Here is a 127,356-nt window from a genome sequence, read left to right as displayed (position 1 = left end):
CTGCTTGAGATATCGTGTCAATTCACCCTGCTTGCAGAGGTGCTTTGTGCTTGGATCATTAAAGCAGGAGATAAATAAATGGCGCTATGAAAGTGCTCTTATCCTTTATAGATATACTCATAAGTACTCAGCTGGTAGTGTTGCGCTTCAGGCACAACACTGTTATTGGCCTTTGTGGCCAGGATCTCCAATTGGAGAACAGTAGGGTACAGGGCAGAAGAATGTACAGGGCAAATCCAGAAGATTTCTTAGAACAAGGAAGCCTCTAATGGCACCGGAGGAGCGATCAGATGGCTAAATAACGAACTTGATGTTTAGTAAATAAAATGACTAATAATATGGACAATTCGCAGAGAGTGGGCTCACTTTGATAGGGCCTGATTAACCTCTTCATGACCCAGCTAGTTTTGGCCTTCATGACCCAGTCCGTTTTTTCAAATAAGACATGTGTCTCTTTAAGTGGTAATAACTCTGAACTGCTTTTACCTGGTAAAGTGATTTAGAGATAGTTTTTACGAGAGATATTGGCTCAGATTTATCAAACTTTGTGAGAGAAAAAGTTGAGCGATTTTTCCAAAACAACCAATCATAGCTCAGCTAACGAGCTCTGGTAAAGTGAAAGCTGAGCTGTGATTGGTTGTTATGGGAAAATCACTCAATTTTTTCTCTTACACAGATTGATAACTCTGGGTCATTGTACTTTATACTAGTAGTACATTTTTGTTGATACATGAACATTTTTTGTGAAAAGCTCATTCCAAAAATATTGGAAAAATCTTCATTTCTCTATGTTTGAAACTCTCTACTTGTAAGAGAACTAGTCATGCCAAATAAATGTAGTTATTAATTTACATCCACAACATGTCTACTTTATGCTGGCATCATTTGTTAATCATTCTTTTACTTCTTTACGACATTAGAAGGCTTATAATAATATGAGCATTTTTTCAAATTTTCTACGAAAGTTCAAAATCACATTTTTTTTAGGGACCACTTGAATGCTGAATATATATGTGTGTGTGTGTATATATATATATACACACACACATATATATATATATATATATATACAAACAGATGAGCAGCAGCAACACCGTTATAAAGTGCAAGATAGTGTCTTTATTCACACAACGTGAGGCGACGTTTCGGTTTGCTCACCAAACCATTTTCAAGCGGAAAATGGTTTGGTGAGCAAACCGAAATGTCGCCTCACGTTGTGTGAATAAAGACACTATCTTTCACTTTATAACGGTGTTGCTGCTGCTCATCTGTTTGTATTTACTTGGACCCCTGGACCTGGGATCTCGCTGACGGCACCCGTGCACTTTACCAGGAATGTGCGGCTTTCTTTGTGGTTTATATATATATATATATATATATATCTACACACACCCACATATATATATCTACACACACCCACATATATATATATATATATATATATATATATATATATACATACACACACACACATATATATATATACACGTATATTCATATATATGTGTATATATACATGTATATATATATTTATTTACTTTATTTTTTTTACTTCTGTACAACAGCTCCCCATAGTGTCTGCCCTGCCAAGCATTAGATGCAGTAGCAGGTTTAGGATGCTAGGGGGAGCTGTTGTACAACTAAACAGCTCATTTACAAAAAAAAAAAAAAAAATTGCACTCACTTCAACCGGAAGTGAAGCATGCAGAAGGGCATGGGACCAGTTAGGGACATCGGGGAAGGGGGACTGAACACTGCTCCAATCGGAACACACACACTGCTCTGCTCAGGATTTTAATTGCGAAACGCTGCCATCAGATTTGTCTAGCTGATAGTAGCGATCGCGGTGGGGGGGGGGAAGACGAAACCCCCACTAGGTCCCGAGGCAAGATGGCTGGCTATTAGTGATAGTGATCTTACCAGGTGTGGCGGGATGCCGCGAGTAGTGGCCAGTATCTGCATGACGTACATGTATGTCATAGGTCGGGAGAACCTTCCCGGTCATGACATACATGTATGTCATGGGTCAGGAAGGGGTTAAGCGAGGGTGCACCCCACAAAACATGTTGTCCATATTCCTTTTTTTTTTTCAACAGTTTTTTTTTTGTTAAAGAATTTTTCTTTAACCCCTTAAGGACTGAGCACTTTTTCACCTTAAGGACTGAGACCTTTTTTGCAATTCTGACCACTGTCACTTTATGCATTAATAACTCTGGAATGCTTTTACGGTTTATTCTGATTCCTAGAATTTTTTTTTGTGACATATTCTACTTTAACAGAGTGGTAAATTTTTGTTGTTACTTGCATCCTTTCTTGGTGAAAAATCCCAAAATGTCATGAAAATTTAGAAAATTTAGAATTTTTCTAACTTTGAAACTCTCTGCTTTTAAGGAAAAAGGAAATTTCTAATAAATTATATATTAATTCACATATACAATATATCTACTTTATGTTTGCATCATAAAGTTGACAAGTTTTTACTTTTGGAAGACATCAGAGGGCTTCAAAATTCAGCAGCAATTTTCAAATTTTTCACGAAAATTTCAAAATCTGAATTTTTCAGGGACCAGTTGAGTTTTGAAGTGGATTTGAGGGGCTTTCATATTAGAAATACCCCATAAATGACCCCATTATAAAAACTGCACCTCTCAAAGTATTCAAACTGACATTCAGAAAGTTTGTTAACCCTTTAGGTATTTCACAGGAGTAGCAGCAAAGTGGAGAAAATTCTAAATCTTCATTTTTTACCCTCGCAAGTTCTTGCAGAGCCATTTTTTGAATTTTTACAACAGGTAAAAGGAGAGAAAGACCCCCAAAATTTGCAACCCAATTTCTCTTGAGCAAGGAAATACCTCATATGTGGATGTAAAGTGCTGCATGGGTGCACTAGAGGGCTCAGAAGTGAAGGAGCGACAATGGGATTTTGGATAGTGAATTTAGCAGAAATGGTTTTTGGGGGGCATGACGCTTTTAGGAAGCCGCTATGATGCCAGAACTGCAAAAAGAAACCCACATGGCATACTATTTTGGAAACTACACCCTCAAGGAACATAACAAAAGGTACAGTGAGCTTTAACACCCCACAGGTGTTTGACGACTTTTCGTTAAAGTCGGATAAGTAAATTAAAACATTTTTTTCACAAAAATGCATTTTTTTCTCCCAAATTTCACTTTTTTTTTTTTTACAAGGAGTAATAGGAGAAAATTCCCCCCAAAATTTGTAACCCTATTTCTTCTGAGTATGGAAATGGACCCCCCCCCCACACATGTGACCCCATTTTGGAAACTACACCCCTCACAGAATTTAATAAGTGGTGCAGTGAGCATTTACACCCCACTGGCGTTTGACAGATCTTTGGAACAGTGGGCTGTGCAAATGAAAAATGAAATTTTTCATTTTTATGGACCACTGTTCCAAAAATCTGCCAGACACCAATGGGGTGTAAATGCTTACTGTACCCCTTATTACATTCCGTGAGGGAAGTACTTTCCAAAATGGGGTCACATGTGGGAAGGGGGTGGGGCCATTGTTCTGGCACTATGGGGGCTTTGTAAACACACGTGGCCTTCAATTCCGGACAAATTTTTTATCCAAAAGCCTAATGGTGCTCCTTCTCTTCTGAGCATTGTAGTGCGCCAGCAGAGCACTTTACATCCACATATGGGGTATGTTCTTACACAAAAGAAATGGGGTTACAAATTTTGGGGGGCTTTTTTCCTATTTTCCCTTGTGAAAAGGAAAAATTTAGGATAACACCAGCATTTTAGTTAAAAAAAAAATGTTTTCATTTTCCCATCCAACTTTAACGAAAATTTGTCAAACACCTGTGGGGTGTTAAGACTCACTATACCTCTTGTCATGTTTCTTGAGGGGTGTAGTTTCCAAAATGGGGTCACATGTGGATATTTATTTTTTTGCGTTTATGTCAGAACCCCTCTAAAATAAGCCACCCCTGTGCAAATTACCAATTTAGGCCTCAAATGTACATGCTGTGCTTTCACTTCTGAGCCTTGTTGTACGCCCGCAGAGCATTTTACGCTCACATATTGGGTATTTCTGTACTCAAGAGAAATTGCATTACAAATTTTGGGGGTCTTTTTTCCCTTTTACCTCTTGAGAAAATAAAAAGTATGGGGCAACACCAGCATGTTAGTGTAAATTTTGTTATTTTTTTACACTAACAGGCTGGTGTAGACCCCAACTTTTCCTTTTTATAAGGGGTAAAAGGAGAAAAAGCCCCCCAAATGTGGCCCTAAACGGTTTCCTTGAAATACTACAGGGCTCCAAAATGAGAGAGGGCCATGTGCATTTGAGGACTAAATTAGGGATTGACATAGGGGTATTCTGTCCGGAAATACTAGGAGTTGTTGTTTTGCAACAGCTGGAGGCTCCATTTTGGAAACACTGCCGTATGATACGTTTTTCATTTTTATTGGGGGGAGGGGCAGTGTAAGGGGGTGTATATGTAGTGTTTTACCCTTTATTTTGTGTTAGTGTAGTGTTTTTAGGGTACATTTGCACTGGCGGAGGTTTAAGGTGAGTTTACCGCTAGGCGTTTGAGCGAAGGTGGAACATTTGCCACAGCTCAAGCTTGAAGCAAAAAAACTCACTGTAAACCCACCCTGTACATTCACATGGGGGGGGGGGGGGGGGCAAACCTCCAGCTGTTGCAAAACTACAACTCCCAGCATGCGCTGACTGTGCATGCTGGGAGTTGTACTTTTGCAACAGCTGGAGGCACACTGGTTGGAAAAACTTCAGTTAGGTTCTGTTACCTAACTCAGTATTTTCCAACCAGTGTGCCTCCAGCTGTTGCAAAACTACAACTCCCAGCATGTACTGATCGCCGAAGGGCATGCTGGGAGATGTAGTTATACAACAGCTGTAGGTACGCAACTACAACTCCCAGCATGCCGTGCCCACTGTTTGCTGTGCGTGCATGCTGGGAGTTGTAGTTTTGCAAGATATAGAGGGCCACGGTTTTGAGACCACTGCACAGTGATCTCCAAACTGTGGCCCTCCAGATGTTGCAAAACTACAAATCTCAGCATGCCCAGACAGCAAACTGCTGTGTGGGCATGCTGGGAGTTGTAGTTTTGCAAGATCTAGAGGGCCAGTGATCTCCAAACTGTAGCCTTCCAGCTGTTGCAAAACTACATATCCCAGCATGCCCAAAACAGCAAACAGCTGTCTGGGAGTTTTAGGTTTGCAACTGTTTAGTGGTCTCAAACTGTAGCCCTCCAGATGTTGCTAGGCAACTCACCATTGGTGAGTGACCTCCGGCGCCGGTCACCGTCGGTTCCCCCATTCTGCTGTGGGTTGACAGAACGGGGGAACTGAACTTTAACCCCCCCGCCCCCAATCTCCTATTGGTCGGTCGATTCTGACCAACCAATAGCAGGGATTGGACCCCTGCCACCTCACTCCTATCCCTTCAGGAGTCCTTTTTGGATTTCTCTGGAAGGATTAAGATTTTTTTTTTTTTTATAGAAGTAATTTACAAATCTGTTTAACTTTCTGGAACCAGTTGATTTAAAAAAAAAAAAAAGTTTTCCACGGGAGTACCCCTTTAAGGGATTTTTTTTTTTTTTTACACATTTTTTGTCCCCCTAGAGGACTTGTATAAGCAGTCCTTCAATTGCTCATACAGACCGCTACTGTCACTTATGATGTCCATTAAGATACTGCTGCAGTGGAGACAGGAAGGAATTTCTACCTCTAGTTTGATAGTTTAAGGTTTTTTTTTTTTGCCTTCCTCTGGATCAACTCAGTAGGAACTCATTAGGGTTATAGGTTGAACTTGATGGACTCTTATACCTTATAAACTATGTAACTATGTAACAGCTATAAGCAGTGACACCCCTCTGCTGTTAAATAAAACAGCAAGTCAAATGATAACTTAGATCATCTGAGAGACTCCCTACTATATAACTATAATGGAAAAGTGTCTTTCCAGGCTATACACCTACCATATTCCTTTACTCATCTAAATAGAAGGTAAAATATAATAAAATATAGCATGCATGAAATGACTGATATTAAAAAGTCGGCAGCAGCTGAAAGTTCCCATCCTCTGTTAATATCAAGTGAAACCTTACCCTTTTCAGTGTTTTGATGGGAAATTGGCTTGAGTGGTGCTAGATAGATGATCCTAGGCTTATCATTCCCAGTTTAAAAGGAAACTCACCCACAAGAGATAGGAGAGAGGCCCTATTTCCGGTTTCATCTAGCTTCCTAAAATAAACTGTTGGGGAATGGCAGAAAGAATAGAGTAAGTCATATTACACAGATATACTCTAGGTAGATTCTGTTAGTAAGCTCTATTAAAAGAGTGTTTACTACAAATAAATGCAATAACTATTTAGGGTTGGGTCGCAAGTAGTGTATATGCTGTGTATTTCTGTGCTAGCAAAGTCTATGGGAGTAATAATTAGTGTTGAGCGGCATAGGCCATATTCGAATTCGCGAATATATGGACGAATATTCGTCATATATTCGCTAATATTCTCGTTTTATTTTCGCATATGCGAAAAATTCTTGTATGCGAAAATTAACATGCGAAAAAAAAAAGTGGAAATAGAATTGTAGTTTTTGCTAATTTATTAATAAAGAAATACTGAAATGTAATGGATATAAGTATTCAGAGCCCTTTTCTATGACACTTGAAATTCAGCTCTAGAACCTCCCATCTTTGAGATGTTTCTACACCTTGATTGGAGTCACCTGTGGTCAATTCTGTGACTGGACAGGATTTGGAAAGACACAACCCTGTCTGTATAAGGTCTCACAACTAAAAATGTATATCAGAACAAAAACCATGCCATAAGCAGGAAAAAATGCCTGTGAAGCTCAGAGACAGGATTATGTGGAGCCTCAGATCTTGGGAAGGGTACAAAAAAGTTCTGCTGCGTTGTTCCCAAGAGCACAATGGCCTCCATAATTCTGAAACAGAAGTAGTTTGGATCAACCAGGACTCTTCCTGGAGCTAGAATGCTTCTGGAGCGAGAGGTTGACGCACCTAATCAAGTGGCGCTGAAACAGCACAAAGAATGAGTAGTGTAGGCCTTGAAGCAGTATTATCAGAGACATATATGGACATTTATCAACGGATTTAGTCAGGTTTTCTTTACTATAATTGTGGCAAAATTGTCGCAACTGCAACTACACAATTTTCCGTGCGACATTTTGACTGGAAAGCGAGAAAAGCAAGTTTTCCTAAAATTTACTATGTAGTAATAATTTTAAAATGGACTACGGGTAGTCAGGTATTTATTAACTGCGACAGTCGCAACTGCGCAAAAAAAAGTCGCAACAGCGTTAAAAATTTACTAAATTTACTCCAGCTCAAACATGGAGCAGAAAAAGCTACTACCAAAGTAGAAAAGGAAAAATTGCTTATGTGAAAGAAAATTATCAACAGGCTGAAACCAGTTGATAAATAAGTCACACATAAGCAAAAAAAAAGTAAGGAAAAAATTACTAAAAAAAGAATACATAAGCAAACATTGATAAATGTCCCTCATTGAGACCAATTCTCTTTATTGTGCCCTTGCTGCTCGGGCCTACTACTGGGACTGATATATTGAATTCTTCTCTCAATGTTCTAAGCATAGATAGAATGATACTGTGAGACAAGGGTAAAGACACAGAACTGCTAACCATCATTGGTCTAAGGGTGCTTTCACACCACGTTTTGTACTTATGGTTCCCGAATACGGTTGGGAGGAGGGGGGGCGGGACTTAATCGCGGCGCCCACACTCAGCCGTATAGGGGAACCGTATTTAATGCATGTCTATGAGCCGACCGGAGGGAACCGCAGCCTCCGGTCGGCTGCGTTTTCGTCCGTATGCGGTTTCCCGACCGTAGGCAAAAACGCGGTTGACCACGTTTTTGCCTGCGGTCGGGAAACCGCATACGGCCGAAAACGCAGCTGACCAGAGGCTGGGGTTCCTTCCGGTCGGCTCATAGACATGCATTAAATACGGTTCCCGAATACGGTTGAGTGCGGGCACCGCGATTAAGACCAGCCCCCCCTCCTCCCAGCCGTATACGGGAACCGTATTTAACAAAACGTGGTGTGAAAGCACCCAAACCACAGTTTTTATTCAAGTATTTTGCGAGCAAGGATGGAATTTTTTTGCTACACCACCTCCAAAGACAGATCACCATTAGGACATTGCATAAGTTCCAGTAGCCCATGGTCAACATGTATTCCTTTAAAGGGGTTATAAGTCCACTACACTAATTTGGGCCATCCTATAAACATATTTGAAGCAGAGAGCTGCTAACATGCAATGGCTCTCACTTTGACCAGTTCCACCCATTCTTCTAAATAAACACCTTATAATCAGCTGCTTGCATGCGGCCCAAGAGGCTGGTGGTACTCCTTAATATTTATTCTCCAGGGTATTTAGAACAGCATATATTGTCTTTAACGTTTTGGCATCAGCCTCATAAGTTTTTTTTTTTTTTGTTGCCTTCCTCTGGATCAACGCAGTAGGGACACAATAGGGAAATAGCTTTAAAGGGGTACTCCGCTGGAAACATCTTATGCCCTATCCAGAGGACAGGGGATAAGATATTAGATCATGGGGGTCCTGTAGCTGGGGAACCCCCGAAATTTCTTGCACGGCACCCGTCATTCGGTGCGCGGAGCGAACTCCGCTACATGCACGATGACTGGCGATGCAGGCTGATTGCCCCCTCCATTCATGTCTATGGGAGGAGGCTAACAGCTGGTACATAGTGTCACGTGATGTCACGAACGCGGAACTACAGATGTTTCCAATGGAGTACCCCTTTAACTTGATACACTCTGGTCTTTTTTCAACCTTATGAACTATTTAGCTATGTAATATTCTTGTACACTAGTCTATATATTCCCGACAAATGGTGCAGAAGGCACAGAAGTAGTATGTGAGGATTTACAAATGTTTCAAGCTGATCCTTTTGTACCCTGGAAACAATCCAAGTTAACAAGATATCATGTATCCTTGGGAGGCATGTCTGCTACCACCACATAATCTCAGACAGTACTAGACTCAGAAGCTATACATAGTAAAGCATATTATGTTGCAATTGTAAGTTTGCCAGCATTTCCTCTGTCCAACTGAATATCTAAACATACTAGTTGTCTAGACCTGTGCATTACATATATTAGCAACTACAAATCTAGATATCTAAATACCAAAATGTGTACTTTCTTTCTTAGCATTTTATTGTCAAGTAAGATACATCTATGGTGTATAATTTTACAATGTTATTCTATGAATATCATGCTTGGCTACTGAAACATGCTTTTTTTTTTTTTTTAAATCTGTTTCTATTTTCTGATTGTAATTTTTTATTAACTTTTTGTGCATTTTTATGGGGGCTACTATCTTGCTTGAGCTGTTTTTAACAGAATACAGTGATATGCTTTAACGCAGGACCCATGGACCATAACCAACAATGGACAGGACATGTCCCATTTACATGAATTGAAGTCGCTACTGGGCATTCTCTCTGACCTTCAGGTCATTCTACAGGGAAGGGGGATGAAGAGCTTTGCTGTGCATTGTGGTGGATCCAGAGTTATCTCTCTACTAGGGTAACAGTGAACTCCTGCCTGTGATAAGAAAAGCATTAACCCCTTCCCGACCTATGACATACCTGTACGTCATGAGTGGGAAGGTGTTCCCAATCCATGACGTACCAGGTACGTCATGAAAATTTTTGCCGCTACTCGCGGCATCCCGCAGCGCCCGGTAAGATGGTGGCTATCACTGATAGCCAGCCATCTTACCATGCGACCACGGGGGGGTTTCATCCCCCCACCCCACCCCAGCGATCACTGCTATCAGCTAGTCAAATCTGACTAGCTGATAGCAGCGCGGTGTGAGAGTCCCGATCACGGGGATCGGGACACACGCCGCTCTGCTAAGTGTCCCGATCCCCGTCCCCCGGCATCACTTACCCGGCCATGCGGCGTCCTCCAGGCAGTCCCGGCGGTGGTGCGTCCCAGCGGTGAGTTTGCAGCAGCAGGGCGGCATCTTCATTGGCAGCAGTGAGATCGCCGTAAAGCGATCTCACCGCTGCCTCTGGGAGTTTCAAAACTGCAACTCCCAGCATGCCCAGACAGCCTTTGGCTTTCTGTGCATGCTGGGAGTTGCAGTTTTGCAACATCTGGAGGTCCACAGTTTGGAGACCACTGTATAATGGTCTCCAATCTGTGCTCTTCCAGATGTTGCAAAACTACAAATCTCAGCATGCTCAGTCTGTCCAGGCATGCTGGGAGTTGTAGTTCTGTAACATCTGGAAGAGCACAGATTGGTTCACGGGCAGAGGTTCACAGCAAGTTTGCCGCTGGGAGCTTGAGCTGCAGCGCAAAATTTGAGCCATCTCAAACTTGCAGCACTCACTGTAAACCTCCGCCCATGTGAGTGTACCCTGTACATTCACATTGGGGGGAGGAGGGGGGGGGGGGGGCAAACATCCAGCTGTTGCAAAACTACAACTCCCAGCATGCACGGACAGCCAAAGGGCATGCTCGGAGTTGTAGTTTTGCAATAGCAGGATGTTTGCCCCCCTCCTCCCCCCCAATGTGAATGTACAGGGTACACTCACATGGGCGGAGGTTTACAGTGAGTGCTGCAAGTTTGAGATGGCACAAATTTTGCGCTGCAGCTCAAGCTTCCAGCGGCAAACTTGCTGTGAACCTCTGCCCGTGTGACTGTACCCTAAAAACACTACACTACACTTACACTAACCTAAAATAAAAAGCACTACATATATGCTTACCCCTACACAGCTCCCCTCCCCTCCCCAATAAAAATGAAAAACTTCTGGTATGCTACTGTTTCCAAAACGGAGCCTCCAGCTGTTGCAAAACAACAACTCCCAGTATTGCTGGACAGCCATTGACTGTCCAGGCATGCTGGGAGTTTTGTAACAGCTGGAGACACTCTGTTTGGGAATCACTGGTATAGAATACCCCTATGCCCATCCCTATGCAAATTCCTAATTCAGGCCTCAAATGCGCATGGCGCTCTCTCACTTTGGAGCCCTGTCGTATTTCAGGGCAACAGTTTTGGGACACATATGAGGTATCGCCGTACTCGGGAGAAATTGCCTTACAAATTTTGGGGGGCTTTTTCTTCTTTAACCCCTATGAAAAGGTGAAGTTGGGGTCTACACCAGCATGTTAGTGTATAAAAATTTATTTTTTTACATTAACATGCTGGTGTTGCCCTATACTTTTCATTTTCACAAGAGGTAAAAGGGAAAAAAGACCCTCAACATTTGTAATGCAATTTCTCCCGAGTACGGAGATACCCCATATGTGGGCGCAAAGTGCTCTGGGGGCGCACAACAAAGCTCAGAAGGGAGAGTGCACCATGTACATTTGAGGTGATTTGCACAGGGGTGGCTGATTGTTACAGCAGTTCTGACATAAACGCAAAACAATAAATATCCATATGTGACCCCATTTTGGAAACTACACCCGTCATGGAATTTAATAAGGGGTGCAGTGAGCATTTACACCCCACTGGTGTATGACAGAATTTTGGAACAGTGGTCTGTGAAAATGAAAAATACTATTTTTCCTTTGCACAGTCCACTGTTTCAAATTTCTGTCAAACGCCAGTTGGGTGTAAATGCTCACTGCACCCCTTATTAAATTCCATGAGGGGTGTAGTTTCCAAAATGGGGTCACATGTGGAGGGTCCACTGTTCTGGCACCATAGGGGCTTCCTAAATGGGACATGCCCCCCAAAAACTTTCAGAAAAACTCACTCTCCAAAATCTCATTGTCGCTCCTTCCCTTCTGAGCCCTCTACTGTGCCCGCCGAACACTTTACATATACATATGAGGAGTTTACTTACTTGAGAGAAATTGAGTTACAAATTTTAGGATGATTTCTCTCCTTTTACCCCTTGTAAAAATTCAAAAATTGTGTTTGCAAAAACATGCGAGTGTAAAAAATGAAGATTTTGAATTTTCTCCTTCACTTTGCTGCTATTCCTGTGAAACACTTAAAGGGTTAAAACACTTACTGAATGTCAATTTGAATACTTTGGGGGGTGCAGTTTTTATAATGGGGTCATTTATGGGGTATTTCTAATATGAAGACCCTTAAAATCCACTTCCAACCTGAACTGGTCCCTGAAAAAGTACGATTTTGAAAATCTTGAGAAAAATTTGAAAATTGCTGCTGAACTTTGAAGCCCTCTGATGTCTTTCAAAAGTAAAAACACGTCAATTTTTTGATGCAAACATAAAGTAGACATATTATATATGTGAATCAATATGTAATTTATTTGGAATATCCATTTTCCTTACAAGCAGAGAGTTTCAAAGTTAGAAAAATGCAAAATTTTCTAAATTTTCATGAAATTTTTAGATTTTTTACCAAGAAAGGATGCAAATATCTGTGAAATTTTACATATAACATAAAGTAGAATATGTCACAAAAAAACAACTCGGAATCAGAATGATAAGTAAAAGCATCCCAGAGCTATTTAATGTTTAAAGTAACAGTGGTCAGATGTTCAAAAAATGCCCAGGTCCTGAAGGTGAAAATGGGCTGGGTCATGAAGGGTTAATGGGAAATGATCTGTACAGAACAGGAAGTCTCAGCTTAGTTTTAGGCCTAGTGGCCAGAATGGAAACAAAGATTTCAGAATTATTATAAAATATAGATAGTAAACTGGAAAATTAGAAACATCAGCATCAAAAATTCTTTGGAAATGTGGTTAACATAAATACCCTACTTAGGCTATGTTTACATGGCAGAATTTCCACATGGATTTCCACATGGCAATTCTGCATGTTGTTCAAGCCAATTCACTTCAGTTGGATTCCGCAGTCCCATTCAAACAGCAGAATTTTCGCTGCAGACGACATGTCTTATATTTTTGCTGAATTCGGCTGCGGGAGTCCATTGAAGTCAATGGTTTTTTTTTTTGCTCTACATGCAGACTGTGTGAATTTCATGCGGAATTTGCATAAAATGTAAATTTTGCATTAAATAAAGGCACTCTCTTTACGTGCGCTGTGTAAATTTTGCATGAATTCTGCAAATGATTAAAAGATGCGGCATTTCGGCCAAATTAATGCGGCCGCGGAACTCTATGCATAATTTCTGGCATGTGAACATAGCCTTAGAGTGCGTTCACATACTTGTAACTAGAAGCGGGGTTTTCACTTTAAGTGGTCCGCTGGTAGTCTGCAAATCTGGACACTATTGCACTACTGTCCACGGGCTCATACAAGTAAACAGTAGCATAACTCGCTGTGGATATCTCGCAGCGGAAAGCCTGCTGCTGGTTACAAGCTTGTAACCCCCCCCGAATAGGTCATTTGTTTACATTGCTGCAGATAGATCCCCTCAACTTTAACAGGGTCTGTCAGGTGTCCATTGAGGTTGAGCAGAGAAAAAAGATCAGACATGTAGTACGACGACATATGAACAAAGCCTTTAGTGAATGCAATATCATTTGGGCATTGCGGAATGATGCCATATACAGAGGTTGCCACATACAGAAGTTGCCTATTGGTAAAGTGTCTGGATGAATTTGTAGAACAACAAATACAAGGACTTGCTCAACGATTGGTGAACAACAAGTCAAAGATCTGAGACTGAGCTTATCAACTTACATTTGGATGGTTTTCATCACAGTAGGACGACAGCATTTCTAGTCACTTGGCTTATCTTTGACATTTTTATTTAGAAACATAACACTTCCATAGAATTCTAGGAATTCAGCAGAGATAAGATTATAAATGTTTTGAACACCAGTAGTCTCCATCTGGAAGCCAGGGTCTTACACCTGTTATAACTTTATTCTGTGACACACGAATGAAACAAGTGCTTATTTATTAAGGTACTTTAAAAAGTGTTCACATAGAGCCTTCTGACTCAGCAATGAATATACAGTGAATATTCCTTAACCTACAGGAGACTAAATGTAAAAGGTCTTCAACGATGATTTTGATTTCTTTCCAACACAACCTGTATATGATCTCCAGTTGTCACTTCAGATTAACAAAAGAACAAATCTGGTACAGCATGAGACATTTGTCCTTCCTACGTGTGTTCTACACGGACATAAAAGTCCTATTTCCTTGGACATCATGTTTATCACACATGAAAGCCATGTTATTTCTTAAGATCATAAAACTGTCAGTTTAAAATTTGGTTTCCAATTTTGAAGGGACCATATAACTTAAAGGGATATTCCAACATTTGTTTAACCCCTTAAGGACCGGGGTTTTTTCCGTTTTTGCATTTTAGTTTTTTGCTCCTTGCCTTTAAAAAATCATAACTCTTTCAATTTTGCACCTAAAAATCCATATGATGGCTTATTTTTTGCGCCACCAATTCTACTTTGTAATGACGTCAGTCATTTTGCCCAAAAATCTACGGTGAAACGGAAAAAAAAAATCATTGTGCGACAAAATTGAAAAAAAAAAAAAACGCTGTTTTGTAACTTTTGGGGGCTTTCGTTTCTACGTAGTACATTTTTCGGTAAAAATTACACCTTATCATTATTCTGTAGGTCCATACGGTTAAGCCCTTAAGGACGCAGGACGTAAATGTACGTCCTGGTGCGGTGGTACTTAACGCACCAGGACGTACATTTACCTCCTAAGCATAACCGCGGGCGTCCGCCATTAACCCCTCAGGTGCCGGGATCAATACAGATCCTGGCATCTGCGGCAGTGCGCGATTTGAATGAATGATCGGATCGCCCGCAGCGCTGCTGCGGGGATCCGATCATTCATAACGCCGCACGGAGGTCCCCTCTCCTTCCTCCGTGCGGCTCCCGACGTCTCCTGCTCTGGTCTGTGATCGAGCAGACCAGAGCAGAAGATCGCCGATAACACTGATCTGTTCTATGTCCCATACATAGAACAGATCAGTATTAGCAATCATGGTATTGCTATGAATAGTCCCCTATGGGGACTATTCAAGTGAAAAAAAAATGTAAAAAAAAATGTAAAAGTAAAAAAAAAAAGTGAAAAATCCCCTCCCCCAATAAAAAAGTAAAACGTCCGTTTTTTCCTATTTTACCCCCAAAAAGCGTAAAAAATTTTTTATAGACATATTTGGTATCGCCGCGTGCGTAAATGTCCGAACTATTAAAATAAAATGTTAATGATCCCCGTACGGTTAACGGCGTGAACGAAAAAAAAAAAAAAAGTCCACAATTCCTACTTTAAAAAAAAAAAAAAAATTATAAAAAATGTATTAAAAGTTTTTTATATGCAAATGTGGTATCAAAAAAAAGTACAGATCATGGCGCAAAACATGAGCCCTCATACCGCATACTGCTTATACGGAAAAATAAAAAAGTTATAGGTCATCAAAATAAAGGGATTATAAACGTACTAATTTGGTTAAAAAGTTTGTGATTTTTTTTAAGCGCAACAATATAAAAGTATATAATAATGGGTATCATATTAATCGTATTGACCCTCAGAATAAAGAACACACGTCATTTTTACCATAAATTGTACGGTGTGAAAACGAAACCTTCCAAAATTAGCAAAATTGCGTTTTTCATTTTAATTTCCCCACAAAAATAGTGTTTTTTGGTTGCGCCATACATTTTATGATATAATGAGTGATGGCATTACAAAGAACAACTGGTCGCGCAAAAAACAAGCCCTCATACTAGTCTGTGGATGAAAATATAAAAGAGTTATGATTTTTAGAAGGAGAGGAGGAAAAAATGAAAACGTAAAAATTTGTCCTTAAGGCCAAAATGGGCTGAGTCCTTAAGGGGTTAAAATGATACCCTACTTATATAGGTTTCATTTTGTCGGACTTCTGGAAAAAATCATAACTACATGCAGGAAAATTAATACGTTTAAAATTGTCATATTCTGACCCCTATAACTTTTTTTCTTTTTCCGTGTATGGGGTGATATGAGGGCTCATTTTTTGCGCCGTGATCTGAAGTTTTTAGCGGTACCATTTTTGCATTGATAGGACTTATTGATCGCTTTTTATTCATTTTTAAATTATATAAAAAGTGACCAAAAATGCACTATTTTGGACTTCGGAATTTTTTTGCACGCACGCCATTGACCGAGCGGTTTAATTAATGATATATTTTTATAATTCGGACATTTCCGCACGCGGTGATACCATAAATGTTTATTTTTATTTACACTGTGTTTTTTTTTTTTTTTTATTGGAAAAGGGGGGTGATTCAAACTTTTAATAGGGGAGGAGTTAAATGATCTTTATTCACTTTTTTTTTACACTTTTTTTTTGCAGTGTTATAGCTCCCATAGGGACCTATAACACTGCACACACTGATCTTCATCATTGATCACTGGTTTCTCATAGGAAACCAGTGATCAACGATTCTGCCGCATGACTGCTCATGCCTGGATCTCAGGCACTCAGCAGTCATTCAGCGATCGGACAGCGAGGAGGCAGGTAGGGGCCCTCCCGCTGTCCTGTCAGCTGTTCGGGATGCCGCGATTAGCCGCGGCTATCTCGAACAGCCCGACTGAGCTAGCCAGCAACTTTCACTTTCACTTTTAGTCGCGCGGCTCAGCTCTGAGCGCGCGGCTAAAGGGTTAATAGCGTGCAGCGCTGCGCGCTATTAGAGGCGGGTCCCGGCTTCACTATGACGCCGGGCCCGCCGTGATATGACGCGGGGTTACTGTGTAACCCCGTGTTATATCGGGAGAGCAGGACCAAGGACGTACCGGTACGTCCTTGGTCCTTAAGGGGTTAAAAAATAAAGATGCTGCAATAGCATTGCTTACCTGTCTGACCCATTGTGAAATCACCAAAAAATGTATTTGTTTTTGGAGTCTCGGTCCTGTACTTCCTAGATCAGCAGTGGCTCAGTTCTACATTTCTTAGTACAATTGCTTTCCCTCAGCCCTTCATCACAATCCTCCTGCCAGGCATACTAATCTTCCACAGCACTCCAGACAGTTCTCCACCCAGAGCTGTTGCAGAACATCTCATTTTTACAGCAAACTATACCTGTGGCATGTTTTAGCACAAGTCAACTCATTCTTCCTGTAACGTCCCAATAAAGATACACTGCTCAAAAAAATAAAGGGAACACTTAAACAACACAATGTAACTCCAACTCAATCCCACTTCTGTGCCACACTGTCAATCAGTGTTGCTTCCTGAGTGGACAATCAATTTCACATGCTGCTGTGCAAATGGAACAGACAACAGGTCGAAATTATAGGCAATTAGCAAGACACCCCCAATAAAGAAGTGGTTCTGCAGGTGGTGACCACAGACCACTTCTAAGTTCCTAAGCTTCCTGGCTGTTTTTGGACACTATTGAATGCTGGCGGTGTTTTCACTCTAGTGGTAGCATGAGTCTCCAGCCCACACAAGTGGCTCAAGTAGTGCAGCTCATCCAGGATGGCACATCAATGCGAGCTGTGGCAAGAAGGTTTGCTGTGTCTGTCAGCATAGTGTCCAGAGCATGGAGGCGCTACCAGGAGACAGGCCAGTACATCTGGAGATGTGGAGGAGGCCGTAGGAGGACAACAACCCAGCAGCAGGACTGCTACCTCCGCCTTTGTGCAAGGAAGAGCAGGAGGAGCACTGCCAGAGCCCTGCAAAATGACCTCCAGCAGGCCACAAATGTGCATGTGTCCACTCAAACGGTCAGAAACAGACTCCATGAGGGTGGTATGAGGGCCCAAAGTCCACAGATGGGGGTTGTGCTTACAGCCCAACACCATGCAGGACATTTGGCATTTGCCAGAGAACACCAAGATTGGCAAATTCGCCACTGGCGCCCTGCCCTCTTCACAGATGAAAGCAGGTTCACACTGAGCACATGTGACAGAGTCTGGAAACGCTGTGGAGAACGTTCTGCTGCCTGCAACATCCTCCAGCATGACCGGTTTTGGCGGTGGGCCAGTAATGGGGTGGGGTGGCATTTCTTTGGGGGCTGCACAGACCTCCACGTGCTTGCCAGAGGTAGCCTGACTGCCATTAGGTACCGAGATGAGATCCTCAGACCCCTTATGAGACCATATGCTAGTGCGGTTGGCCCTGGGTTCCTCCTAATGCAAGACAATGCTAGACCTCATGTGGCTGGAGTGTCTCAGCAGTTTCTGCAAGAGGAAGGCATTGATGCTATGGACTGGCCTGCCCGTTCCCCAGACATGAATGTGATTGAGCACATCTGGGACATCATGTCTCGTTCCATCCACCAACGCCACAGACTGTCCAGAAATTGGCAGATGCTTTAGATCAGGTCTGGGAGGACATCCCTTAGGAGATTATCCACCACCTCATCAGAAGCATGCCGAGGCATTGTAGGGAGGTCATACGGGCACGTGGAGGCCACACACACTACTGAGCCTCATTTTGACTTGTTTTAAGGACATTACATCAAAGTTGGATCAGCCTGTGGTGTGGTTTTCCACTTTGATTTTGAGTGTGACTCCATATCCAGACCTCCATGGGTTGATAAATTTGATTTCCATTGATTTTAGTTCATTCATTCAGATCTAGGATATGTTATCTTAGTGTTCCCTTTATTTTTTGAGCAGTGTTTATGTATATGAGTGATAGCTGCTGTAGGGGCTGGTCAGAGATGGTGGTATTACTGCAGAGATAGGGCTTGAGATCAAGAGACAAGATCCAGCCAAGCCTCCTAAGACAGCAGAGCATAATGCATTGCTCTAAGAGGAGAGGGAGGAGCCAGGGAGTTGGAGACAATACCCCATTCAAAATAAAAGAACTACACAACTGTCAGGTGTATTTCAATTTTGATGACTGAGGGATATAGAAAAAGCATTGCTAAGAACTCTATACTTCATTATGGGAGTTCTCATCCTTTACATGTTAAAGATGGGATTCCCTTGAGTCAGTTTCTTTCACTCAAAAGGAATAATTGCACCCAACAAACCTTTCACAATCAAACTATGGAACCATCTGCCCGGTTACAAAGAAGAGATTAACCTCGTCCCATCATCCAACAAGCTCTTAAAAGAGCCAGAATGAGGGAGAGAGATGATTTATTGAGAACTGTGGATACTTCTACTGCCTCAAATGAGAAGTTTGCATTTGCTTTTAAAACAGTCCAATGACCGGTCTTATTAGCATCTGCTGGAGAGTGCTCTGGATTTGTAAGATGTACTAAATAAGAGACCTACTGGAGAAATGTAGAACTTTTGAACAGTAAAAAACACAACAGAGATCGAAAGTGAAATTGGAAAATTGAAAAGGTTTCCCAATTGGCAACAAGAAATGTGGTAGCTGTCCTCATGTAAATGTTATATTTCTTCTTGTTCCGGTCATTTGGGAGGTGTTCACTATGCCGTTTATGAGCTGATCACCAGTTTCAGCTCTAATGTGGTCTATTTTATGATGTGTTGTTGTTTAAGATTCTACATATGTAAAATTGTGAGGCAACTCCACATCAGATTCCAGGAACATATATACTCTATTAAGACAGGAGTGGCTGCCCCTTGCTTTTTACAGCGCATGAGGGAAGACCATGGTGGCACTGTTAATGTACTTAAGTTAGGGGGTCTTAAATTAAAAGACCTGATACTAGTCAGGATAGGAATACATCATTATTACGGGCAGAGGCCCCCTGGATCTTGCACCTTGATGCAAAGTGTATATGTCCCCCTTTTTGTAATGACTTTCTATCTGGATATAATTCAGCACTTTATTACTCTGAGGCTAGTTATAGATATGTGTGCCTGTTGTTTTGTTCTAATTGAGCGTGTCCTTTCTGCTTTTTAGTTCATATAGATCTGACTACACACCACGTGATCGGGTGTGTGACCTTTGCACTATTTACACGCATAGCACAATGACCTTAGCGAAGCCAGAAGTAGTGCACTGGATAGATTAAACGGTCAGCTATTGCCTCTGAGCACCCCACACTGAGCTGGATCCCCCAATAGTCTCCAGATAGGAGCTTCAAGACGTCAGTGCCACGATGAGTGCAGGAGATTGTTTGTACTTTTGTGTTTGCCACCGGTTGATTCCTCGTACCTGTTCCTCCTAGCCAGTGGTATAGTTCCGATAACCTGTGCTCGTAGATGCTTGTAAGCCGCTTTAATTGTTTGGGGAAAATAAATGCAATTATAAAAGAAAAAGGAAGCGGGACGACGGCAGAATCGTGAGTGATTTTTTTCCAAACTAGCCGGCATGATACCCAGTTAACCTTATATTTGTATGTATCAAGTTTAATAAAGGGAGCATAGTGGGCCTCTCATATATAGGGTGGTAATATAAGAAATATACCTATGCAGTAGTGAGTGAATCAGTTTCTAAATAATACTAGGTAATACAAGAGTACACACTGAACATGCTCTATGTTGTCACATCAGGATGCATATACACAGTTCTTATTATGCATAAAATACACTATAATGTTTACATGATCACTTTAATTGCATGATTATTGATAGTCCAATACTTTGGAATTTCCAGAATATAAAATGAAACAGGACCAGCCTGTCACACTTAATCTTATATTAGTTATTAACAGCCAGTAACATTTACAATGAAAGCTATACTGATAGGAAAATCAACAGGAACTTATTTATTGTGACTCAACTAGTACAGAATGGGAAATGTGTTCTTGTCCCATGTACTAGCACTGACATCAGACAGACTATATGCTCATAGATGAAGACATGTCAATAGAAGTAAATATCAGGTATGTATACAAAGTATGTTCTTTATTTCTTTTTAATGCCAACCTCTGTTCCCCAAAACTATACAATAGATAATAGAGCATTGCAATAGGCAGGTTCATAACATATTAGTGTTTATTTTACCATATAGACTAATATTCATTTGCAATTCAAGATAGGTTTTCTGTATGATTGTGTTTGTAGTGTTTGCTATTTGATACACAGAAATGCAGCACAATAAACGGCACTGAATGTATTCTGGAGCTTCTGCAATGTGGCTTGTATGCATTCAGAAACTTAACCCTACAGTAGAGAAGCAAGCAGGTCTGTCAACAAGTAAAGGTGCAGAAGAGGCACCATTTCTTATATAGTCTAATGTGATTTAAAGTGTAGTGTACAGGGTATAAGTGTATCCATGTAGTTAATGCAGTTAGGGCCTGTCTTGGCCGTAGGCCTCATGTAGCATTGCTATGTCAGTCAGTTCTACTACCCATATAAGTTAAAACAATCACCAATCCTAAGTAGGTGTTTCTTTCGGTCATACCTTCAGTTCTGGAAAGTATTATATATATATAAAACAGTCAATATTGCTGTAAAATAGCAGATGCTATTGCATGAACTTTCTGAATTGGGTTATTTGCATTAATTGTAGCGGCTGCAATAATACAAACCAATTTTTTGTAGTGTCAAGAAAAAAAAAAAGGTGCAAAAAAACCAAAACAAATGAAGTACATACATAAGTAACATACATTTAGCTTCCAATTCAAAATGAGGGGTGGAATTAAAGATCAGCATGACTTAAAAAGAGAATGTAGTGCTATACTAGATTTCAATATTTAGATACAGAAAAATCAGGGTAAGAAAATAGTGTTTCTTTTTTCATTATAACAATTACATTAAAGGTTTTTCTGTTACTGACTCACTTAATCTTCCGTACGTAGGTCTTGTCACGTACATGTTATCCATTCACTAATGTGATTTGTTATGTTATGTCAGTTTGCACACGGTTAGCAGGAGGAAGTTCTGTGTGCAGTGTTATGACAAACCTTTGCATTTCCAATGAGGTATTGCACAGATTATTAAAAAAGCAAAAGGCAACAAAAATATACAGCAGATTGGTAAACAATTTACATGATCATTTTACAGAAGTCATAGACAGAAAGTAGTGTTTAGTATTCATTCACCTTAAAAAAAAATATATATATTATATATATTTATATAACGTGTGGATCAATCATCCCATTCATCGTCGTCCTCAAAGTCTTCATCATCATCCTCATCTTCATCAGTATCTAACAGGTAAAGAAGAAGACTATTACTTATGAAGAAATAGGCTGTGTGTGTGACCATGTATGTATGAATATCATCATTATGTCTCTTTCCATACATTCACACAAATACATATATTCTGTATAATACATGATAGGTCATTTTCAACCATAAAACCCTTTAATAACTTTCCAGCTTTTCTTCCCAGATCATGTCTTCATTGTCCCAAACTAAATGTGACCTACAGTTCTAAAATAATGTTCACTCTGCTAAGCATCACAATAGGCTGACACCTCTGTAGATATTACTTCTCACAAGTCATCTCATCACAAAGGATTGCAGAAAAAAAAAAAAAAAAAGATATGAATATATAGAATATTTATAACTGTATTGCTGCTGCATTAAAAAGAACACCGGGTTATAGTGCGGGTGAGCAGGAGATCGATGCGAGGTCTCTGATTTATATACTTACCTGCAGTCCGGCACCCGGTCCCTTCAAAGGTCCGCTTCTTTCAGCGCTGAATTGCATGCTGGAGGCAGGCCTACAAGCTGGATTTGAATATTCATGGGCGCTGCTCACATGAGCGCAAAGCAGGCACAAGTGCTCACGTGACCACCACCCATGAATATTCAAATCCACCCGGCAGGCCAGGCCACAGCGTGCAATTCCGCGAAGAAAGAAAAGGACCTTTAAAGGGACCGGGTGCCGGACTGCAGGTAAGTATATAAATCAGAGAACCCGCATCGATCTCCTGCTCACCCGCACTATAATCCAGTGTATCAGGTTTACTGTGGGTGAACGTTTTCCTTTAAGTATTGAATTGGAGCTTTGATCAAATTGTGTCACCTATCCATCAGTACCCAGATGACTCCGTATCAGATGAGATATGTTATATGAAGCCACCTCATAATTTTTTATAATTTTTTAAAAATATTCTGCAGTTTTTCCCCCAAAAAAGTTTACCATTAATGTTAAGTACAATGTCACAAAAATAAACAAATAAAATCTCAGAATCGCTTTGTTCAGTAAAAGCATTCCAAAGGTATTACCCCTTAACCCCTTAAGGACTCAGGTTTTTTTTTTTCATTTTTGCAGTTTATTTTTTCTTCCTCACCTCCTAAAAATCTTAACTAAGTTTCCCACCTACAGACCCATATGACGGCTTGTTTTTTTGTGCTTCCATTTTTACTTTGTAATGAAATCAATTTCACCACAAAATCTACAACAAAATAAAAAAAAAATATATATACTTGTGGGACAAAATTGAAGAAAAAACACCATTCTGTAATTTTTGTGGCTTCAGTTTCTACGCAGTGCACTTTTCGGTGAAAATGCACCTATCTTTATTAGGTAGGTCCATACAATTAAAATAATACCTCAACTTATAAAGGTTTGATTTGGTTTCAATTCTGTTAAAAAAAATTCCCTTTTGCACGAAAATTAGAATGTTTAAAATTGTCCTCTTCTGACCCCTATCATTTTTTATTTATTTTTCTGTATACAGGGATGTATGAGGGCTCATTTTTTGCACTGTGAACTCTAGTTTTTATTGGTACTATTTTCGCTTTGATGGAACTTTTGATTGCTTTTTATATGGTATACAAAGTGACCAAATATATGCAATTTTGGACTTGGACTTTTTTTTTACGTATATACCATTGACCGTGTGGTTTAGTTAACGTTATATTTAGAGATGAGCGAACTTACAGTAAATTCGATTCGTCACGAACTTCTCGGCTTGGCAGAAAGAGTCTCCTAGGACTGTATCCACCTTTTCCAGCCCACCGAAGCACCTGAAAGCTGAACTAATTTATGCAGGAAAAGTCATCAACTGCCGAGCCGAGAAGTTCGTGACAAATCGAATTTACTGTAGGGTCGCTCATCTCTAGTTATATTTTTATAGTTCGGACATTTATGCACGCGGCGATACGTTTTATTTTGCTTACATATTTTTTTTTAAATGGGAAAAGGGTGGTGATTCAAACTTATTAGGGATGGGGTTAAATTACATTATCTTTTTTTTTTTTTTTTTTACACAATTTTTTTTATCTTTATAGAGGACTATTACATGCAATCATTGGATTGCATACACTGTTCAATGCTATGACATAGCATAGCAATGATCAGTGTTATTGGTACTCTGCTGCTCCAGCCTGCCATGGCTGGCTGGACCATCAGATCATTTAGTGGATGTTGAGGAAAGGGCCCACCCGCCGTCCTCTCATCTGAACAGGACACAGCGGTTTTACTCAGAAACATAAGTCAACATTTACCTGAAGAATGAATGGCTTTACTCCTTTTCTGCATTACTTCCATCAGTGCTCCTACTATTCCAGGAGCAGGTGCAGGTGGTGGAGATGCAACAGTATCTGCTTCGTCTGTCACCTGGTAAATAATGCATACATAGTTACCGAAAGAGGGAAAGTTACATGATGGCATCATACAGAGACATGACAGTGACATTTGCGGTGGTTACTTACAGCTTTTAACTGTATTCCCTGTCGTATTTGGTCTAGCAGAGCATCTCGTCCAGAGGAAGACACAGGTCGATTTTCCTTATTATCTACTTTCCTAAGCTGAGCTCCTCCCTTAATCTGCTCAAGAAGTGCTGATTTGTTGCCAATAGGAGGTGCAATCTGAGGTTCATTGTCTGCTGCTGACCCAGGTAAAGGTGGTGGACCAGGTGGAGGAGGCGGACCTGGTGGAGGAGGGGGAGGCGGTGGGGCAGGTGCTCCAAATCCTGGCATTGGAGGAGGTGGAGGTGGACTCGAAGGTGCAGCTGAAGAATGACCTGGTGGTGGGGGAGGATGCATTCGATTAGGTGGCGGTGGTGGTGGTCCTGAGGCCCCAGGTCTGAAAGGTGGAGGTGGTGGGGGTGCACCCATAGGAGCTCTGGAAGGAGGTGGAGGGGGTTTTGAAATGCCACCTCTTGCTGGTGGAGGGGGTGGTAGACCTGAGCTGTGTGAAGGAGGGGGTGGAGCACCACCTCTTGAAGGAGGTGGCGGTGGTGCTGTAAAACAGAAACCATCAATAGTTAAGTATTATAATGACAACACAAGCAAATGTCTTCAACAACTTCAACTGCATCTTTTTGTATGAATAAAAAAATAAATAAAAAACACTCCGTGTGCATGCATTCAACACTCTTCAATACAGGGAAACTGCATAATATTAAACAGCGTAGATAACACACTGAGGTAAACAATTTCAATGCGTTAATTTGGGCTCAAAACTGCAAACAGGATTTGAAGGATAAGCATAAAACCATACTCCATACACTTCATGCTTATTAAATCTCATTATTTGTAACCCTCCATACATACCACTCCAACGTGGCGGACCTAAAGAAATCAATGGAGCAGACCTTTATATGGGTTTATATCAAAAGGCATTAAAACACAAAAATCTTATGGGAGGAACAGGTCAGAATAGCCCTTTAAGAGGCCAGTTGAATGAGCAAAATAGTGCATTATAATATGCTTATCCTCCCATGCGTGTTACACTTGCGTGGAGCCCCAGATTGAGGGAGATTATCAGCGGTCTTGTAGGTCTTCCATCTTCTAATAATTGCTCCCACAGTTGATTTCTTCACACAAGCTGCTTGCCTTTAATAGATTCAGCCTTCCCAGCCTGGTGCAGGTCTACAATTTTGTTTCTGTCTTTGACAGCTCTTTGGTCTTGGCCATAGTGGACTTTGGAGTGTGACTGTTTGAGGTTGTGGACAGGTGTCTTTTATATAGGTAATGAGTGGAGGATAGAGGAGACTTTTAAGGAAGTTACAGGTCTGCGAGAGCCAGAAATCTTGCTTGTTTGTAGGTGACCAAATACTTATTTCCCACCATAATTTGCAAATAAATTCTTTAAAAATCAGACAATGTGATTTTATGGATTTTTTTTCTCATGATGTCTCTCATAGCTGAGGTATACCTATGATAAAAATTACAGGCCTCATCTTTTAAGGGTGCGTTCCCACCTGGCGTCTATGCAGCGGATTTCACGCTGCACAAAATTTGCGGCAGCAGCGGGAAATACACTGCGTATTTCTTGCTCACTCTACACTTTCAGGCGGCAGCCCTATGCGTGTAGTGAGTTTTGGAGGCGGAGCCGTCTGCCAGCATGACTGCGACACGTGGCTCCGCCTCCAAAACTCACTGCACACGTAGGGCTGCCGCCGGAAAGCCGTGTGTAGAGTGAGCGAGGAATATGCAGCGTATTTCCCGCTGCCGCCGCAAATTTTGCACAGCGTGAAATAAGCCAGGTGGGAATGCACCCTTAAATGGGAAAACTTGCACAATTGGTGGCTGACTAGTACTTTTTTGCCCTAAGACATAGAGATTATATATCTATATATCTCTACCTATCTCTCTCTATCTGATTATATCGTGCACACAGTACCATGCCTCCCTTAGACTTCAAAGCGTTCCTGCTTTAAAGCTTCCATTGAAATCCATTCCATCTTAGGTTATTCTTCATGTGGCAGAATTTCTGCACAGAATTCTGCATGGAAACTCTGCAGTGTGAATGGGATAGCGGATCCCATTGAAGTGTATTGGCTATAACTTCATGCAGAATTCTGCAGAGAAATTGAACGCGGCCTTACACCTTGTTGCACTTTGCACAATTAAAAAACTGTGGCAGCTAAAAGAGGAGGTTTTTGCTTGCCCATGAGAACTTTTATGGATTAAAGAGTTCTTCATTTTTGACTGTTGCTTATTTTTTCTTACATTTTTATCAGAATATAGCATAATAAAGGGTTTGAATAACTCAGAAAATTAGTGGTGCAGCCGAAATCAAAAATTTAGGATGTACTTGGCCAAAAAACGAAAATGACTTGCCCCGGCCACAGCAAAAAAATAACTAACTACTTTACACACACACAATAAATATATAAATATATATATATATATATATATAGCCATATTACATGTAGTACTAGTTTTGGTTAACTGCAGTTGCATAGCTGTGGCAGGGGATGCTGGGAGTTGCAGTTCGTTACTAACTACAACTCTCAGCATGCCATGATTTAGCATATGGCTCTGCAGCTGACCCAAACCAAAACTACAATTCCCAGCGTGTTGCACTATATAATAGTACAGTGTAGGTTATAATGCAACATGTTGGAAGTTGTAGTTTTGGTTTGGTACAACTGCAGAGCGATAGTCTGTATCGGGAAATGCTGGGAGTTGTAGTTAGTAACTTACTGCAACAACAAATGGCTGCATGAATAATCACTGGATTGTTTGTGTGTCCATTCCCATTCATTGTTGTTGGCAGCACATTGCAAGTTTACATGGGGAGGTGTGCACAGAACTGATGCCAGCCATCTTAATGGAGAACTGTAGTGAAACATTTACTACCTCTGCCCGGGCTGCAAAAAAAAAAAAACAGAACAAACTAACTCACCTTCCTAAATTCCCCTGTTGTGCCGATATCGGCGTCCTGGTCCTCCTGCTTCCTGGGGACAGGGAGGCATACTGCGCTCAGCGTATCGCCAGCCACAGCGATGTCCCACCTCAGCCGGTGATAGGCTGAGCGCACTGTCATGTAAGGAGCCTGGACCCCGCCTTCTCCCTGCTGCCTGAGCTCCTTACACGACAGTGCGCTCTGCATATCACCGGCCGAAGCGGGACATCACTGCGGCTGGAGATACGCCGAGTCCAGTATGCCTCACCATCCCCAGGAGGAAGACCAACACCGGAGGACTGAGTCGCCAATATCGTCGCAACGGGGGAACGCAGGAAGAAGAGTTGAATTTTTTTTGTTTTTGCAGCCCGGGCACAGAAGTAATGAAAAATATTTTACTACAGTTCTCTTAAGGAGAGGAAACACTCAATCTACAAGAAACCTTCATTTAGTAACACTTATCTGGAAAATTACCAGTGAGTAGTTTGCTGCTGACATCTAGTGGCCAATATGCAAACTGGATTTCAAAGCTCAAGTTTACTTAAAAGAAGAGTTACCCTTTTATTAATGTAAGGACAATTCTCTCACCTAAAATGTTAATTATAAAATTACATTATTTTTATATCTCCTGACCAATATCTGGCATATTGTGAAAAGGACACCCAGCACTTTAAAGCACAACTGTCATGAAGTTTGGGCATATAAACTAACCATAGTCTGTGTATTGTGTGTAGACTATTAATCCAGCATTACTACCTTTTTATTCCAGTTGTAATTACCACAAAACACACTTTTCTTTGCAGTCACTGACAGTCGGATAGGTGTGGCCAGGGGTTCGCTATGCCCTCCTGCCACCACGCCTATCCCCTATGCCTCAGCACTGGGACTGCTGTGTTATTGACAGGTCCCAGCTTATGCACCCCCTTTGATTTTTGTGTGTGCGCCGACCAACAGGAATTTACACAGCAAGCGCTGGCTCCCCCGGCCAGCACTCGCTCCTGCTGTCTGACATCGCTGCCGGTACAATGCTAGAGGCACGGAGCGAGTGAGCTCTCTGCCTCTATTGAATGCAGGCACACACAAAGAAGAGGAGAACGGGCACTGTTATCGCTTTCCCACCAAGTGTCCGCTCCCGCTGTTTCACATCTCCGTGCGCCTGTGCAGTGCTAGAGAGCTCACTCGCTCCGTGCCTCTAGCATTGTACCGGCAGCGATGTCAGACAGCAGGAGCAAGTGCTGGCCAGGGGAGCCAGCGCTTGCTGTGTAAATTCCTGTTGGTCGGCGCACACATAAAAATCAAAGGGGGCGCATGCGCTGGGACCTGTCAATAACACAGCAGTCCCAGTGCTGAGGCATAGGGGATAGGCGTGGTGGCAGGAGGGCATAGCGAACCCCTGGCCACACCTATCTGACTGTCAGTGACTGCAAAGAAAAGTGTGTTTTGTGGTAATTACAACTGGAATAAAAAGGTAGTAATGCTGGATTAATAGTCTACACACAATACACAGACTATGGTTAGTTTATATGTCCCAAACTTCATGACAGTTGCACTTTAAAACAAAGGTACAGGGAGGCCACCATGAGTTTAAAGTGTAATATTATGTAAAAAAAATGAAGAACAACGTGTGAAGCAAAGTCATTTTTGTCATACCTGTCACTTGTGTCTTTCTACATGCACACAACTTCACGTTTACCAGAGCTAAATACACCAAAATGCTATATGATCCAGATACCATGAAAACAACTCAGTCAATGTCTTGATAGGGTCAGTGCTTTGTGGGGTGCACATACAAGATGCTGGGCAGCCCGTCTGATGGAAGAGTATGGGCATCACTAATAGGTTATAAGCCAGTATGGTACACTACACGCTATCGTATGCCTTATCTGTGTGCGACTATAATACTAGGTAGCTATCCGCCTCATGAATAGTAGGCGTGTGAGTACTTGATCATCAGGACTTTGTCCCTGTGCAACCTCCTCTATATAGCATTGTGGCTGATCTGCATCATAATGGGAATAGGTGCATAACCTGCCCTTGTACCAGTAACCAGTAAGTGTGACCTCTTTTCTATGATTTTTTTTTATGTCCTGATAAGACACAGAGAGATTATAACTGTTCTTATCCTCTGGCTATGTTCACACATAGTATTTTGGTCACTATTTTTCAGCCAAAACCAGGAGTGGGTCCAAAATACACAGAAGAGGTGCAAAATATTTAATTATTGTTTTTCTCTGTATTAACCCCTTAAGGTTTGTCTGTTATTTCCTCCTTACCTTTAAAAAAAAAAATCATAATTCTTTCAATTTTGCACCTAAAAATCCATATGATTGCTTATTTTTTGCACCACCAATTCTACTTTGTAATGACATCAGTCATTTTACCCAAAAAATCTATGGTGAAATGGTAAAAAAATCATTGTGCGACAAAATTGAAGAAAAAACGCAATTTTGTAACTTTTGGGGGTTTCAGTTTCTACGCAGTAAATTTTTCGGTAAAAATAACACCTTCTCTTTATTCTGTAGGTCCATTCGATTAAAATGATACCCTACTTATATAGGTTTGATTTTGTCGTACTTCTGGATAAAATCATAACGACATGCATGAAAATGAATAAGTTTAAAATTGGCATCTTCTGACCCCTTTTATTTTTCTGCGTATGTGGCGGTATGATGGCTCATTTTTTGCGCCATGATCTAAAGTTTTTATCGGTACCATTTTTGTATTGATCAGACTTTTTGATCGCTTTTTATTAATGGTTTCATGATATAAAAAGTGATCAAAAATACGCTATTTTGGATTTTGGAATTTTTGGGGGCGTACGCCATTGACCGTGCGGAATAATTATATATTTTTATAATTCGGACATTTCCGCACGCGGCGATACCACATGTTTATTTTTATTTACACAGTTTTTTTTTATGGGAAAAGGGGGGTGATTCAAACTTATTAGGGAAGGGGTTAAATGATCTTTATGAACTTTTTCACTTTTTTTTGCAGTGTTATAGCTCCCACAGGGGGGCTAATACACTGCACACGCTGATCTTTTACATTGATCTTTGTTATCCCATAGGATAACATAGATCAATGATTCTGGCACTTGACTACACATGCCTGGATCTCAGGCACTGAGCAGTCATTCGGCGATCGGACACACAGGAGGCATGTAGGGGCCCTCCTTGTGTGATCCAGCTGTTCGGGACGCCGCGATTTCATGACGGCAGTCCTGAACAGCCGACTGAGCTATCCAGGAGTAGTTTACTTTCACTTTAGAACGCCACTTCTAAAGGGTTAATAGGGCGCAGCACCACGATCAGTGGCTCGCGCTATTAGCCACGGGTCCCAGCCATTGTTAGAGGCCGTGGCCCCGCGTTCTAGAAAGGGAGCGGGCTCAGGGCGTACAGGTACTGTAATATAATTTCTTGTTTTAGCTAAAATTATTGATCACAATAATACGTGAGAACATAGCCTGACTTCTACAGTAAACATATCCCAGTGCCATCAGTTCCATCCTGAAAAGGCCACCGTATTATAACCAACACATTTACTCTACCTTGACTAAATTACTAGATAGAGCTCACCTTGCCTGCGTAACTCATTTTTAACAGCTTCAACACCTCCTGTCTTTTCAATAAAGTCATATATGACCTTTGATGTCTCTTTATCTTTAAGCTGAGCTTCAGAGATACCACACAAATCGAACAATTTTTTCAGTTCGGGATCCAAGTTATTGACCTAAATGAAGAAAAAATGTTTCAAATGACAAGTATTTTACACATTTAAAATACACAAATACAGGGTATAATAAACAATCATATAATAAAATGGTGTCAATGTATTACCAGATTCTACTTTTTTTTAGGATAACACTGAGAATAAACTATTTTGAAGGCTGCTTCTAACTGTTTTTTTTTTTTAAACAGTAGAAGTAGAATCTGTTCTTTAACCTGATAATGACCATGGACGAGTATAGACGTCCAGGTTGGCGGGCGTTCCCGCACCTGGACATCTATACTCGTCCATTCTTCTCGTGGGTGCTGCCCAGTGCACCCACGAGATCGCGGCAGGGACTCGGCTGTATCACACAGCCGGGACCCTGCTGTACTGCCGGGACCGAAGTTTACTTCGGTCCCAGCAGTTTTAACCCTTACAGCCGCGGTCGGAAGTGACCGCGGGCTGTAAGTGTTATGACAGAGGGAGGGGGCTCCCTCTGTCTCCTCTGCAGCACCCCGCATCGCGATCGCGGGGTGCTGTGTGTGGCCGCACTGCCGGGAGTGAAGTTCTCTTCATTCCCGACAGTTTAACCCCTACAGCCGCGGTCAGAAGTGACTGCGCGCTGTAAGGAGTTCTAACAGAGGGAGGGGGCTCCCTCTGTCTCTCCTGCAGCATCCCGGAGCTTCGCGGGGTGCTCCTGCATACCTGGGTAGCCGGGGGTCCTACAAAGACCCTCAGGTCTGCCCTGGGTATTGCCTGAGAGGCACATCCTAATATGCTGCCTGCTAGTGAAAACTGGCAGGCAGCATATAACTGAAATGCTTTGGAATACTAAGTATTCCAAAGCATTAAAAAGTGTAAAAATAAATAAAAATGTAATAAAAGTGTAAAAAAAAAATATTAAAAATACATTAAATGAATCTAATAAAAAAAAAAAAAGCATAATGTGTAGGATCGCATTGGCGGACATCCGCAGCATGTAATATGCTGAGAATGTCCGCCACGTGATCCTACACATTATGCAGCAGTCACGGTAATGAGCTCGCTGCTGCGGCTGGATAGCTTTGTGTGTCCACTCATAGCGGCGGATTTCCCGCCAGCAGTCATGAGCGGACACACTGAGCTACCCAGCCGCAGCAGTGATGGATATATTCGCCATGAGCGGGTGCTTATTCCCACAACATGGCGGATATATCCATCAGGAGCCTTAACTGTCACAGACAGACACGTTATACTGCTAGCCGACCAAGGACCAATCAGAGAGGTCCCTGGTTCAGCCAATAACTTGTAGGGGTGCGGTATATAAATGGGGTCACTTGTGGGGGTGGAGGTACTGTTCTGCCCTGAAAGCCAAATAGCGCTCATCTCCTTCTAAATCTTACCACGCGGCCAAGGAACCATATATGGCCAAAGCGGGGGTATTTCCAAACATGGGACAAGCAGCTAAATAAAATATAGGGTGCATTTCTTTCAATATCAGAAGTGATGTACAAAAAATATGCCCCCCAAATGATGCATTTGTGAAAAATTGCAAATTTCGAATTTTTAACACTGACTTTGTAATAATTCCTGCCAAAAAACTATGATGTTAAAATACTCACTGTACCCCCTAGCGAATACCTTGAGGGGTCTAGTTTTTAAAATGGGGTCATTTGGGGGGGGGGGGGGGTGTTCCTATGTTCTACTACCTTTTAATTTCTGCAAACCTTGCATAGCACACAAAAAAAGATCTACTTTTCAAATTTTCTAAATTTTCAAAATTTCAAGTTAAATTGTTAGGCTTCTAACTAATTTAAAATGTTAATTAAAAACTAAAAAATGACGTCAAAATAAAGTAGACATCTGAAAGTATAAGTTTCATAAACTATTTGGTCAGTATGTATAAATATATGCAACCCAATTAGTGTTAAAATAGCAAAAAATCTTAATTTTTTGTAAAAATTTCATCATTTTTTGCATTGTAAAAAAAAACTACAAATGATATCGGCTTACTTTTACTATGTACATGAAGGACAACTTGTGACAAAAAAACAATGTCAGAATTATCGTGATTGGCAAAACCTTACCAGAGTTATTCTCTAATAAAGTCAGACATCCCCGATTTGAAAAAACAGGCCTGGTCTTTCAGGGGCGTACAGGTTTATTTGCATTGGTCCTTAAGGGGTTAAATTATCAAATTAATCATGGACCACACCTGGTTTAACTGCAAAACTACACTGTGTACAAGCACCCTAAAGTTCACGCAGTCGAAGTCTATAAAGACAGATTTATTCATCAATTCGATTCTATACTTGGCGAATCAGATGAAACAAATGCTGCATCAGAAAGGAGTATATTACATAATAATAATAGTAATCCAAATGATGAACAAAGAGAAAAAAGCGGTGGGCACCTTCCCCTCTTGCAGCTATATGGCGTCTCTGTCCGCTCTTTGCTCCGGATGGCTCAAGGAGGAAATCAGTTTCCAATGCACCTGTTGCGGTGCTCACCCCAAAGTAGTAACCGTTCATACAGAATTCACGTAGATAGAAGCAAGGGTCGCACTCACAGGCATCAGGTGCAAAAAACTTTGGTTATATTTATTCCAAAGGTGCAGTTAAAACAAGCAGCATGACAGGATACAGCAGGTAGATCGATTTATGACTGGGTGACAGCTGTTGCGCGTGCGCATGCATGCTTCATCAGACCCTCCCCTCCCTCGGGTAAGCCACCTATATATAGCAAAACCTGCTTGGTGAGGGGTAACCGGGTTTACACAAGTTCATCATTGTGTCATGTTCACACCATAACGGTAATATACAGAAAACATTCATATAAACAATGCTTAAAATTTTAAAACCAATGCAGGCAACATTTTTAAGTTGTTTAGTTACTTAGAAAAACAGGATAATTGCAGGTACCCTACAAGAAAACACTGAAGTCAAGCCTCTCATTAAGGCCCAAATTACCTTGGGCATTCGTTTTAAGAATCCATCTGGCTTCCGTCTGAAGCAGACTTTTCCTCAAATCACTGCCTTCCTTGTTATGGATACGCTGTAACCCTTGAAATGACAAGTTCTTACAATCACCCCCATGCACATAAACCATATGCGCGATAAAGCGCGGTGAGCCCTTACCTGAGCGCACAGAATAGACATGCTCCCGAAAACGGGTGTGAACAGGTCTCTTCGTGAAGCCCAGGTAAAATCTACCTCAACCACAGGTGATCACATATACCACCCAGGGGGTCCTACATGTGATCAAACTTTTTACTATCACTTCAACGCCTCCGACTTTTACCAGTTTTCCTGGTTTGAAGAACGGACACCATGAGCATGACGAGCACCGGTGATTCCCTTTTGGGCAGGCATTGCTAAGCCAGTTACTTTCGTACTGTGGATTTGTCTTTGAGGTATATGTGGATCTCATAATTTGATCTTTTAGGTTTTTACACCTTTGGAAAGTCACCATCGGGCAATTTGGTACCAACCTACCAAGTTCTGGATCACTTTTAATCACATGCCAATTATTTAGTACGGCTTTTCTCACACAGTCTGCCATCGGGCTATACTTAAATGAAAAGGAGAAGTGCCCAGCTGGATTACGTGCCGCACCATTTAAACTCCCCTTTCTACCATTTAGTAGTTGCTCTCTGCTTTGGGCCAGAGCTCTTTCATAAGCCCGGTCCAGAACAGAGAGGGGATAGCCTTTCGCGTGCAATCTCTCCCTCAGTTCACCAGCCTGAACTCTAAATTGTTCTACTGTGCTATTAATGCGGTGCAGGCGTAAAAACTGCCCATATGGCACCGCACGTTTCACATGAGAGGGATGGTAACTGGTGAAATGAAGGAGAATTGCACGCTGCTGGCTTTCTAAAGCCAGTAGTCGTGACGTCACCATCTTCCGATGTCACTAGGACATCCAGAAATTCTAGTTGTTTATCTGTTTTGAAGGTAAACCTAAGGTTCATTTTGTTGGTTTCATTTAAATGCTTAACAAAAACCTCAAATTTTGTGTCGGTGCCATCCCAGGCCACGAATACATCGTCCACGAATCTGAGATAGCACCGGACAAACCTGAGGTAAGGATTGCTGTCAGTGAAAATAAACCTATTTTCAAACATTGCCACATAGAGGTTGGCAAAGGTACACACGACCGGGGTACCCATAGCCATGCCCCCGGTCTGCGTGTACCATTGCTCATCAAATTGAAAAGAGTTATTATTAAGGACAAAACGTAAGGCATCACAGATAAATTGAATAGTATCTGGTTGTCTATCAGTACAGTCTAGGAGTTCCCTATTACATTCTACACCAAGTTCTTGAGGTATGCTAGTATATAATGATTCGATATCTATTGATGCCAAGATGTAATTTTCTGACCAGGGCATATTTTGTATGCAGTGAAGGAATTGATTTGTATCCTTTACTAGCGCTGGCACTTCCTGCAGAAGTGGTCGCAGAACCCAGTCCAAATATTTGGACAAGGGCTCTGTGACAGATCCCACCCCCGAGACGATTGGTCGCCCAGGGGGTGAGATCAAGGTCTTATGAACCTTCGGCAGGAAGTACCAGCGCGGAAAGGCTGGACATGGGGGGAATCAATTTTTCAGCCCTATTTTTAGATATGATACCCCTCTCCACTGACTTCCTTAAAAACGTCTGTAGATCTGACTGACAGGGTTCCCTCGCAATCTCTTATAATTTCTTGCATCATTAAGCTGTCTTAATGCTTCTTTTTGATAGTCATGCTTAGACACTATTACAAGGTTACCTCCCTTATCGGATTTTTTGATGACAATGTCATTCCTTTCTTTTAAATCTTTCAGGGCATTCTGTTCTTCTATAGAGAGATTGCAAGGGGCTGTCAGATAAACCAGTGATTTAACCTGATCTAACACCTTGTTTTGAAAAGGGTCTAACGCACTGCCGGGTGTGACGTGTGGACAAAAAGTTGATTTAACCCCTCCTGTAAACTCCTTAACCTCCACCACTTGACTCTTGGCCGAGTCACTGAAGGAGCGGGACCTTGGTCCCCCTCCTCCAGCAAGCCGACCAAGTCGTCAAGACAATTTGAATCAACATCGGAGGCTTGATTCAGAACACTGAATCCTAATGGACCTATGCAAACAGGTCTCCTTCTAACATATTAGAAGTACTTTAAGCATCTTTATTAGCAAATACTTTCTTTAAATTCAGTTTACGAATAGCCTTGAAGACCTCAACCTCAGGGAGGTAACCTTGTTAGAAAATTACATCTTGGCATCAATAGATATCGAATCATTATATACTAGCCTACCTCAAGAACTTGGTGTAGAATGTATTAGGGAACTCCTAGAACGTACTGATAGACAACCAGATACTATTCAATTTGAGGTTTTTGTTAAGCATTTAAATGAAACAAACAAAATGAACCTTAGGTTTACCTTCAAAACAGATAAGAAACAACTAGAATTTCTGGATGTCCTAGTGACATCGGAAGATGGTGACGTCACGACTACTGGCTTTAGAAAGCCAGCAGCGTGCAATTCTCTCCTTCATTTCACCAGTTACCATCCCTCTCATGTGAAACGTGCGGTGCCATATGGGCAGTTTTTACGCCTGCGCCGCATTAATAGCACAGTAGAACAATTTAGAGTGCAGGCCGGTGAACTGAGGGAGAGATTGCACGCGAGGGGCTATCCCCTCTCTGTTCTGGACCGGGCTTATGAAAGAGCTCTGGCCCAAAGCAGAGAGCAACTACTAAATGGTAGAAAGGGGAGTTTAAATGGTGCGGCACTTAATCCAGCTGGGCACTTCTCCTTTTCATTTAAGTATAGCCCGATGGCAGACTGTGTGAGAAAAGCCGTACTAAATAATTGGCATGTGATTAAAAGTGATCCAGAACTTGGTAGGTTGGTACCAAATTGCCCGATGGTGACTTTCCAAAGGTGTAAAAACCTAAAAGATCAAATCATAAGATCCACATTTACCTCAAAGACAAATCCACAGTACGAAAGTAACTGGCTTAGCAATGCCTGCCCAAAAGGGAATCACCGGTGCTCGTCATGCTCATGGTGTCCGTTCTTCAAACCAGGAAAACTGGTAAAAGTCGGAGGCGTTGAAGTGACATGATCACATGTAGGACCCCTTGGGTGGTATAAGTGATCACCTGTGGTTGAGGTAGATTTTACCTGGGCAGCACGAAGAGACCTGTTCACACCCGTTTTCGGGAGCATGTCTATTCTGTGCGCTCAGGTAAGGGCTCACCGCGCTTTATCGCGCATATGGTTTATGTGCATGGGGGTGATTGTAAGAACTTGTCATTTCAAGGGTTACAGCGTATCCATAACAAGGAAGGCAGTGATTTGAGGAAAAGTCTGCTTCAGGCGGAAGCCAGATGGATTCTTAAAACGAATGCCGAAGGTAATTTGGGCCTTAATGAGAGGCTTGACTTCAGTGTTTTCTTGTAGGGTACCTGCAATTGTCCTGTTTTTCTAAGTAACTAAACAACTTAAAAATGTTGCCTGCATTGGTTTTAAAATTTGAAAAATTGATTATATGAATGTTTTCTGTATATTACCGTTATGGTGTGAACATGACACAATGATGAACTCGTGTAAACCCGGTTACCCCTCCCACGGTTACGTCACCAAGCAGGTTTTGCTATATATATAGGTGGCTTACCCGAGGGAGGGGAGGGTCTGATGAAGCATGCATGCGCACGCGCAACAGCTGTCACCCAGTCATGAATCGATCTACCTGCTGTATCCTGTCATGCTGCTTGTTTTAACTGCACCTTTGGAATAAATATAACCACAGTTTTTTGCACCTGATGCCTGTGAGTGCGACCCTTGCTTCTATCTACGTGAATTTAATAATAATAGTATTTGTGTGCATCTGCAGTGGACTACATGTCACATTAGAGCTGGGCGGTATGACCAAAAATGTGTATCACATTATTTTTGTAAGTTATAGCGGTTCCACGGTATTTAACAGTATTTTCCAAGCGCCCCCACCCCCCCAATCATGTGACGCTGCTGCTCCCCCCCCCTCCGGTTTATCAGGGAACTAATCATATGTGACCCGTGAGCGCTGCTTCTTTCTCCCCCCCAAATAATTAGAAGCCGCTGAGTTGTACTTTATTATCCTGTGCCCAGGATGCAAAAATATACAAAATAAACTTTCACTCACCTTCCTACGTTCCCCTGTTGCTCCGGTACCGGTCTCATGGTCCTCCACTACGGTCCTCTTGCTGCTTCCTGGGGATGGGAACGTCACAGAGCAGTCAGGCTATCACCGGCTGCAGCGATGTGCCCCCTCAGCCGGTGATAGGCTGACTGCTCTGTGACGTTCCCATCCCCAGCGTGAGGCCGGTACCAGTACAACAGCGGAATGTAGGAAGGTGACATATAGTTTATTTTTGCAGCCCGGGAACAAGGATAGTATAGTACAGTACAGGAAAGAGAAGCAGCGCTCGCGGGTGACATATGATTAGGACAGTGCGCTGCGGTAATTCATTCATTTGAGGGGGGGAGGAGCCCAACCAGTATTGCGGTATGGGAAAATTCATATGGTGCAGGAAAAAAATGTCGGTATTCAGTATGAACCGGTATACCACCCAGCACTATGTCATAAATACTGGTGCTAAATGCATGATTAAGTTCTTTAGGGTTCATTCACACACCGGATCCACTGTAGATTTGAAGTTGTAAAATCCACAACTTTTAAAGGCAACTTAAGTTTTTTTTTAAGGGAATTCTTTGAATTCTTCGTAAAGTAAGCAACTGGGGATTTTACTACTTTTTGAAAGGAATTGTAATGTATTTATTTCTGACATGTTTATATTAAAAAAATAATAATAATTTTAAAAAAAGGAACACAACCTACAGCTCAAAAGGTTTGTACTTTGTCTTAATCTGTTAGATCACTGGTTCCAATTTTTTTTTTTTTTAGCATACAATGATATTTTCTGGACCATTGTTAGTTGAAACCAAACTCAACTGCATTTTATTTTATTGTGTGTTCTGTACTGGACCCTGAAGAAGTTCCTGTCCTCTACATAGACAGTGATTTACAGCTCCCAGCAGCTCTTTCTTACTTTTACATGTAAGGACTTACTTTATCTGTATTAGTCATCTACTTAGTTTTCTTTAGTACTCAATTTTTCGATGACATTTGGGGCTTTAGAACTAATTACCAGGTTCTCATAGAGTAATGGTTTCAACATACAATGGTTTCAATACAATATTAATTAGTTCCATGATGACCAATTTAACTTGAGGGATTACTGTGCAACCATGAACTTGCCATTTTGGTTATACTATAGTAAAATTAAGCCTGTAATTCGGTTTAGCTGAACAACTGTCTCAGTTTAGATGACTTGAGCCATAACTGGTGAAAAAAGAAAAAACTAAAGAAAATGTGTTCTTATTAGAATAATAATATATAATTATTAGTTAATAGACATAACGTAGGCCATAAGCATATTACTAACCACATCTTCACACAAGTAGTTTAAATAGCTTTTGTCCACCACATACTTACATCAAATCCAGTGTTCGGATCCCAACCCACATGTCCAATGTGTCTAAACAAACCAAATGAAAAGTTACACTGGGCATCTACTCGGAAACTAAATGGAATCTGGCAAATATGCATTGTAGATCAGGACAAAATATAGACTGCTATGCAGAACATTCATGTCAGTACTCTCCAGTTTCACTGGATAAACCAAGCTCAACATGAGACATATTTATAAGATAACTGCTTACAGCAACATGTGATGTTAAAAAAAAGTTGGGGGACCATAAAAAGCTTTGAAATAAAAATTTTTTTTTTACATTTAACCATTATTTTGTGGTTACTTTGGGTTAAAAAAAATATATTATTTTCACACTGCAAGTTTCATCCATCACTCATTTTTAGCACCCATGATAATCATTTTGCAGTCTGCTCCTAGAGACTTTTCTCCTGTGGTCAACTCCCTCCCAGTCTTAAATGTTGGATGAGAGGTCTGCATGTCCAGAATGCAGCTTTCTTCTAGCTCACATGTATCAGCACAGCTTTATTCTACAGCTTATGACAGATGACATTTTCCTTGTGCTATCAGACACTGATATGTCCTCTGCCCAGTCCGCTATGGATGTTTTTCTCTGCCTAAACGTATTCAAAGCATGTGATCTCTCCGTCCCCTGCAGACTGCCATATAGTTGCTTCTCTTCCTATTCACACACCAATCAAGTACAGTTTGTGTGATCTGCCCTTCCTGAAAAATTGATGCTTTCTACAGTCTGATCTGCAAAGAGCAGATGCATCCAGGAGCAGTGAAAGAAGTGTGATAAAAGTCAGAAGAAGCAGAACAGCTTGCTATGTGAAGGTATTGCACAAACTCTGCATAGTAACATGGTAGAAAATATTTACGACAACTATCTAGAAATTTGCTTACTGAATTAAGAAAGCAAATTATTAAAATAAAAATGTGCAAAAGGGGTCTATAGTCTTTAGGATTCACAACTCCAACATTGATTTATATCTTTACATTTTTATAAAGGTTTACAGATTTAAAATACAAAGTAATAATATCAAGCCAAATACACAGAGGGACCCAAAGGCCCATATGCAGACAACAAAAATTACACTAAGAATGTGAACCAATAGGAAAACTCAAGAACAATAAAATGAGACAACAAAGTTCAATCACATCCCCCCCCCCCCCAAAAAAAAAAAAGAAAGACTGTCCAAGCAATGATTCCACACATGTCATCTAAACATGAGGGGGGGGGGGGGGGAAGAGAACAGCCAATAACCATCATCAGGAAAACAGCCACACTCAAAAACACATAAAAGACAAACAAAACAAAAACACACAAAACAGAGCAGAAGAAGAAGAGAGGAGAGGAAGAAGGTAACACAGAGGAAGAGGAAAAAGGAAGAAGAAAACAAAGAGGGGAAGCAAATAACGGGGGTTGTCGATCAGAAAAATCGGTCCCACGGCTCCCAGACAGAAGAACAGGGGGATGGTATGATTCAAGAAGGCCGTGAGCGATTCGAGAGAGCAAATCTCAAGTATATGGGCCACTAGGTCAGCCACCAATGGAGGGAGAGCCTTCTTCCAGTATTTAGCAGTAAGGTTCTTAGCTGCTAGAACAATGTGCATGAAAAGCTTAAACGGCTTTTTGGACAAGACCCGAGAAGACAAGTACAGAAGATAAGGCAAGGGATCAAGGGGTACTGGCACACCCAATACTCCCTGAACCAGCCACCCCACCATTCTCCAAAAGTCCACAATAAGTGGGCAGGACCAGAAGATATGAAAGGCAGTCCCCAGACCCACCCCACAGCGCCAACATTGGGGAGGAATAGCAGGATTCAATTTATTCATGAGCTCTGGGGTATGATACCATCCCATAAGGATTTTAAACTGCGACTCCTTATATGCAGTGCAAATAGAAGCCTTAGAAGCTCATTCCCAAATTATTCGCCACTAAGGAAGAGTAATGGGGGCACCCAAGACCTCCTCCCAACGGCGCATATAGTGGTGAGAAGGGGCCAATAGTGATTTCTATTTAGAGCCAAGTACCACCTTTCAACATATGGGAGTTCTTCCAAACCGACAAGTCACCCTGTCCCACAGTTAAAATTCGGGGCAAGGGTAACTCAACAACTTTGGTTTACATTAAGGTGGTAATGGTGTTTTTTTATTTAAATTTTTATTAAAGTGTACCTGTTGTCAACAAAAACTTTTTATATAATGTAGATGATACCATTATATGTATATCTGTAATATACATTGGTTAAAAAAATTGTGTATATTTTTGTCCCTGCAGCTATTTCCTGTGTGTCTCTATGAGGAGTCCAAATACAGGAAATGAGGGTGGACAAGCAGGACAGTGTGCACTGAGGCTCTATAACATGCTCCTGGCTCATACATCAGGATGATTGACAAGCCAGGAGTCTGCACAGATCCCTGCTTGTCCTGAACTCACTTTCTGTTATTGGACTCCTGTATATTACAAATATAAATATAATGGTATTATCTACATTTATATAAAACGTTTTTGTTGATGACAGGTACACTTTAACTACCCACTCCCTAAGCTAATACATACAGAACATAAAGCCCATGCAACCTATCTAATGTGGTCATGACAGAAGGAAGAAGGTAAGGAAAAAGCAAATGCTTTAAATAACTACTTATTTACTTATGGCTCCTTTTCTTCATTAACAGCCCTACACCTGTAAAGAAGTAAGGCACTCTTTCTGGAAGGAAGGAGACATGCTTTCCTAACACTACATAACTCCCTTTATGCCAATTTAGGCTGAAATTACCTCAAGATACTCATTTCTCAACATATGAAAAAAAGTCCACATTGTAAAAATACAATAGGTAAATACATAGTAGTTAAGTGTTGGCACTCTTTAGTGCCCTGGACTTCCATCAATCATTATAAGCCTGGAAATAAAGTTGACTGGTGACCCCTGATACTAGAAATACTGCACAGATAAAGCTTTATTTGACCAAGAGGCATGTCTGTCTTGTCTAACAACCTCCACTCCAAACAAACTATGACTGTCTGATATATCACAACTGTTTGCAATAAAACTTTGAAAGTAGGTAAAATCTCTTTATAGCTTCACATTTACGTACTGGAAGTTACTAGGTGTCCCAATGTCTGCCTTAGTGAGTTTTTTCTTCTTGTTCTTTCCTTTTTTCTTATCTTTGTTATAAGGAATGTTATTGACTTGTGTACTGTATCTTGGGGTTGCAATTTCAGGATGTATGATGTCAACTGTCGCCATGGGAAGACTTGGCCCTGGAAATAGACGGTATAATACAATAGACTGTAAAACTCAATCCTTACAATATAGAGATAATGTTATCCTCATTTCATTTGTAACAGGTTATTCTTGTGGACCGCCAAACCCAGGAGAAGACCGTAGAAACAGACAAAGAACACTGCAGTTGAATAGAAATAAAAATAAGGAGGTGCACTTTGAACTTCACAAAAGCTATAGCCCAGATTTATCAAGCTGTGTGAGAGAATGATTTTCCCACAGCAACCAATCACAGATCAGTGTTCACTTTACCAGAGCTCATTAGCTGAGCTGTGATTGGTTGCTGTGGGGAAAAAATATTTTTTCTCACATTTTGATGAATCTGGGCCTAAATGTTTTCTGCAGGGGACACTAATTTACGTTAAGAAATCTACAGCCGGAAATATCCTGGCCGGAGAATCCGATCGCACAATGTAATCCGGCGGGTTCTGACAAAAGAATGACATTCTTTTGGCAGACGGAGTTCCAACAGCATCAACTCTGCTGCTAAAATTCCGTCATGTGGACTGTGCAGCAGAATCCTATTGACAGCGATGGGATTTTGCTCCATCGGAATTTCCAAGCGCAATTTCTGAGCGCAATTACTCTGGTAAATTCATCAGTCTGAACCCCACCTTACACATAATGTAACAATGATAATGGAGCAGTGCTTGTACAATAAGTGATAAAATATAAGTTCAACTGACTATCCTCCGTCTCAAACACAGCCATATTGGTAAATGGATTAATGCTACTGCTAGGGGGATGAAAAAGACTTCAGCTTACCATTTAGGGGTTCTCGTTTTTTATCTGGAAGAGAAACACAGCCCATTTTAAAACTCTACAGGCATTACCACATATATTAGGCAACACATCACTTATATTGCAACACAGAGTACAATCCAAAGACAGCCTCTCCGCATTCTCATGAGACCCAGCATTTCATATGAATGAACATAAACAGTGACAGTCAACATAGAAGATGATGTATGATTCAGAGGGCCCAAGTGCAGGTCACAAGGTAGAATTATTGGACCAGGACATAGCCAATAGTTCAATAAAACTTGCAATTGACATTAACATCTCTTAAAGAAGGGAAAAAAAAAGTATGTTTCAACCTGAAACATAGGATCAGTAATGAAAAAAAATAACCTCTAAAAACTAGGACAATTTAAATCTCAGCATTTTTGTTTTTTCCTCCTCACCTTTTAAGAGCCATATAAAGTTCTGGACCAATCAACTGACAGCATTACCCATGTTATCAGTTATGATGTAACCTGCTTGTTGCTGGATGCCTTAGCTCATTGTGATCGTTTTGATCCCGTCTCTTGGCAATTTTTTTTTTTTACCATAGTTTTTGATGCAGCATACATGACATGCTAACTGTACTCTGCATAACGGTACGATTGCAGCAATACCAAATGTATACACTTTATGGTGTATTACAATTATACCATAACATTTTTGTTAAAAAATGTATGTTTTTTGTAAGTTGCCATATTCTAAGAGCTTTGGCTTGAAAATTTTTTCACTGATGGAGCTGTACGAGGGCTTGATTTTTGTACGACGAGTTGACGTTTGAGGTACCATTTTGGGGTACATATGATATTTTGATGATTTTTTTATTTAATTTCTAGAGAGGCAGTACTGACAAAAAATAGTTTTGACGACTTCTAAAAAAAAATTTATGGTATAAACCGTGTAGTACAAAATGACATGGCAGTTTCATTCTACAGGTCAGTATGATTATGGCGATACCCAATTTATAAACTTTTTATAATGGTTTATTAAATTTACACTATAAAATGTATTTTTTGTTTAAGTCATTCTTGTGCAAAGCCATATTGTGAGAGTGGTCAGTTTAATATTTTTCACCAACACAACTGCATGAAGAATTTATTTTTGTGAGAAATTATTTTTGGGCAAATGATGTGTATACCGTATATACTCGATTATAAGCAGAGTTTTTCAGCACGATTTTTTGTGCTGAAAACACCCCCCTCGGCTTATACTCGAGTGATCTCTCAGCCCTAGTGGTCTTCAACCTGCGGACCTCCAGATGTTTCAAAACTACAACTCCCAGCTGCTCATGAACGTTCCTGTGCGTCGTCGTCAAGGCAACGTCATTATTCCGGGGCCGGGCGCAGAGAAGAGACCCACCCGGTGAAGATGGACAGCCCGCAACGACTATCCCTCCCCACCGGACGGTCCTGCAGCACAGATGGCCCGGACCAGCTCACCCGAACGTCCAACCGAGCGGAGGCGAGTACAAAACTAAAGGGGGGAGGGGGGGCTGGATGATGACGAAGGCCCGGGCAGTGGTCTTCAACCTGCGGACCTCCAGATGTTTCAAAACTACAACTCCCAACATGCCCGGACAGCCGATGAATCACCCCATACATGTACCCGATTTTGCTTAACCCAGGGGTTTTTCAGTTTTTGAATTTTCTTTTTTTCCTCATCACCTTCTAAAAATCATAACACTTTCAATTTTGCCCCTACAGACCCATATGAGGGCTTATTGTTTGAGACACCAATTGTACTTTATAATGACATCATTCATTTCACCACAAAATTTGCGGCAAAACCAGAAAGAAAAAAACGCCATTTTGTGAATTTTGGGGACTTCCGATTCTACGCAGTGCACTTTTCGGTAAAAATTACACCATATCTTTATTCTGTAGGTCCATATGGTTACAAGGATACCTAATTTGTATAGGTTTTATTTTATTTTACTACTTTAAAAAAATAACTACATGCACCAAAATTTGTATGTGTAAAATTGTCATCTTCTGACCCCTATAACTTTTTTTATTTTTCCGTATACAGGAACAAAAATACGCAATTTTGGACTTTGGAATTTTTCTTACGTGTACGCCATTAACCGTGCTGTTTAATTAACATTATATTTTCATATTTCGGATATTAACCCCTTAAGGACTCAGCCCATTTTGGCCTGAAGGACTCAGACAATAAAATTTTTACGTTTTCATTTTTTCCTCCTCGCCTTCTAAAAATCATAACTCTTTTATATTTTCATCCACAGACTAGTATGAGGGCTTGTTTTTTGCGCGACCAGTTGTCCTTTGTAATGCCATCACTCATTATATCATAAAATGTATGGCGCAATCAAAAAACACTATTTTTGTGGGGAAATTAAAACGAAAAACGCAATTTTGCTAATTTTGGAAGGTTTCGTTTTTACGCCGTACAATTTATGGTAAAAATGACGTGTGTTCTTTATTCTGAGGGTCAATACGATTAAAATGATACCCATTATTACATACTTTTATATTATTGTTGCGCTTAAAAAAAAATCACAAACTTTTTAACCAAATTAGTATGTTTATAATCCCTTTATTTTGATGACCTCTAACTTTTTTATTTTTCCGTATAAGGGGCGGTATGGGGGCTCATTTTTGCGCCATGATCTGTACTTTTTTTTTTATACCACATTTGCATATAAAAAACTTTTAATACATTTTTTATAATAAAATGTATTAAAAAAAAGTAGGAATTTTGGACTTTTTTTTTTTCGTTCACGCCGTTCACCGTACGGGATCATTAACATTTTTTTTAATAGTTCGGACATTTACGCACGCGGCGATACCAAATATGTCTATAAAAAAAAAAAATTTACGCTTTTTGGGGGTAAAATAGGAAAAAACGGACGTTTTACTTTTTTATTGGGGGAGGGGATTTTTCACTTTTTTTTTACTTTTACATTTTTTTTTTTTTTACACTTGAATAGTCCCCATAGGGGACTATTCATAGCAATACCATGATTGCTAATACTGATCTGTTCTATGTATAGGACATAGAACAGATCAGTGTTTTCGGCTATCTTCTGCTCTGGTCTGCTCGATCACAGACCAGAGCAGGAGACGCCGGGAGCCGGACGGAGGAAGGAGAGGGGACCTCCGTGCGGCGTTATGAATGATCGGATCCCCGCAGGGCGATCCGATCATTCATTCAAATCGCGCACTGCCGCAGATGCCGGGATCTGTATTGATCCCGGCACCTGAGGGGTTAAAGTTCGGACGCCCGCGAGATCGCGGGCGTTGGCCATTGCCGGCGGGTCCCTGGCTGCGATCAGCAGCCGGGATCAGCCGCGCATGACACGGGCATCGCTCCGATGCCCGCGGTTATGCACAGGACGTAAATGTACGTCCTGGTGCGTTAAGTACCACCTCACCAGGACGTACATTTACGTCCTGCGTCCTTAAGGGGTTAACATTTACTTTTTTTTTTAAGGGAAAAGGGGGGTGATTCAAACTTTTAATAGGGAAGGGATTAAATTACATTTATTAACCATTAATATATAATTAAACATTATATTAAGTTTATAATTAAACATTATACCTTGATTGCATACACTGATCAATGCAAAGCCATAGCATTGCATTGATCAGTGTTATCATGCTCTGCTGCTCCAGCCTGGATCTCAGGCATGGAGCAGCAGAGTTACAATCGGACGGTGGGAGACAAGTTAAGAAGCCTCCCGCTGTCCTCTCAGCTGTTCGGGATGGTGCGATTTTACTGCGGCAGTCCCGAACAGCCCACTGAGCTAACCAGCAATGCTTTTCTCCCGCTTTAGACGCTTTTTTTTTTTAAAATAAAGTAACACAAACACACACACACACACACACACACACATCCCCCACTGTCAGTTAAGAGTTATATTAAATTTTAAAAAGTTAATACATTTCTTGCATTTTATAATAACGAAAAGTATGACTCCTCATACTTATGTTAAAGCAAAACTTTATAACTCTTAGAAGGCAGAGATGCAAAAATGTATTTATTCAATGTAAATTACTTTTATCATGCAACTAAAATATATCTGATATTGGTTTAACTGTAAAACCACGCAAAATAAATTAAAATTCTATTCTATTTACCATACAATTAATGGAGTAAAGAAAAAACACAAACCAGTGGGAATGTGTTATATTAATACTAATCTTACCAGGTTTTTTAGGTCTTCTTGAAAGCAATTCAATTATCGCTTTTCGGAATCTTTTTGCCTCCTCTTCACTTGCAAAGTTTAGGCCAATTTGACCTGCCTGTAACACACAAGTAAATAAAAATGAGATGGATACTTTTTTTTTTCTTTTTGTGTGTGCGCACGCACTGTTGAATATTGCAAACGTACTTTCATTTTGTAACTTTAGGACAGTGATTCTAAAGTGTGAGGCCCTGCTAGGGGTGCCATAACATTCCGGTGGGCAAAGCTTTGCATTAAATAAAATGAGAATTTCACTCCTGAAGAGAAGCGTCCATGTCATGTGCTGGAAGCTTCTGTCGGGCTGGAAGCATTCACGTCACTGCAGCAAGTACTACCCACAGAAAGGAGCCTCTGTGCAGCTGGACCCTCCGACTACTTACAGGTACTTTTCATGCTGGAACGGGAAAGGATGGGTGGGGGTAGTGATAAATAAACAGGGCAAACTACTATAGGGAGGCAGGTGGGAAACCTACCTACTCCTCCCAAACTGACCTACCCATCCCCACAACCCACTTATCCTAGCCAATTTACTGTGCGGAATGCTAAATAGCAGAATTATTACAGTTTGGGAGCCTGTAAATTTTTGTAAATATATTATTCTATCTATTCATGAGACAACACTGAAGAAATGGAACCCTGCTATAAAGTATCGAGTGCACAGCCTATATAACAGTGTTAATGTTGTGTCCCCTCAAAATAACTCAACACATAGCCATATCTATGAATGAAAATGGCAATTTAAACTAAATCGTGCAAAGACCTTCACCCAATTTATAATATCACCATTTCATTTGTGTAACACCCCCATGTTTTCTAAGAAAATACGGACTTGGTTTACTTGCTGGAACCTCTGCTCTGCGATCCCCTAATAATTATTAATAAATATGCTGACAGCTCTGACCTATATCTATATATGACCTAGAACCTAACTAAAATTACATGACCTTCTCATTGACATATGTTCAATGTTGAGTCCCTTCCTTCTGGAATGTAATAATAAAGAAGTTTTACTACCATTACAAAATATTAGAGAACATTGTAAAAATACTTACATCACCAGCAAATGTGTGAAAATATGATCTTGGGCTATTATATACAAAGTTATAATAAAGTTCTTGTTCATACAGTTGCCGGCCATCCTAAAGGAGATTAAGAAAAAATATATGCAATCAAAGTTGTGTATCGTCTATACACCTCATCTGTCCATTTGTACAACTAATAATGATTCTTATACTTTAGACAAATGGCATAAAACTAGGATAAAATATTCAAATAATTTATTAAAAACTGTGTGGAATGGAAAACATACAGACTAAATGCATAGGCCCAGATTTATCAAACTTTGTGAGAAAAAAATAGAGGGATTTTCCCACAGCAACCAATCACAGATCAGTTAACAGGCTGTGGTAAAGTGAAAGCTGAGCTGTGATTGGTTGCTATGGAAAAATAACAAAAAATTATGGTAAATTATGATAAATCTGGGCCATACTGTTTTTTAATGGAACATACTCCAAATGGGTCATAGGAGTGGGGTACCACCACAAGGTCAGCACTAGGCCTTCTACATTTTCAGCAATTTAACAACCTTGAAAACAGCTTACAGTTTACAATTTAAATATTGATACAAAGCTGTGTAAAGTGCGCAGAGAATTGACAAGGGCATATTTACACTAAGGAATCTCTGAAAGAAACCGTGCTCTCTCAACAGACAGCAATGCATTTCAGAGCAGATGTTCATTCCTTCGGCGGTGTCTGGAGTCCAGAAATTCTACAGAATTCCATAGTGTTAGTGGTGCAGCAGAACACACTTGGAAATTCCTAGTGTAAATGGGTCCTAAGTTCTATGTGGATAAACGTAAAGATATACACTCCCATAGATATCCATGGAAGGCGAGCATTGGCACAGAGAGGTGCATTTAAGTGCATGGGGAGAGCCCGGACAATGGACAGGAGGTCTCAGCAGTCAGACCCCCCCCCCCCCCCCCCCAATCAGACACTTATCCTCTATCCTGTAGATAGAGGATAAGTGTCTGATTGTGTTCCGTATCAGAGTACCCCTTTAAGTTGCTGCTGCCATGGAAGGCATTCAACTGGGGCCTGGGTACCTTTCTTGAAATACCTACATTTACATGTTCTATGTACTAGATTTCTGGAGATGGGAAATTGATCCAGGGATTGATTTCAATTCCTACAGTTGTGCTCAAAAGTTTGCATACCCTTGGAAAATTGGTAAATGTGTTGAGCAAGCAAAACACATTTCATTAATTTCCTTTGGGATTAATATTCAAATGTAGGTTATAACAGAACAGTACAAAACATGGCAACAAATGAAAAAATTATCCATGTTCAAAAGTCTGCCTACCCTTAATTATTAAAACGGTATATTTCCCCCTTCAGCATCAATGCCAGTGTGAAGTCTTTTGTAATAGTTGTCTATGAGTCCCTAAAATTCTTGCAGTGGGTATAATAGTTGCCTCGTCTTCTTGCAAAATGCACATCTGAGATCTTCTCAGAGGCTCAATATATTAAGGTCAGGACAAATCCTAGTTTACAAAATTCTGGGATCTGGGTAACTAGTGACAGGGGCAGTGTCCAGGAGGCAAGTGCAGGGAGTAATGCATCTCTCCCTATCTATGTATAAAGCCACTGCCTTGATCATGACTAGTTATCCGGGTCCCAGTAACATTTTACATACACATATATTATATAAAAATAAATAAAAAAGCCTAAGGGTGGTTCTTAGATATAGAAGTAAATAGTTTTACGCCCTTGAAGAATAGTTGTCCAAAACCAGAGCTGGACATACTTATGTAAGCAGAAAACATTAACTTGTGGTCCAAGGTTAAGAGCTTGGACTATGTTAAATGATGGGTTCATATCTGTGCCGGAGTTCTATTAGGAAGCTCCATCACAGACTGTTTGATAGATCCCACTGACTAGAATGTGGTCAGTCTTGTGTCATTTTATTAGCAGGATTTAATTGGAGAAAAAAAAATGAAATTTTTTTTTCTCATGTCCTGATATTTTAAACAGACTCTGCAAACAAAGCTCCCCAAACCAAGCTTCATCACAGTTATGAAACTAGCCTTAAAGGGGTACTACAGTGGAATTGTTTTTCTTTTTTTAAATCAACCAGTGCCAGAATGTTAAACAGATTTGCAAATGACTTCTATTTAAAAATCTTAACCCTTCCAGTACTTATCAGCTGGTGAATACTACAGTGGAAGTTCTTTTCTTTTTTAATTTTTTTTTCTGTCTGACCACAGTGCTCTCTGGTGACACCTCTGTCCATGTCAAGAACTGTCTAGAGCAGGAGAGGTTTGCAATGGGGATTTGCTCCTGCTCTGGACAGTTCCTGACATGGACAGAGGTGTCAGCAGAGAGCACTGGGATCAAAAAGAATAGAAATTGAAAAAGAAAAGAAACTCCTGTGGAGCATACAGCAGCTAATAAGTACAGGAAGAGTTAAGATTTTTTAATAGAAGTAATTTACAAATCTGTTTAACCTTCTGGTACCAGTTGATTTAAAAAAAAAAAAAAAAAAATTATAATAATTCCACCAGAGTAGCCCTTTAAGTCTTTTTTATTCAAATGGGCGCTAGACATCCAGATGTGCCTTACCTTTATATCATATACTCTAATAAAATAGGATCTTTGTGGATTGTCCTTCACTAGGCATACTACTCCACAGCATTTCTTTACCCACATGGAATTACGATCTGAGGCATATAGCTGAACAACAGCCGAACTGATAGTCTGTGGATGGAGGCAAAAAAAGAAAAACATCTGTAAAATTACAGAGTAAAGACTATTTACATTTTCTTAATTTTTACATTTATTAACACAAGCAAAAAGCAGAAATCTGATTACTTAACCTTTTTATATTAACATATGAGAACTAGACACCATTAAAAGGGGACGCCCAAAGTTTTTCTTTGTCCAGTTACCAAGCTTCTCCTCCCTCCTGCTGAGATTGGAGCATACACAGGCTGTAAACAGAGGCAGCACAGACAGGTGTTACCATAGTTTAACCGCTCACTTTATCATGCCTTCCCTGCTGCTGCTGTTTAGACAGTGCTAAAGACATGGGGGGAGATTTAAGTTGACCAGTTTCCCATAGCAACCAATCAGATCGCTTCTTTTATTTTTCAGGGCCTTTTCAAAAAGGCTAGAAGCCATCTGATTGGTTGCTATGGGCAACTCAGCAACTTTTCCTCAGCACGAGTCTTGATAAATCTCCCCCATAGAAATGCAGGATCTCATCTGTGTGTTTGTGTGCAGTGTATGGCAAGCTCTGGGAGAACAGCAAACTATACATAAAGCTTGCAAAGCAAAATGCCACATACAATTCATACAGCCAGAAATAGAGCTGTGTGTGTGTATAATCTATCTATCTATCTATCTATCTATCTATACACACACACACACAGCATCCTTAAATGGGCACTATTACTAAAACAAATTTTTGCTATTGCACTCATTATGGTAATTAAAAAAATCTAATGTACTTTGTTTAAAAAAAAAAAAGAAGTTTTCTATGTTTTATTGGTGTTTAAAAAAGCTGTCACTGGGTGTCTCCCTACTTGTTCAGAGCACATTTCCCCCCCCCCCCCCCCATCTCTTGCACATACTTTGGACTCCTGCTGGCCTGGCAAAAGTCCAAAATCAGCAAAAGCAGTCTGGGGTGCTGAGGGGTGTGTGTGTGCAGCCTTAGCCAATCATAGTTCATCTCACACACTGAACTGCTCTGGGCTGTGTGTAGCAGAGTGAGGGAGGAAGTTCTCCCCTGTATGGCTTCAGTTCTCCTGCCATTATCAGTAGGTGACCCATAGTTACCCTCCCAGGCAATCCTATAATTTACGCCTGAAATCCAGAATTAGAAAAACATAGCTGCTTTCTGTTGTACACCTTGGAAAACATTAACCTTTCTAATATACTTCAGAAGAAAATAATTCTAGAAATTATTCTAGAAATAATGGCTTATAAAAAGACCACTTGGGGTCCCCATACATCCAGAACATAATCCTGTCCAGCTGAAGCACAGGCTGGGACAAAGTCTAGGAAGTGAGGGCGGCACTAGCACTACTTTATGCTCTCTCCTGTCCTATCAGACTGCAGCATGATAACAGAGAGGTGATGGTAACAGAACAGTCTGCAGTGATTGGATGAAGAGACTCAGCACAGAACAGCAGACTTTGGGAGGAAGTCAATGCACGGTAAGTGAAGACAGGGTCAGAACTTGCCTACGAATGCCTCTTCCTGAGCAGTGGATGTCAGAATGAGTGAGCAGCAGAACAGAGGGATTTTTGGAGCCAAATACAGAAGCTGGACACAGAGAGACATGTAAAGAACTTGCATGACCAAGTGAATAACATACATAAGCATTATTTTTCTGTGATCTAACAGGTATGCTTTAAGTGCAGCTCAGTTCCCTTAAAATGAATGGAGCAGAGTTGTAAAATCACACAACCTGAGTACAGGTGTGGGACTGTTTATGGAATAAAACAGGTATGTTTTTTAATGCTGGATAACCCCTTTAAACCTGGTAAGACTATAAAGCATGATATAGCTGCTGTTACATTTGTCATCATTCCTTATCAATAAGACGTTAGAAGGACAGCATACAGAGCCCCAGCGCAGGAAAGCAGTAAATGTGTAGGAAGCCTTTACATACTCTACCAGCTCTTCCCACTTCCACAACCGCATTACACACAGCCCACAGTGCACATACCAAACGTTCTGGGTTGATAATTTCAGTGGATGCTTCCTCTGAATAAGCAGTTCATTCATTCTAACCTTTACAATGGCAACACCAGCGCATTGCAAGCAAATGCCGAAATGAAAAGTTCAGAACAATTCCAGCAAGGGCATAAAAATAAGTGGAACACTGTTCTATAATCCACACCTTATTTACAGCAACCATAAATGTAGAGACAACGCGGTTCATGTGGTAGAATCTCGCCTTTTCTATTTATTATTCGTCATTGTACTTGTCACCTTCTGCAAAGTATCAGTAAAATTAGCAAAATATGGAAGAACGTTCCAAGAATCTGCATATGGTAGAAATGTGTGATGCAGCAAGGCTGCTTAAAGTTTACTATTTTTGCAGTAAAGGTAAAGCTTTCTTTTAATTTTAACATGTTACTGACTGTGCTGTGGAGCCTCTTTTTTGTAATGAATCTTGCACTAAGCACAATGAAATTCAGGGATATCTACAGTCATAGCCGTAAATGTTGGCACCCCTGAAATGTTTCAAGAAAATGAAGTATTTCTCACAGAAAAGGATTGCAGTAACACATGTTTTGCTCTACACATGTTTATTCCCTTTGTCTGTATTGGAACTAAACCAAAAAAGGGAGGGAAAAAAAAGCTAATTGGACATAATGTCACACCAAACTCCAAAAATGATCTCGACAAAAGGATTGCCACCCTTTCAAAATTGTGGAAAAATAAGATTGTTTCAAGCATGTGATGCTCCTTTAAACTCACCTGGGGCAAGTAACAGGTGTGGGCAATATAAAAATCACAGCTGAAAGCAGATAAAAGGAGAGAAGTTCACTTAGTCTTTGCTTTGTGTGTCTGTGTGTGTCATACTAAGTATGGACAACAGAAAGAGGAGAAGAGAACTATCTGAGGACTTGAGAACCAAAATTGTGGAAAAATATCAACAATCTCAAGGTTACAAATCCATCTCCAGAGATCTAGATTTGTCTTTGTCCACAATGCGCAACATTATCAAGAAGTTTGCAACCCATGGCACTGTAGATAATCTCCCTGGGCCGGGGACAGAAGAGAAAAATTGATGAAAGGTAATAATCTGCTATTGCAAAATTGTAAGTAACCTGCATCTCTGCACCACAGGATGACTTCTGTGCATAAAAATACTTCAGCGTGTGGCTGAGATTTACCAAAGAACTTGCCACTGTAGTCTACTGGTGACCGTTCAGGGAAAAGTCTACAGCCTTCCGGTTGTGAGGGAAGTAACCCTTAATATGAACCCTTTAAACTGACTGCAAATGAAATAGGCCCAAGTCACCCCAAGTTTTGCAAAAGGCTTATAGACTATAGTAAAAGAAGTATCTTCCCACCAATACCAGGGAGCTCCGTTCGCAGAATCTGTTGAAATAGGCATGAGACATGAGCGTAGAAAAAAAAAAATACTGCAGATCACGGACACTGAAAACCAGAAGGACCCTATTCAAGTGAATGGGTTCCGTTAGTGTCCATTGTGCAATGGGCCGTTCATCTCAGTGAATATTGAGTGCCATACACCAGTCCTTTCCATTATATGCATATGCTTCCTAGTCCTCCTATCCATGATCCTCTACCTGTACCCACCGGCCGCTGGTTGACAGCCTTAACTGTGTATAGGCAGCTGTCAATCAGTGGGCAGTGAGCGGCAAGACGCTGCACTTTTTCACTAGTTTTTGCTGTCCTAAGATAGGAGAGCATACACCTAGTGACAGGTTTCAGCAATTCACAAACACTTGCTGTATTATCCAAGAGCGGGTAATAGAGAAAAGCAGCAGTGAACTCCATGCAGCTGATCTTCGTGCCATTTGCAGGCAATTAGGTATTACAGATATAATACTCTGAGTATGACATCAGTATTGCATCTGTATTTCTGCACAGTACTTATGCGCTGTCATCTAGGCAGGAAAGAACTACATGGACACCAAATAAATGACAATAATAAGGAAATACAAATGCACCCATATTTTAATCACTCTCCGTACACGTAAAGCAACATTAACTCCATTAAAAGCAAAACAGTCTGTTTTTGTCCCATAACAACCAATCACACCTCACCTTTTACATCTTAATGAGCTCTTGTAAAATGAAAGCTAAGCTGTGATTGGTTGTTATGGGCTAAACCAGACAGGTGCAGCTCAATGGTTAAAATTAGTAGTACCACAAAGTCTCAGTGTATCTCTGGCCTTATTCTGATATTCATATATATTTATTAAAGTATATTCAGAGGAATGACTGAAGCTACAATTTAAAGGAAGCAAAGTTGCTGAGCAGGAATATGACTAGAGAGGGCTTGTTTGTATGCAAATAATCTATCTGCTCGGTCAGTAAATCTGGTTGTGTGTTCTGTGCGTCAACTCTAAATGCTGCAAAGGGATCCAAATTCCAATCTCCTCTCCCTAAGGAAGAAAATGACCAATATTTCCTGTTGCAAACGCTGACTAGCAAGTACATTCCTCATGACTTTACTAAAGCGATCAGCATTGTGCCTGTCTTCATTTGAGCAATCAAGTAGAAATGCTCCGAAATACAGCACAGAGCCAGGCAAACATAGTAGAGACACCCAAATATACTACAAACTAGATAAATCTGTCATTGCGCACCCACCTTTGTGAGCTCTTCGCATCGCTGGAGGCTCCAAATGTGTAGCGTGAGGACCACGGGGCCGAAGTATCGTGACGTCACGACTCCGCCCCTGTCTGACATCACGCCCTGCCCCCTTGATGCAAATCTATGGGAGGGGGCGTGACGTCACATGGGGGTGGAGTAGTGACATCACGATACTCCAGCCCCGTGGTCATCACGCTACACATTTGGAGCCTCCAGCGCTGCAAAGAGCTCACAAATGTGGGTGCGCAATGACATATTGTGGGGGTCTCCAGCGGCGGGACCCCCATGACCAGACATCTTATCCCCTGTCCTTTGGATAGGGGATAAGATTTATTAGGGTCGGAGTACCCCTTTAAGAACACAGCCCATTTCGGCCTCTTATTTTTCCATCCACAGACTCACGAGTGCTTTTTTTTTGTGCTACCAATACTATCAATCATTTCACCACAAAATCAACAGCAAAACCAGAAAAAAAAAAATATTTGTGGGGCAAAATAAAAAACAAAACACCATTTTGTAAATTTTGGGGGTTTCCGATTCTACGCCTTGTACGTTTCGGTAATAATGACACATTACCTTTATTTTGTAGATCAATACGATTAAAAGAGAATTCCGGGAAGTTCAAATTATTCCCTATCCTAAGAGCCGGAAATTGCCGAAAGCAGCGCTCCGCCTCTGCCATACAACTGTATGAAGGGGGCGTGTTGTCGTCGGTGGTCGAAAATGCTCGTTCCATGCAGGGAGCAGAGGTTCCGTTGGAGAGATCGCGGGGGGTCCCAGCGCTCGGACCTCCCGCGATCTAACACTTATCCCCTATCCTTAGAATAGGGGATAATTTGTACATCCCGGAGGTATCCTTTAAATTGATACCCAACTTACCGTATATAGGTTTGATTTTGTTTTACTTCTGTTAAAGAGTACCTGTCATCAACAAAAACTTTTAATATGTTGTTCATAATCATTAATGAAGAGATATTGTAATATATCTTCATTAAAAAATATTAATATTTATACCAGTTTTTTCATTTTATACTTTTGGCCACTAGGGGTCACTCTTCTATGCCTGGTCTGCAAGCAGCATCCTATGCTTTTCATAGTAAGTGTACAGCTTTTAGGACTAATGCTGAAGGGCACTGGTCCTTCCACCGGAAGTTCAGTACTCTTAGCTCACTGTGAGCTACAAGCCTGCACATGCCTCTAATATAACAGCCAGTCACCTCCCCTCCCCCCTGCTCTGTGTTCTCCCTGCCCCTCACCACACATTATCTTATACATTGTATTATCTCACTGCACTCCCTGCTCTGTGCCCCCCCCCCCCCCCCCCCCCCCCCGACATTCATCTTAATCACTGCCTCTGTAATTGCTCCCTCAGCCCCTGGTTCTCAGCATTGACTTTTTAGTGCAGAGAGACACAGGAGAGAGAGACACAGGAGAGAGAGAGAGAGAGAGAGAGAGACACAGGAGAGAGAGAGAGAGAGAGAGAGAGACACAGGAGAGAGAGAGAGAGAGAGAGAGAGAGACACAGGAGAGAGAGAGAGAGAGAGAGAGAGAGAGAGAGAGAGAGAGAGAGAGAGAGAGAGAGAGAGAGAGAGAGAGAGAGAGAGAGAGAGAGAGACAGAGGATGCCATTCCTCACCTGTACTTAGTCTGTATGCACACTGCAGAGCAGTGTTTCCCAACCAGGGTGCCTCCAGCTGTTGCAAAACTACAACTCCCAGCATGTCTGGACAGCTATTGGCTGTCTTGGCATGCTGGGAGTTGTAGTTTTGCAACAGCTGGAGGTGCCCTGGTTGGGAAACACTGCTGCAGAGGGAGAGCAGCATACAGGAAGACTGGCAGAAGCAGAGCCCCAGCCAAGCTTCATGTGACATCATGCCTGCCGGGACCCGCCTCCTTCCACCCCTCAGAAAGACAGTGCTCCTGAGCTAATGAAGAGGGATAAAAAAAAAAGGTATTTCCACAGCGTTTTAAACCTCAATAAACACAGGGATAGGCATAGTTAGAGAAGGGGACAGATGGGAAGGGGGATCAGGGAAAGTTTAGATGATGACAGGTACTCTTTAAAAAATTATAACTTTATTGCACCTTAATTATTTAGTTTAAAATGTCCTATTCTGACCCCTATAAACTTTTTTATTTTTCCATATACTGGGATATGTGGCTCGGCTTTTGCACCATGATCTGTAGTTTTTATCAGCAACATTTTTGTCTTGGTGGGACTTTTTGATTGTTTAAATGTTTATGTTTATTTTTTACTTTTTTTATGAGAAAAGGGGCAACTCAAACTTTTATTCGGGAAAGGATTAATTCACATGTATTAACTTTTTTTTTTAGTCTTTAGTCCCCATAGAAGACTATTACATGCACTCTCCTGATTGCATACACTGTTCAATGCTATACCATAGCATAAATCAGTGTTATAGGTGTTCTTCTGCTCCAGCCTGCCATGGCTGACTGGAGCTTCAGTGCAACAATCAGACGGCAAGGAGGCAGGTAAGGGTCCTCCCGCCGTCCTCTAAGCTGATCGTGACAGTGTGGACATTTTTTCTTTTAAGACTGCGGCGTCTAAGGGGTTAATGCTGAGCATCAACGGGATTGTAGGTGTCCGGTATTAGCCATGGGTCCTGGCGGCGGATAGCAGTTGGGACCACCCTGCTATAACGCGGGGTCAGCTCCTGAGCCCGCGTCATAGAAGGGGGAGCTGGACTAGGGTGTACAGGTACGCCCTTAAGGAGTTAACATTATAATTGAATAGTTTGGGCATTTTCACAAGCAGTAATACCAAACATGTTTATTTTATTTACACTTCTTTGGTAAAATAGGAAAACGGGGAATACTTATTCATATTTTAAAAAAAGATTGCCATTATTGGTCAGAAGTATGCACAGCACTAATCAGTAATATTTTATCTGGCCTGCTAGAAGACAGACGAGAGAAGAAGATCGCTGGAGCAACCGGGAGGCAGGTGAGGGGCCCTCCAAAGGACATCTTGACTCATCGGATCCCTGTGATTATGCTGCTGGTGGTCTAGGGAGTCCCCATGAGCCCCAATAATGCTGAAGATTCCATGATAAGTATTGATCACGGCATCAGAAGGGTAAAAGGCGTGCTTTGATGTGATTGCTGATATCTGCCATTAAATCAACTGGTGCCAAAAAGTTAAACACATTTGTAAGTGACTTCTATTAAAAAAAACGTAATCCTTCCAGTACTTATTAGCTGATGTATGCTGCAGAGGAAATTCTTTCTTTTTGGATTTCTTTTCTGTCTGTCCACAGTGCTCTCTGCTGACACCTCTGTCAATGTCAGGAACTGTCCAGAGCAGGAGAAATCCCTATAGGAAACCTCTCCTGCTCTGGACAGTTCCTAAAATGGACAGAGGTGTCAGCAGAGAGCACTGTGAACAGACCGAGAAGAAATCCAAAAAGAACAAGAATTTTCTCTGTAGTATACAGCATCTAATAAGTACTGGAAGGATTAAGATTTTTTTAATAGAAGTAATTTACAAAACTGTTTAACTTTTTGGTTCCAGTTAATTAGAAAAAATTGTTTTCCACTGGACTACCCCTTTAACAACTTAAAGGACAACTGCAGCGGTATGACACTTATCCCCTATCCACAGGAAAGGGGATAAGTGTTTGATTGCGGGGGGTCCGACCGCTGGGACCCCCCGCGATCACCCTGACGGGGCACCGCCATTAGCGCTCATGGTGAGCGCTAAGGCGCGTAGCGTCGACCTAGAGGTCAACGGTGACGCCCCGTCTCCTCCCCGTCCCCATACAGCTCTATGGGGGAGACGGGGGGGGGACACGAACGCTGCCTCCCCGCCTCTCCCATAGAGATGTATGGAGGAGGCGTGCCGGCTGCAACGTCATTCTGCGGCCGGCACGCCCCCTGCACGGGACAGCCGGGACCCGTACAGGAGATCACAGGGGGTCTCAGCGGTCGGACCCCCCGCGAGCAAACACGTATCCTGTGGATAGGGGATAAGTGTTAATCACGCTGCAGATGTCCTTTAAGGACCCAGAGCGTACCTGTAAGCCCGTGGGAGTTTAGGTCCCCGCCATGATATCTATCAGCAGGCACCCCGTGCAAACCCCTGGGGGGGGGGTTACACTAAAATGCTGGTGTTGCCCCATACATTTAATTTTCACAAGCAGTAAAAGGAAAAAAAAAAAAAGACCCCCATAATTTGTAACGCAATGTCTCCTGAGTACGGAAATACCCCATATGTGGGTATAAAGTGATCTGCGGGTGACAACATGGCTCAGAAGTGAGAACGCACCATGTACATTTGAGGCCTAAATTGGTGATTTGCACAGGGGTGGCCGATTTTACAGTGGTTCTGACAAACGCAAAATAAATACCCAGATGTAACCCCATTTTGGAAACTACACCCCTCACGGAATGTAACAAGGGGTATAGTAAGCCTTAACACCCCACAGGTGTTTGACAAATTTTCGTTAGAGTTGGATGTGAAAGAAAAAAAAAAAAAAAAACTTTTTTCACTAAAATGCTGGTGTTACCCTAAATTTGCAGTGGGGTGCAGTGAGCATTTACACCCAACAGGTGTCTGACAGATTTTTGGAACAGTGGTCCGTGAAAATGAAAAATAAAATTTTTCATTTGCACAGCCTACTGTTCCAAAGATCTGTCAAAAACCAGTGGGGTGTAAATGCTCACTGCACCCCTTATTAAATTCTGTGAGGGGTGTAGTTTCCAAAATGGGGTCACATGTGTGTGTGGGGGGGGTACATTGTTCTGGCACCACGGGGGGCTTTGTAAATGCACATGGCCCCCCGACTTCTATTCCAATCAAATTCTCTCTCCTAAAGTTCAATGGCGCTCCTACTCTTGTGAGCAATGTAGTTCGCCAGCAGAGCACTTGATGTCCACACATGGGATATTTCCATACTCCGAAGAAATGGGGCTACAAATTTTGGAGGATTTTTCTTCTATTACCCCTTGTGAAAATGAAAAATTTGGGGTAACACCAGCATTTTAGTGAAAGAAATCTAATTTTTAATTTTCCCGTCCAACTTTAGCGGAAATTTGTCAAACACCTGTGGGGTGTTAAGGCTCACTGTACCCCTTGTTACATTCCGTGAGGGGTGTAGTTTCCAAAATAGTATGCCATGTGTTTTTTTTTTTTTTTTTGCTATTCTGGCACCATAGGGGCTTGCTAAAACCAACATGCCCCCCGCAAATTTGCTTTCCAAAAGCCAAATGTGACTCCTTCTCGACTGAGCATTGTAGTTCACCCACAGAGCATTTTACATCCACACATGGGGTAATTCCATACTCAGAAGAGATGTGGTTACAAATTTTGGGGGACATTTTCCAAAAATTTGAAATTTGGGGGAAAACTAGCATTTTAGTGAAAATAAATAAATAAATCATTTACACATTAAACTTTGACAAAAAGTCGTCAAACACCTGTGGGGTGTTAAGACTCAATGTACCCCTTGTTCTGTTCCTTGAGGGGTCTAGTTTCCAAAACAGTATGACATGTGTTCTTTTTTCTGTTCTTGCACCATAGAGGCTTCTTAAATGTGACATGCCACCCAAAAACCATTTCAGAAAAACACACTAGCCAAAATTCCACTGTCGCTCCTTCCCTTCTGAGCCCTCTAGTGCAACCACAGAGCACTTGACATCCACATGAGGTATTTCCTTACTCGAGAGAAATTGGGTTACAAATTTTAGGAAGATTTCTCTCCTTTTAACCCTTGTAAAAATTTGAAAACTGGGTCTACAAGAACATGCCAGTGTAAAAAATGAAGGTTTTGAATCTTCTCCTTCAATTTGCTGCTATTCCTGTGAAACACTTTAAGGGTTAACAAACTTTTTGAATGTCATTTTGAATACTTTGAGGGGTACAGTTTTTTATAATGGGGTCATTTATTAGGTATTTTTAATATTAAGGCCCTTCAAATCAACTTCAAAACTGAACTGGTCCCTGAATAATTTTGTTTTTGAAAATTTTGTAAAAAATTGGAAAATTGCGGCTGAACTTTGAAGCCCTCTGGTGTCTTCCAAAAGTAAGAACATGTCAACTTTATGATGCAAACATAAGGTAGACACATTGTATATCTGAATCAATATATAATGTTTGGGGGAATATCCATTTTCCTTATAAGCAGAGAGCTTCAAAGTAAAAAAAAAAAAAAAAAAAAAAAAGCTAACTTTTCAATTTTTTCATCAAATTTTGGAATTTTTTCACCAAGAAATGATGCAAGTATTGATGACATTTTATGACTAACAAAGTAGAATATGTCAAGAAAAAACAATCTCTGAATCAGAATGAAAAGTAAAAGCATCCTAGATTTATTAAAGGGGTACTCCGGTGGAAAACTTTTTTCTTTTTTTATCAACTGGTGCCAGAAAGTTAAACAGATGTGAAAATTACTTCTATTAAAAAATCTTAATCCTTCCAGTACTTATTAGCTGCTGAATACTACATAGGAAATTATTTTCTTTTTTCTTTTCTTTCTTTTCTTTTCTGCTGACATCGCTGTCCATTTTAGGAACTGTCCAGGGAAGCATATGTTTGCTATAGGGATTTTTTCCAACTTTGGACAGTTCTTAAAATGGACAGAGATGTCAGCAGAGAGCACTGTGCTCGTGATGTCAGCAGAGAACACGGTGTTCCAAAAAGAAAAGAATTTCCTATGTAGTATTCAGCAGCTAATAAGTAAAAATCATAAGTGCAAAAATGTCCTTAAGGGGCTTAAAAAAAAAAAAAAAGTGACCTAGGGTTGTAAAGCCCGTTATGGTGACCAGTACATTAAACATGCAGATTGGATAGTAAATGATATTTTAATTCTTACAATTTCATGACATTTATTGGACTGGTCACCATAGTAGGGAATGTCTGGCTGAGGAGCATCCTGCAACACACCAAGATAGTTAATGCATCTGAGTCACATTTAGGTATGCAGCTAGACTGGTTTCTAACCTGTAGTATGAACCAGTCTTTCAGCATAATCAGTGTTAAATATGTAAAAAAAGTGAAAAATGTGTGTTGGTGTCCACATGGTCAAGGAGACTGTGCTAGAAGAACAACAAAGTTGGGTTAGGAAGACTCACAATGGAATATACAGTTAGAACCTATTATTTCAGTACGGTATATAGACTATGCCATGTTGTCCCATTAAACTATTCACACAGGATTACAGTATTCACATATGCACATTTCTCTGTACTCTCTATTGAAGTCACTAGAGCCTAAAAAGTGGTGGATTAGTAACAGATCTATATTTTTTTTCTTATTTGCAAAAATAAAAATATCAGGATTAAAGATCAGTAATTGGGTCTGCAATATGGAGAAAATAAATATCAGTTATCAAAAGGGGGGGGGATTATTACAAGCAAGAAAGTTTATTGCACATTTGCTTCATGACTAGGATTTCTTCCGGTCTCATTTCCTACACTGTGACTGGATTGGACACTTAGCCATGGCATATAAAAAAGCCTACAGCATTACTATCTCCATAAACAAACATTACAATATAGATAATGTTGTCTGAGAAGCTCAAAGTGCACTATTTTATGATGTCATGTCTACATACAGGATCAACTGTGTGAGAATACATTAGAGAATGACAAAAGATGAAGTTTGTGTGTACAATACATACACACACACAGTGGATATAGAAAGTCTACACACCCCAGGTACTTGTGATGTTGAAGTATGAAATACATGAATGAGGTCAGAACTTTTTCCACCTTTAGGGGCCATAGTTTGCTGTATATTTTCTGCAGCTGATATTGCTATTCATTGACTTCAAAGCATAGGAAAATATGGAGCAGCAAATACGCAGCAAAATACGGCATGTGTGACCCTACCATTAATGTGAATTATAACTAGAACAATTCAATTGCAAAACAAACTGAAATCTTTGACGAGCAAATATTAAAAAAAACCTATAACCTGGTTGCATAGGTGTACACACCCTTTAACTAATACACTTTTGAAGCACCTTTTGATTCTATTCCATCAGTCAGTCTTTTTGGGTAGGAGTCTTCGCATGGCACATCTTGACATGGCAATATTGCCCACTCTTCCTTGTAATACCACTCCAAACATGTCACATTGTGAGGAAATCTCCTGTGCATACACAGCCCTCTTCAGATCACAGATGTTCAGTTGGACTGAAGTCTGGGCTCTGGCTGTGCCATTCCAAAATGTTAATCCTCTTCTGGTGAAGCCATGCCTGTGTGGATTTCGATGTGTGCTTTGGGTCCGGCAAAAAATGAGCCCTCTTTTACAGACCCATATACAGAAGAAAAAAAAAAAGGGGGTCAGCAGAGGACAATGTTAACCCCTTAAAGGGGTACTACGCCCCTAGACATCTTATCCCCTATCCAATAGGGGATAAGATGTCAGAATGCCGGGGTCCCGCCGCTGGGGACCACCAGAATCTCCACTGCGGCACCCCGCTATCATTACTACACAGAGAACACTTGCTATGTGCATAATGACCGGCGATACAGGGGCCCGGAGCATCGTTACGTCACGGCCCGCCCCCTTAATGCAAGTCTTCTATTTCCATCTACAGACCCATATAAGGGCTTGTTTTTTGCGCGACCAATTGTACTTTGTAATGAAACCTCATTTTACCATTAAATATCAGCGAACCCAAAAAATATTTTTTTAGGGAAGAAATTGAAATGAAAACCACAATTTTGCACATTTTGGAGGGTTTCACACTGTACACTTTACGATAAAAAAATACATGTTTTCTTTATTCTGTGGGTCAATACGATTAAAATTATACCCGTGGCTTAAAAGAAATTAAAACTTTTTGTACAAAATCAGTTATCTAAAATTGCACTATTTTAACCACCTATAACTTTAATTTTTCCGATACCACATTTGCATATACAAAAATTTTAGATACATTTAAAAAAAAAAAAAAAAAAAAATTGGAATAAAAATGTGACAAAAAAAATAGTAGCGTTCTTTTACTTTTATTTTTCACGATTACGCCGTTCACCGTACGGGTTCTCCGCCCCTCAATGCAAGCCTACGGGAGGGAGCATGATAGCTATAGCTATCACGCCCCCTCCCGTAGGTTTGCATTGAGGGGCGGAGCGTGACGTCACACGGGGGTGGGGGCGTGACGTCACAAGCCGCCGGCCCGGTGGTCGCCCGTAATCAGACCCGGAGCGAACACGCTCCGGAGACTGATTACAAACAGGGTGCCGCGTGCATGATCACGGGGGTCCCCAACGGCAGGACTCTCCCGATCAGGCATCTTATCCCCTATCCTTTGGATAGGGGATAAGATGTGTAAGCACCGGACAGTTTGGCTTTTTCAGTATTAAATACTGAATATTTTCTAATTAAAGTAATTGCAAAACCTATTGGTTTTGCATGTTTTACAACATATCAAAAGTTTTTGTACCTGACAGTGCCCATTTAAAGGGGAACTCCAGTTCAAATCAACTGGTGCCAGAAAGTTAAACAGATTTGTAAATTACTTTTATTAAAAAAAATCATAATCCTTTCAGTACTTACTAGCTGCTGTATGCTCCTGAGGAAGTTGAGTTATTTTCTGTCTGACCACAGTGCTCTCTGCTGACACCTCTGTCCATGTCAGGAACTGTTTAGAGCAGGAGAGGTTTGCTATGAAGATTTACTCCTACTCTGGACAGTTACTGACATGGACAGAGGTGTCAGCAGAGAGCACTGTGGTTAGACAGAAATTAACAACTCAACTTCCTCTGGAGAATACAGCAGCTAGTAAGTACTGGAAGGATTATGATTTTTTTAAATAAAAGTAATTTACAAATCTGTTTAACTTTCTGGCACCAGTTGATAAAAAAAAAAAATTTTTGATCTCGTGCGCTGCTCTCCTTCTCTCCCCCCCCCCCCCCTCAATGAATTGTCATCCGCAGTGCGCTGTCCCCACATTAGGGAACTAATCATATGTGACCCGCTGGCACTGCTCTGCTTCCTGCCCTTACAACCCCCCCCCCCTCTCCCCAAAAGCGATGTCCCCGCAAGGGTTAAAGGACATCTGTACTGATTAATTTTACATATTCCTGTGCTCAGGCTGCAAAAATAAACTTTGACTCACCTTCCTGCGTTCCCCCCATTGCTACAGTAACGGCCTCACGGTCCTCATGCTGCTTCCTGGGTACGGGAACGTCACAGAGCCTTCAGCGTATGACCGGCTGTCCCACCTTGGCCGATGATAGGCTGAGCGCACTGTCATGTAAGGTGCCGGGCATTACTGTAGCAACAGGGGAACACAGGAAGGTGAGTCAAATTTTATTTTGTTCATTTTTGCAGCCCGGGCACAGGAATATGTAAAATTCATCAGTACAGATGTCCTTTAACCCTTGCGGGGACATCACTTTGGGGGGAAGGGGGGGGGGGGGGGAGTGGGGGGAGGAAGGGCAAGAAGCAGAGCAGTGCCCGCGGGTCACATGATTAGTTCCCTAATGTGGGGACAGCGCGCTGCAGATGAAAATTCATTGGGGGGGGGGGGGGGGGTTCTGAAGGAGAGCTGCGCCCGCGGGTCACATATGAATAGCTCCCTGATGTAGGGACAGCACGCTGCGGATGACCATTCATTCCCTGATGTGGGGACAGTGGGGTGAGAAGTTGATCTATCATGATAGCTAATTCCTCCACCATGGGGACCGTGTGCCCACTGGGGGAATCATGATAGCAGATTCCTCCGGTTCCCCCCGCGGACACACAGTCCTCATGGCGGGGAAGGGGTTACAGGCCAGCATAACATGTTCATTATAAAAGTGCTAAACTCGCTACAAACACGCTAGATAACCATAAATCTGTGGCACCGGAGTACCCCTTTAAGGACACAGACGATTTTATTTTTGCATTTTTGTTTTTTCCCTCCTCCTTTAAAAGCTACAACTCTTATATTTCCATTCACAGACCCATGCAAGGGCTTGTTTTTTGCTTACCAATTGTACTTTGTAATGACATCACTCATTTTACGGCACAATGTATGGCAAAAGCAAAAATTTTTTATTTATGTGGGGAAATTTAAACAAGTTTTATTTTCATGCTGTACACTTTACTGTATAAAATAAAAATACATATTTTCTTTATTCTGTGGGTCATCACAAAATAATACCCATTAGGGCTGCACGATATATCGCAAAAGCAATCGAATCGCATTTTTGCTTTTTGATATATGGCGATACGGCCCCCCGGGAAAACATGCGATAATCTGCTCGGGCCGTCTCCTGTGGTGGGGCCGGCCAGAGCAGGTAAAAACTAATTTAAATAATAAAAGTCAGTTTTTCCCAACCAGGGGGCCTCCAGTTGTTGCAAAACTACAACTCTTAGCATGCCCGGACCGGCAAAGGCTGTGGGTAGTAGTTTCACAACAGCTGGAGGCACCCTTCTAGAAAAAAAACTGAGCTAAAGGCGCAGGGAGAAAGATAAAAAAAACCTTCTGCCTACCTAGTCCCGGTCCCTGCAGATTAGTCTCCGTGCGCTCTGAGGTGTCCTCTCTTAGTACAGTAGGACCTTTCCCTTTTCAGCCAATCACTGGCCGCAGTGTCGAGTCAAGTGATTGGCTGATGGGGAGAGGTGTCAAGTCAGTGATTGGCTGATGGGGAGAGGTCTAGTACTGCAGTAATACACTAGGTTTCCCATGTCCCGCGGAAGATTTGAAATCCGAGAAAGATTTGAAATCAAGAATGTGACAGAAGGGGGGGGGAGGGTAATGTGACAAGGGGGGGAGGGTAATGTGACAAGGGGGGGGGAGGGTAATGTGACAAGGGGGGGGGAGGGTAATGTGACAAGGGGGGGGGGAGGGTAATGTGACAAGGGGGGGGGGGAGGGTAATGTGACAAGGGGGGGGGAGGGTAATGTGACAAGGGGGGGGGGAGGGTAATGTGACAAGGGGGGGGGGAGGGTAATGTGACAAGGGGGGGAGGGTAATGTGACAAGGGGGGGAGGGTAATGTGACAAGGGGGGAGAGAATGTGACAAGGGGGGAGGAGAATGTGACAAGGAGGAGGAGTGAAATAGGCGGTGGGCATAAAATGGGTGGATAGATGTGAAATGGAGGCGATTGGACATGAAATGGGGGGGATTTCACCTTTTTTTAAATTATATCGCAATATTTAGGCCCAAAATCGCAATCGCACATTTTCCCCATATCGTGCAGCCCTAATACCCATGTTTACATACTTTTCTGTTAGAAGGCAGACCAGAGAAGACCTCAGAAGAGCCGTGGGTGATCCGATCAGCCATTACAATCACTGCAGATATCGTGATCTGTATTGATCACAGCATCTGAGGGGTTAATGGGGGACATCAGTGTGATCGCTGATGTTCATCAATACCGGAAGCCCCTGGTTGCTGATAGCAGCCGGGACCTGTCGTGCATGAAGCAAGCGCAATTCCTGTGCTCGCTTCATGTACAGGATGTAAATGTACATCGTAGTGCATTAAGTACCAGGACATACTTTTACGTCGTATGTCCTTAAGGGGTTAAGGGTTTAAACAATCCAGGACTGTATGCTTTCACCAGCACATTAACATAATTAACAAAAGTTACAATAGTTTTGTCCCTTTTGATCACACAACGTCAACATGTTTACTCTAGTGAATGAATGTCAAGGACTCAAAAAAAATGATGAGGACAAGTGCTAAGTGGGCAAAGCTTCACCTGAGGGACATCAGCTAAAGCAGTAATCGCATGCACAGTAATACTGTACACTCAATTACTTTCCAGATGGAACTAGTATGCACCACTTGTTACCCATCAGCTATTGCTAGGTGGCTGTCCTTATCCTAGAGATGATTGCAGCTCATAGATTCCTGGAAACTCTCTGGTTTCATTCTCTAAAATATATATACTGGATTCTGACTACAGTCCTTTATCAAAACTGTCTACCAGTAAAACTTTCATTGCCCAAAGCAACCAATCAGAACAGAGTTTTCATAAATTAAAAGCTTAAAATTCTATAAAAAAATATATATTAAATTGTGTATCAAAATAATAAGAAACCTGCACCAATCTTGAAAAAATATACTGCTAAATTCAGTCAAGAGTCAAAAAAGTTATAGTCATTAAACTAACATATACTATAAACTGCTATACACCGGACCTCAGCTGTTGTAGATTACCTTCTGCGCTTCTTATATGGAGGCTCTCTTCTCCTCGGCTACATTCACACTGCCGACTCGCTCTAGCAGGGTGAAGCCCCTTATTTTAGGATAGAGAATAGCAGGAGAGAGAGAAGCCCCGTCCTCCGCCCCCCGCAGCTCTACTCCCCGTCCTCCGCCCCCCGCAGCTCTACTCCCCGTCCCGTTAACGCTCAGGGAGCGGGGAACAGAAAGTAGAGCATCGGGCGCAGGTCAAGTTATTCGCGTAGTGCTGCGCATGCGCAGTACTAATTTACCTGCGCCCGATGCTCTACTTTCTGTTCCCCGCTCCCTGAGCGTTAACGGGACGTGGAGTAGAGCTGCGGGCGTGGGGCGCTCGTGGGGACGCACACTGATGACAGCGTCATCGGGCGTAGGAATCCCCATAGCGCTGTGGATCGCTCCCTGAGCCTTCACAGGGGACGGGGAGTAGACCTACGGGGGACGGGGTGTAGAGCTGCGTAGGACGGGGAGAAGAGCTGCGGGGGACGGGGAGTAGAGATGCAGGGGACGGGGAGTAGAGATGCGGGGGACGGGGTGTAGAGCTGCGTAGGACGGGGAGAAGAGCTACGGGGGAAGGGGAGTAGAGCTGCGGGGGATGGGGAGTAGAGCTGCGGGGGATGGGGCGCTCGCGGGGACGCACACTGATGACAGCGCCATCGGGCATAGGGATCCCGATAGCGCTGTGGATCAACAGTACATGTAATAATAGAGTAAGTGTATATGAGGCAGCCGTATGAGCTGCGTACGTGTGAACTTCTGTCGGGCCACAGAGGCCATGTTAGCTCCGTACAGCTTCAGCTATCACAGGGTGAGGAGATCCTCTCCCTGTGATAGCCAAACTGACACTGCTGTGCGCATCGATGCGTGACATTTAAATATGTCACGTGACAAGAGTGAGCCAATAGGATGTGATGGAGGCGGACCATCTCATTCTATGGCAAATCTCATTCCACGGCAATGCACCGGGCATAACGGCAGTGTGAAAGGGGCCTTATACATCATTTTCAGACATGCATGGGTGCTGGTAAATAATGACCAAGATATTTATGGAGGGATAAACACAGGGGGAAAAAGTGGTATTTTAACCCCTCACACAAAACATTAATTAAAAAGGTCAAAATTACATGACAGTGGCACTTAAGGGGTCCCACAAATTTGGAGCCTGATCTAGAGTTCAGGAGTCTGTAAGACTGGTGACATATCAAAGCCAAATGACAAGGAAAAATGTAATTAGAGCTGATCACCTAAAACGAAATAATCTGACTTTATGACAAGGCTTCCCTGGTAGCCCACTGTTATTCTGACTTTTTCAAAGATGACATGATGACAAGTGACAACCACAGCTTTTTAACCTTTACATGCCGTTATGTTATGTTCTTAGAAGACAACACAAAGATATATTGGATCATTCACATTCATCTGAACAGGGATTGAGAATTCCATGTGCTTGGTGCCGGAAGATTAAATAATCATTATTAGCCACACATTATCCTGTGTTACTGTGGGGGGGGGGGGGGGGGGGGACTAGGGTCTAATGCTGCTGTGACGTGCTGACCACCCAGTGACGTACGGGAGAGGTGGCCAATTCCAATGACTAACAAAATACTGCTGTCGCTAAAGTGACCACCAATGAAAAACAGCAGAACAGCACATTTCAGAGAGCACACACGGGTGACTACTCCCTGATACATGTTTGTAACGCACTGTAGAGTGAGGTAATATTACATTTCACTTGTTTATTGTACACCACCATGAATAAATTATTAAAATAGTGAAAAAAGGCTTTTTGGTACAAAATTCGTTATAAAGATCCCTTTGCATAAATATGAAGGTGTGCAGAATAAATTATTCCGGCCGCCATCAGCTGCAAATTTGATGTATGTGCACTGCACCTCTTCTACAAGTTAGATCACAGAGTCACATGGAAATACTAATGCTTGTATATCGTAACACTTGTATTCACACCAGTCCAATATCGATTGCATTCGTATTTTCATTGGTATGTGTTCACACCCATCATATGTATAAGCGGATTTAAGAGAGTTCATACAGCGGGGTACTTGTTGCTTATAGAGATGAGCGAACTTACAGTAAATTTCATTTGTCACGAACTTCTCGGCTCGGCGGTTGCTGACTTTTCCTGCATAAATTAGTTCAGCTTTCCGGTGCGCCAGTGGGCTGGAAAAGGTGGATACAGTCCTAGGAAAGAGTCTCCTAGGACTGTATCCACCTTTTCCAGCCCACCGGAGCACCTGAAAGCTGAACTAATTTATGCAGGAAAAGTCAGCAACTGCCGAGCCGAGAAGTTCGTGACGAATCGAATTTACTGTAAGTTCGCTCATCTCTAGTTGCTTATTCTGCTAGAGCAAAAATAACACAGTCCCGCATTGCAGTATATTCCCCCTAGCTGTCAATGCGTTAATATATCCGCATGTGTGAACACAGTTCAAAGTTCACTATAATACAATATCCATGGCTGGGGGAAAATAGAAAAAAGTGAACCTGCAGTCCTGAACTTGCTTCGCACCTTTCTCCGGATGGATGGCAGTCCTCTCTGTGGATATAGCAGTTTAAGGGTGCGTTCCCACAGGGCGTATACGCAGCGTATTTGCCGCTGCGCAAAATGTATGGCAGCAGCGGGAAATACGCTGCGTATCCCTTGCTCACTATACACACAGGGCTTTTCCGGCGGCAGCCCTATGTGTGTAGTGAGTTTTGGAGGCAGGGCCGTGTGCCGGTGCATTGCCGTGGAATGAGATTTGCCAAAGAATGAGATGGTCCGCCTCCATCACATCCTATTGGCTCTCTCTTGTCACGTGACATATTTAAACTTCACGCATCGATGCGCACAGTAGTCTCAGTTTGGCTATCACAGGGAGAGGATCTCCTCACCCTGTGATAGCTGAAGCTGCACGGAGCTCTCATGGCCTCTGTGGCCCGACAGAAGTTCACACATGTACGCAGCTCATACGGCTGCCTTCATATACACTTACTCTATTATTACATGTACTGTTGATCCACAGCGCTATCGGGATTCCTATGCCCGATGGCGCGGTCATCAGTGTGCGTCCCCAGCGAGCGCCCCACGCCCGCAGCTCCACTCCCCGTCCCCCGCATCTCTACTCCCCGTCCCCCCGTGAACGCTCAAGGGAGCGATCCACAGCGCTATGGGGATTCCTACGCCCGATGGTGCTGTCATCAGTGTGCGTCCCCGCGAGCGCCCCACGCCCGCAGCTCTACTCCCCGTCCCGTTAACGCTCAGGGAGCGGGGAACAGAAAGTAGAGCATCGGGCGCAGGTAAAGTAGTATTGCGCATGCGCAGCACTACGCGAATAACTTTACCTGCGCCCGATGCTCTACTTTCTGTTCCCCGCTCCCTGAGCGTTAACGGGACGGGGAGAAGAGCTGCGGGCGTGGGGCGCTAGCGGGGACGCACACTGATGACAGCACCATCGGGCGTAGGAATCCCGATAGCGCTGTGGATCAACAGTAAATGAGGCAGCCGTATGAGCTGCGTAAATATGTGAACTTCTGTAGGCCACAGAGGCCATGTTAGCTCCGTGCAGCTTCAGCTATCACAGGGTGAGGAGATCCTCTCCCTGTGATAGCCAAACTGAGACTACTGTGCGCATCGATGCGTGAAGTTTAAATATGTCACGTGACAAGAGAGCCAATAGGATGTGATGGAGGCGGACCATCTCATTCTATGGCAAATCTCATTCCACGGCAATGCACCGGCGTGACTGTGACGCGCGGCTCCGCCTCCAAAACTCACTGTACACATAGGGCTGCCGCCGGAAAGCCCTGTGTGTATAGTGAGCAAGGGATACGCAGCGTATTTCCCGTTGCTGCCATACATTTTGCGCAGCGTCAAATACGCTGCGTATACGCCATGTGGGAACGCACCCTAAATCGGAATATCTTTTGGTGCAGTGTCCATCGGTGATAAGTAGGGGTGTGAATCGCCAAGAATTTGGAGATTCGATTCGAATCGCGATACCAGTGTGGCGATTCGATATATCCCGATATATCGCGATACCGTCTAGGTGACGATACATCGCAATATATCGCCCACCTGGGAGCATTCATAGATCCCAATAGACGCCGCTGTCAGCTTTGACAGCGGCGATCTAGTACTCCGGTGCTCACTTTTCTCATGTTATCCCGTCCGGGCTGCAAAATAAAATAAAACGCACTTTATCTTACCTGCCAACGAGCCCGCGGAGCTCCGGTACAGGTGTTCGGTCCCCGGGCTGTATTCTTCTTACTTCCTGTTAGTCCGGCACGTCACATGGAGCTTCAGCCTATCACCGGCCGCAGCGATGTCCCGCCTCCACTGGTGATAGGCTGAAGCTCCATGTGACGTGCTGGACTAACAGGAAGTAAGAAGAATACAGCCCGGGGACCGAACACCTGTACCGGAGCTCCGGGGGCTCGTTGGCAGGTAAGATAAAGTGCGTTTTATTAAAAATTCCACATCCCTAAAAGAATCGATTCAAAAATATTTTGAATCGATTCTGTATCGGCAAATGAAAAATCGCGATTATCGCGAGAATCGATTTTTTCTTACATCCCTAGTGATAAGGTCATCTCGTATGTGCTCAAGTAGGATAGAGGTGCTTTTGCTTGTTGTAGATGGAATGGTGATATCTTTATTGCACTTATATAGACTGCAATTTCATCTTGATTTGCAAATTCAACGCGTTTCTTGCAGCAGAAATCATCAGGAATCTTTAGTGGTACAGCATATTAGTAACTTGGTCTGGTATTTCGGCTTAGATGATTAGACTGTATACAGCTCTGATGGCGGCCGCCATACCAGACCAAGTTACTCATATGCTGTACCACTAAAGATACAGGAAGAAACGCGTTGAATCCACAAATCAAGATGAAATTGCAGTCTATATAAGTGCAATAAAGATATCACCATTCCATCTACAACAAGCAAAAGCACCTCTATCCTACTTGAGTACATACGAGATGACCTTATCACCGACGGACACTTATTAACCCCATAAGGACGCAGGACGTAAATGTACATCCTGGTGAGGTGGTACTTAACGCACCAGGACGTACATTTACGTCCTAAGCATAACCGCGGGCATCGGAGCGATGCCCGTGTCATGCGCGGCTGATCCCGGCTGCTGATCGCAGCCAGGGACCCGCCGGCAATGGCCGACGCCCGCGATCTCGCGGGCGTCCGCCATTAACCTCTCAGGTGCCGGGATCAATACAGATCCCGGCATCTGCGGCAGTTCGCGATTTAAATGAATGATCGGATCGCCCGCAGCGCTGCTGCGGGGATCCGATCATTCATAACGCCGGACGGAGGTCCCCTCTCCCTCCGTCCGGCTCCCGGCGTCTCCTGCTCTGGTCTGTGATTGAGCAGACCAGAGCAGGAGATGACCGATAGAACAGATCAGTATTAGCAATCATGGTATTGCTATGAATAGTCCCCTATGGGGACTAGTAAAGTGTAAAAAAAAAATGTAAAAAAAAAATGTAAAAGTAAAAAAAAAGTGAAAAATCCCCTCCCCCAATAAAAAAGTAAAACGTCCGTTTTTTCCTATTTTACCCCCAAAAAGCGTAAAAAACATTTTTTATAGACATATTTGGTATCGCCGCGTGCGTAAATGTCCGAACTATTAAAATAAAATGTTAATGATCCCGTACGGTGAACGGCGTGAACGAAAAAAAATAAAAAAAAGTCCAAAATTCCTACTTTTTTAATACATTTTATTAAAAAAAAATTATAAAAAAATGTAGTAAAAGTTTTTTATATGCAAATGTGGTATCAAAAAAAAGTACAGATCATGGCGCAAAAAATGAGCCGCCATACCGCCGCTTATACGGAAAAATAAAAAGTTAGAGGTCATCAAAATAAAGGGATTATAAACGTACTAATTTGGTTAAAAAGTTTGTGATTTTTTTTAAGCGCAACAATAATATAAAAGTATATAATAATGGGTATCATTTTAATCGTATTGACCCTCAGAATAAAGAACACATGTCATTTTTACCAGAAATTGTACGGCGTGAAAATAAAACCTTCCAAAATTAGCAAAATTGCGTTTTTCGTTTTAATTTCCCCACAAAAATAGTGTTTTTTGGTTGCGCCATACATTTTATGATATAATGAGTGATGTCATTACAAAGGACAACTGGTCGCGCAAAAAACAAGCCCTCATACTAGTCTGTGGATGAAAATATAAAAGAGTTATGATTTTTAGAAGGCGAGGAGGAAAAAATGAAAACGTAAAAATTAAATTGTCTGAGTCCTTAAGGCCAAAATGGGCTGAGTCCTTAAGGGGTTAAGGCATTGACAGCTAGGGGGAATATACTGCAATGCGGGACTGTGTTATTTTTGCTCTAGCAGGATAAGCAACAAGTACCCCGCTGTATGAACTCTCTAAAATCCGCTTATACAAAAAGCTTTTTTTCACTATTTAATAATTTATTCACAGTGGTGTACAATAAACAAGTGAAATGTAATATTACCTCACTCATTCTTCAGTGCGTTATAATTATTCAAGTGAGGAAACCTCGAAAATTGTGTTATACACAGATCAGTGCAAAATACATGTTTGTACCCAGAAAAGCCCTTGAATGGTATGCAGGTAAAATACATTTTCCCATCACAAGTCTCATCATGTGGATCCTGTGGATGACAGCATTCTTTCTGAAACCTAGTGATGAGTATGTAAAGCAGTCGCTGTATATGAGGAGCAGCAGACAGAACATAGGAATGACAGCAAACGGGAAGCAGGCCACTCTCCATTTTCAATTGGTAAAAAAATAAATAATAATACACAGCTTTACATTTACAAGTTATGCTAATACTTTTCTGCGGAAACTAAAAAAAAAAAATAATAATTATATAATATATTACACACATACACACTCTCAAGGCTTATCTGACAGAATGTGCACTTAGGATACAACTTCCCCCATTAACTTCAGCCAAAGGAAATTGATTCTAGATCCAAAACCTTCTTATAATATTGCCATGGCTTCTATTCCTTTTCGGTTTAGCACAGTGTGTAGCACCTCTACAGCAGTGTCCCCAGTGAATTTCCACAACAATTCTCCCTAGATACACCATGTACTGTATATACACTGTACCTGCAGCTGCCACCCAGGTGTTTAAGGAAGCAAGCAGAGTCATTTATTGGGTGTAGCCCTACAGAAGAAAGCAGGTTCTCATACAGAATACATTAATGCCCAATGGCCCAAACAAGATCCCGTCCACACTAAAGTTAGAGACTGTTCAAATTGTGTTCTGGCTTTATGCCAGGGGTATAGGTAAAAAAAAGGTATTCCAACATACACTCCAAGTAGAAAACAGTACCCAGTGAGTTAGGATAGTAGCATCGCTGAAGTTTGTTACAGCAATTCCAAAGTCCAAATGATAAAAACAAACTGGTGTCCCTCTGACATACATAGGTGTAGCCACAGGGTGTTAGAGAACAGTCTTTTGGTCTGTTTTCCATCGAAAAACATTTTGATTGCTAAACATGGAAGTCAACGTGTGTGTCTCAGAAATAAAGTATACAGGTGGAAAACAGAACAAAGGTAGTCACAAGTAGACTAGGTTTGGTGTATTGGGCCCTGAGGGGACACCAAGGGCATGCTGCAATACCATTGAAATATCTTTTAGACAGTCATGCAGACGTACCCACAGTATACAGCTGAAACATGACGTGAACAGAGCCTGGTGCTTCACTTCCACACCAGTCAGCAGATACGCAATGCCAATGTGAAGGCTTTATGGAACTTAATTAAAGGGGTACGCAGCCCCTAGATATCTTATCTCCTATCCAAAGGATAGGGGATAAGATGTCTGATCTCGGGGGACCCCCGCGATCAGACATCTTATCCCCTAACCTTTGGATAGGAGATAAGATGTCTAGGGGCAGAGTACCCCTTTAAAGGTCTATCACTACGGTTCTAGCTCATGATGCATTTTTTACTCTGACTTTTGCAACATATTTTTCTATAAATTTCAAAGTGAGAAATGCATAACTATGATCAGAAAGCCATGTATTATAAAAAGCAGTTCTTTGGGTGCAATAACAACACTGGCACTTAAAATCCTACTGGTCCTATTGTGAACAAGATGGTATTTCTTCTCTTTCTGAGTACGGTATATTGCAAAGTCAAAGCAATAGAATCCTCTAAACATATACTCTGTTTTGAATGGCTGATACAGAATACAGTTAGGTAGATTTACTCATGAAAGATAGGACATTCAGGCCAAAAATCACTCCATCCATTTATCAAGTTGTTCCGCTTCACGATTAAGAGTATGGTGGTAAACAGTCCCAGGTCCAATCCTGCAGTTGTTAGCCTGCTCCATGGTCACTGACAGGGTGTGCACCCTCTTGATAAATACACAGAAGGCAGTAGTGCAGGGAGCCATACATGTCAGCACCAATGCCGAGGCCAGTGATTGGCTGCCGCAGGCACATCCTCACTGCAAGAAAAGTAAACAGACCGCTGGGAACCACAAAGGGGCAGCAGGTTAGAAAGATTTTTTTATTTTATAACATTTCCTGCAGATAGTTTCATTTCTGTCATCAGTATCACCTGCAGTAACCTATTGGTATAGGCTTGTAGTGAGGGGGACACTAATGACAATGCTATTTACCATTTTCTGATGCAAGCCTCTTTTCTTGTTATGCAAATAAAGTGGCTTGGTGCACTCTAAGGGGGAGATTTATCAAAACCTGTCCAGAGGAAAAAGTAGTCAGTTGCCGATAGCAACCAGTCAGCTGACTTCTTCCATTTTTAACAAGGCCTCTGCAAAATGAAAAAAGCAATCGGATTGGTTGCCATGGACAACTTTTCCTTTGTATAGGTTTTGATAAATCTCCCCCTTAAGCCCCGTGTGCACCATAACCTCCAGCCTGGATCTTCAGATCCTCCTCCCCTGTAAAATCTCTTTCGTGAACATAAACATTTCACTTCATATCGCCTGTCAAGGACAATTACTTGTCATCAGTATCCAAGCCTATACTAATAGATAGTGCGGGGATGTGTATTATGCCTTAAAACGCTCCACCAACCTGTGCATACGCAGCTCATTTCATGTAGCGGAGGCGTCGACAGCAGTCATAAAAGCAAGCTTCTTGGCCAGGTAGCCCTGTGTGTCCGTCTGCTTGTAGCGGCAAATTTTACACTGCGCATAGAAGACACTGGCTCAAATTTATCAAACTGTGTAAGAGAAAAAATAGAGGGATTTTCCCACAGCAACCAATCACAGCGCAGCTTTCACTTTACCACAGCTCGTTGGCTGAGCTGTGATTGGCTGCTGTGGGAAAATCTCTCCACTTTGTGTGTTATACAGTTTGATAAATCTGGGCCACAAAATCCGCCACTACGAGCAGAGACACAGAGCTATCTGGCCGTAGCATGGAGCTGGCTCTTGTGACTGTTATTGGCACATTCACATGACACTACCCTTAAAAGTGCACACACAGCTGACCAGACTGACATTACAGAGTTACATCCCATGCCAGGGACCACTAAACCTGACGTCCACAGCTGCTGTGAACTGAGCGGATAATGTATTTCTGGGCCTGTAATGGCTGTCCCTTACAATCTATTACGTTTTCAACATGTACGCACATATACAGCAAATGGAGAGTAGTGGTCTGGCAGGAGGCCCAGTGACTATCAGTTCAGACTCGTCAAGGAGAAGAAAAAAAAGGATCATCTGCAAATATGGCCAACCTTACTGCACCTGAAAGAACACCCACAGGTGTCTGGCATCACCTACCACACGATGATTGGCAGTGCCTATTTACTAGACTAAACTCTTTCTAGATACACATACATATCTATCTACTGAGTGAATTTTCTGCCGATAATTTTGAGGGGCGTGGCTTAACCCCTCCCTGACCCATGACATACATGTACGTCATGGGTCGGGTGACCAGATATGACGCGGGCCAGGTCAGCATTATAAATGGGAGATGCCTGCTGCTATCAGTGGCCGACATCTGCCTCTAATGACAGACATCAGAGATTGCTCTGATGTCGATCATTTAACTGGTTTGACCATACCTGGCAGCCCCATGCTAAATTTTGTAGCTGGGGGCCGCCGCTAACAGCCAACATGTGGCGATCGCCGCAGGTGGCTATTAACCCTTTAGACCGCTGCTGTCAAAGCTATCGTCGGCATCTAAAGGGACATGTAACTGCTCCCTGGTGGTGCTCCCTGGTGGTCCAGTGGGGTGGATCGCCTGGCTCCAACCCAGAGTCATTGCGGGAGGCCGATCCACTGTGGAGGTAGCCAGAGGTCTTAGGCCCCTTTCACACTATAAAGTTGCTCTGTTAAAAGACCAGTTACAAACTTCCGTTAGAAAAGCCTTAAAAACGGATCCATTACAAAATCCCATTAAAGTCTATGGGATTTTTTGATTATCCATTATGACCCGTTATAGTCTGTTATGAATAATGGACGTCATTTATTTGTGACAGAAGAAAAAATGGCATATGCATTAATTTTCCTTCCGTCACAAGAAACGGGTAAATTAACGGACGTTATTTTTAACATTGAAGTCAATGGCAAACGGATGAGCCTTTATGTCATCCGTTTGCACCTGGTTTATAATATCCATTATTACTTCTGAGCATGCTCAGAAGAGGTGACATCAGCAGACTCCTGCAGTGCTGAGGGACTACTACTACTCCCATCATGGAACAGACTTGTTTCCATGATGTGAGTAGTAATTCCCTGGCTGCAGGAGTCTGCCGGTGGCTGGGGAGGCAACATTGGCATTTGTACTACAACCTCCTTCATGGAACAGACTCTGTTCCATGATGGGGGTTGTAGTACAGGGGCTGAGGGATTGATCGCACAGGGTCTTACTTCTGAGACCCGATAAGATTAGAAGTTATTAAACAGGGGTCTGGCGGCATGCCCGATGTACAATGTATTTTACTTTCATTTTTTAATTCTCCGCCGGGAGCCCTGAATGGCCGGTTCTGACGAGCCATTCAGGGCTCCCGGCGGAGTAAACGTCAGTGTTCCTTACTGTATAATCACATTCCCCCTTATGTATATTCATTTTATTCCCTCATGTGTATATGTATGATTCCCAGCGCACAGCAGGGACATGCCATTCCATTCACTGCTACTCATCTCTGTATCTGACAGAGAGGAGAAGCGGAAAATGGAAGGACCTGTCCCCCAGGTGCACTGTTATAGCACTCCATTCCCCGCCGCCGTACCTGACCTGTACCCCCAATGCGCTGCTTCTTTCATATATTCCCCACCACCGCCCGACATGTACCCGCTGCTCCAAGCGCAATCAGAGTGCACAGCGGGTGCATGTCAGTCTATTCCTTGCTGAAGCAGCGCATTGGGGGTACAAGTCAGGTACATTCTCCGCTGCTCCTCTCGGTCAGATATGGAGATGAGCAGCAGGGAAAGGAATGGCATATCCCTGCTATGCGCTGTGACAGCACTTAATGACCAGGCAGCAGGCGGGTGGGGGGGGGGGGGGGGGAGGGGGTTTAATCATACACATAGGGGGAATATACTTAAGGGGGAATGTGATTATACAGTAAGAAACACTTAGGTTTAAAAACCCAGCCAGGAGCCCTGAATAGCTCATCCATACCAGCCATTCAGGGCTCCAGCGGTGCTCGCGTCATGCGTGGCAGGTCCCGGCTGCTATCAGCAGCCAGGGACCCACCGGTAATGGCGGACATCCGCAATCGCGCTGATGTCCACCATTAACCCCTCATATGCCGTGATAAATACAGATCACGGCATCTGCGGCAGTGCGGTACTTTGAATGGATAATCGGATTGCCCACAGCGCTGCCACGGCGATTCAAGTCATACAGCATGGCGGCCGGAGGTCCCCCTCACCTGGCTGCAGCCGTCTCCCGGGGTCTCCTGCTCTGGTCCGAGATTGAGCAGAAGATCACCGATAATACCGATCAATGCTATGTCCTATACATAGCACTGAACAGTATTAGCCATCAAATGATTGCTATTGATAGTCCCCTGTGGGGACATAAAAAGTGTAAAAAAAAAAATAAAAAATAAGTAAAAAAAAAAATGAAAAAATCCCCTCCCCTTTTCACCCCCAAAAAAGCGTAAAAAAACATAATTAACACACATATTTGGTATCGCCGCGTGCGTAAAAGTCTGAACTATTAACATTATTGTTAATTATCCTGTATAGTGAACGGCGTAAATGTAAAAAAAAATTTTCAAAGTCCAAAATTGCGGCTTTTTTGTCACATTTTATTCCAAAGAAAATTAATTAAAAAATGTATAAAAAGTAAAACCTAAGCAAAAGTGGTACTGATAAAAACTACAGATCATGGCGCAAAAAATGAGCCCTCATATCGCCCCATATACGGAAAAATGAGAAAGTTAAATACCGTATTTATCGGCTAAAGTTTTTAGCCTAAAGTATACTTGCGTGTTATACGCCGATAAGCCGCTGCAGTTCAATGATTTAAAGCGGGCGCTTTAAATCAATGAACTGCAGCAGCTTTGCAGGTGCAGAGACAGCCAGCGCTGCCGGCTTCTCTGCCCCTGCCTGTCCTGGAGATAAGAGCCCTCCTACCGGCCCTTCTCTCCCCCTGGCTATCGGTGCCGCTGCCCGTTCTCTCCCCCCGACTATCGGTGCCGGCGCTGATAGCCAGGGGGACAGAAGCGGCGCCAGCGCCGACAGACAGGGGGAGAGAAGGGGCAGCGGCACCCATTGCTGGCGCCGCTGCCCCATTGCCTCCCCCATCCCCAGTTGCATAATTACCTGTTGCCGGGGTCGGGTCCTCGCTGCTTCAGGCCTCCGTTGTGCGTCCCCTGCGTCGTTGCTATGCGCTGCACGGCGCGGCACAATGACGTCACTCGTCATTGCGCCGTGCAGTGCATAGCAACGACGCATGGGACGCACACCGGAGGCCTGAAGCAGCGCGGACCAGACCCCGGCAACAGGTAATAATACAACCAGGGATGGGGGAGGCAACGGGGCAGCGGGGCCAGCAATGGGTGTCGCTGCCCCTTCTCTCCCCCTGGCTATCGGAGCCGCTGCCCCATTGCCGGCGCCGCTTCTCTCCCCCTGGCTATCCGCGCCGGCAATGGGGCGCCGGCACCGATAGTCAGGGGGAGAGAGCGGGCAGCGGCGCTGATAGCCAGGGGGAGAGAAGCGGCGGCAGCAGGGCTCTAGACCCCAGGAAAGGCAGGGGCAGAGAAGCAGGCAGCGACAGCCTCTCTCCCCCTGCCTTTCCTGGGGGTGTATCGGTGTATACGCATGCACACACACGCACCTTCATTTTACCAAGGATATTTGGTTAAAAAACTTTTTTTACCCAAATATCCTTGGTAAAATGAGGGTGCGTGCAATAGGCCGGTGCGTGGTATACCCCGATAAATACGGTAGGTGGTCAAAATAGGGCAATTTCAAACATACACATTTTGTTAAAATGGTTTGAGATTTTTTTAAGCGGTACAATTATAGAAAAGCATATAACATGGGTATCATTTTAATCATATTGACCCACAGAATAAAGAAAACATGTCATTTTTACCAGAAAGTTTACAGGGTGAAAACAAAACCTTCCAAAATTTAATAAATTGCAGTTTTCAATTTTCCAACATAAATAATATTTGTTTGGTTGTGCCGTACATTTTATGGTAAAATAATTGATGTTATTACAAAGTACAATAGGTGACGCAAAAAACAAGCCCTCATATGGGTCTGTGGATGGAAAAAATAAGAGTTATGATTTTTAGAAGGCGGAGGAGGAAAAAAGGAAAATGTAAAATTAAAATTGGTCTGGTCCTTAAAGGACAAGTGTAGTGGTACACTTTTATATATGCCCGTGCCTCAAAAACAAACAAAATAAACTCATACATACCTTCCTACGAGCCCCCGTTGGTCCGGCACAGGCCTCACGGTCCGGCAGTGCTGACGTCCACTTCCTGGGGTATCACCTGCCGCAGTGATGTCCAGCCCCGGTTGGTGATAGGCTGAGCCCACTGTCATGTAAGAAGCCGGCCAGAGCTCCTTATATGACAGTGGGCTCAGCCTATCACCGACCGGGGCTGGACATCGCTACGGCCGGTGATACGCCAACCGCTCTGCGACGTCCCCATCCCCAGGAAGTGGAAGGCCGTCAGCACTGCCGGACCGTGAGGCCTGTGCCGGACCAACGGGGGCTCGTAGGAAGGTATGTATGAGTTTATTTTGTTTATTTTTGAGGCCCGGGCATATATAAAAGTGTACCACTACAGTTGTCCTTTAAGACCAAAATGAGCCTGGTCCTTAAGTAAAAATACACCGTACATCGCAGGGTAGTGGAGCATGTCATGCGAGACCCTGTGCGATCAATCCCTTAGCCCCTGTACTATAACCTCCATCATGGAAGAGTCTGTTCCATGATGGGGGTAGTAGTAAAAACACTAATGTAGCCTCCGCAGCTTAGGAACTACTACTCCCATCGTGGAAACAACTGTTCCATGATGGGAGTAGTAGTCCAAGCTGTGGGAGTCTGTAGGCAGAGGTGTTAAAATGGCCGTACATGAGGGATGTTCTAACGGGTCTTAATGGATGAGTATGCAGTTATTTTGATGGACATTATTCAGAAGTTAGCACCCTTTATTTCATCCGTTATTATACATCCGTTTTTTACACAGAAAACGGATGTTTAATGACAGATGAACACTCATAGTGTGATAGGAGCCTTACCTCTGCATCATTGGTGTCCATGGCTCTTGATTTGATTGAGCCTGGCTAAGCAAGCTCAACCAAATAAGCACAGATCACACAGATCAATGGAGTTCTATGGAAATCCATTGACCTGTATGAGGAATCTAATGATTCCTGCTAATAGTCCCCTAAGGGAACTAATAAAGTGCAAAAAAAAAAAAAGTTAAAAAAACATCTATTAACCCCATCCATATACCAAACATAGTTGGTATCGCCACATGTGTAATTGTTCCAACTATTAAATTATTATGTTACTGATCCTGCAATGTGAACAGTGTAAATGCGCTAAAATTGCTGATTTTGGGCACATCACATCCCAAAAAACCATAATAACACAATAATAAAATGTAACAAACTATTTAAAAAAAAAAGGGGGGGGGGGGCGCAATGCATCAGTTTCGGTTTTTGGCCAAGCAAACCTAAATTTTTGGTTTCAGACCAAAATTTCCCTTTTGGTGCATCCCTAATATATAGCATCAATAATTCGCAAACCAAACACCCAACTACTGTATACGAGAGAAGCACATTTAGGAAATGCCACCCTGATACTCAGCAGGGATCATGTTAAGAGAAGCAGTTATGTAACTAGTATCAGTGATTCACAGTATCTTTGGAGGTGTCATAGATTCATTTATATCCTAAATATCTTGGGCAATCCAATCCTGTAACCTGGCAGTTCAGTCTACTTTGCCCGACAAATTCAGGTTTTGGTTTCTCCAACAGGACACAACACATATGGTGAGCAATGTTATTGACTAATAATGGGATTTCAGCATGCTGTAAAGAGAGGGAGAAAACTGACCTCCTGACACCCATCATAGCTTCCTGTTCTGTGCCCTGACTACAGGTGTTGTAGACCGCAGCCTGTCAGTCAGAGACCAGAGGGGCAGCCTGTCAGTCAGAGACCAGAGGGGCAGCCTGTCAGTCAGAGACCAGAGGGGCAGCCTGTCAGTCAGAGACCAGAGGGGCAGCCTGTCAGTCAGAGACCAGAGGGGCAGCCTGTCAGTCAGAGACCAGAGGGGCAGCCTGTCAGTCAGAGACCAGAGGGGCAGCCTGTCAGTCAGAGACCAGAGGGGCAGCCTGTCAGTCAGAGACCAGAGGGGCAGCCTGTCAGTCAGAGACCAGAGGGGCAGCCTGTCAGTCAGAGACCAGAGGGGCAGCCTGTCAGTCAGAGACCAGAGGGGCAGCCTGTCAGTCAGAGACCAGAGGGGCAGCCTGTCAGTCAGAGACCAGAGGGGCAGCTGTGGGGAGTATGCCATCCTTTTTGGTGCTCTCCACATAAGCCTAAATCACTCAAAATTTGAAAAGAACGACCAGCTAAGATACAATACAGATAAGGAGTGATGTAATGGAATCTAGCAGACGATTGGTGCCTGTCACTACAATACAGGTGACTCCTGACTACAAGGAGGAAACGCTGGGAATGTCGTTCTCTTTTCAGAAACTCCTCATCTTCAGGTGAACTGCAGAAGAAAAGCAATATTTCCTACTACAGTACAGTGTCATGGGGCAGCTGTAGGAGGGGGCAGTAGAGTACACACAGCATAAAGACATGGGGCAGTTGTAGGAGGGGGCAGTAGAGTACACACAGCACAAACACATGGGGCAGCTGTAGGAGGGGGGCAGTAGAGTACACACAGCACAGACATGGGGCAGCTGTAGGAGGGGCAGTAGAGTACACACAGCACAAAGACATGGGGCAGTTGTAGGAGGGGGCAGTAGAGTACACACAGCACAGACATGGGGCAGCTGTAGGAGGGGCAGTAGAGTACACACAGCACAAAGACATGGGGGCAGCTGTAGGAGGGGGCAGTAGAGTACACACAGCACAGACATGGGGCAGCTGTAGGAGGGGGCAGTAGAGTACACACAGCACAAAGACATGGGGCAGTTGTAGGAGGGGGCAGTAGAGTACACACAGCACAAAGACATGGGGCAGCTGTAGGAGGGGGCAGTAGAGTACACACAGCACAAAGACATGGGGCAGTTGTAGGAGGGGGCAGTAGAGTACACACAGCACAAAGACATGGGGCAGCTGTAGGAGGGGCAGTAGAGTACACACAGCACAAAGACATGGGGCAGCTGTAGGAGGGGCAGTAGAGTACACACAGCACAAAGACAGTGACATGGGGCAGTTGAAGGAAGGCAGTGATGCACACACAGTACGGTTACATAAAGCAGGGGTGTACACAGAGTAGTGACGGGACAGTGGTGTACACACAGTAGTGACAGGAGGCAGCTGTAGTATTGGGCAGTGGTGTACACACAGTAGTGACAGGGGGCAGCTGTAGTAGGGGCAGCGGTGTATACACAGTAGTGACAGGGAGCAGTGGTGTACACACAGTAGTGACAGGTGCAGCTGTGACAGGGGGCAGTGGTGTACACACAGTAGTGACAGGGGGCAGTGGTGTACACACAGTAGTGACAGGGGGCAGCTGTAGTAGTGGGCAGTGGTGTACACACAGTAGTGACAGGGGGCAGCTGTAGTAGGGGCAGCGGTGTATACACAGTAGTGACAGGGAGCAGTGGTGTACACACAGTAGTGACAGGTGCAGCTGAGACAGGGGGCAGTGGTGTACACACAGTAGTGACAGGGGGCAGCTGTAGTAGTGGGCAGTGGTGTACACACAGTAGTGACAGGGGGCAGCTGTAGTAGGGGCAGCGGTGTACACACAGTAGTGACAGGGGGCAGCTGTAGTAGGGGCAGCGGTGTACACACAGTAGTGACAGGTGCAGCTGTGACAGGGGGCAGTGGTGTACACACAGTAGTGACAGGGGGCAGTGGTGTACACACAGTAGTGACAGGGGGCAGTGGTGTACACACAGTAGTGACAGGGGGCAGTGGTGTACACACAGTAGTGACAGGGGGCAGTGGTGTACACACAGTAGTGACAGGGGGCAGTGGTGTACACACAGTAGTGACAGGGGGCAGCTGTAGTAGGGGCAGCGGTGTATACACAGTAGTGACAGGGAGCAGTGGTGTACACACAGTAGTGACAGGTGCAGCTGAGACAGGGGGCAGTGGTGTACACACAGTAGTGACAGGGGGCAGCTGTAGTAGTGGGCAGTGGTGTACACACAGTAGTGACAGGGGGCAGCTGTAGTAGGGGCAGCGGTGTACACACAGTAGTGACAGGGGGCAGCTGTAGTAGGGGCAGCGGTGTACACACAGTAGTGACAGGGGGCAGCTGTAGTAGGGGCAGCGGTGTACACACAGTAGTGACAGGTGCAGCTGTGACAGGGGGCAGTGGTGTACACACAGTAGTGACAGGGGGCAGTGGTGTACACACAGTAGTGACAGGGGGCAGTGGTGTACACACAGTAGTGACAGGGGGCAGTGGTGTACACACAGTAGTGACAGGGGGCAGTGGTGTACACACAGTAGTGACAGGGGGCAGTGGTGTACACACAGTAGTGACAGGGGGCAGTGGTGTACACACAGTAGTGACAGGGGGCAGTGGTGTACACACAGTAGTGACAGGGGGCAGTGGTGTACACACAGTAGTGACAGGGGGCAGCGGTGTACACACAGTAGTGACAGGGGGCAGCGGTGTACACACAGTAGTGACAGGGGGCAGCGGTGTACACACAGTAGTCACAGGGGGCAGTGGTGTACACACAGTAGTCACAGGGGGCAGTGGTGTACACACAGTAGTCACAGGGGGCAGTGGTGTACACACAGTAGTCACAGGGGGCAGTGGTGTACACACAGTAGTCACAGGGGGCAGTGGTGTACACACAGTAGTGACAGGGGGCAGTGGTGTACACACAGTAGTGACAGGGGGCAGTGGTGTACACACAGTAGTGACAGGGGGCAGTGGTGTACACACAGTAGTGACAGGGGGCAGTGGTGTACACACAGTAGTGACAGGGGGCAGTGGTGTACACACAGTAGTGACAGGGGGCAGTGGTGTACACACAGTAGTGACAGGGGGCAGTGGTGTACACACAGTAGTGACAGGGGGCAGTGGTGTACACACAGTAGTGACAGGGGGCAGTGGTGTACACACAGTAGTGACAGGGGGCAGCTGTAGTAGTGGGCAGTGGTGTACACACAGTAGTGACAGGGGGCAGCTGTAGTAGTGGGCAGTGGTGTACACACAGTAGTGACAGGGGCAGCTGTAGTAGTGGGCAGTGGTGAACACACAGTAGTGACAGGGGGCAGCTGTAGTAGTGGGCAGTGGTGTACACACAGTAGTGACAGGGGGCAGCTGTAGTAGTGGGCAGTGGTGTACACACAGTAGTGACAGGGGGCAGCTGTAGTAGTGGGCAGTGGTGTACACACAGTAGTGACAGGGGGCAGTGGTGTACACACAGTAGTGACAGGGGGCAGAGGTGTACACACAGTAGTGACAGGGGGCAGTGGTGTACACACAGTAGTGACAGGGGGCAGAGGTGTACACACAGTAGTGACAGGGGGCAGTGGTGTACACACAGTAGTGACAGGGGGCAGAGGTGTACACACAGTAGTGACAGGGGGCAGAGGTGTACACACAGTAGTGACAGGGGGCAGAGGTGTACACACAGTAGTGACAGGGGGCAGTGGTGTACACACAGTAGTGACAGGGGGCAGTGGTGTACACACAGTAGTGACAGGGGGCAGTGGTGTACACACAGTAGTGACAGGGGGCAGTGGTGTACACACAGTAGTGACATGGGGCAGTGGTGTACACACAGTAGTGACATGGGGCAGTGGTGTACACACAGTAGTGACAGGGGGCAGTGGTGTACACACAGTAGTGACAGGGGGCAGTGGTGTACACACAGTAGTGACAGGGGGCAGCTGTAGTAGTGGGCAGTGGTGTACACACAGTAGTGACAGGGGGCAGCTGTAGTAGGGGCAGCGGTGTATACACAGTAGTGACAGGGAGCAGTGGTGTACACAGTAGTGACAGGTGCAGCTGAGACAGGGGGCAGTGGTGTACACACAGTAGTGACAGGGGGCAGCTGTAGTAGTGGGCAGTGGTGTACACACAGTAGTGACAGGGGGCAGCTGTAGTAGGGGCAGCGGTGTACACACAGTAGTGACAGGTGCAGCTGTGACAGGGGGCAGTGGTGTACACACAGTAGTGACAGGGGGCAGTGGTGTACACACAGTAGTGACAGGGGGCAGTGGTGTACACACAGTAGTGACAGGGGGCAGTGGTGTACACACAGTAGTGACAGGGGGCAGTGGTGTACACACAGTAGTGACAGGGGGCAGTGGTGTACACACAGTAGTGACAGGGGGCAGTGGTGTACACACAGTAGTGACAGGGGGCAGTGGTGTACACACAGTAGTGACAGGGGGCAGTGGTGTACACACAGTAGTGACAGGGGGCAGTGGTGTACACACAGTAGTGACAGGGGGCAGTTGTGTACACACAGTAGTGACAGGGGGCAGTGGTGTACACACAGTAGTCACAGGGGGCAGTGGTGTACACACAGTAGTCACAGGGGGCAGTGGTGTACACACAGTAGTGACAGGGGGCAGTGGTGTACACACAGTAGTGACAGGGGGCAGTGGTGTACACACAGTAGTGACAGGGGGCAGTGGTGTACACACAGTAGTGACAGGGGGCAGTTGTGTACACACAGTAGTGACAGGGGGCAGTGGTGTACACACAGTAGTCACAGGGGGCAGTGGTGTACACACAGTAGTCACAGGGGGCAGTGGTGTACACACAGTAGTGACAGGGGGCAGTGGTGTACACACAGTAGTGACAGGGGGCAGTGGTGTACACACAGTAGTGACAGGGGGCAGTGGTGTACACACAGTAGTGACAGGGGGCAGTGGTGTACACACAGTAGTGACAGGGGGCAGTGGTGTACACACAGTAGTGACAGGGGGCAGTGGTGTACACACAGTAGTGACAGGGGGCAGCTGTAGTAGTGGGCAGTGGTGTACACACAGTAGTGACAGGGGGCAGCTGTAGTAGTGGGCAGTGGTGTACACACAGTAGTGACAGGGGGCAGCTGTAGTAGTGGGCAGTGGTGAACACACAGTAGTGACAGGGGGCAGCTGTAGTAGTGGGCAGTGGTGTACACACAGTAGTGACAGGGGGCAGCTGTAGTAGTGGGCAGTGGTGTACACACAGTAGTGACAGGGGGCAGCTGTAGTAGTGGGCAGTGGTGTACACACAGTAGTGACAGGGGGCAGTGGTGTACACACAGTAGTGACAGGGGGCAGAGGTGTACACACAGTAGTGACAGGGGGCAGTGGTGTACACACAGTAGTGACAGGGGGCAGAGGTGTACACACAGTAGTGACAGGGGGCAGTGGTGTACACACAGTAGTGACAGGGGGCAGAGGTGTACACACAGTAGTGACAGGGGGCAGTGGTGTACACACAGTAGTGACAGGGGGCAGTGGTGTACACACAGTAGTGACAGGGGGCAGTGGTGTACACACAGTAGTGACAGGGGGCAGTGGTGTACACACAGTAGTGACAGGGGGCAGTGGTGTACACACAGTAGTGACAGGGGGCAGTGGTGTACACACAGTAGTGACAGGGGGCAGTGGTGTACACACAGTAGTGACATGGGGCAGTGGTGTACACACAGTAGTGACAGGGGGCAGTGGTGTACACACAGTAGTGACAGGGGGCAGTGGTGTACACACAGTAGTGACAGGGGGCAGCTGTAGTAGTGGGCAGTGGTGTACACACAGTAGTGACCGGGGGCAGAGGTGTACACACAGTAGTGACAGGGGGCAGTGGTGTACACACAGTAGTCACAGGGGGCAGTGGTGTACACACAGTAGTCACAGGGGGCAGTGGTGTACACACAGTAGTGACAGGGGGCAGTGGTGTACACACAGTAGTGACAGGGGGCAGTGGTGTACACACAGTAGTGACAGGGGGCAGTGGTGTACACACAGTAGTGACAGGGGGCAGTGGTGTACACACAGTAGTGACAGGGGGCAGTGGTGTACACACAGTAGTGACAGGGGGCAGTGGTGTACACACAGTAGTGACAGGGGGCAGCTGTAGTAGTGGGCAGTGGTGTACACACAGTAGTGACAGGGGGCAGCTGTAGTAGTGGGCAGTGGTGTACACACAGTAGTGACAGGGGGCAGCTGTAGTAGTGGGCAGTGGTGAACACACAGTAGTGACAGGGGGCAGCTGTAGTAGTGGGCAGTGGTGTACACACAGTAGTGACAGGGGGCAGCTGTAGTAGTGGGCAGTGGTGTACACACAGTAGTGACAGGGGGCAGCTGTAGTAGTGGGCAGTGGTGTACACACAGTAGTGACAGGGGGCAGTGGTGTACACACAGTAGTGACAGGGGGCAGAGGTGTACACACAGTAGTGACAGGGGGCAGTGGTGTACACACAGTAGTGACAGGGGGCAGAGGTGTACACACAGTAGTGACAGGGGGCAGTGGTGTACACACAGTAGTGACAGGGGGCAGAGGTGTACACACAGTAGTGACAGGGGGCAGTGGTGTACACACAGTAGTGACAGGGGGCAGTGGTGTACACACAGTAGTGACAGGGGGCAGTGGTGTACACACAGTAGTGACAGGGGGCAGTGGTGTACACACAGTAGTGACAGGGGGCAGTGGTGTACACACAGTAGTGACAGGGGGCAGTGGTGTACACACAGTAGTGACAGGGGGCAGTGGTGTACACACAGTAGTGACAGGGGGCAGTGGTGTACACACAGTAGTGACAGGGGGCAGTGGTGTACACACAGTAGTGACAGGGGGCAGTGGTGTACACACAGTAGTGACAGGGGGCAGCTGTAGTAGTGGGCAGTGGTGTACACACAGTAGTGACCGGGGGCAGAGGTGTACACACAGTAGTGACAGGGGGCAGTGGTGTACACACAGTAGTCACAGGGGGCAGTGGTGTACACACAGTAGTCACAGGGGGCAGTGGTGTACACACAGTAGTGACAGGGGGCAGTGGTGTACACACAGTAGTGACAGGGGGCAGTGGTGTACACACAGTAGTGACAGGGGGCAGTGGTGTACACACAGTAGTGACAGGGGGCAGTGGTGTACACACAGTAGTGACAGGGGGCAGTGGTGTACACACAGTAGTGACATGGGGCAGTGGTGTACACACAGTAGTGACAGGGGGCAGTGGTGTACACACAGTAGTCACAGGGGGCAGTGGTGTACACACAGTAGTGACAGGGGGCAGCTGTAGTAGTGGGCAGTGGTGTACACACAGTACAGTGTCAATGGGCACCTGTCACCCTCTTTATGTCCTGCCTACCCCTCGTACAGTGCAGATCACTGCTATATGTATATAATACATTCTTTGCCCACAGTCTCCGCCCGGGGGCACTAGGCCCTCCGCACTCACCACACACTTCTTGCCCAGGTAGCCGTACAGAGTCTCATTCTCTTGCTGCGTGAGCAGGATGGAGCCGCAGTTTGTGACCCGCTTGGTCTGCCGGTTGTTGTTACTCATGGCGGCGTGTCGGTGGCCTCACCGCGGACGGTAGCTCTACACCAGAGGTCTGTGTGGCGAATCAGGGCCGCTCCATGTCCCGGGCGCTTGTCGTCGTGTTGTGGGAGGACCCGCCGCTGCCGCTTCCTCCCTAGCTGGTTAGCAGGCCTCCTGCGCTGGGGCTGTGGGGCGTGCTCGCTCTCGATAGAGGCGGAAGCGCGCAGACGTTCAGCGCTAGTGCCTTGTGTTTTGCGCGCGCCTCAGAAAGCTTATAGGAGTGACCCGCCCGTATACTGATAGCCCCGACTCTGCTCCTTCAGCGGTAATAGATATGGAGACGTCTACACTGTATTCTGCTACCAGGAGCCCAAGTCGCAGAAACGCGTTGGCTATATTTCACACTTCTGTTTGGTCCTCTCAGGCTTCCGTAGTCACCTGGATCGTGGCACTTATAATGCAGAGTTCTATCGGAAACAGCTAAGGGGCGTGGTCAGACTGTACAGAACAGTGACAGCAGGCGGGGTTTCCGAGTTTTTGGGGAATAAAGTTAAGTTTCTTCCAGTCATTCCTGTGTTTTATGGAACTTACAAAAATCTAGGTGTTTATGCGGAAACACCTTATTTAGATGAACTGAGACCACCTAGGGCAGTGGGCTCTAAACTGTGGACTGCTGTTGCATAACTACAAATCCCAGCATCAAAGTTGATTGCAGCATCGAAAATAGAAATAAAATCTATCCCGGCAGCTCAGCGGAGCTGATCAGGACCGCCAGGGTGTAACCGCGGTGTCCCAATCAGTTTAGAGCAGTGGTTCTCAACCTTTTTCGCGACTGTACCCTCAAAGGGTGAAAGTATGTCTGCGGGTTCCCCTTGCATGTAAATTCTCGCGGAACTTACGCGCGCGAGGTGTACCCGCGGACAAAATAAATCATAAAAGTACTTAATTTTATAATGGTGTGTGCTTACCTTTCTAATGCGATACTTAAAGGGGTACTCCGGCGCTAAGGCTGGGTTCACACTACATTTTTCAACTACGGTTCCTGCATACGTTTTCATTAGTGAAAACATATGGAACGGTATTGAAAACGGTACACATAGGCAAAGAATTGCAAACCGTATGCACCCTGATGCATACGGTTGCGTACGGTTTGCTTGCAATACAGTTTTTCCAGTACTCCAAACCATGTTCAACCACAGTTTTGACTCCAGTTTTAAAACCGTATTTCAACCGCATACCTTTTTTTTAACATGGACGTCAATGGGAAACGCACATGTATATTATGTTTTTTTAAAATAAAAACGGACGGAACTGTATGCACTTTTAAAAACAGTATACTGTTTAAAAGCGCATACGGTTTACTTTTTCCCATACTGTTCCATCCGTTTTTTTCCCATACGGTTTTTGATAGAAAACGTATGCGGGAACCATAGTTGAAAAACGTAGTGTGAACCCAACCTAAGACATCTTATCCCCTATCCAAAGGATAGGGATAAGATGCCTGATCGCGGGGGTCCCGACACTGGGGACTCCCGTGATCTTCCACGCCGCACCCCGTTAGAATCAGCCCCCGGAGCGTGCTCGCTCCGGGTCTGATTACTAGCAATCACGGGAACGGAGCATAGTGATGTCACGGCTCCGCCCCCGTGTGGCATCATGCTCCGCCCCCTCAATGCAAGCCTATGGAAGGGGCGTGACAGAGGGATCAGAGGGAGAGCGGAATAGTGACACAAGGGGATCAGAGGAAGGGGGGAATAATGGCACAAGGGCATTAAGATGGAGGGAGGAGGGATAATGGCAAAAAGGGATCAGAGGAAGGGCGAATAATGGCACAAGGGGATTAAGATGGAGGGGAGATAATCATTACCCCCCCCCCCTCCACCTTAATCCCCCTGTGCCATTATTCCCCCTCCCTCTGATCCTTTTTGGCCATTATCCTTCCCCCCTCCATCTTAATGCCCTTGTCCCATTATTTCTCCATCCCCCCCTCCGATCCCCCTGGGCTTATACCATATATACATATAATATCTGTATATATACCGTATATACATACAATAACATCCCTCCCTCCCATATACTTAGATTCTTCTTTAACATTTTAACACTACTCGGCCTGTTCGGATATACAGCGGGAGTCCCGTTTGGCAGGGCGGCACTGACAGGTGACATCCTCCTGCGCTGTGTGGCACCTCTGCACAATGTCAGGGGACGTCACACGTCAGCCCGGCAACCACGCAGCTCCCATAAAGTAGCCGCGGCACAATACAGTTAGCTGCCATGGCCATTCCCCACGCTGCACTGAAAAATACTGGCCAATGCATGGCCGGTATTTGTCAGCGCATTGGCATACCCCTGTACTACCCATGGCATCCTCCTAGGGGTATGAGTACCACGGATTGAGAACCCCTGGTTTAAAGGACGGCGGGAGGGCCCTTACCTGCCTTGTCGCCGTCTGATCGTTAATCTGATGCTCCAGCCAGGCTCTGCAGGCTGGAGCAGCAGAGCACCGATAACACTGATCAGTGCTATGGTATGGCATAGCATTAAACAGTATATGCAATCAGAAGATCACATGTAATAGTCCCCTATGGGGACTATAAGATTGTGTAAAAAAAAAAAGTAAATAAATGTAAATTAATCCCTTAATTATTAAAAGTCTGAATCACCCCCCTTTTCTTATTTAAATTAAAAAAAATGTAAACAAAAATAAACATATGTGTGCGTGCATATGTTTATTGCACGCCAATATGCCGTGTGCATAAATGTCCAAACTATAAAAATATAACGTTAATTAAACCGCAAGGTCAATGGCATACACATAAAAAAAATACCAAAGTCCAAAATTGCATATTTTTGGTCACTTTGTATACCCTAAAAAAATTTATAAAAAGCAATAAAAAAAACCTGATAAAAACCTCAGATCACAGTGCAAAAGAATTAGCCCTCATACATCCCTGTAAACAGAAAAATAAAAAAGTTATAGGGATCAGAAGAGGACAATTTTAAACATACTTGTTACGCCGAGCGCTCCGGGTCCCTGCTCCTCCCCGGAGCGCTCGCGGCGTTCTCCTCTCTGCAGCGCCCCGGTCAGACCCGCTGACCAGGAACGCTGCACTGACACTGCCGGCGGGGATGCGATTTGCATAGCGGGACGCGCCCGCTCGCGAATCGCATCCCAAGCTACTTACCTGTCCCGTCCCCGGCTGTCACGTCCTGGCGCGCGCGGCTCCGCTCTCTAGGGCGCGCGCGCGCCAGCTCTCTAAGATTTAAAGGGCCAGTGCACCACTGATTGGTGCCTGGCCCAATCACTGTAATTAACTCCCACCTCCTCCACGCCTTTATAACCTCACTTCCCCTTCCCTGCATTGCCGGATCTTGTTGCCCTTGTGCCTAGTGAAAGCGTTTCCTGTGATTGCCTTACCAGTGTTTCCAGACCTTCTGCCGTTACCATTGACTACGAACCTTGCCGCCTGCCCTGACCTTCTGCTACGTCTGACCTCGCCTCTGTCTAGTCCTGTCCCACGTCTTCTCAGCAGTCAGCGAGGTTGAGCCGTTACCGGTGGATACGACCTGGTTGCTACCGCCGCAGCAAGACCATCCCACTTTGCGGCGGGCTCTGGTGAATACCAGTAGCAGCTTAGACCCGGTCCACCGGTACGGTCCACGCCAATCCCTCGCTGACACAGAGGATCCACATCCAGCCTGCCGAATCCTAACAATCCTAACTGCTGCCGGATAGCCGTTTACAGTGACCCGTGTGGTCCGTCGACGATCACTCACCTGTCCCCGGCGCATCGGACCATCCTCTTCAGGATCCCCTGCATCGCCGTCGCTCTCCATCGTCGTCATCACGTCAACGCGCACGCTGTGATTTACCTTCACTTTAGACGCGGCATTCAACTTTGAACGCCGTGTCTGAAGGGTTAATAGCACGCGGCACCGTGGCTGGGCCCGACCCGCTATGACGCGGGGCCACCAGAAAGTACTGGTAAGTCCTTGGTCCTTAAGAGGTTAAAGTAGTAAAATAAAACAAAACCTATATAAATTAGGTATTCTAGGAACTACAGAATAAAGATAAGGTGTGCACTGCGTAGAATCGGAAGCCATAAAAATTACAAAATGGTGTTGTTGTTTTTAAAATTTTGCCCAACAAATATTTTTTTTCTGGTTTCGCCATAGATTTTGTGGTGAAAGGATTGATGGTATTACAAAGTAAAATTGGTAGCACAAACAATAGGCCCTCATATGGGTCTGTAGGTCGAAAAATGAAAGTGTTATGATTTTTAGAAAGTGAGGAGGAAAAAACAAAAGTGAAAAAAAGAAAAAAAAAAAAATACTTTGTTTTTAACCCCTTAGGGACATAGCCCATTTTCACCCTAAAGGGTTATCCAGGAAAAAACTTGATATATATATATATATATATATATATATATATATACAGTGGTCCCTCAACATACGATGGTAATTCGTTCCAAACGAGCCATCGTTTGTTGAATCCATCGTGTGTTGAGGGATTCGTGCAATGTAAAGTATAGGAAGCTGTACTCACCTGTCCCCGCCTCTCCGGACCGCGTCCCGCCGCTCCCGATGGTGACCCCGGGCCTCCACTAGGCTCTCCTGGTCTTCTCCGGTCCTCTGCTGTCTTCCGCAACGCCTTACTGGGCCTGCGTAGCGACTTCATTACGCCGCTGCGTACGCCGTTCCTATTGGATGATGGGACGGCATGCGCAACAGCGTATTGACGTCACCAGAGAGGGCCGGGGAACATTAAGCTGCTGTCCGGCAGCAGCTTAAGCATTTTGCGCTGCCGGATAGTACTTAATGCGATGGCCATCAACTGGCTCCAGAAAGTTAAACAGATTTGTAAATTACAAATATTACAAAAAATGGAGAGGCTCCTGTGGGAAGGTTTGCAAAATGACCCGAGCTGCCCAATCTGGCACCTGTACCTAAGGTGTCTGAAAAGGACTACTAAATGATAAGAAATATTGAGGCTCAAGGTTGTTAGATAATGTACACACCTGTTTATTAAATGATGGTAAATATCAAGCTGATAGATCTGGGATCACAGGGCCCTTGTGAATCCACAGGTTCAGAGTGATTATTTTGTTAAGATAATATAATATATATATATATATATATATATATATAACAATACCACTGTAGATATAATAAATAAATAAATAAGTAGCTTATACTCAATGATACTTTAAAATTCAATCAAAGCAGCTATTCACTGTAAAGCTGCCAATAAATGTTCATTGAAGCGCTGTAGCAGTCAAAAGAAATGTCTGTATTACTATATGCAAATAGGATCACAGTTCCTCGCAATGTAACAATTCCTCACAATGTAATTGTTGTGATGATTATGTATCCTTATACCAGGGGTCTGCAACCTTTAAGACAAAAAGAGCCACTTGGACCCATTTTCGAAGAAAAAAAAACTGGGAGCCGCAAAACCATTGTGACATTTAAAACAAATATAACACTGCATATATTGTTTCTTACCTTAATGCTATATATACAGGATCGTGCAGTCAGCTGTCAATCTGAAGAAAAAAAGGACTTTCACTTAACAATGTAAAATATATTTTTGGGGTGGGCTTTTTTTGGGCCCAGGCCTGGGGTGAGCTTTTTTTGGGCCCAGGCCTGGGGTGGGCTTTTTTGGGGGCCCAGGCCTGGGGTGGGCTTTTTTGGGGGGCCCAGGCCTGGGGTGGGCTTTTTTTTGGGGCCCAGGCCTGGGGTGGGCTTCATTTTTTGGGCCCAGGCCTGGGGTGGGCTTCATTTTTTGGGCCCAGGCCTGGGGTGGGCTTCATTTTTTGGGCCCAGGCCTGGGGTGGGCTTAATTTTTTGGGCCCAGGCCTGGGGTGGGCTGGGGAGAGGGGGGTTAATGCACTGGGGAGAGGGGGGTTAATGCTGCCGCGGGGTGAGGGGTTAAAGCTACCTCTGCCATGGGGTGAGGGGTAACTTAACCCCTCACCCCATGGCAGCGGCAGCATTAACCTCTCACCCCGCGGCAGCGATAACACTGCCGCTGCCATGGGATGAGGGGTTAAGTTACCCCTCACCCCATGGCAGCGGTAGCGTTAACCCCTCACCCCGCGGCAGCATTAACGGTGCCGCGGGGTGAAGGGTTAACGCCCCGCTGTCAAGTGAGTAATGTACTTTACATGGCGTCTTCCTCTCCCGGCGGCGCTCCTCGACTGAGGCGCAGGCCGGCGACGTCACTGTCATGTGACGTTACATTGTCACATGACAGTGAGGATCCGCGTGGCCCCGGAAGAAGAGAATCCGCTCCGATGGCACCAGGGCAGGTAAGTAAAACCGACGATGCCGCGGCTCCGTCACCCTCATTCCGGGACAATGCAGTGTCCTGGAATGAGGGTGACGGAGCCGCGGCAAAGATGTAAAAGAGCCGCGGGTTGCCGACCCCTGCCTTATACCAAAGGTAGCAATCAGAATAGTCTCTGGCTTCTGTCACTTTTTAGTGCAGTACCGCTGATTTAAAAAATAAATGCCGGCAATTGATCAAACTATGCGCATAGTATATAATATAGAAATCACTCACCAGTCCGGATGCAAATTGTAGATAGTATATTTACCACTTTTGAGTTACTGGAAACGATGTTCCCAGCCGGGACGGCCACGGAACATCGTTTCCAGTAACTCAATATTTATCAGATTTGTAAATTACTTCTATTAAGAAATCTTAATCCTTTCAGTGCTTATGAGCTGCTGAAGTTACCTTGTTCTTTTCTGTCTAAGTGCTCTCTGATGACACCTGTCTCGGGAACTGTCCAGAGAGAAGCAAATCCCCATAGCAAACCTCTTTTACTCTGTGCAGTTCCCGGGACAAGCAGAGATGTCAGCAGAGAGCACTGTTGTCAGACAGAAAAGAACAACTCAACTTCAGCAGCTGATAATTATTGGAAGGATTAAGATTATTTAATAGAAGTAATTTACAAATGTGTTTAACTTTCTGGAGCCAGTATATATATATATATATATATATATATATATATATATATATGTATATCAAGTTTTTTCCTGGAATACCCCTTTAATCCCTTAAGGACCAGCCCATTTTCACCTTAAAGCGTACCCGTCAGATTCAACGAAATACGAAATAAAAAATGTTTAAACATTTCGCTCAGTACCTAATCCTGACCATGTACATCTCATTTTTATGTGTCTAGCACCTTTATTTATTTTTTTATTACATTTTTAATTTAGCTCACTAGTCTAAATTCCTCTCAAAGGGAGGGGCGTGGCCTAACTGTGCAGGTCTCCACCCCCTCCCTCTGTATGCTGTCTGCTCACATCTCCGCTAGCATTAGCAAAACTAGAACTCCGAACTTGTCACAACTGTAGTGGGACACAAGTTGACAATGGGAGGATTTTTCCTCCATCTGTGAGCCCTGCGCTCACAGCTGTCAATCAAGGAAGTGTGTCCATGACAAGGGAAGTTTTTTCCCAAATTTACTATTTTTACAAAGGGTAATGGGAGAAAATGCCCCCCCAAAATTTGTAACATCATCTCTTCTGAGTATGGAAATACCCCATGTTAGGACGTAAAATGCTCTGCGGGCGAACTACAATGCTCAGAAGAGAAGGAGTCACATTTGGCTTTTTGAATTTTTTTTTGCTGAAATAGTTTTTAGGGGGCATGTCGCCCTATGGTGCCAGAACAGCAAAAAATAACACCACATGGCATACTATTTTGGAAACTACACCTGTCAAGGAATGTAACAAGGGGTACAGGGAGCCTTAACACCTCACAGGTGTCTAATGACTTTTTGTTTAACCTCTTCAGGACATAGGGCGTATGGATACGCCCTGCATCCCGAGTCCTTAAGGACCGAGGGCGTATCCATACGCCCGTGGGAATTCCGGCCCCCACCGCTAGCCGGTTGGGGACCGGAGCCGGATGCCTGCTGAAATCGTTCAGCAGGCATCCCGGCATATCGCCCAGGGGGGTCATTATGCCCCCCCATGTCGGCGATCGCCGCAGATCGCTGGACAATTCAGTCCAGCGATCTGCGGCGATTCCGGGTCAATCGGGTCTCCGGTGACCCGGTGACCCGGAATTACTGGCTGTTCGGGGCCGTCTCTGACGGCCCCGAACAGCCAGAGCCTGCAGGGGTGAGGTGGCACTGGTGCCACCTCACGATCGCCCTGATTCGTCGGCCGGATTACCGGCCGACCAATCAGGGCGCTTGCTGCGGGTGTCACTCCCGCACCCGCTCCGCCCCTCTTCCGGAGGGCGTGAGCGGGTGCGGGAAGACGACCCCCGGTGCTGGGGACCCCGATCCCCGGCACCCCTGTGGGGATCGGGGCCCCAGGAGCAGCTGCGGCGGCGAGGGACAGTCCAGCGATGAAGCAACAGCAGGAGGTGAGTTACAGCCTCCTGCTGTTGCTTAGCAACAGCTCCCAGCATGCAAAAAGGGCATGCTGGGAGCTGTAGTTATGCAACAGCAGGAGGCAGACCACCACAACTCCCAGCATTCCCTTATGGGCATGCTGGGACTTATGGTTTTGCAACAGCTGGAGGCACATTATTTCTATGGAAAAGTGTACCTTCAGCTGTTGTCTAACTACAACTCCCAGCTTGCACAAACAGCTAAAGTGCATGCTGGGAGTTGTAGTGGTGCATCTGCTGGTTGCATAACTACAACTCCCAGCATGCCCGTTGGCTGTCGGTGACTGCTGAGAGTTGTAGTTTTGCAACAGCTGAAGGCACACTGGTTGTGAAACTCAAGAGTTTTTTTTTACCTAACTCAGTGTTTCACGACCGGTGTGCCTCCAGCTGTTGCAAACTACAACTCTCAGCAGTCACCTTACACCATGCACCGTACATGCTGGGAGTTGTAGTTTTGCAACAGCTGGAGGCACACTGGTTGTGAAACACTGAGTTAGGTCACAAACTCAGTGATACATAACCAGTGTACCTACAGTTGTTGCAAAACTACAACTCTCAGCAGTCACCGACAGCCAACGGGCATGCTGGGAGTTGTAGTTATGCAACAGCTGGATGTCCCCCCCCCAATGTGAACGTACAGGGTACACTCACATGGGCGGAGGATTACAGTAAGTATCTGGCTGCAAATTTGAGCTGCCGCAAACTTTCTGCTGCAGCTCAAATTGCCAGCGAGAAACTACTGTGAACCCCCCGCCCGTGCGACTGTACCCTAAAAACACTACACTACACTAACACAAAAAATAAAAAGTAAAAAACACTATGTATACACATACCCCTACACAGCCCCCCTCCCCTCCCCAATAAAAATGAAAAACGTCTGGTACGCCACTGTTTCCAGAACGGAGCCTCCAGCTGTTGCAAAACAACTCCCAGTATTGTCGGACAGCCGTTGACTGTCCAGGCATGCTGGGAGTTTTGCAACAGCTGGAGGCACCCTGTTTGGGAATCACTGGCGTAGAATACCCCTATGTCCACCCCTATGCAATCCCTAATTTAGGCCTCAAATGCGCATGGCGCTCTCACTTTGGAGCCCTGTCGTATTTCAAGGCAACAGTTTAGGGTCACATATGGGGTATCGCCGTACTCGGGAGAAATTGTGTTACAAATTTTGGGGGGTATTTTCTGCTTTTACCCTTTTTAAAAATGTAAAATTTTGGGGAAAACAAGCATTTTAGGTAAAAAAAAAATAATAATTTTTACATATGCAAAAGTCGTGAAACACCTGTGGGGTATAAAGGTTCACTTAACCCCTTGTTACGTTCCCCGAGGGGTCTAGTTTCCAAAATGGTATGCCATGTGGGGTTTTTTTTGCTATCCTGGCACCATAGGGGCTTCCTAAATGCGGCATGCCCCCAGAGCAAAATTCGCTTTCAAAAAGCCAAATGTGACTCCTTCTCTTCTGAGACCTGTAGTGCGCCAGCAGAGCACTTTTCACCCCCATATGGGGTGTTTTCTGAATCGGGAGAAATTGGGCTTCAAATTTTTAGGGGTATTTTCTGCTATTACCCTTTTTAAAAATAAAAATTTTTTGGGAAAACAAGCATTTTAGGTAAAATTTTTTTTTTTTTTTACATTTGCAAAAGTCGTGAAACACCTGTGGGGTATTAAGGTTCACTTTATCCCATGTTACATTCCCCGAGGGGTCTAGTTTCCAAAATGGTATGCCATGTGGGGTTTTTTTGCTGTTCTGGCACCATAAGGGCTTCCTAAAGGTAACATGCCCCCCAAAAACCATTTCAGAAAAACGTACTCTCCAAAATCCCCTTGTCGCTCCTTCCCTTCTGAGCCCTCTACTGCGCCCGCCGAACATTTTACATAGACATATGAGGTATGTGCTTACTCGAGAGAAATTGGGCTACAAATACAAGTAAAAATTTTGTCCTTTTACCTCTTGTAAAAATTCTAAAATTGGGTCTACAAGAACATGTGAGTGTAAAAAATGAAGATTGTGAATTTTCTCCTTCACTTTGCTGCTATTCGTGTGAAACACCTAAAGGGTTAAAACACTTACTGAATGTCATTTTGAATACTTTGGGGGGTGTAGTTTTTATAATGGGGTCATTTATGGGGTATTTCTAATATGAAGACCCTTCAAATCCACTTCAAACCTGAACTGGTCCCTGAAAAATACTGAGTTTGAAAATTTTGTGAAAAATCGGAAAATTGCTGCTGACCGTTGAAGCCCTCTGGTGTCTTCCAAAAGTAAAAACACGTCAATTTTATGATGCAAACATAAAGTAGACATATTGTATATGTGAACCAAAAAAAAATGTATTCGTAATATCCATTTTCCTTACAAGCAGAAAACTTCAAAGTTAGAAAAATGCTAAATTTTCAAATTTTTCATCAAATTTACGGATTTTTCACCAAGAAAGGATGCAAGTATCGACAAAAATTTACCACTATGTTAAAGTAGAATATGTAACGAAAAAACAATCTCAGAATCAGAATGATAACTAAAAGCATTCCAGAGTTATTAATGATTAAAGTGACAGTGGTCAGATGTGCAAAAAACGCTCCGGTCCTTAAGGCCAAAATGGGCTCCGTCCTGAAGGGGTTAAGTTGGATGTGTAAAAGAAAAAAAAAATTCACTAAAAAGCTGGTTTTCCCCCAAATTTTACATTTTTTACAAGGGGTAATAGGAGAAAATGACCCCCATTTCTTCTGAGTATGGAAATATCCCATGTGTGGACGTCAAGTGCTCTGCTGGCGCACTACAATGCTCAGAAGAGAAGGAGCGCCATTGAGCTTTTGGAGAGAGAATTTGTTTGGAATGGAAGTCAGGGGCCATGTGCGCTTACAAAGCCCCCCGTGGTGCCAGAACAGTGAAACCCCCCCCCCACATGTGACCCCATTTTGGAAACAACACCCCTCACGGAATTTTATAAGGTGAGGGTGCAGTGAGTATTTACACCCCACTAGCATTTGACAGATCTTTGGCCAGTGGGCTGTGCAAATGAAAAATTACATTTTTCATTTTCATGGACCACTGTTCCAAAAGTCTGTCAGACATCTGTGGGGTGTAAATGCTCACTGTATCCCTTATTACATTACATGAGGGGTGTAGTTTACAAAATGGGGTCACATGTGGGGGGGTCCATTGTTCTGGCACTATGGGGGCTTTGTAAACACACGTGGCCTTCAATACCGCACACATTTTCTCTTCAAAAGCCCAATGTCGCTCCTTCTCTTCTGAGCATTGTATTTCGCCAGCAGAGCACTTTACATCTACATATGGGGTATGTTCTTACTCAGAAGAAATGTGGTTACAAATTTTGGGGGGCTTTTTTTCTATTTTCCCTTGTGAAAATGAAAAATCTAGGGTAACACCTGCATTTTAGTGAAAAAAATATTTTTTTCATTTTCCCATCTATTTTTAATGAAAATTCTTCAAACACCTGTGGGGTGTTAAGACTCACTATACCCCTTGTTACGTTCCGTGAGGGGTGCAGTTTCCAAAATGGGGTCACATATGGGTATTTATTGTTTTGTGTTTATGTCAGAACCGCTGTAAATCAGCCACCCCTGTGCAAATCACCAATTTAGGCCTCAAATGTACATAGTGTGCTCTCACTCCTGAGCCTTGTTGTGCGCCAGCAGAGCATTTTACACCCACATATGGGGTATTTCGGTACTCAGGGGAAATTGTGACACAAATTTGGGTTTTATTTTTTCCTTTTACAGCTTGTGAAAATAAAAATTATGGGGCAACACCAGCATGTTAGTGTAAAATATTAGATTTTTTTACATTAACAGGCTGGTGTAGACCCCAACTTTTCCTTTTAATAAGGGGTAAATGGAGAAAAAGCCCCCCAAAATTTGTAGTGCAATTTCTCCCGAGTACGGAAACACCCCATATGTGGCCCTAAACTGTTTCCTTGAAATACGACAGGGCTCCGAAGTGAGAGAGCGCCATGTGCATTTGAGGACTAAATTAGGGATTGCATAGGGGTGAACATAGGGGTATTCTACGCCAGTGATTCCCAAACAGGGTGTCTCCAGTTGCTGCTAAACTTCCAGCATGCCTGGACAGTGAGTGGTTGTCTGGAAATGCTGGGAGTTGTTGTTTTGCAATAGCTGGAGGCTCCCTTTTGGAAACACTTCCGTACGATATGTTTTTCATTTTTATTTGGGGGGGAACAGTGTAAGGGGGTGTATATGTAGTGTTTTACCCTTTATTATGCGTTAGTATAGTGTGTAGTGTTTTTAGGGTACATTCGCACAGGCGGGGTTTACGGTGAGTTTCCCGCTAGGAGTTTTCACAGCAGCGAAAAATTTGCCGCAGCTCAAACTTGAAGCAGGAAACTCACTGTAAACCCGCCTATGGGGGACAAACCTCCAGCTGTTGCAAAACTACAACTCCCAGCATGCAGAGACAGCTGTTTGCTGTTTGGGCATGCTGGGATTTGCAGTTCTGCACAGTGATCTCCAAACTGTAGCCCTCCAGATGTTGCAAAACTGCAAATCCCAGCATGCCCACACAGCATACAGCTGCCTGGGCATGCTGGGAGTTGTAGTTTTGCAACATCTGGAGCACTACAGTTTAGAGACCATTGTACAGTGGTCTTCAAACTGTAGCCCTCCAGATGTTGCTTGGCAACTCACCGGCTTCCGTAGGATCCAGGGAGCCGCATTTCCGTCCTTTGCTGCTGCCGATTGCCGCCTGCTGCCGATGGTAAGTGGACCTTCGGCGCCGGTCACCGTCGGTTCCCCCGCTCTGTCCGGACTACAGTGGATGGGCAGAGCGGGGGAACTGAACGTTGACCCCCCCCCCCCGCCCCCGATCTGCTATTGGTCGTCGCTTCTGAATGACCAATAGCAGGGATAGGAGGGGTGGCACCCCTGCCACCTCACTCATATCAATTCAGGGGGATAGAGGGTGTCTTGGACAACCCCAATCCCCCTTATTTTCCGGGTCATCTGGTAACCGGAGACCCATCTCAGGACCCCCCTGGGCATTTGCACGGCATCAGCAGTCACCCCGGTCCGGTCCCCGCCCGGCAGGCGGCGGGGACCAAAATTCCCACGGGCGTGCAGATACACCCTGAGTCCTTAAGTACCAGGGAGCGAAGACTTACCTGTACGCCTTGGGTCCCTAAGTGGTTAAGGTCTCAGCCCTTTTCTGCAATTCTGACCACTGTCACTTTATGCATTAATAACTCTGGGATGCTTTTACTTTTCATTCTGATTCCGAGATTGCTTTTTCGTGACATATTCTACTTTAACATAGTGGTACATTTTCGCCATTACTTGCATCCTTTCTTGGTAAAAAAAAAAAACACAAAATTTCATGAAAATTTAGCATTTTTCTAACTTTGAAACTTTCTGCTTGTAAGGAAAATAGACATTCCAAATAAATTATATATTGATTCACATATACAATATGTCTACTTTATGTTTGCATCATAAAGTTGACATGTTTTTACCTTTTGAAGACATCAGAGGGCTTCAAAGTTCAGCAGCAATTTTCAAAATTTTCATGAAAAATTAAAAATCTGAATTTTTCAGGGTCCAGTTAAATTTGAAGTGGATTTGAGGGGCCTTTCTGTGAGAAATACCCCATAAATGACCCCATTATAGAAACTGCACCCCTCAAAGCATTCAAAATGACATTCAGAAAATGTGTTAACCCTTAAGGTGTTTCACAGGAATAGCAGCAAAGTGAAGGAGAAAATTCTAAATCTTAATTTTTTACACTCGCATATTGTAGTGCCATTTTTGGAATTTTTACAAGGGGTAAAAGGAGAGAAATCCCCCCAAAATTTGTAAACCAATTTCTCTCGAGTAAGGAAATATCTCATATGTGGATGTAAAGTGTTCTACGGGCGCAGTAGAGGGCTCAGAAGGGAATGAGCGACAATGGGATTTTGGAGAGTGAATTTTGCTGAAATGGTTTTTGGGGGGCATGTCACATTTAGGAAGCCCCTATGGTGCCAGAACAGCAAAAAAAAAATCACATGGCATACTATTTTGGAAACTACACCCCTCAAGGAATGTAATAAGGGGTCCAGTGAGCCTTAACACCCCACAGGTGTTTGATGACTTTTCGATAAAGTCGGATGTGTAAATGAACATTTTTTTATTTTTATTTTCCCATCCAACTTTAATGAAAATTTGTCAAACACCTGTGGGGTGTTAAGGCTCACTATACCCCTTGTTACCTTTTGTGAGGGGTGTAGTTTCCACAATCGGGTCACATGTGGGTATTTATTGTTTTGCGCTGTAAAATCAGCCACCCCTGTGCAAATCACCAATTTAGGCCTCAAATGTTCAGTGATCTCCAAACTGTAACCCTCTAAATCTTGCAAAACTACAAATCCCAGCATGCCCAAACAGCAAACATTATGTCAAGCTGCTGAGGAAAGGTCCTATGGGGGACCTGAAACGTGTCCAGCCAAAGCCATAACCACAAGTACCACAATACCAAGTACTTTTCCCTTAGGATACAGCTCTTCTAAATCTTAACCACACTTGTCTTCCTATTGGACAAGTACTCATCACCCTGCCACGAGGACGCTGCCTGTCCATCCATTATCCACAGGAGAACCGCTGCAGTCCACCCGGAGTGAGCCCACTATCGCCGCTGCAGACCTGAGACGGCCGAGTCTCTAGCTGTGCCCTCCCTGCCCAGGGAGCCGGGACCTCACCGAGATCTGACTATTTACTTACCCAGGCACTGCATTTTGTGACCACCAAATCCTATTTACCGCTACTTCATTGCGAGACGGCCGAGTCTCCTGCAGCTGGTTCCCTGCCATAGGAGCCAGGATTGACACACGCACCAGCGAGAGGTCACCACATTCTTATTTTGACATTGATACAAACTATCACAGGCCGGATACATCTGGCATAACTAGCGCTGTCATCCTATACTTTTAAAGGGAAAGTATAACTTTTACCTGGATTACAATATATCTACTACAGTTACCTAACACTGTCGGAACAGCATTACTTCTGAATACTTTTTTTTGCTTTATTTGCCTTTAACTATCCAGGCTACTCACTTTTATTTGTGGTCACTTTTTATAAAAAGAAAATATATATATATATATATATTTTAATTCGTTATGTTGTTTTATTAACTATATCTATTTTATTAATGATTCACATATTCATTGTTTTTATTATATATTACACTATCTGTAGTTGACCTACAAGGGCTATTGTATATCATTTACCTAATAAAAACCTTTTATCCAATATTCATTGACCTTGATCCCCAATTTCTTTACTATTGTATTTATTGTCTGACACCGTGGGTAGAGGTGTTATTTGGGCAGCTCAGGTCATAGGTCGCTAGTTTGATAAAAGCCTCTCCAATCCTTTTACTTTGCCCTAATTTTACATAATGCATCAGTTTAGATCTATTTATCTACATGGTAAAACCAATTTAATATCAAATCTGCAGCGGATGTGGAATTTGTAAAAGTACCCTAAGGATAGGGTCACACGTAGCCCATCCACAGTGGGTTTCCTGGAGCTAAAATTCCACTTGTGAATTAAATGAACCAAGACATACATGGTAGATAAAATATGTTAATTACTATCACTAAATATACCATCTTGAAATAACTATAAAATTCTTACACAAAGACAAAATTTATGACATTATAGCTAAACCTAATAGGTACACCATGTACTAACACATGCATTAACCCCTTAAGGACCCAGCCAATTTTCACTGTAGGACCCATTTTTTACACACCTGACCACTGTCACTTTAAGCATTAATAACTCTGGGACACTTTTACTTTTCATTCTGATTCCGAGACAGTTTTTTCGTAACATATTCTACTTTATGTTGGTGGTACAATTTTGTCGATACTTGCATCATTTCTTGGTGAAAAACTGAAAAATTTGATGAAAAAAATTGAAAAATTTGCATTTTTTTTACTTTGAGGCTCTCTGCTTAAAAGGAAAATGGATTTTCCAAATAAATTATATATTGATTCACATATACAATATATATATAATACGAGGCCGGACGAAGCACGCTCTGTGCGGAACCACCGGCAGTCGCCTCAAGTCTGAGCGCCCCTGTCATCTGAGGTCCCCGCGTGAGGAGTCCATCTAGGAGTTTACCTTCGGAAGCTGTAGCGGTGAGTGCAAGAAGCTCGGCGGCATTGCCGTACTCTTCCCCACTTTTGATACTGTGTTTTCTATTACTTCCTAGCACCACCGGACAGCGTATTTGACTCAAGGGATTCTATATAGTGCTGGTTGTCTCGTTATTCCCATTAGGCTTGCTAATCAGTGGTGCCATCCAGTTATTCTTTGTATTTAGACAATATATATAATGTTGGCATAATAAAGTTGACATGTTTTTACTTTTGGAAGACATCTGAGGGCTTCAAAGTTCAGCAGCAATTTTCCAATTTTTCACAAAATTTTCAAAATTGAAATTTTTCAGGGAACAGTTCAGTTTTGAAGTGGATTTGAAGGGCCTTCTTATTAGAGATGCCCCATAAATGACCCCATTATAAAAACTGCACCCCTCAAAGTATTCAAAATGACATTCAAAAGGTTTGTTAACCCTTTAGGTGTTTCACAGGAATAGCAGCAAATTGAAGGAGAAAATTCAAAATCTTCATTTTTTAAACTGGCATGTTCTTGTAGACCCAGTTTTTGAATTTTTACAAGGGGCAAAAGGAGAGAAATCTTCCTAAAACATGTAACCCAATTTCTCAAATGTATATGTCAAGTGCTCTGTGGGTGCACTAGAGGGCTCAGAAGGGAAGGAGCGACAATGGGATTTTGGAGAGTGAGTTTTTCTGAAATGGTTTTTGGGGGCATGCCCCTATGGTGCCAGAACAGCAAAACAAACAAACAAACAAACAAAAAAACACATTGCATACTATTTTGGAAACTACACCCCTCAAGGAACGTAACAAGGGGTCCAGTTGGATGTGTAAATTGGATTTTTTTTGTTAACTAAAATGCTAGTTTTCCCCCAAATTTTTAATTTTTTCAAGGGGTAATAGGAGAAAATGCCCCCCAAGATTTGCAGCATGTAGCATTTAGGAAGCCCCTATGGTGCCAGAACAGCAAAAAAAAACACTTGGCATACCATATTGGAAACTACACCCCTTGAGGAATGTAACAAGGGGTACAGTGAGCCTTAACACCTAACAGGTGTTTGACGACTTTTTGTTAAAATTGGATGTGTAAATGAAAAAAATTTTTTACATTTTTATAAGGGGTAATAGGAGAAAATGACCCCCAAAATCTGTAACCCCATTTCTTCTGAGTATGGAAATACCCCATGTGTGGACGTTAAGTGCTCTGCTGGCGTACTACAATGCTAAGAAGAGAAGAAGCGCCACTGAGCTTTTGGAAGGAGAATTTGGTTGGAATAAAAGTCGGGTGCCATGTGCGTTTACAAAGCCCCCATGGTGCCAGAACAGTGGACCCCCCACCTGTGACCCCATTTTTGAAACTACACCCCTCACAGAATTAAATAAGGGGTGCAGTGAGTATTTATACCGCACTGGCATTTGACAGATCTTTGGAACAGTTAATTTTCAAGGACTAGTGTTGCTCACGAATATTCGCAATTCGAATTTTATTTGCGAATATCGCAAATTTGCGAATATTTGTGAATATAGCACTATATATTCGAAATTACGAATATTTGCTTTTTTTTTCACAGTACACATCACAGTGATCATCCCTCTCTGCTTCCAGCTTGTGTGGTCTAAAGAAGGGTCTAATACTACTGTGTGAGACCGGTGTGCGAATATTAGCATATGCGAATATTCGCTAATATTGTTCCCTCCCTTCTGCTGATTACAGTTACACTGGTGTAAAAGTTCATACATTTTCACATATGCGAATTTTCGCGCATATGTGAAAAAAAATGTGAATATTACGAATATGCGAATTAAAAGAATATATGACGAATATTCGTCCATATATTCGGGAAATATCGCGAATTCGAATATGGCCTATGCCGCTCAACACTATCAAGGACCACTGTTCCAAAAAATCTGTCAGAAACATGCGGGGTGTAACTGCTCACTGTACCCCTTATTACATTACATGAGGGGTGTAGTTTGCAAAATTGGGTCACATATTGGGGAAGGGGTCCATTGTTCTGGCACTGGGGGCTTTGTAAGCACACGTGGCCTTCAATTCCGGACAAATTTTCTCTTCAAAAGCCCAATGGCGCTCCTTCTCTTCTGAGGATTGTACTGCGCCCGCAGAGCACTTTACATCCACATATGGAGTATGTTTTTACTCAGAAGAAATGTGGTTACAAATTTTGGGGGGCTTTTTTCCTATTTTCCCTTGTGAAAATGAAAAATTTAGGGTAACACCAGCATTTTAGTGAAAACATTTTTTTTTTCATTTTTCCATCCAACTTTAATGTAAATTCTTCAAACACCTGTCGTGTGTTAAGGCTCACTGTACCCCTTGTTATATTCCTTGAGGGGTGTAATTTCCAAAATGGGGTTACATGTTACATGTGGGTATTTATTTTTTTGCGTTTATGTCAGAACCGCTGTAAAATCAGCCACCCCTGTGCAAATCACCAATTTAGGCCTCATATATACATAGTGCGCTCTAACTCCTGAGCCCTATTGTGCGTCCGCAGAGCATTTTATGCCCACATATGGGGTATTTTCGTACTCAGGAGAAATTGCGTTACAAATTTTTGGGGTCTTTTTTTCCTTTTACCGCTTGTGAAAATAAAAAGTATGGGGCAACACCAGCATGTTAGTGTAAATTTTTTTTATTTTTTTTACACTAACAGGCTGGTGTAGCTCCCAACTTTTCCTTTTCATAAGGGGTAAAAGGAGAAAAAGCCCCCCAAAATTTGTTGCGCAATTTCTCCTGAGTACGGAAATACCCCATATGTGGCTCTAAACTGTTTCCTTGAAATACGACAGGGCTCCGAAGTGAGAGAGCGCCATGCACATTTGAGGACTAAATTATGGATTGCATAGGGGTGGACATAGGGGTATTCTATGCCAGTGATTCCCAAACAGGGTACCTCCAGCTGTTGCTAAACTCCCAGCATGCCTGGACAGTCAGTGGCTGTCCGGAAATGCTGGGAGTTGTTTTGCAACAGCTGGAGGCTCCGTTTTGGAAACACTGCCGTACAATACATTTTTCATTTTTATTGGGGGGGGGGGGGGACAGTGTAAGGGGGTACATATGTAGTGTATCACCCTTTATTTTGTGTTAGTGTAGTGTTTTTAGGGTACATTCACACTGGTGGGTTTCCAGTGAGTTTCCCACTAGGAGTTTGCTCTGCAGCAAAAAATTTGCTGCAGCTCAAACTGAGGGTGGGTTCACACTACGTTTTGTCCCATACGGGAGCGCATACGGCAGGAGGGAGCTAAAACCTCGCGCTTCCGTATGTAACCGTATGCGCTCCCGTATGCCATTCACTTCAATGAGCCGACCGGAGTGAAACGTTCGGTCCGGTCGGCTCATTTTTGCGCCGTATGCGCTTTTACAACCGGACCTAAAACCGTGGTCAACCACGGTTTTAGGTCCGGTTGTAAAAGCGCATACGGCGCAAAAATGAGCCGACCGGACCGAACGTTTCACTCCGGTCGGCTCATTGAAGTGAATGACATACGGGAGCGCATACGGTCACATACGGGAGCGCGAGGTTTTAGCTCCCTCCTGCCGTATGCGCTCCCGTATGGGACAAAACGTAGTGTGAACCCAGCCTTACAGCAGGAAACTCGCTGTAAACCCGCCCGTGTGAATGTAACCTGTACATTCACATGGGGGGAACAAACCTCCAGCTGTTGCAAAACTACAACTCCCAGCATGTACTGACAGACCATGCATGCTGGGAGTTTTACTTTTGCAACAGCTGGAGACACACTTGTTGGAAAACCTTCAGTTAGGTTCTGTTACCTAACTCAGTACAGTGGTCCCTCAACATATGATATTAATTGGTTCCAGGAGAACCATCATATGTCGAGTACATATGTCTATGTAAAAATGGTAATTGGTTCTGGGGCCTCGGAACCATTGTATGTTGAATACATATCTCTATGGGAAACTGCTAATTGGTTCTGGGATGACCATTGTATGTGGAGTGTATGGGGAGTGTTTAACAAACCAGGGTGCCTCCAGCTGTTGCACAACTACAACTCCCAGCATGCATGTACAGCCATTGACTGTCTGGGCATGCTGGGAGTTATAATTTTGCAACAGCTGGAGGCACACTGATAGGGAAACATTGATGTATGGGGTGTATAGTGTGTATTATGTATTGTATGTGATGTGTGACATCGCATAGAGTACTTTACAGTTCTTTAAATACCTTCAGGGGAGACAGACTGTCCTCCATTATGATCCTGCCGACTACAGCTCTATAGGAAAGGAAGGGAAGGGCAGCCAGCAGCTCATTGGATGCCTGCGGCAAGATGCTGCAGGCTATTGGCTATGGCTGCACTGGGGGGGGGGGGGGGGGGGCGGGGCTTACACGGAGCTCACAGTGGAAGCCTGTATGAGTTAGCAGGACAGCATGTGAGTAACAGGAGGCAGAACGGGGCACATGGGGACATTAAACAACTATCTGTCAATTGCTGAAGTTGTCAGCGCTGTCAGATAGCTGTTTGTATGATGGCCCCAACACACAGCAGCATCATATGTCGATGCTGCCTTCAACATACGATGGGCTCTGAGAGGCCATCATATGTTGAAATGATCATATGTCGGGGCCATCATAAGTCGGGGGGTCACTGTATTTTCCTACTAGTGTGCCTCCAGCTGTTGCAAAACTACAACTCCCAGCATGTACTGATCGCCAAAGGGCATGCTGGGAGATGTAGTTATGCAACAGCTGGAGGTACGCAACAGTGATCTCCAAACTGTGGCCCTCCAGATGTTGCAAAACTACAAATCCCAGCGTGCCCAGACAGCAAACTGCTGTGTGGGCATGCTAGGAGTTGTAGTTTTGCAAGATCTAGAGGGCCACAGTTTAGAGACCAATGCACAGTGATCTCCAAACTGTAGCCCTCCAGCTGTTGCAAAACTACAAATCCAAGCATGCCCAAACAGCTGTCAGGGAATGCTGGGAGTTGTAGTTTTGCAACATCTGGAGGGCTACAGTTTAGAGAACACTGTATAGTGGTCTCAAACTGTAGCCCTCCAGATGTTGCTAGGCAACTCACCGGCTTGCGTAGGATCCAGGGAGCCGTATCACTGTCCTCTGCCACCAATGGGTAAGTGGACCTTCGGTGCCGGTCCTCGTTGGTTTCCCCATTCTGCCCAGCCTACTGTGGGTGGGCAGAACCTGGAAACCGAAGTTACCCCCCCCCCCCCGATCTGCTATTGGTCGTCGCTTCTAGACTACCAATAGCAGGAACAGGAGGGGTGGCCCCACTGCCACCTCACTCCTATACCTTCAGGGGGATCGTGGGTGTCTTGGACAACCCCGATCCCCCTTATTTTCCAGGTCACCGTATTACCCGGGTCCTTAAAGGGGTACTCCGCACCCCTAGACATATTATCCCCTATTCAAAGGATAGGGGATAAGATGTCAGATCACTGGGGTCCCGCTGCTGGGGACCCCCGGGATCTCGGCTGCAGCACCCACCTGGACGGCTTCCTCCTCACACCGGGAATGCTGGAGGCTTCGGATCCTGACCACAATGGCGGACGAGCGGGACGTCACGACTCCGCCCCATGTGACGCCACGCCCCCTCAATGCAAATCTATGGGAGGGGCGTGACAGACCTCCCATAGACTTGCATTGAGGGGGCGGGACGTCACACGGGGTGGAGTCGTGACATCACGCTCGTCCGCCATTGTTGTCGGGATCCGAAGCCTCCAGCGTTCCCGGTGTGAGGTGGAAGCCATCCAGGTGGGTGCTGCAGCTGATATTCCGGGGGTCCCCAACAGCAGGACCCCGGCAATCTGACATCTTATCCCCTATCCTTTGGATAGGGGATAAGATGTCTAGGGGTGCGGAGTACCCCTTTAACACAGGTTAAAGGGGTACTCCAGTGGAAAACTTTTTTTTTTAAATCAACTAGTGCCAGAAAGTTAAACAGATTTGTAAATTATTATAAACACAATGGAGAGGCTCCTGTCTGTCTGACCGTCACTGAGGACCCGAGCAACCCAACAAACACCTATACCCACGGTGTATAAAAATAGGAACAATATGTAAAAATAAATGGGGCTCAAGGGTCAAAGATATCTGGTTTAAAATAATTAGTATTTATTAATATAGAATGCAAAATAGACTAAATAGGGATGTACAGGACCCTTGTACTTCCCTAATTAAATAAATACACAATAAAATATAATATATGATAATCCCAATATAAAAAACTAAAAATAATAACTATAAAATTAATATGCGATTTGAGCCTGTGATATCAATATGGCGATCTACTGATCCTGAGGAACAGCACAGTACAATTGTTCATTCAAATGCTCTTGTTCCCAGAGATCTTCAATATAAAACAGATACAATGTAGCCGCCACAGATACCAGTTAGTCAATTGATGCGGTGGTACTGTATCTGTCCAAACATTGGCAACTAGATCCCACCGACACAGTGATACAATGTGGCACTTTGTGAACAGTGGACAGTCACTTGAAATCAATCTTTAAGCATCTCTGCGTATGCCATACATCAAAATAGCCAGTCTGCAATACATTCCATATAATGCTCACCACTCCGGGGTGTCACGGATCTCCCTTCAGTGTAGTCCTGGGGGCCGGCTGTATAGCGTCTTATGCCCGGTGCCTTGCCTCAGTCCGGGATCGTGCTGCTGGAGTCTCGGCCAACTCCTAAGAGCGCAGCGCTCAGTGGTGGGCACCGTTTGGGGGGACTGCAGCGCTGTCAAGCGGAGTCCCTTGGTCGGACCAACTTGGAATGATGGTGGTCTGTAAACCTCAAGTCCTTATTGTAGATGGCCCGATTGGCTTCTCACTAGTAGTTGTTATAACGGCTGTATGCGGTAAGCAGAGTGAGTAACCCGGTGGCGTTCCTCGTGCACAGGTCGCGCGCTCAGGAGATGGCTCACTGTAATAAATGCCTTGGATCTGGCGAATGATCGCTAATATGTCAGAAGAGTGTTCTATATTAACAGGCTCAATATCGCATAATTAAAATCGCTGGACGCGTTTCAAAACCTTCCTCGGTTTTTTCTTCAGCAGCGGATTTAATTAATTAGGGAAGTACAAGGGCCCTGTACATCCCTATTTAGTCTATTTTGCATTCTATATTAATAAATACTAATTATTTTAAACCAGATATCTTTGACCCTTGAGCCCCATTTATTTTTACAGATTTGTAAATTACTTCTATTTAAAAATCTCAATCCTTTCAGTACTTATAAGCTGCTGAATACTACAGAGGACATTCTTTTCTTTTTGGAACACAGATCTCTCTGCTGACATCTCTGTCCATTTTAAGAACTGTCCTGAGTAGGGGAAAATCCCCATAGAAAACACATGCTGCTATGGACAGTTCCTAAAATGGACAGATATGTCAGCAGAGAGCACTGTGCTCGTGATTGATGTCAGCAGAGAGCACTGTGTCTCAAAAAGAAAATAATTTCCTATGTAGTATTCAGCACCTAATAAGTACTGGAAGGATTAAGATTGTTTAATAGAAGTAATTTACAAATCTGTTTAACTTTCTGGCACCAGTTGATTTAAAAAAAAGTTTCCCACCGTAGAACCCTTTTAAATGCAATGTACAATACCAGCCCAAGTTCACAGGAGCCCCAGCTCACACTGCACTATTAGCAGCTTCCCTCAATGAAGCTGATAATAACAAAATGTGCATTGGGATACTTGTGTACTTGGGTTTTTAAGAAAGATATTTCCAGAAATTCTGAACATTTCCTGCACACCTTCACCTGTTAAGGACCAAGGGCGTACCTGTATGCCCTGAATGCTTAAAGGACATCTGAAGTGCAATATACCTTATAACTCCGAAGGATAGGGAATAAGCTATAGATCGCGGGGGAGCGGGTATGCGCTGGGGCCCCCAACGATCTCCGGGACGGGGCCGCGGCAGTCTGCAGAAAGTGCAGTGTCATCCCCAGCAGAAAGCCATGGCAGACACGCCCCCTCCATGTTTCTCTATGGGATACATGAAGGGGGCGTGTTGGCCGCTGCGTCATGCGGGGATGGAACGCCCCCTTTCCAGCATACTGGTGCTGCCCAGTAGAGGAGATCACGGGGGGACTGCAGTGTAAATACCCTTATTGTCCCATTTTACAAAAAAATAAAATAATCATATTTGGGATCGTCACGTGCATAAATGTCCAAACTATTAAAGGGGTAGTCTAGTGGTGAAAAACTTATCCCCTATCCCAAGGATAGGGGATAAGTTTCAGATCACGGGGTTAATCTCCTTTATGGGGCCCCGGCTCGCTAGCCAGATAGCGCGTGTTGACGACCGCACGAAGCGGAGTCTGAAACGCCCCCTCAATACCACTCTGTGGCAGAGTCGGAGATTGCCGAAGGTAGCGCTCCGGCTCTGCTATAGAGTTGTATTGAGGGGGCGTGTCAGCCACCGCTTTGTGCGGTGGTCAACACGCGCCCCCTTCCCGTAGGCTGTCGGTGCCCCGTACAGGAGATCGCTGGGGGCACCAGCGATCTGAAACTTAGATAAGTTTTTCACCACTGGATATCTCCTATAATGTTTATGATCCCGCACGGTAAACGATGTAAATGTAAAAAAAATACCAAACACCAAAAATACAGATTTTTAACTCCTTAAGGACCAAGCCCATTTATACCAGGCCGATTTTCGTTTTTGCACTTTCGTTTTTTTCCTCCTCCTCCACCAATTGTACTTTGTAATGACATCAATCATTTAATAACAAAATCTAACGCAAAACCGAAAAAAAAAAATATGTTTGTGGGGTGAAATTAAAAAAAAATAATTTGTAACTTTTAAGGGCTTTTGTCTCTACAAAGTGCAATTTTTGGTAAAAATGACACCGCATCTTTATTCTGTAGGTCCATGTGGTTACAAGGATACCATATTTATATAGGTTTTATTTAATTTTATTACTAACTAATTAAATCCTAACTACATGCACCAAAAATAGTATGTTTAAAATTGTGATCTGATCTTCTGACCCCTATAACTTTTTTATTTTTCTGCATACAGGACGGTATGAGGGCTACTTTTTTGCGCCATGGTCTGTAGTTTTTATCGGTACCATTTTTGTTTTGATGGGACTTTTTGATCGCTTTTTATTAATATTTTTTGATATATAAAGTGATTCAAAATCACAATTTTGTACTTTGGTAATTTTTTACATGTACGCCATCGACCGTGCGGTTTAGCTAACCTTATATTTTAATAGTTTGGACATTTACGCATGCGGTGGTACCGCTTTTGATTATTTGTATTACATTATTTTATTTGTTTTAAAATGGGAAAAGGGGGCTGATTTCAATTTTTAATAGGGAAAGGGTTAAAGTGGTACTCCGGTGCTTAGACATCTTATCCCCTATCCAAAGGATAGGGGATAAGATGCCTGACTGCGGTAGTCCTGCCGCTGGGGACCCCCGTGATCTTGCACGCGGCACCCCGTTTGTAATCAGCCCCCGGAGCGTGTTCGCTCCAGGTCTGATTACGGGCGATCACAGGGCGGGCGGCGTGTGACGTCACGCCTGCGCCCCCGTGTGACGTCACGCTCCACCCCTCAATGCAAGCTTATAGCCTGTAGGCTTGCATTGAGGGGCGGAGCGTGACGTCACACGCCGCCCGCCCTGTGATCGCCCAAAATCAGACCCGGAGCGAACACGCTCCGGGGACTGATTATAAACGGGGTGCCGCATGCAAGATCACGGGGGTCCCCAGCGGTGGGACTCCCGCGGTCAGGCATCTTATCCCCTATCCTTTGGATAAGGGATAAGATGTCAAAGCACCGGAGTACCCCTTTGATGAACTTTTATTAACTTTTTTTTTAAATTTTTTTTGTTCCCACAGGGGGCTTAAACATGCAATCTTCTGATTGCTTAAACCGATCAATGCTATGCCATAGCATAGCACTGATCAGTGTTACTGGTGCTCTGTGCTCTAGCCTGCTGCGCAGGCTTGGAATCGCCGAACGGACTATGGAGAGGCAGGTAAGGACCCTCTCTTCGTCTAGTAAGCTGATTAGGACATCGCAATTATGTCAGCTTTGCTGAGCTGCCGGGACAGTTTCACTTTCATTTTAGATGCCGCGATCAAATTCAATCGCGGCGTCTAAGGGGTTAATGCCGGACATCGGCCCGATCGGCGGTGCCCGGCATTAGCTGTAAGTCCTGGCTGCCCGTAGCAGGGACCCACAGGGTTTAACCCATTCTCCGCTCGTGAGAACGGTTTAAACCCCATTAATAGGACCAGGACGTACATTTACGTCCTCTGTCCTTAAAGGGGTACTCATGTGGAAAATATTTTTTTTAAATCAACTGGTTCCAGAAAGTTAAACAGATTTGGAAATGACTTCTATTTAAATATCTTAATTCTTTCAGTACTTTTCAACTGCTGTATACTACAGAGAAAGTTCTTTTCATTTTGGATTTCTTTTTTGTCTGTCCACAGTGCTCTCTGCTGACACCTCTGTCCATGTCAGGAACTGTCCAGAGCAGGCGCAAATCCCCATAGCAAACTTCTCCTGCTCTGGACAGTTTCTGACATGGACAGAGTTGTCAGCAGAGAGCACTGTAGTTAGACAGAAATTAAATTAAAAAAGAAGAGAACTTCCTGTGAAGCATACAGCAGCTGATAAGTACTGGAAGGATTAAGATTTTTTTTTATAGAAGTAATTTACAAATCTGTTTAACTTTCTAGCACCAGTTGATTTAAAAAAAAAAAAAAACACAAACTTGTTTTCCACCAGAGTACCTCTTTAAGGCCAAAATGGCCATGTCCTTAACGGGTTAAGTAACCTTAACACAAAAACGCCATCACGTGTCACCCTCACTTCCATTGCTTCCTTGTAGCGTAAGGATTTCAGAAATGAGGGCAGCAGTGGTAGCCTAAATATTTTAGCTTGCGAGGCATCTAAGTTAAGAGAAGTAATTATTTGTACATTAAGATAGTTTCTTTTCAGCATCTATTGTAGACTTCAATATTATGTTACATTCTTGTTTGTATGTTTTTTTTTTTTTTTTTATACTTTTGCTACTTTACGATATAAATGCTAAACTACAGATTTACACTTGGCCACTAGAGGACTCTTCATTATTCTTTATAGGGATAGTCAGTCTAATGGAAATCTCACAAGCTGGAAAACATTTCTTGATCCTTATTTCGTACACTGTTGTGTGAAAATCAGGACTATATCAGTGGTAATGGAAGTTGGATAGATTTTTCCTATATATTTTATAATAACCCTATGTAATCTCTTATTCTAAGCATAGACTTTTTCTGTTGGCTGAATGTGTTACCCTTTTCTTCCTGTGCCAGTGACTTCCTCTTGGCTGTGTAATTAGTTGCAGCCGTAATTTCTCACAGCTATGGCACAGATGGTACATAAAAGTGAATAATGTTTAATCACCACCCATCTCCCACCCCTGAGAGTAAAATACTAGAAAACTAAGGTGCACTTCCACATTTTGTTCTATTGCAATAATTCTACTATTACTTTGAAGGGGAAATAATCAAAAGCTTCTGATATTAATACCAGGAATAGCCTCAGTCTGCTTATAACAGATAGCCTCCACATACTCAACATACAGTGGAGCAACAGATACTCCGGAATAGTATGCTGGTTAATGAATATATAACCAGCCATTTGTGTCTGTCACGATGCCGGCTGGCAGGTAGTGGATCCTCTGTGCCAGAGAGGGATTGGCGTGGACCGTGCTAGTGGACCGGTTCTAAGCCACTACTGGTTTTCACCAGAGCCCGCCGCAAAGCGGGATGGTCTTGCTGCGGCGGTAGTGACCAGGTCGTATCCACTAGCAACGGCTCACCTCTCTGGCTGCTGAAGATAGGCGCGGTACAAGGGAGTAGGCAAAAGCAAGGTCGGACGTAGCAGAAGGTCGGGGCAGGCAGCAAGGATCGTAGTCAGGGGCAACGGCAGAAGGTCTGGAAACACAGGCAAGGAACACACAAGGAACGCTTTCACTGGCACTAAGGCAACAAGATCCGGCAAGGGAGTGCACAGGTGAACACACTGATTGGAACCACTGCGCCAATCAGCGGCGCAGTGGCCCTTTAAATCGCAGAGACCCGGCGCGCGCGCGCCCTAGGGAGCGGGGCCGCGCGCGCCGGGACAGAACAGACGGAGAGCGAGTCAGGTAGGGGAGCCGGGGTGCGCATCGCGAGCGGGCGCAACCCGCATCGCGAATCGCATCCCGGCTGGCAGCGGAATCGCAGCGCCCCGGGTCAGAGGACGTGACCGGAGCGCTGCCGCGGGGAGAGTGAAGCGAGCGCTCCGGGGAGGAGCGGGGACCCGGAGCGCTCGGCGTAACAGTACCCCCCCCCTTGGGTCTCCCCCTCTTCTTAGAGCCTGAGAACCTGAGGAGCAGACTTTTGTCTAGGATGTTGTCCTCAGGTTCCCAGGATCTCTCTTCAGGGCCACAACCCTCCCAGTCCACTAAAAAAAAATTTTTCCCTCTGACCTTTTTGGCAGCTAAAATTTCTTTGACCGAGAAGATGTCCGAGGAGCCGGAAACAGGAGTGAGAGGAACAGACTTGGGAGAAAAACGGTTGAGGATGAGTGGTTTGAGAAGAGAGACGTGAAAGGCATTAGGGATACGAAGAGAGGGAGGAAGAAGAAGTTTATAAGAGACAGGATTAATTTGACACAAAATTTTGAAAGGACCAAGATAGCGTGGTCCCAACTTGTAGCTAGGGACACGGAAGCGGACATATTTAGCGGAGAGCCATACCTTGTCTCCAGGGGAAAAAACGGGGGGAGCTCTTCTTTTCTTATCCGCGAACTTCTTCATGCGTGATGAAGCCTGTAAGAGAGAATTTTGGGTCTCTCTCCATATGATGGAAAGGTCACGAGAAATTTCATCCACAGCGGGCAGACCAGAGGGCAAGGGAGTAGGGAGGGGGGGAAGAGGGTGACGGCCGTACACCACGAAAAATGGGGATTTGGAGGAAGACTCAGAGACCCTGAAGTTATACGAGAATTCGGCCCATGGGAGGAGATCTGCCCAGTCATCCTGGCGGGAGGAAACAAAATGTCGCAAATAATCACCCAAGATCTGGTTAATCCTTTCTACTTGTCCATTGGACTGGGGATGATATGCAGAAGAAAAATTTAATTTAATCTTGAGTTGTTTACAGAGAGCCCTCCAGAATTTAGACACGAATTGGACGCCTCTATCCGAGACAATCTGCGTAGGCAACCCGTGAAGACGAAAAATGTGTACAAAAAATTGTTTAGCCAACTGAGGCGCAGAAGGAAGACCAGGAAGAGGGATGAAATGTGCCATTTTGGAGAATCGATCAACGACCACCCAAATAACAGTGTTGCCACGGGAAGGGGGTAAATCAGTAATAAAATCCATACCAATCAGAGACCAAGGCTGTTCGGGGACAGGCAGAGGATGAAGAAAACCAGCGGGCTTCTGGCGAGGAGTCTTATCCCGGGCACAGATAGTGCAGGCTCGCACAAAGTCCACAACATCCGTCTCCAGAGTCGGCCACCAATAGAAGCGGGAGATGAGTTGCACAGATTTCTTGATACCCGCATGACCTGCGAGATGGGAGGAGTGACCCCATTTGAGGATTCCGAGGCGTTGGCGAGGAGAAACAAAGGTCTTTCCTGGAGGAGTCTGCCTGATGGAGGCAGGAGAAGTGGAGATCAGGCAGTCAGGTGGAATGATGTGTTGCGGAGAGAGTTCAACTTCTGAAGCATCCGAGGAACGAGAGAGAGCATCGGCCCTAATGTTCTTATCGGCAGGACGAAAGTGAATCTCAAAATTAAATCGGGCAAAGAACAGAGACCACCGGGCCTGGCGAGGATTCAGCCGTTGGGCAGACTGGAGGTAGGAGAGGTTCTTGTGGTCGGTGTAGATAATAACAGGAGAACTTGATCCCTCCAGCAGATGCCTCCATTCCTCAAGTGCTAATTTAATGGCTAGAAGCTCTCGATCCCCGATGGAGTAGTTCCTCTCCGCTGGAGAGAAGGTCCTAGAGAAAAAACCACAAGTGACAGCATGCCCGGAAGAATTTTTTTGTAGAAGAACAGCTCCAGCTCCCACTGAGGAGGCATCAACCTCCAATAGGAAGGGTTTGGAAGGGTCAGGTCTGGAGAGGACGGGAGCCGAAGAAAAGGCAGACTTGAGTCGTTTAAAGGCGTCTTCTGCTTGAGGAGGCCAGGACTTGGGATCAGCATTTTTTTTGGTTAAAGCCACGATAGGAGCCACAATGGTAGAAAAATGTGGAATAAATTGCCTGTAATAATTGGCGAACCCCAAAAAGCGTTGGATAGCACGGAGTCCGGAGGGGCGTGGCCAATCTAAGACGGCAGAGAGTTTGTCTGGATCCATCTGTAGTCCCTGGCCAGAGACCAAATATCCTAGAAAAGGAAGAGATTGGCATTCAAACAGACATTTCTCAATTTTGGCATAGAGTTGGTTGTCACGAAGTCTCTGAAGAACCATACGGACATGCTGGCGGTGTTCTTCTAGATTGGCAGAAAAAATTAGGATATCGTCCAGATATACAACAACACAGGAGTATAACAGATCACGAAAAATTTCATTGACAAAGTCTTGGAAGACGGCAGGGGCGTTGCACAGTCCAAAGGGCATGACCAGATACTCAAAGTATCCATCTCTGGTGTTAAATGCCGTTTTCCACTCGTCCCCCTCTCTGATGCGGATGAGGTTATAGGCGCCTCTTAAGTCCAATTTAGTGAAGATGTGGGCACCTTGGAGGCGATCAAAGAGTTCAGAGATGAGGGGTAAGGGGTAGCGGTTCTTAACCGTGATTTTATTAAGACCGCGGTAGTCAATGCAAGGACGTAGGGAGCCATCTTTTTTGGACACAAAGAAAAATCCGGCTCCGACAGGAGAGGAGGATTTACGGATAAAGCCCTTCTTTAGATTCTCCTGGACGTATTCGGACATGGCAAGAGTCTCTGGGGCAGAGAGAGGATAAATTCTGCCCCGGGGTGGAGTAGTGCCCGGGAGGAGGTCGATAGGGCAATCATAAGGCCTGTGAGGAGGTAGAGTCTCAGCTTGTTTTTTGCAGAAAACATCCGCGAAGTCCATATAGGCCTTAGGGAGACCGGTTACTGGAGGAACCACAGAGTTACGGCAAGGGTTACTGGGAACCGGTTTTAGACAGTTCTTGGAACAAGAGGACCCCCAACTCTTGATCTCCCCAGTGGACCAATCCAGGGTAGGGGAATGAAGTTGAAGCCAGGGAAGTCCAAGGAGAATTTCCGAGGTGCAATTGGGGAGGACCAAAAGTTCAATCCTCTCATGATGAGATCCGATGCTCATAAGAAGGGGCTCCGTGCGGAAACGTATGGTACAGTCCAATCTTTCATTATTTATACAATTGATGTAGAGGGGTCTGGCGAGACTGGTCACCGGGATGTTGAACCTGTTGACGAGAGAGGCCAAAATAAAATTTCCTGCAGATCCAGAGTCCAAGAAGGCCACTGTAGAGAAGGAGAAGGCAGAAGCAGACATCCGCACAGGCACAGTAAGACGTGGAGAAGCAGAGTAGACATCAAGGACTGTCTCACCTTTGTGCGGAGTCAGCGTACGTCTTTCCAGGCGGGGAGGACGGATAGGACAATCTCTCAGGAAGTGTTCGGTACTAGCACAGTACAGGCAGAGGTTCTCCATACGGCGTCGTGTCCTCTCTTGAGGTGTCAGGCGAGACCGATCGACCTGCATAGCCTCCACGGCGGGAGGCACAGGAACAGATTGCAGGGGACCAGAGGAGAGAGGAGCCGAGGAGAAGAAACGCCTCGTGCGAACAGAGTCCATATCTTGGCGGAGTTCCTGACGCCTTTCGGAAAAACGCATGTCAATGCGAGTGGCTAGGTGAATAAGTTCATGTAGATTAGCAGGAATTTCTCGTGCGGCCAGAACATCTTTAATGTTGCTGGATAGGCCTTTTTTGAAGGTCGCGCAGAGGGCCTCATTATTCCAGGACAATTCTGAAGCAAGAGTACGGAATTGTACGGCATACTCGCCAACGGAAGAATTACCCTGGACCAGGTTCAACAGGGCAGTCTCAGCAGAAGAGGCTCGGGCAGGTTCCTCAAAGACACTTCGGATTTCCGAGAAGAAGGAGTGTACAGAGGCAGTGACGGGGTCATTGCGGTCCCAGAGCGGTGTGGCCCATGACAGGGCTTTTCCGGACAGAAGGCTGACTACGAAAGCCACCTTAGACCTTTCAGTGGGAAACAGGTCCGACATCATCTCCAGATGCAGGGAACATTGGGAAAGAAAGCCACGGCAAAACTTAGAGTCCCCATCAAATTTATCCGGCAAGGATAAGCGTATCCCAGGAGCGGCCACTCGCTGCGGAGGAGGTGCAGGAGCTGGCGGAGGAGATGACTGCTGAAGCTGTGGTAGTAACTGTTGTAGCATAACGGTCAGTTGAGACAGCTGTTGGCCTTGTTGCGCTATCTGTTGTGACTGCTGGGCGACCACCGTGGTGAGGTCAGCGACAACTGGCAGAGGAACTTCAGCGGGATCCATGGCCGGATCTACTGTCACGATGCCGGCTGGCAGGTAGTGGATCCTCTGTGCCAGAGAGGGATTGGCGTGGACCGTGCTAGTGGACCGGTTCTAAGCCACTACTGGTTTTCACCAGAGCCCGCCGCAAAGCGGGATGGTCTTGCTGCGGCGGTAGTGACCAGGTCGTATCCACTAGCAACGGCTCACCTCTCTGGCTGCTGAAGATAGGCGCGGTACAAGGGAGTAGGCAAAAGCAAGGTCGGACGTAGCAGAAGGTCGGGGCAGGCAGCAAGGATCGTAGTCAGGGGCAACGGCAGAAGGTCTGGAAACACAGGCAAGGAACACACAAGGAACGCTTTCACTGGCACTAAGGCAACAAGATCCGGCAAGGGAGTGCACAGGTGAACACACTGATTGGAACCACTGCGCCAATCAGCGGCGCAGTGGCCCTTTAAATCGCAGAGACCCGGCGCGCGCGCGCCCTAGGGAGCGGGGCCGCGCGCGCCGGGACAGAACAGACGGAGAGCGAGTCAGGTAGGGGAGCCGGGGTGCGCATCGCGAGCGGGCGCAACCCGCATCGCGAATCGCATCCCGGCTGGCAGCGGAATCGCAGCGCCCCGGGTCAGAGGACGTGACCGGAGCGCTGCCGCGGGGAGAGTGAAGCGAGCGCTCCGGGGAGGAGCGGGGACCCGGAGCGCTCGGCGTAACAGTGTCCTATTGTGTTATAACATTGTTAACCACTAACCTCTGAAATGACCCTCCAGGCTGCAGATACTGCAGATGTAAATACAGGCAAATGATATAATAAAGGGGACATAATCAATTGAGGGGTCCATGGTGTTTGTATGAATTATGTGGCATTTTCCGTTCTTATATTTGGTAGTGGCTGTAACTGGTATTACAGTTCATCTCTACAATCTCTATCAAGTACAGTATGGCGTTGTGCCTAGTAAGAGTCTAGAGCACATGCACAAGTTCCACAGCTAGCTCAATTTCTGATCAGCAGGGTGCCAGGATTAAGACCCTCACAGGTCTGATATTGGTGGCCTATCCTAAAGCATAGGTTATAGAACATGGCCATTAGTAAGTAGAAGTCATCAGGTTGCTTTGTGTATGCTGTAAAGTGTATCTCTACTTCTTCTTACACAATCATGTAATGCAAATGGTATAAAAAAGAAAAAAAGTCCACGTGAATAATGTTCCAGATAGTTGTTTACCTTTCATCATACTGATGGCTGAGGTTTATTGATCTATCTGAGGACAAAAACTGTCTGACTTTGTCCATAACAAACAATCACAGCTCAGCTTTCATTTTACCAGATTTTATTAAGAAATGAAAGCTGAGTTGTGATTGGTTCCTATGGGCAAAACAAGTATGTGATCTTTAGCAAACAGAACCCTTCCCAAGGTAGTTTATACACTTCAAGATAAATTTACTTTACTTTAACACACAGGATTTACCGTATATACTCGAGTATAAGCCGACCCGAGTATAAGCCGAGACCCCTAATTTCAACCCAAAATCCCAGGAAAAGTTATTGACTCGAGTATAAGCCTAGGGTGGGAAATACCTCATCCCCCCCTGTCATCATCCAGACCCGTCATTAACATCCTCATCATCCCCTTGTCATCATCCCACACATCCCCCCTTCATCATCCCCTTGTCATCATCCCACACATCCCCTTATCATCCCACACATCCCCCCTTCATCATCCCCTTGTCATCATCCCACACATCCCCTTATCATCCCACACATCCCCCCTTCATCATCCCCTTGTCATCATCCCACACATCCCCCCTTCATCATCCCCTTGTCATCATCCCACACATCCCCTTATCCCACACATC

The 127,356-nt window shown here is 44.1% G+C and overlaps 1 protein-coding gene across 1 annotated transcript; it reads right to left on the bottom strand.

Moving 5' to 3' along the window:
* Window positions 1-20,672: 20,672 nt before the first annotated feature.
* WASL (WASP like actin nucleation promoting factor) lies at window positions 20,673-92,950 on the bottom strand. The gene is made up of 11 exons (XM_056573778.1): window positions 92,342-92,950; window positions 51,434-51,568; window positions 48,865-48,951; window positions 47,774-47,870; window positions 43,591-43,614; window positions 42,638-42,803; window positions 39,535-39,577; window positions 30,898-31,051; window positions 24,397-24,926; window positions 24,190-24,301; window positions 20,673-21,938 (listed from the first exon to the last, which is right to left on the bottom strand). The coding sequence occupies exons 1-11, from the start codon at window positions 92,447-92,449 to the stop codon at window positions 21,877-21,879; spliced, it is 1,518 nt and encodes a 505-aa protein (XP_056429753.1). The 5' UTR covers window positions 92,450-92,950; the 3' UTR covers window positions 20,673-21,876.
* Window positions 92,951-127,356: the final 34,406 nt, after the last annotated feature.

The sequence above is a fragment of the Hyla sarda genome, chromosome 4, assembly GCF_029499605.1.
Source record: "Hyla sarda isolate aHylSar1 chromosome 4, aHylSar1.hap1, whole genome shotgun sequence".
In the NCBI taxonomy this organism is placed as follows: domain Eukaryota; kingdom Metazoa; phylum Chordata; class Amphibia; order Anura; family Hylidae; genus Hyla; species Hyla sarda.
Note: the sequence above shows the minus strand (reverse complement) of the source record. Positions and strands in the feature narration are given on the sequence as shown.

What these genes read in the sequence shown, in the direction of transcription:
- WASL (XM_056573778.1), bottom strand. Translation starts at nt 92,449, where the DNA reads ATGAGTAACAACAACCGGCAGACCAAGCGGGTCACAAACTGCGGCTCC. An exon ending in AAGAAGACCTAAAAAACCTG is followed by an intron (nt 43,615 to 47,773) that starts GTAAGATTAGTA and finishes TTTCTCTTCCAG; the next exon opens with ATAAAAAACGAGAACCCCTA. An exon ending in AGGGAATACAGTTAAAAGCT is followed by an intron (nt 24,302 to 24,396) that starts GTAAGTAACCAC and finishes ATTATTTACCAG; the next exon opens with GTGACAGACGAAGCAGATAC.